We start from the raw sequence: 104,535 nt of genomic DNA on the forward strand, positions 1-104,535 counted from the left end.
AGGTTTACACAGTATATGATCCTATTCAGGTTTACACAGTATATGATCCTATTCAGGTTTACACAGTATATGATCCTATTCAGGTTTACACAGTATATGATCCTATTCAGGTTTACACAGTATATGATCCTATTCAGGTTTACACAGTATATGATCCTATTCAGGCTTACCCACTATTTTATCCTATTCAGGTTTACACAGTATATGATCCTATTCAGGTTTACACAGTATATGATCCTATTCAGGTTTACACAGTATATGATCCTATTCAGGCTTACCCACTATTTTATCCTATTCAGGTTTACACAGTATATGATCCTATTCAGGCTTACCCACTATTTTATCCTATTCAGGTTTACACAGTATATGATCCTATTCAGGTTTACACAGTATATGATCCTATTCAGGCTTACCCACTATTTTATCCTATTCAGGTTTACACAGTATATGATCCTATTCAGGTTTACCCACTATTTTATCCTATTCAGGTTTACACAGTATATGATCCTATTCAGGCTTACCCACTATTTTATCCTATTCAGGCTTACCCACTATTTTATCCTATTCAGGTTTACACAGTATATGATCCTATTCAGGCTTACCCACTATTTTATCCTATTCAGGTTTACACAGTATATGATCCTATTCAGGCTTACCCACTATTTTATCCTATTCAGGTTTACACAGTATATGATCCTATTCAGGCTTACCCACTATTTTATCCTATTTAGGTTTACACAGTATATGATCCTATTCAGGCTTACCCACTATTTTATCCTATTCAGGTTTACACAGTATATGATCCTATTCAGGCTTACCCACTATTTTATCCTATTCAGGCTTACCCACTATTTTATCCTATTCAGGTTTACACAGTATATGATCCTATTCAGGCTTACACAGTATATGATCCTATTCAGGTTTACACAGTATATGATCCTATTCAGGTTTACACAGTATATGATCCTATTCAGGTTTACACAGTATATGATCCTATTCAGGTTTACACAGTATATGATCCTATTCAGGTTTACACAGTATATGATCCTATTCAGGTTTACACAGTATATGATCCTATTCAGGTTTACACAGTATATGATCCTATTCAGGCTTACCCACTATTTTATCCTATTCAGGTTTACACAGTATATGATCCTATTCAGGTTTACACAGTATATGATCCTATTCAGGTTTACACAGTATATGATCCTATTCAGGTTTACACAGTTTATGATCCTATTCAGGTTTTACACAGTATATGATCCTATTCAGGTTTACACAGTATATGATCCTATTCAGGTTTACACAGTTTATGATCCTATTCAGGTTTACACAGTATATGATCCTATTCAGGTTTACCCACTATTTTATCCTATTCAGGTTTACCCACTATTTTATCCTATTCAGGTTTACACAGTATATGATCCTATTCAGGTTTACACAGTATATGATCCTATTCAGGTTTACCCACTATTTTATCCTATTCAGGTTTACACAGTATATGATCCTATTCAGGTTTACACAGTATATGATCCTATTCAGGCTTACCCACTATTTTATCCTATTTAGGTTTACACAGTATATGATCCTATTCAGGCTTACCCACTATTTTATCCTATTCAGGTTTACACAGTATATGATCCTATTCAGGCTTACCCACTATTTTATCCTATTCAGGCTTACCCACTATTTTATCCTATTCAGGTTTACACAGTATATGATCCTATTCAGGTTTTACACAGTATATGATCCTATTCAGGTTTACACAGTATATGATCCTATTCAGGTTTACACAGTATATGATCCTATTCAGGTTTACACAGTATATGATCCTATTCAGGTTTACACAGTATATGATCCTATTCAGGCTTACCCACTATTTTATCCTATTCAGGTTTACACAGTATATGATCCTATTCAGGTTTACACAGTATATGATCCTATTCAGGTTTACACAGTATATGATCCTATTCAGGTTTACACAGTATATGATCCTATTCAGGTTTACACAGTATATGATCCTATTCAGGCTTACCCACTATTTTATCCTATTCAGGTTTACACAGTATATGATCCTATTCAGGTTTACACAGTATATGATCCTATTCAGGCTTACCCACTATTTTATCCTATTCAGGTTTACACAGTATATGATCCTATTCAGGTTTACCCACTATTTTATCCTATTCAGGTTTACACAGTATATGATCCTATTCAGGCTTACCCACTATTTTATCCTATTCAGGCTTACCCACTATTTTATCCTATTCAGGTTTACACAGTATATGATCCTATTCAGGCTTACCCACTATTTTATCCTATTCAGGTTTACACAGTATATGATCCTATTCAGGCTTACCCACTATTTTATCCTATTCAGGTTTACACAGTATATGATCCTATTCAGGCTTACCCACTATTTTATCCTATTTAGGTTTACACAGTATATGATCCTATTCAGGCTTACCCACTATTTTATCCTATTCAGGTTTACACAGTATATGATCCTATTCAGGCTTACCCACTATTTTATCCTATTCAGGCTTACCCACTATTTTATCCTATTCAGGTTTACACAGTATATGATCCTATTCAGGTTTACACAGTATATGATCCTATTCAGGTTTACACAGTATATGATCCTATTCAGGTTTACACAGTATATGATCCTATTCAGGTTTACACAGTATATGATCCTATTCAGGTTTACACAGTATATGATCCTATTCAGGTTTACACAGTATATGATCCTATTCAGGTTTACACAGTATATGATCCTATTCAGGTTTACACAGTATATGATCCTATTCAGACTTACCCACTATTTTATCCTATTCAGGTTTACACAGTATATGATCCTATTCAGGCTTACACAGTATATGATCCTATTCAGGTTTACACAGTATATGATCCTATTCAGGTTTACACAGTATATGATCCTATTCAGGTTTACACAGTATATGATCCTATTCAGGCTTACCCACTATTTTATCCTATTCAGGTTTACACAGTATATGATCCTATTCAGGTTTACACAGTATATGATCCTATTCAGGCTTACCCACTATTTTATCCTATTCAGGTTTACACAGTATATGATCCTATTCAGGTTTACACAGTATATGATCCTATTCAGGCTTACCCACTATTTTATCCTATTCAGGTTTACACAGTATATGATCCTATTCAGGTTTACACAGTATATGATCCTATTCAGGCTTACCCACTATTTTATCCTATTCAGGTTTACACAGTATATGATCCTATTCAGACTTACCCACTATTTTATCCTATTCAGGTTTACACAGTATATGATCCTATTCAGGTTTACACAGTATATGATCCTATTCAGGCTTACCCACTATTTTATCCTATTTAGGTTTACACAGTATATGATCCTATTCAGGCTTACCCACTATTTTATCCTATTCAGGTTTACACAGTATATGATCCTATTCAGGTTTACCCACTATTTTATCCTATTCAGGTTTACACAGTATATGATCCTATTCAGGTTTACACAGTATATGATCCTATTCAGGTTTACACAGTATATGATCCTATTCAGGTTTACACAGTATATGATCCTATTCAGGCTTACCCACTATTTTATCCTATTCAGGTTTACACAGTATATGATCCTATTCAGGTTTACACAGTATATGATCCTATTCAGGCTTACCCACTATTTTATCCTATTCAGGTTTACACAGTATATGATCCTATTCAGGTTTACACAGTATATGATCCTATTCAGGTTTACACAGTATATGATCCTATTCAGGTTTACACAGTATATGATCCTATTCAGGTTTACACAGTATATGATCCTATTCAGGTTTACACAGTATATGATCCTATTCAGGCTTACACAGTATTTTATCCTATTCAGGTTTACACAGTATATGATCCTATTCAGGTTTACACAGTATATGATCCTATTCAGGTTTACACAGTATTTGATCCTATTCAGGTTTACACAGTATATGATCCTATTCAGGTTTACACAGTATATGATCCTATTCAGGTTTACACAGTATATGATCCTATTCAGGTTTACACAGTATATGATCCTATTCAGGTTTACACAGTTTATGATCCTATTCAGGTTTACACAGTATATGATCCTATTCAGACTTACACAGTATATGATCCTATTCAGGTTTACACAGTATATGATCCTATTCAGGTTTACACAGTATATGATCCTATTCAGGTTTACACAGTATATGATCCTATTCAGACTTACCCACTATTTTATCCTATTCAGGTTTACACAGTATATGATCCTATTCAGGCTTACACAGTATATGATCCTATTCAGGTTTACACAGTATATGATCCTATTCAGGTTTACACAGTATATGATCCTATTCAGGCTTACCCACTATTTTATCCTATTCAGGTTTACACAGTATATGATCCTATTCAGACTTACCCACTATTTTATCCTATTCAGGCATATCTGACATCTCACTCTCACATTTGTTACAGTTTCATCAACTTGCAGTGAACACTGAGCTGTGTTTTATGGATTCATTAATTTCAGTGATTGAAGGAATGCAGAAATTTAAAAGTAAATAGTGTACAAATCTGTTCTTCTCTGACTACTCCCTTCCATCTTTGAAGAGACTGAGAACAAGAGGGTCTTTATGGTTTTACATCCACTTCAAAGACTTGGCAGGGAAGATAGCCCCACTCAAACTGTCACAATAAAACATGCACACTCACAAACCTTAAACACATCCAAACAAAAACAGAAATACACACTTATACAGCTAAAAACCACATAGAGATTCATTCACACACAATACGCAAAAACATACACATCAACGTACCCACAGGCATGCACACACACATGCACAAGCATGCACACGCACACATACACACACACGCATACACACACACACTCACACACACAAACACAAGCCTGTACACATTTACAGACGCACACATACACAAATGGAAAATTGAGTATAGACAGGCATTTTTTAACTTTGTGTTAGTGGCCCTTGGGGTTCCCCTAATACAAGTAATCTATCTACCACGGAAGGGACAAATCTGAACAATCTGAGGACAGTCATTACAGGAAAGGTGTGTGTCCTTCAACAACCAATAAGATTCTATCTGGAGGTGGGTCAGACCAGCTCAGAGAAACTGAGGTCAGCGCCTTTGTCACATGACCTGGGTAACACCAACGGGACCAACCGGTGTGGAGAACCGAGAGGGGGATTACTGTGGAAAGCTCCCTGGGGATTTAAACAATTTCTCAGACTTTCCCAGGCTCGGATTGGGGCGTTCTGAAGCATTTTCTTATTTTATAGTCTAACAGCATTTCTTCACTAATTCAATCTTCCGTGTTCGATCACTCAAGTCACGTTTGTCTTGGATCTGCATAATGTGTGCCCTGGAAACCTAATCAGGGGAACTTCATACATGTCACATTCCATTCCATGGTTTTTATGTTGTGCTGTGATGATAGAGGTATTGTAACACAACTCTTTCACTTCTAACAACTATATACAAATTGAAAACACCAATAAATAGAATAGCACTTTTAAACCATGAGGAAATGTTGGATATAACAGCTCCCAAATGCTTTGGATCGCTCCCTAACTAAATGGACACAGTTCAAACTAACTCACAGCATGTTTAAGAACTCTTGTGACATCCTTAAAACATCCCTAATTATTGGATTATAATCTAATTCTGCATCAGGGACTACACAAACATCCTTTGAGCGGAAGAATGCCGCAACAGACAAGTAGGATGCCATACTTTGTGAGTGATTGTGAGTGTGGTTGGGTTGGTTCTACACCACTGTGTTGCGATGACTCATGTGGCCTTAGCTTGGACCATTCCATCCCTCTCAAGCTGGTAAGATTCTTTAAAACCCATTTCAAAGTTTAATGGAGAGTTAGAGTCTGCTAGTCATCAGGAATAGAATAACCCCCAAAGTATTTCAACTGTAACTGTAGATTACGACACATTATGGTTGATTTTATATCGAAAGCTTCTATCACTGATGAGAATATTATAATAAGACCGTGGCTATACACAAGTTTGATGAGTAAGAAGCCTCTAATTACATTGGCTGGTCATTCATAAATTAGTAATTGCCATTCTACTGTAGCTTGTTCATAAATAGTAACACTGAGAAGATGTTGTGTTGTAATGGATGTACACTATTTGACATTATATATACCATTTAGCAGACACTTTTATTCAAAGTGACTTACGCATGCAATTTTCTTTATGTATGGGTGGTCCCGGGAATTGAACCCACTATTTCTTTATTATTTGTTATTTTACCTTTATTTAACTAGGCAAGTCAGAGAGGAGAGGTTAAGAACAAATTCTTATTTACAATGACGGCCTAGGAACAGTGGGTTAACAGCCTTGTTCTGGGGCCGAATGACAGATTTTCACCTTGTCGGCTCAGGGATTTGATCGGTTACTGGCCCAACACTCTAACCACTAGGCTACCTGCCGCCCCACTATGTTGGTGTTGCAAGTGCCATGCTCTACCAACTGAGCTACAGAGGACCACCATCAATCACTTTGCTAACACTTGACACTGTTCATTGATTTCGTCTCTAGCCATTAACTTCAGTGACAGGATGTCTTACATGAGAAAAAGAGGAAGAGGACAGGTCACTGAGCGTGTTGGAGAGGAAGTTGTTATAATGTACTGCATTTTCCTTCACATATTGTAATAATTCTCATTACTTACTCATTGCCTTCTCTGCGTGTGATAGTTTTGGTTACGTCTCTATGCCAATTTACCTTCACATCCACCCTAAAATACCAATAATCTTAAATAAATAAACTTGCCCGAATAGGATATTAGTATGTTTGTTTTATTTGTTCCTTACCAACGCACTGTCAACATCCTGACCAAGGCTGAAACAAACATCTAAATATTGTCCCTCTTGCAGCTGTTTTTTGTTAAAAACAAAATGGAACTTTATTTGATTCAAACAGAGTGTACCATACTTGCACAGTGACTAACATCCTTTGAGCATAAAGTTCACACAGTGTTATAGGCCTACGGATTGAAACGGAGAGTGAAGACAATGAAACAGATGATTATTTCCAATAACCTGGGTTCCCATTAGATATCAGCTATATGTTATATTGAGGAAAACAACGTTCCGTTAAATTCAAACATACCACAGAGAATTGCATTTTACAAATCACACCCTTGTTTCCACTCAGAAAGACAGATGTTTTTGTAAGAGAGAAGGTGCTTCGTCAGTAGGTGTCACGGTCGTCATATGGAGGAGACCAAGGCGCAGCGTGGTAAGCGTACATACTTCTTTAATAAAGAAAGAACACTGAACAAACTATACAAAACAACAAAACGAACCGTGAAGCTAATATGGCTAGTGCAGACAGGCAACTAAACATAGAATAAGAACCCACAAACTACCCAAGAAATATCGCTACCTAAATATGATCCCCAATCAGAGACAACGATAAACAGCTGCCTCTGATTGAGAACCAATCTAGTCAACCATAGACATATAAACACCTAGACATACAAAAACCCCTAGACAATACAAAACTAAACAAACCACCCTCATCACACCCTGACCTAACCAAAACATATAAAGGTCAGGGCGTGACAGTAGGCCTATAACCATGTTATTCTTCTGTTTGCAGGAAAACACCATGCAAAGCATCAAACACCTGTTATGTGTATAAATAAACAAAGAAATACAGTACACATTCAGTAGTGACATACAGGAAATCATGTGGAAACAGTGTCATACAGTACAGGAAAGGTTGCAACACTCTATAAAAGTATTTGTGCTTTATGTGGTAAAACCCAGCTTATGGGTAGCATCCCAACTAACACCCTATTCACTATGGGCCCTGGTGAAAAGTAATATAAAGGGAATAGGGTGCCATTTGGGACACAAGTCGAGATGTTTACCACTCCAGTGAACTTCCCGTTGACACTGAGTGCTGCTGCCGTTCGCTCTTTGACATTATAGATATATAGCATACAGAAACACACGTCTATATTTTGTATTTTATCACAGTATGATATAGCTTCTATTTTGACGGATGCTATGCTAATTGTGCTTAAAATAAAAAGTTGCTAATAAAAACTGGCAGTTAGATTTTCAGACAAATAGTGCTTCAGATGGGGATGTCCCATCTATCTATTGTATATCTACAATTGAGACTGAGACTGAACCAGAGTGCTGCTGGAAACTGTGTCTTCAGTTTAAACCACACAGGTTTCGATTCCGTTTCGGGAAGTACATTCAATGGTTCATCTAGAACATTTTTTCAGGGTTTTCCATAGTGTAATACATTAAATAGCTTGTTTTATTCACCTCAACTACGTAGTCATACGTCAATCAAAAAAAATCTTATTTACAATGACGTTACAATGATGTTTTACCACAGATACCAAAACTGGACATATCTGTCGATGACAATGGTTGCTTACCGTTCACACTGTAAATAGGTTTGTGTATGCTCTTTGAGACAACACAAATAATTAACTGAACTGTGACTAATTCCTCGAAACTTAAAGATGATATTTAGCATTATGTTCATTGTTTGGTTCATTGCCTACCAATGGACAGATGATCTTAGTGCTAGTGCACTTTTACATTTTTGGGAAACTCTCATATGACACTTTTACATCAGATGACATATGACTTAAATGTTAAATGTTAAATGTTATATCCTGTCAAGTCAGACGAGGTAGGGTCAGATTGACTAATAATTTGCACTTGTTTTTTCCAGAGGAAATTCAACAGATTACTAAAGGGTCACAAAAAGGATAAGAGGAGGATTATGTAAGGTAAGGTTTGAATGAAAACAGTGTAATGTTCAAGGTTTATTTTTGGTTATTTTATCCCCACTGGGGAACAACTATGCAATCTTTGAAACTTAAATCTGGCCCTCAATGTGTGTTGAACAGTCACTAGTTAAATATACAGACTCAGGTCTTATGATCTTGTTTTTCTTGCTTTGTCATGATATTGAGAAATTTGCACTCAACATTCCCCACTAATCCTTAGAAAAACCATTCCATTGTTGCCACACATAGAGTAAACACAATGTTTTGTGAAACATATCTAGACTGTGCTCTTTCCGTAATCTTTATACAGCATCCTATACCACAATATGAGCTTGAACATCATACCAAAAAGTATACATTTTATGAACAGTTGTCTTAGATGTTTCTCAATGATCAAAATCTACAGGGCTGAACTAAGGTTGACATTGTGACTCAGAAGAGGCAAACGACAACCATTATAATGAAACCTCTATACACTAACCCTTGGATGGAAATGCTTTGAATATGGGAATTTATAAATAATTTCTCATGGCACCCATACTCATTGCTCATAATAGTGAATCATGTAAGAGGTATCTAATGTTGCTGAATAGGCATGCTGTGTAGAATGAGGAAATGAGCTGCTGTCTGTACGGTACATTTACTATGTAGCTAAAGAGATAGATGATGGTGCTGCAGGACAGTTAAGGTTAATGCTGCTCACAATAATAACTCTAATGGGAATTCTACACCTACTGTGTGAGTGTGTGTGTGTGTGTGTGTGTGTGTGTGTGTGTGTGTGTGTGTGTGTGTGTGTGTGTGTGTGTGTGTGTGTGTGTGTGTGTGTGTGTGTGTGTGTGTGTGTGTGTGTGTGTGTGTGTGTGTGTGTGTGTGTGTGTGTGTGGATCCCAAGTTCAGTCCACTAATTCAAATGAAATTCAAATGAAATTCAAATGAAATCAAATTGTATTGGTCACATACACATTAACAGATGTTATTGCGGGTGTAGCTAAATGCTTGTGCTTCTAGCTCCGACAGTGCAGTAATATCTAACAAATTGCACAACATATACCCAATACACATAAATCGAAGTTGGAATTAAATAAGACAAAATACATATAGATGAGCGAACGGACTCAGAGCGGAACGGACTAAGATACAGTAGAATAGTATAGAAAACTCTAGTGGTGTGGGGGCTGTGCTTTGGCAAAGTGGGTGGGGTTATATCCTTCCTGTTTGGCCCTGTCCGGGGGTGTCCTCGGATGGGGCCACAGTGTCTCCTGACCCCTCCTGTCTCAGCCTCCAGTATTTATGCTGCAGTAGTTTATGTGTCGGGGGGCTAGGGTCAGTTTGTTATATCTGGAGTACTTCTCCTGTCCTATTCGGTGTCCTGTGTGAATCTAAGTGTGCGTTCTCTAATTCTCTCCTTCTCTCTTTCTTTCTCTCTCTCGGAGGACCTGAGCCCTAGGACCATGCCCCAGGACTACCTGACATGATGACTCCTTGCTGTCCCCAGTCCACCTGGCCATGCTGCTGCTCCAGTTTCAACTGGCCTGGGCCCTAGGACCATGTCCCAGGACTACCTGACATGATGACTCCTTGCTGTCCCCCGTCCACCTGGCCATGCTGCTGCTCCAGTTTCAACTGTTCTGCCTTACTATTATTCAACCATGCTGGTCATCTATGAACATTTGAACATCTTGGCCATGTTCTGTTATAATCTCCACCCGGCACAGCCAGAAGAGGACTGGCCACCCCACATATGCTCTGTCTAATTCTCTCTTTCTTTCTCTCTCTCGGAGGACCTGAGCCCTAGGACCGTGCCCCAGGACTACCTGACATGATGGCTCCTTGCTGTCCCCAGTCCACCTGACTGTGCTGCTGCTCCAGTTTCAACTGTTCTGCCTTATTATTATTCGACCATGCTGGTCATTTATGAACATTTGAACATCTTGGTCATGTTCTGTTATAATCTCTACCCGGCACAGCCAGAAGAGGACTGGCCACCCCACATAGCCCGGTTCCTCTCTAGTTTTCTTCCTAGGTTTTGGCCTTTCTAGGGAGTTTTTCCTAGCCACCGTGCTTTTACACCTGCATTGTTTGCTGTTTGGGGTTTTAGGCTGGGTTTCTGTACAGCACTTTGAGATATCAGCTGATGTACGAAGGGCTATATAAATAAATTTGATTTGATTTGATTTGAAAACAGTATATCCATATGAGATGAGAAATGCAAGAGTCCCTGGCGGCGTAGTGTGTTACTGATGGTAGCTCTCTGCAGGTCATTCACTAGGTCCCCCCGTGTGGTTCTGGGATTTTTGCTCACCGTTCTTGTGATCATTTTGACCCCACGGGGTGAGATCTTGCGTGGAGCCCTAGATCGAGGGAGATTATCAGTGGTCTTGTATGTCTTCCATTTCCTAATATTTGCTCTCACAGTTGATTTCTTCAAACCAAGCTGCTTACCTATTGCAGATTCAGTCTTCCCAGCCTGGTGCAGGTCTACAATTTTGTTTCTGGTGTCCTTTGACAGCTCTTTGGTCTTGGTCATAGTGGAGTTTGGAATGTGACTGTTTGAGGTTGTGGACAGGTGTCTTTTATACTGATAACAAGTTCAAACAGGTGCCATTAATACAGGTAACGAGTGGAGGACAGAGGAGCCTCTTAAAGAAGAAGTTACAGGTCTGTGAGAGCCAGACATTTTGCTTGTTTGTTGGTGACCAAATATTTATTTTCCACCATAATTTACAAATAAATAAATTTAAAATCCTACAATGTGATTTTCTGATTTTTTTCTCTCATTTTGTCTGTCATAGTTGAAGTGTACCTATGATGAAAATTACAGGCCTCTCTCATCTTTTTAAGTGGGAGAACTTGCACAATTGGTGGCTGAATAAATATTTATTGCCCCACTATATCTAGGAAAACCAAAGTTCTAAAGGCTAGACAATATAGTGTATTAGAGGTCCTACAAGAGGTTTTGTGGTGATTCCTATGTTGGCTATGTAAAGAATATTTGAGGTCTGTGGTGTGTAATGAGGAGCAACCAGATGCCGCGCTTGACACATTTATGAAATTGTATAATCCAGTTACTAATAAACATGCACCCGTTAAGAAAATTACTGTAAAAACTGTTGAATCCCCATGGATTGATAAGGAATTGAAAAATGTTAAAGTTGAGAGAGATGAGGAAAAAAGGAATGGCAAATAAGTTTGACTGCACAACCGATTGGCTACTGCAAATTGAGAAACCATGTGACTAAACAGAACAAAAAGAAGAAGAAACTATACATATGAAACAAAGATAAATGATAAAAAGAATGATAGTAAAAACCTTTGGAGCACCTTAAATAACATTTTGGGCAAAAAGGTCAACTCAGCTGCATCATTCATTGAATCAGATGGCTCATTCATCACAAAATCCACGGATATTGCGAACTACTTTAAAACCTGTTGCATCTCTCGGGGCAGAATTGTCATTTTTGGGAAAAAAACGTTCCCGTTTTAAACGGGATATTTTGTCAGGACAAGATGCTAGAATAGGCATATAATTGACGTTTCCAAAACTGTAAAGATATTGTCTGCGAGTATAACAAAACTGATGTTGCAGACGAAAGTCTGAGAAAAATCCAATCCGGAAGTGCCCCATATTTTGAAAGCGCTGCGTTCCAATGAGTCCCTATTGAGCTGTGAATGTGCCATCAACCAGCTTACGCTTTCTACGTATTCCCCAAGGTGTCTACAGCATTGTGACATAGTTTTACACATTTATATTGAAGAATACCTGTAGAGGGCAAGTGGTCACATGATGCTCCCGGAGAAAATCTCTGTAAAGTACAGAGATAGCCATTATTCCAATCGCTTCTACTGAGAAACCAATTGTCCCGGTTGATACATTATCGAATAGATATTTGAAAAACACCTTGAGGATTGATTCTAAACAACGTTTGCCATTTTTCTGTCGATATTATGGAGCTAATTTGGAATATTTTTCGTTGTTATCGTGACCGCAATTTCCGGTCGATTTCTCAGCCAAACGTGAAGAACAAACGGAGCTATCTTGCCTACAAAAATAATATTTTGGGAAAAAATGAACTTTGGCTATCTACCTGGGAGTCTCGTGAGTGAAAACATCCGAAGTTCATCAAAGGTAAACAATTTAATTTGATTGCTTTTCTGATTTTCGTGACAAGGTTTCCTGCTGCTAGCAGGGCATAATGCTATGCTAGGCTATCAATAAACTTACACAAATGCTTGTCTAGCTTTGGCTGTAAAGCATATTTTGAAAATCTGTGATGACAGGGTGATTAACAAAAGGCTAAGATGTGTTCCAATATATTTCACTTGTGATTTTCATGAATAGGAAGATTTTCTAGGAAGATTTATGTCCGTTGCGTTATGCTAATTAGTGTCAGATGATGACAACGGTCCCGTTCACGGAATGGGGTGTCACTAGAGGTTAAGGATTTTTTAAATTGACAAGATTAGCAAATTTAGGCATGACATGCCAGCAACAAACGCCGAACCTACACATATAAGTATAACTGACCAAATTATGAAAGACCAAGCATTGTAATATTGAATTCCGTAGTGAGTGTGGAAGAGGTAAAAAAGGTATTGTTGTCTATCAACAATGACAAACCACCTGGTTCTGACAACTTGGATGGGAAATACTGAGGATGATAGCGGACGATATTGCCACTTATTTTTGCCATCTCTTCAATATACGTTTTTTTTAAAAGTGTGTGCCCTCAGGCCTGGAGGGAAGCAAAAGTCACTACCCAAGAATAGTAAAGCACCCTTTACTTGCTCAAATAGCCGACCAATCAGCCTGTTACCAACCCTTAGTAAACTTTTGAAAAAAATTATGTTTGACCAGATACAATGCTATTTTACAGGAAATTCATTAACAACAGACGTCCAACATGCTCTGCACTTACACAAATAAATGTTGATTGGCAGAGAGAAAATTATAATAAAAAGATTGTGGGAGTGGTTTTGTTAGACTTTTGATCTTTTGATCATTGCATGCTGCTGGAAAATAGTATAGCTTTACACTGCCTGCTATGTTGTGGATTGAGAGTCTAACATAACACAGAGGGTGTTTCTTAATGGTAGCCTCTCCAACATAATCCAGGTAGAATCAGGCATTCCCCAGGGCAGCTGTCTAGGCCCCTTTCTTTAAAAAATCTTTACTAATGACCTGCCACTGGTTCTGAGTAAAGTCTGTGTGTTTATGTATGCTGATGACTGAACATTATACAAGTCAGCTATTACAGCAAGTGAAATAAATGCAACACTGGTTCTCCCACGTTCAAACCCAGGCTGTGTCACAACCGGTCGTCACCTGGAGACCCATAGGGTGGAGCACAATTGGGCTAGCGTTGTCCGGGTTAGGGGAGGATTTGGCGAGGGGACTTTACTTGGCTCATCGCGCTCTTGAAATTCCTTGTGGCAGGCCGGGCGCCTGCAGCCTGACTTCGGTTGTCAGTGTTTCCTCCAACACATTGGTGCAGCTGGCTTAAGCAGTCGGGTGTTGCAGTTTGGCGGGTCATGTTTTGGGAGGACGCATGACTCGACCTTCGCCTCTCCCGAGCCCATTGGAGAGTTGCAGCAATGAGACAAACTTACAATTGGATATCACAAAATTGGGGAGAAAAAGAGGGTAAAAAAATACATTTAAAAATCACTGCAACACTTAAGAAAGAGCTGCAGTCCGTTTCAGAATGGTTAGCAAGAAATAAGTTTGTCCTAAATATTTCAAAAACTAAAAGCATTGTGTTTGGGACAAATTATTCCCTAAACCCTAAACCTCAACTAAATCTTGTAATACATCATGTGGAATTAGAGCAAGTTGAGGAGTTTGGAGTAACCCTGGATTGTAAAACTGTTATGGTCAAAACATAACGATGCAACAGTAGCTAAGATGGGTAGAACTCTGTCCATAATCATGCGCTACTCTGCCTTCTTAACAACAATATCAACAAGGCAGGTCCTACAGGCCCTAGTTTTGTCACACCTGGACTACGGTCCAGTCATGTGGACAGGTGCCACAAAGAGGGACGGCTGGCCCTTAAATGTACACGTAGAGCTAACATTATATACATGTCGATCTCTCATGGCTCAAAGTAGAGAAGTATGGACATGTTGAATGCACTAAGCTGTCTATTTAAACTACTAGCACACAGCTCGGATTCCTATGCACACCCCCCAAGACATGTCACCAGAGGTCTCTTCACAGTCTCTAAGTCCAGAACAGAGTATGGGAGGCGCACAGTACTACATAGAGCCATGGCTACATGGAACTCTATTCCACATCAAGTAACTCACGCAGGCAATAAATCTAATTTTTTAAAATGATAAAAATACACCTTGTGGAACAGGGAGGACTGTGAAGAGTCACACACACAGGTACAAACACACACATACAAACACAAACACACACATACAAACACACATAACATACAAACTATACACATGTACACCTGCATTTTGTGTAGTAGTAGAGAAGTGGCTGGAGGGCACACACTTAATGTATTATGAAATCTGTTGTGAAATCTATTTTAATGTTTAAAAATGTTATTATAATGTGTATTACTGACTTAATTTTTTGCTGCACCCCAGGAAGAGTTCCTGCTGCTTTGGCAGCAGCTAATGGCGATCCATAATAAATCAAAATACAAATATTCCCTCTGCTTTTGGACACTTGTACAAATGGCGGAGGCGCTCGTGAATGCGCAAATGGAGTGGCGAAGCGAAGGGGGTGATTTGGGATTAAGCTTCTCTCTCCCTCTCCCCCTTCACTCCCCTTTAACCTGTCAGACAGAAACGTATTAACAAAATCAACAGAGCGAGTATCTGAACGTTTACAGGATTATAGAATTCCCGTTACAGTCTGTGTTGCAAATAATTAGCCGGATAAAAAATGGTGTACATTTGAAGCAGATTTCCGGGTGTTCTGCTCTCTGGTGCTGATAGAGCAGGTGATGAGTGTAACGGATGTGAAACGCTAGCTTAGTTAGCGGTGGTGCGCTAACTTGCTCTGCAAGGGCCGCGGCTTTTGTGGAGCGATGGGTAACGATGCTTCGTGGGTGACTGTTGTTGATGTGTGGGTCCCTGGGTCCCTGGTTCGCGCCCGGGTATGGGCGAGGGGACGGTCTAAAGTTATACTGTTACATGAGCAGGTGATAGAACGGAGCGGTTACAGGTTAACTATCTATCATAAAAATTGAGGTTCCTCGGCCGTGATGGACGATCGAAATCATGAACCTCAATTAAACACCGTGTTTTTCGTCATGGGACAATTATTTTCTTGTTTTCAGACATAACTTTCAACATTAAGTACCAAGTCAGAGTCAGTTCATCACCTTATAGCTGATGTTATATATTAAAAATAATAAGCTAATAAACAGGTAGATGTGTAACCAGATAGTGAAGGCTAAGATCCCATTGGAGGACTTTTGATTTTATCTGACCCGCTTTATGCATTCACATTCTTACTCCTTTTACAGTTCAGGAGTGGCATGTCAAGGGTAACTTAAAACACGTTTATTGTTTTACTCTATGGCCTACCTCTAATAACTCACATGGAAACTGCAAACGTTGCAGGCATTTATAACATGATTTATTATGGGTGTGCGCAATGCAAATAAGAGGAACAAGAACCATTTTATAAAACTGCTCCATAGTATAAGAATGGGCTCCTGTGTAATCAAGATCAATGGTTGGGAATGCAATAATGTCAGAAAATAACCCCTAAATGAAATAGTGCTATCACTTAGTCATTATGCCTATTTGAAGTCACCTGTTGACGGGGGAAAAATACGCATGGTGTGGTTTCCTGGTTTCAAATACATTTCTGACGTAGAGACGTCTGCTGCATTGCATAGGGTGCAAGGCTACACCACAGTGTGAAGCTTCTAATTCAAACGCACAGTGAGGGCAGCGAAGACGAAGGAGGAGTTGAACACAAGCTCCCAGCAAAAACTTCCCTTGTCAATGTCTATGTGGGCCTCGCGGTGTGCAGCACGTCTGGGACAGAAACACTTCGGATTGTAAAAATAAACTAAAGTTTGTGACTAACTAAAGAGAGGAGCATGTACATTCAAACATGGAGACATTCGTTTGAGCTGTTATTCAAGTGTGTAACGGTTAGTTAAAATAATGGAAATTGGGGAAGTATGGTTTTGCGTGTTATTGAACGACTTGGAGAGCGCGCACCTACGGAAAGGGTAACCACATGCAAACGGATTGGGAGAGGAGGACACTGGTGAAGAAGTGACTATTTAATTCCACAAAGAAATTGTGAGAGAATTGTGACAGGTATGAATAACGGCACGATAAAAGATGGGCCCCGAGAGCCCACTATTCCGGTGATTATGTTTATTTTAGGAGTGGTGGGGAATGTCATCGCCATCGTGGTGCTCCGAAAGTCTCGGAAAGAACAGAAGGAGACCACCTTCTACACGCTGGTGTGCGGGCTTGCAGTGACCGACCTTTTGGGCACGCTGCTGGCCAGCCCCGTCACCATCGCCACCCGTGTGCAAGGGAAGTGGCCGGGAGGAGAGTCACTGTGTCAGTACTCCGGCTTCATCCTTCTCTTCTTTTTTCTGGTCGGTCTCAGCATTATCTGTGCCATGTCCATAGAGAGATACTTGGCCATAAATCATGCATATTTCTACAACCATTACGTGGACCAAAGACTTGCTGCTTTGACGCTTGCGGGAATCTACATCTCCAACGTGCTGTTCTGCGCGCTGCCTGCCATGGGACTCGGTAAGGTGAAAAAGCAGTTCCCAGAGACCTGGTGCTTCATCGACTGGCGGACTAACGACTCCACGCACGCCGCCTTCTCCTATATGTATGCCGGGGTGAGCTCTTTCCTCATCCTCACCACGGTCATATGCAACGTGCTGGTGTGCGGGGCGCTGATTATGATGCACAAGCGGTTCATCCGCAGGACATCGCTGGGTACGGAACAGGGAGGTCGCATAGCTGTCCTCAGGCGCAGACGGAGCTTCCAACGCATGGCCGGCGCAGAGATCCAGATGGTCATTCTGCTCATCGCTACCTCCGTGGTGGTTCTCATCTGCTCCATACCTTTAGTGGTAAGTGATTTGACGCCTTGCCGAATAACTATTGCAATATTTTGATTGATTTGAAGTTGCGCAAACATTTTGGTCTCACTTTTGTATCTCTCGTTGTGTGTGCGAACTGTGCAGGAATGGATAACCTGGTACCGTGCAATTAAAAGACACGACACAAGTATGGGTTGTCTAATAAATGCAAACGTTAATGCAAAGCACAGTGCGTTCTGGTTTGTGTGACGTCATTATTTGTTGTAACACCTTTACGCATCAGCATACGCATTGATAATTGGAGGGAATATGCCCAAAATGAGATCCTAAATGCCCTCCCAATCTAATAAAGGAATTGAATAGGCTTAATTATTGTGTTATTCAAGTGTTATTGCTGTTATTGTTCAGCCGGTTGTCTGCTGAGGTGTTGTTAGGCCTATTCAGAATATTAACTCGGTCAATTTCTGGCACACTTGCGTTATAATATTTCCTTACTTTGAGAAAAATAAGAACAAATAAATATAATTGATCTATTCATCTACCTTCTCCATTTCAATTTTAGTCATTTAGCAGACACTCTTATCCAGAGTGACTTACAGTTAGTGCATTCGGATAGCTAGGTGAGACAACCACATATCACAATAGTACATTTTCTCTCAATAAAGAAGTTATCCGCAAAGTCAGCGCTTTTTTTTTTAGATTGGCAGGGACTCTGCCTCAGGGGGAAGCTCATTCCACCATTAGATTTTGTTGTTGTTGCTTTTCTCTTTAGAAGCCAGTCACCAAAAAGATAAGGACTGACTATAAGAAAGAGAAGCCCTTGGGTTAATAATATCTAATATTAGAGAATATATAACAGGTAGGCTATGCAAATACTTCAGCCCTCTATGGGCTGATTTAGCACAAATATAAGAAAGACAGGCTAATACATGCTTTTTGTGCGTGTACGTGCGTGTGTGCACCCGCGTGTGGGTACGTGCATAACCACACCTCTAACCACCTTGAGAAATGCAAATGGACCTAAGAAGTATACTGTTGCACCACCTAGGCGTAAGCCCTTCTATGTGGGAAGTGCGTAAGGTAGTGGTGATATTCCACATTTTAACTAGGGCCAGAATTTCTGGGGACACCATTTTTTTTCTCTAGAATTTCTAGCGAACCCACCCAAAATCAAATGACACAACCCACTGGGCATATGGTTGAGTCAACATAGTTTCCACAAATTACGTTGAACCAATGTGGAATAGACCTTGAATTGATGTCTGTGAAAAGTGGGAGCCTTAAAATTGGTTAAATTCAATTCATAACATTTGAATAGCTCTTATCAAAATTAAGACAACCAATAAATACATTTGCTGAATATTTTTTTCCAATTACCATTCTTAAAAACGTTTGTATATTGTCCCATACGATCATCTGTTCTCTTAATTCTTGGTTCCAAAAAATGTGGCAGTGCAGTTCCCCGACTTTGAATACCACTGTAGGGTGTTAAATTGGGTCTATTTTCACCATGATACTTATAGAAAATAGTAGTAGATAGAGATTTAGTAAAAACAAAAATCTAATGAAAATGGTGCTAAAATGATAATCTAGTTGACCACACACACCTACATTGCTTTACATTTATTATAATGGTTGGATGACGTGCAACAGGTGTAAATTGTGATCACAAAGTCAGACGTAGCTACGACCAACCTTAAGATACATTTTAAAAAATGACCAACAAGCTCTCACAGTCTCACTGCAGAAATAGACATTCATCCACGTTCTCCAAATGTCAAACGTAGAAGTGTCTCCAAACGTACATTTTCAAAGGGTTTTGTTGGTCCTGTATTGTTCCATTTCTCTAAATGTCAAATTCCAAACATCTTAAATGTAACCAAATGTAATCGAAAATGTAATCTACGTAATCCCCCAAAATAATAACTTATTATGAGAGGACCATAAACATTAACTAGTAATGCTGCATACTTCAAGAAAGGGTAAAAAATAATATATATATATTTTTTAAAATGTTAAGAATGAGGCTTGGAATTAGTTGTATTTTTTCAAAATATAGTATAATCAATTTATAAAGCAACTAACTATAAGATTTCACCTTCCTTACAACTGTAAAATACATATTTGTATGTTTAATGTTAGAGAAAATGTGCATATTTTCAAAACGTCTCTCTCAATCAAAATGTCTGCCCCCATCGCTGCGAATGTCTCACAGAGCTCTAGCTTGGCTTCCTGAACTCTAGCTTGGCTTCCTGAACTCTAGCTTGGCTTCCTGAACTCGTTAGGAACTCACCTTCCATTTCATATTAATCATGTTGATCTATAACAAACAGAAGTGTTTTTTGTTTAAAATCTATGAATTATTTTAGATTATTGGCTATAAAATTATCTCAATGTGCTACAGCGATAAAACCACTCTCCTGCTGTGTTACAACGTAAGGATTCCAGGCATATGTATTGTTAGTGGCTGTGATGTAGGGATTGTTGGAAGAGCGAATTAAATGGTAGGCGGGATATCCCAGCATCAAGTGGTGTCAGATTTCACATCCTGCTTTACACAGGCAGAAAATACTGTGTCCATGAGAATCAGGGCTACCGCTCAATGCCAGCCAGTTCGATCTATGGTGTCCACATATCGATTTAAACGTGAAAATGATGGTCAGAACCGGTACCAGAACCATGTAGGTCCACAAAACAGGGGACTTTACATCGAAGAGGGTTTTAAGGGTTAAGTTTAGACACTCATTCCGGATGGTTAAGGTAAGGGTTAAGGTTTTGGATACGGTTTTAAAACTAAAACCAAAAAAACAGTGTCCACAACCATCCAAAATGCCCTAGTAAAACCTTAAAGGTATAATCCACCCAAAACCACTAATTCTTGTTATTAACAGTGTTAAACAACACTAATATGTGAAAACAATATTTTTTGTGAACAAATGTTTAATTTTGTTGTTACAACAAGGTTTGTAGAAACATATGCAAAATCTTTTACTACAAAACTCACAATGCAATGTTCTCTCTCTTTCTATCTTTCTGGGCTGGCTGGCTAGCTAAGTAGCTAGCTAGAAAACATAGCTAAACACAATAATACCAAAGTCAATATCAGCATGTGAAGTAGCTAAATAGATGTAAAATCGCTTAAACAAATTGCACTGTCAATTTTGGAGTCTATCTCACTGAGTTCAACTTGCAGTTCGTCTCTGCTACTGAGCTAAAAACAACGTTTCTGAGTTGTGTTGCTTTTCCACAGAGATCATTTTGAGGAGATAGAAAACCACGTGATGATTAGCTTAGCAACCATGTCATGATTAGCTTAGCAACCACGTGGTGATTAGCTTAGCAACCACGTGACGCAGCATGACAGTGTGAATGCCATGGGTGACAGTCAGTTGGGTGGGGCGTTTCTCCATTAATTCTGTAAAATTGGTTTCCCATTTATTTTTATTTATTTTACCAGGCAAGTCAGTTAAGAACACATTCTTATTTTCAATGACGGCCTGGGAACAGTGGGCAGAACGACAGATTTGTACCTTGTCAGCTCGGGGGTTTGAACTCGCAACCTTCCGGTTACTAGTCCAACGCTCTAACCACTAGGCAACGCTGCCGCCCCGGTCCCATAGACATGGCACATTGCAACATGGTACTTGAAGGAGAAACCTAGTTGAATAATTAGGTGCACTGTTTAGCATGAGCACATATCAGCGAAATCGATACTTCGTCATGACGATATATACGGATGGACGTGTTCTAGACAGTATGCCTATACCATATATTGGCTGATTTGGAGTGCAGGTAATTGTTTTAAAAGTGGTATGAAATGTGATCGTGTGTTATCCCCTATCCCCAGTGACTAGAATTATGTATCTATGACACGTTCCAATACAATTTCCTGATTTTCACAAGCGAACCACTTAGAAGTTAAATCATGGGTGAAAATTGTTATTTTACCTACTGATAGAACATAGGCTTTCACCAAATTGACAGGATTTTATTTCTGGGTGTGGATGACCCCTTTAATCCTTCTTGATGGTAATAGCGCTCACTGTTCCCCTATATGGACGGTTTTGGAGGCATTTTGCGTCATCCTCAAGACATGGATAGATGTCCAATTTCGACATCAATCTTAAACGATATCCCTGATTGTCACGTCCAACTGGTTCAACTGGCCCCAGATGTCATCAGTGGATTATTCTGTCTGTGTATACTTGTTATACAGGGAAACAGATATGGAGTTTATTAGTTAAAAGCTCTCCCATGGAGACAAAATCAACTGGACATACGGACATAGTAAGAGCAAAAACCTGTCCGTCTGCTGCTCGGCCAGTGTCAAACATTTCCACTGAGCTCTGTCCTCTGTACAGAGTCCTATAAGCCATCCTGTTCCCATGCACTGCATGGTAGTTACAAGAGGATACTGTAAGGACAGTGACTAGAGACAGTACATCCTGCAAGCTCAAAAACACTCCACAGAGAAAATGAACAAATTAACAGCAAGGCACTGAAAAGGATCAATGATATATAGTGTTCTATAAACCGTTAGTTACATGTAAAGACATACCCACTGGAGACAGTACATTTCATCTGGCAAGCTTCAAAAACACTGAAAAGATGAACTGAGGGCTTAAGGTCTGAAGAAGAACCTGTAGTCTATAATGAGATATTGAGTTCTAAATGTCGTCCCCATGCTTTGACTGAGAGCTAAGGACAGAGTCACTAGACAGTTCATCCTGCAAGCTTCAAAAACATTAACTGAAAGGCAGACATTTATATTTGAAGAAGACTGCTGTTCTATAATCAGTGTACCAGAGTTCTCTCTCCCACTGTATTTTCCAGGAACAACCCCAGGGAGTCACCCATATAATCTTATCTTATCATATAGTCATAACTAACCATGTGCCTGACAGTTATTTCACTTCACTTACTTTGACGTTGTCTGAGATAGGTTGTTGATTGGACCTTGGTGATAGCCAATAGCCAGAGACATTCATATGATTGATGATTAATCTGGGGGTGGGGTTGTGTTTTCATTAGCTCTCTGCCCAGGCTTCTGTGCCACTGTCTGCCGGGCAGATACTAGTGCTGCTAGCTACAGTACGCTCTACTGCCCATGCCATGCTCATCTTATGCCAACACGCATAACGCCATAGTCAAATAGCTTTGCTTTCATAGCAACCATGATAGTTTGTCATGTATTTATGTAGGTTTTTCTTGCGCAACAATAATTATAACAAATAACTGCTATGTAGGTTTAGGCTAATGATATTCACGTGTGCAGATATAAGCAGGTTGGAAAGCTACTTCAATAGGATTCAATTAGGATAGTACAACAGGATTCAATATGGGAATCCTATTGAACACACCTATTGAAGCTTTAAAGGTACACCATCCTCAAAAATACACTGAATAACCAATAACCCTCCAACCCTGTCCCTATCCCTTCTTTCCTACCTCAGCTGCGGGTGTTTGTGAACCAGCTGTCTATGGTTGCGTTCGACGCCCATTCAACTCCCCTGGAGAAGAACCCAGATCTCCACGCCATCCGCATTGCCTCCATCAACCCTATCCTGGATCCCTGGATCTACATCCTGCTGAGGAAGACTGTCCTGCTGAAGCTGGTGGAGAAGATCAAGTGTCTGTTCTGCCGTATGGGCTGCCGGGGGCGGGGCTCAGGGGTCAGGGGTCAATTTCGCTGCGGAGGTGAAGGTCATCCGAATTCGTCCATCGTATCCCGGGATTCGCCATCGATGGTGTCCCGCGAGCTGAGGGAGGTCATCAGTACTTCACAGACGTTTCTTTATTTGCCGGAGGGGACCGGGGGGGGGTCTAGAGGGACAGGGACAGGGGGAGAGGGAAGTCCCAGCCCCCCGGCTGTGGAGTGCTCCCTGCTACAGGACCAACAGACACCAGGGGGGAAGGGGATGCAAAATGATTCCAAAAAGGGCACTTTAGGCCCCAGTATATCAATGAGGACAGATGGGACAGTTGATCCTTCACCTCTGAACAGGGTGCCATCGGTCAGAAAAGACAAGACTCTACATGTGACGTTTACAGACGAGACACTGAACTTACAGGAGAAATGCATCTGACGGACACAAACTTAGCTAGAGTGGCGGATAACACAGAAAAGTCACAGAGGGGAAAAAGGACGTCTAATAGCCTAAAAGGTTGGGACTTCTGAAGGGTTAAACTCATAAGGAAAATGTTTCCCTGTGTCATGTTTGTACTCTTATAAAAACAACTACATGAAGCAAATAAGCTCCTAGCTGAAGCATGATGTCATGTTTAGGGTTCAGTCAAAATGTCACATGGTGCCAATGTGGATTGTATGAGATTGGATCTATTTACATAGATCATATATTGGATCTATTATATATGTCACATTCTTATTACAAGAATACCAATATAATATACATATACCAGCACACACATCAGTAATGAACATAAAATGTAATTTCACCTTTATAAAGACAATAAGGAGATTTCATTGAACTTTTCAAAAACTCAAACCCACTGAAAGGCACTGAATGCTACCATGCTATCATAGTGCTATCTGAGATCCTTGGGACGTCCCCACCCCCTAAACCCTAACTAAACCAGAACATTTACCTAATCATGACCGTAACATTTTAAACATTTTAAACTACAAAGGGGTAGGGACATCCCAACAATCCCAGATAGCGAGGACCACTACTTACCACTGGCCTCCACCAATACAATTGTTGTGATACACTGTATAATCCTGAGGCTACAATGTGAATTGTGTCCCATAACATCAATTTATTTCAGAAAGAAAAAATACATGTTTCTTCTCTGTGAGAAGGTCTAGCTAGTTTGTATCCATGTCAAATTGCTACATAATGGATTGAAATTGTATGTTAAATTTCAACATTTGTATCATATTGGTTGACTTGGCAGTTTCAAAACAATGCCTGAAGTATAAAAATACAGCAAAACTATTGAGCATATAATCCCATGCAAAAGACCCAAAACAACAAAAACAAACAAAAGACCCATTCTAGTCCATAAGATCCATTCTAGTCCATAAATCCTTAGAGACAGATCATAGTCCCTGTGCTTTGACCAACTGATCCTGTGATGAAGAGGGTGTGTCGCCTGACCCCGCCTCCACAGGTACCTCCCTAGAATTCCCCTCAGCGTCGACAACCACGACTGTTCTCTTCAGTTCCTCAAAGCGTCTCTGTCTCTCAGCTACGGCAGCGCAGGCCACCACCACCTCGTTTGACTCAAAGTTGTTGTCCTGCTGGAGCTCTGGAGGGTTCAGGACATCCCGTTGGGCCTCCTCCTCCCACTGGGTCTGGTTCTGGGCCGTCAGTCTCTGCTGTAGCAGCCGCCGCGCCCACGCCAGGTCATCCGACCGGAGGGGGCGCTCTGACGGACACAGGTGGACCGCTACCTGGAAGGACCTCACCGCCTGTTGACAGGAGGAAGACCTTTGTGCTATTTTCCTTTCTGTTAACATCTTTTTATTGATTTAAGATTAACACAAATGACTGGTAATGAAGGACAATAATTGTTGTGGGGAAGATGAAGTATAAAAATCCAGCAAGACTATTGAGCATATAATTCCATGCATTTCACTCTGTTACTTGTACTGAGCTTGTACAGATAGGATCTTCATTTGACCTGTATTGTCGCAGCAAAATAATCCTGCAGCAACAGGATTTGGACGTTTAGTCCATAATGTTGCCTAATCGATGGTTAGGCTATTAGTTGGTCAAAATGAGGCTACATGAAAAGTGGAATATTATTAATATAACCATGTGTTAGTGTGCGTGTTCAGTGAATTGATGTAAATCACAAAGATTCTATGCATTTCCTGCGGCGCAAAAGAGTGATCAAATTAAGGTCCTACAGCTTGTATGATTGAAATAACAAAGGGGATTTACATTGCTGTTGTCTTTTGTTCAAATGACACTTTATTGGTGCATGGCATTACTTTCCCCCAATTAAATGATATCAGTGAACTGAAATGTGCTTTTGGATGGTTTGCTTTTAATGTGGCTAAAGAAAAGAGATACAGTATGTTTCTAAGTTTAAAATATTAAATTAAGGATTTCAAAGTTTAAAATGAACCAGCTCACACAAGTCTATCTATCTGTTCAGACACCGAGCAACATTACGATATTGCACTCCTATGATTGCACCCCCTCACGACAAATTTGACTGACATCTCATTACTACTAGGCTAACCAAACATTGCATCAAGCTACTATATGGCCATGAGAAGTACGCTAGATTGAAACTCTGGCTGCCCCTCGACACCTCCATGTTTCTAGTCCTGTCCACACTCCTTCTGAAGTAGAGAAACTCCCTCAGGGCTTGATGGTGAAGGAGGGTCATATTGGACTGTGCAAAATACAATCAACCCGAACCAGCCTTTTACTGATGACCTAAACTCACAACAACTTTGACTGACATTATTATCAATAAGCAGTATTTGCATAAGCAGAGCTCGATGGGGAAGGTCGTAAGCAGGCCACAGGAAAACACATGCAGCCAACCTGACCCAGTCTTTACGACTGACCTGGTAACCTGACTACCTGATCAAAGCCTCTAAACAAATAAGTTATCGATCAGTCCAGCCCACTGATGGCACTAAAAATAAACATAAATACTGATTACAGGATTGATCTGACGGAGGCTACAGATCATTGATCAATAACAGTCACCATCCTTCATCCTTATGTGGTTCATCAGGTCAGTCGTAAAGACTGGCTTTGCTGCATTTTATTCAGAAGGAAGCAGCATTTTCAGATGTTTTACAGTTAATATGCCTATAATCAATAATAAAGAAATGTAATTTCTCAACTACAGCACCTTTATGACAAAACATGTGAGGGTGGCAAATTATTTACACTTTAAATTATGTATAACATAGGCTTTTGTACTGTACATCCACTAGTTAATATTTGTAGCATAGCAAGTTTTGTTCAATCTTTTCCATGACTTATGCTGGGGGAGTGAATACAATAGTGAAAATATAGCATATAGCAAATAAAAGGCCAATTCAATTTGTAATGTTACTTGTAACCAATTGATTTATTTTCAATTGACACATTACAGGTAAAACAGATCCATTTTCTCATTATTTACAGAACAAAGTATTACTACATCAGCTGGGTCAGTTATAGAAACATCAATATAACTCACATTATACATGAGCATTCTCCTGGTCTAAACAGTTGTTCCCTCTCCCACTATTTGTTTACAGCTCCTATCGTCCCCCACATTACCAGTGAATGAACTCAGTCGTATAAAATTAATTATTGTTACCAACACATTCAGGCCCCATTTTGAGACGCTACCACAATCTTATGCTCCAGACTTGTTTTGAGAATTTTTGTGCCAGGTGTTTAAATGATTTGAATGGCTTTGGCAACATCACCAGATGTTTGCACTGTAAACACAACACGTACCCTCAGTGTGGTTAACTTGTTGAGAGAACCAGGTCTGCTTTTACCCATAGTTGCTGCTTTTTTGCCTACTTCCATCGTAGTGATGATGACCAAAACACATATCCTACCAAATACCAGTTACAATGATATAGGCACTGTTTGTAGTTCTTTACCAATAACAATTAATTGTCTAATGATTTCGATTGACAAAATGTTCCTGACGTGTAATGCCCTATTTAAATCCTAAAGCATCCCCGGACGTTCATGTTCTAGAACGAGGCCAGTTCCCTCTGTCAGAAAACTCATTTTAACACTGTACTACTAGGAAATATATTTGAGAGATACCGATGACAAAATGGTCTTAATATGATTTTAATAAAGACGAGGAGGATACATGAATCCTCTCAAAAACCTGTCTCCTCTTTCACAGCGCCTCTCTTTAATACCGCCAATAATAAAACCCTAAATCTGATAGCCTGTTTTAGTCATACAAAACCCCTTGAGTGTCCCATGAAAACAATCTTGCTATTAGAAGATGCCATTCAAATTCAATGACTGTTCAAGCTTCTAGGCTTTTCAGCATGGCCTGTCCAGGCTGACTGCACAGAGCTTTCAGCGCTATCCAGCTGCTAGATTTCAGGGCCAAGGTGGATATATTGTTTTAGCAGCTCACCTGTCCCCTATGGAGGGTCATATGACACACAAATCCTAACACTCAGCTGGAATTCTGGGAATACTCATGCAATATTATTTCTCTGTGGGGTTTATTTCTCTGAGTTACCGTGGAGACAGAGTTTCCCAACCGATAAGACCAGTCCGTTAGTCATTATGAAATAACACTTCCAACTGCGACTTTATGTTGCATGAACTGCAATTTGAAAACTTTTTTAATAACAGCTTGACTGATAGACTCAAGTGAGAGGAGTTTTCCAGAGAGATATTTTCCGGTCATCTGACAAAGACATTCCGAATGTTCTCTTGGACATTTGAAAGGACTCTGTTTCCCAGACACAGAGGGTTAGGGTCCAAGCCTGGTCCTGGATGGAAAAGCAAGCTCAATAGAGAGTCTCCAGTGAAAAGCTTTTTAGTCCAGGACTAGGTTCAATCTGTGTCTGGGGAAATGAATGCGTCTAAGAAATGGGACTGACAGACATATTCCAAAACACAACATGATCCTCTTTTCAGGAGGAGGATTAATCAACATGAATGACAATTGACCTCTTGAGTGCCAAATGATGATGATAATTATTTTTGGCTACGCTCAAATTCAGTCTTTTAAATGGCAGTAATATGAGAGCATTGACAAATAGTGAAAACATAACACAGTAAAACAAAAATCTATTTGATTAAATCTACCCATCACCCACAGTCTGTTGTAGACTAAAGCAAAAAACCATAATGACATGCATAAGACTAAAGACTCAAAACAACAAAAACAAAACAAAAAGACCCATTTCAGTCCATAAGATCCATTCTAGCCCATAAGTCCTTAGAGACCGATCATAGTCCCCGTGCTTTGACCAACTGATCCTGTGATGAAGAGGGTGTGTCCCCTGACCCCGCCTCCTCCACAGGTACCTCCCTAGAATTCCCCTCAGCGTCGACAACCACGACTTTCCTCTTCAGTTCCTCATAGCGTCTCTGTCTCTCAGCTACGGCAGCGCAGGCCACCACCACCTCGTCTGACTCAAAGTCGTAGTCCTGCTGGAGCTCTGGAGGGTTCAGGACATCCCGTTGGGCCTCCTCCTCCCGCTGGGTCTGGTTCTGGGCCGTCCGTCTCTGCTGCAGCAGCTGCCGCGCCCACGCCAGGTCATCCGACCAGAGGGGGCGCTCTGACGGACACAGGTGGACCGCTACCTGGAAGGACCTCACCGCCTGTTGACAAGACAAAGACCTTTGTGCTATTTTCCTTTCTGTTAACATCTTTTTATTGATTTAAGATTAACACAAATGACTGGTATATTAAGGACAAATATTTATTGGGGAAGATCTAAGGCTTTGAAAGGAAAGGTGTATAGATGTTGTGTAGTTCTGTCCTTGAGCTATTCTTGCCTATTGGTGTTCTGTACAATGGCATGTTTTATGTTGAACCCAGGAAGAGTAGCTGCTGCTTTCACAACAGCCTAGTGGGGATCCTAATAAAATACCAAAGCATTGACGTGATATGACCATTGGAGAAGCTTGTTGAGTAAAAACAACTGTAGTGTTATGGTTGTCCCCAGGGGTCCTGTTTCTATGTACATTGCTAGTGTATCAGACCCTTTCACTGGGAATGGGGTGCAATTGTCTTGAAATAGGAATCATGGAAATGAATAAAGTTAAGGGAAGGTCTCTAATGTACATTTATGTTTTCAAACGGGGTGGTTTGTGGTTTTTTATACTATTATCCGGAAAACATTCAGGGCTTTGTTTTGAAATCAGACACAAATGTATTCAATTCAGTTGATTTAGATCTGCTCTGAGACTAAAAGGAGTAGTGGGTGTTGTTGGTCACAATATGCCTGCTGAGAAGAACCAGAAAACAACTCCAATGCTACAGAGAATGTCATATGTTGACGGTTCGTTCATATTACAATCAAAGATCACTCTACTAGACGGTCTACAGTAATCATGTCAAAAATGCTGTACATCTAAAAGCCAAAGGACGTCAAAGAATCTATAGCACTCTCTTTTCAGTCCCACCATCTGTAAAGGGTGAACAGTTAAAGTTGTAATAGATACGTTTCCTAGGATCCCTATGTTCCGGAAGAAATACGTTCAAAAGGATCCGTATGCAGGTCTGACGTTTCTGCATAATTATTCCTCTAATTTCATGTGAGGAAGCGTGAGACTAGGAACAATGTGAAGCGGTAGCTCTTGTCTCTCTTCAGAATGTCAGCTACAACAAAACCTCATTCCTGTCACATTAGTTTCATTTATAGAGAGATTCACCACATCATTACTACAGCCTCCATCCATCATTCACCTGACCAGTCATAAGTACATAGATTTACACATAATTGTCTAACTCTGGAGGAGGGCAAATTATACTTCACATTCTAATGGGCTAATAAATCAAACCATTTCCCTGCCGGTGGAATTATGAATTTAATCTTTAATCTCACACTAAGTACTTTTCATGATAATTGTTGAGTTCGCAAATTACATCTGATTGTGACCGAAATCAGTTGAATACCATTAGAAGCTTCCAGCTATCTCTGTCAGAGCTTAAATTAATAACAAAGTATCTCAGACAGACCAAACTCAAATGACTCAAGTTTTTGTTAGGTGATTCATTCTAAGATGGGGCTGATGCAGGTTCAGTAATGACCAAGAATAACCTCCTCCCCCTCATTCTAACCTAAAGGCACTGATCAGCATCAGTGTTTACACATCAGTAGATTAATAAGATGTACAACTTTATTTATCCCCTTGGGAAATAAGATTGTTAGATAATAAATCTCATAATCAGATAATTGCTCTTATCCCTTTACCCTGCCCGCAACCTTGGGTCGAGCAATAGCCAGCTCCTCCACGTCCGCCCGGACCATGTGCCGCTCCATGGGGGGGGATTGGGCTCCACACCCCCCTCTGGGACACACACCCGGACCAAGCTCCGCTCCATGGGGGGGATTGGGCTCGCTCCACCCCCCCTCTGGGACACACACCCGGACCAAGCTCCGCTCCATGGGGGGGATTGGGCTCAACCCCCCTGGGACGCACGCCCGGACCAAGCTCCGCTCCATGGGGGGGATTGGGCTCGCTCCACCCCCTCTGGGACACACACCCGGACCAAGCTCCGCTCCATGGGGGGGATTGGGCTCGCTCCACCCCCCCTCTGGGACGCACGCCCGGACCAAGCTCCGCTCCATGGGGGGGGGATTGGGCTCAACCCCCCTCTGGGACGCAAGCCCGGACCAAGCTCCGCTCCATGGGGGTGATTGGGCTCCACCCCTCTGGGACGCAAGCCCAGACCAAGCTCCGCTCCATGGGCGGATTGGGCTCCAGCCCCTCTGGGACGCACGCCCAGACCAAGCTCCGCTCCATGGGCGGATTGGGCTCCACCCCTCTCTGGGACGTACGCCCGGACCAAGCTCCGCTCCATGGGGGAATTGGGCTCCACCCCCTCTGGGACGCACGCCCGGACCAAGCTCCGCTCCATGGGGGGGATTGGGCTCCACCCCCTCTGGGAAGCACGCCCTGACCACCTGAAAGGCACCACAGACTCTGGGCTCCTTTAAAACCTCTTAGTCCGCCCCATCCCGCATGCGGGATCGTGACTACAGCCTCAAGCTCATTACCATAACGCAACATTAGCGATTTCTAAAAATTGCAAATGAAATGAAATAAATATGCCTGCCCTCAAGCTTATCCTTTTCTTAACAATCCTGTCGTCTCAGATTTTCAAAATATGCTTTAGAACCAGAGAAAATCAATAATTTGTGTAAGAGTGGTGATAGCTAGCTTAGCATTTAGCGTTAGCATTTAGCACGCAACATATTCACAAAAACCAGCAAAGGGATCAAATAAAATAATTTACCTTTGAAGAACTTCAGATGTTTCAATGAGGAGACTCTCAGTTACATAGCAGATGTCCAGTTTTTCCTGAAAGATGCTTGTGTAGGACACAACGTTCCGTTTTGTTACTATGCATTTGGCTACCGAAACTAACCGAAAATTCAGTCACCTAAACGTCAAACTTTTTTCCGAATTAACTCCATAATATCGACTGAAACATGGAAAACGTTGTTTGAATCAATCCTCAAGGTGTTTGTCATATATCTCTTCATTGAAATGCCGTCCCTGGAAGCGTGCATTCTTCTCTGATTCGGATGGAAAAATACTGGTAGCTGACTTTTGCGCACCAATTTCCACGCAGACACCGTGCGGGACACTTGGCAATTGTAGTCTCTTATGGTCAATCTTCCAATGATATGCCTACAAATACGTCACAATGCTGCAGACACCTGGGGGAAACGATAGGAAGTGTCCGTTCATTCCTGTCGCATTCACAGCCATATAAGGCGATCATGGAAAACGTGCCTCCAGAAATCCTGTTGATTTCCTGGTCGCTCAAACATCTTGGTTTTGCCTGTAGATTTTGTTCTATGGCACTCACAGTGAAAATATTTGCAGTTCTGGAAACGTCAGAGTGTCTTCTTTCCAAAACTATCAATTCCAAGCATAGTCGAGCATCTTTTCGTGACAAAATATTGCGCTAAAAACGGGCACGTCTTTTTATCCAAAAATGAAATACTGCCCCTATAGGACTAACAGGTTAAAATTGGCCTAAAAAACATCCTCTTTGGGAAGACCTTCTGTTAGTTAGTTATTGCTGTGTTCCTTGTTGGCCTTGTAGCGTCAGCAGTGTTCTTTGTGTCAATGGGCCGGTCTAGTTGAGTCCTTATTTGTTTATGTCTCTTGTTATTAATTATTTTAACTCACTAACTGTAGCGCTTCAACATTATTTTTCAACAAAAAGCACATTACACATTCAATATATTATTATTTATTACTAATACTATGGGTAGTGCCAGGATCTTTTTCTAGCTACCAGGGAAAACTCCAGGCCCTGATTATTTAGTTGTACACTCCTTATCCCATGGGTGGTGAAGATGCATCCTCTTGCCCGCTCTCAATCGCCATCTCTCCTGCACACTCTTTCTCCTGGTCTCTCCCTCTCCTGCTTTCTCTCTACCTCCTCTTATTCTTTTCAGGGTCCAAATGAGAACACGATATGATTGACAGAATGGTGAAGAGATTGTACTAGCCACCATTACAGGACTCTGCAATCACACCTGGACTATTATGGCCTGTACCTCTATGTTAAAAGGATGGGACTTAAACAACTTTCTGTCTCTCTAATCTCCTCAAATAGCAGTCTTAAAGGAGACCTCAGCTCTTATTAGGCCAACATTCCTGAAATGGACTGGTTTGGTGTGCCCAACTGGAACAAGTATGCAAACAAAACTACTATAAAGGCTAAGTCAAGCGAAACTGTCAAGAAAAAAAAGGTTTTGACAAATGAACTCTGGCAAGTCAAGACTCATAGGATAAATGGTTTTGTATTCACACAGTTCTTTCAAAAGCACAGATCTTTCAAAGATGGAATTAGGTCTTCTGTGCTCCTTCTTTCTCTCATTTCAACAACGATCCCCCAACCATATGACAAAACCACCCCTTAGATCTGATAGCCTACTTTTGTCATACACTACATATAAAAACGTGATGTTTTATTATAATATATATATTTATTATAATAGCACATATTCCATTCAGAGTCAATCAGGGCACTAGGTAAATACATAGAGAAAGAAAGATACATAGGAGGAAGTACAGAGAGAGGGAGAAACAGAACAAGAGAAAACAGGAGATTGAAAATAGTGAGAAATGGACAGAGAGAACAGTGAACAAGAAAAAAACAAGTGACCAAGAGAGAAATGGACAGAGAGATAGAGAGATAGAGAGAGAGAGAGAGAGAGAGAGAGAGAGAGAGAGAGAGAGAAGAGAGAGAGAGAGAGGGCAGAGAGAGAGAGAAATGGACAGAGGAAGAGAGAGAAATGGACAGAGAAATGAGAGAGAAATGGACAGAGAGATGAGAGAGAGACATGTGTATGTGAAGCCAGAGATCACTGCGCCCGTCTTTGTGCAAACAGGGCGCTACTCAAACATGTCGATGCACACAACGTCCTGAAACGAGACTGAACAAGGCCCTCTAAAAATAGACTGGCATTTTCTCCTCTCCATTATATATGTAAGCGTGTATATATTTGGCGGGCTGTAGCTCAGGTAACTTTCAACACTTCCCATTGTTGTTTTGGGTAAACTTCTGACAGTTAAGTTGCCCTGGGACATTAGAGATGTACACACAGGGCCATTAGCCATAGGGGTTCTCAGTTCAGCTAGGTGTTTTTTCTCTCCTGTCTAAGAGGCAGAGCAGCAGTCCAACTGTAATCCTGCCAGGTTTCATACAGGTTCAGGCGTGCACTGTGGGACACCTTAAGTGATCTTCCATGCCCCAGGCACTTGGGTGTGCTTTAGAAGAAGAGCAACTTTATCCCAGCGAGACAGGGAAAAGTTAAAAATAAGAGCTCAGGGTAATGACTGACATTTTAGTGTCTGTGGGGATGACAGACAAGCTAGGGCCCCTTCCCTACAGTCTCAGTTCCTAACAGTCTCACCTCCACACAGTAACATGTGAGACACGTACAACTCTGCCACCTGCTAAACTTGTAGTGATGTCAGAGGGAGAAATGCATTATGCACTAAAATCTTAGTTTTTCTGTTCATGGATCACAAGTTAGGTTACCTGCTTTTCACACTAGAGAGCCAAACCTCGCAGAGCCAATCATAGCAGAGCCAAACCTCGCAGAGCCAATCATAGCAGAGCCAAACCTCGCAGAGCCAATCCTAGCAGAGCCAATCCTAGCAGAGCCAACCAAGCTGTACCAAGCTGGCCTGATTACACATCCTCCAAAGTTGCTGGAACTGTGCTCAACAGGACCATGTGAAAAGAAAATATCCGAGACAGCACAGTTTGTTTAGGGTTGGCACGACAGTGTGAAAAATGTGTAGGTGGTAAAACTGACCAGTTCCACCTCACCCAGACTGAGCTGGGCACGGCCTAGTGTCTGCCAGCCCTCCCACCACAGGGGGCGGAGCTTCACAGCCATCTCTGCTGCCTGCACTGCTGGGAACACCTCCTGCAGAATGGTCAGCACCTGCAGAGGTCAAGGGTCAGAGGGCAAGGGTCAAACAGACTGCATCAAGGGTCATATTTTGCACCATCACGGAATTAAACTGTATGTGTGTCGTCTCTGGTATTAGGGGAAAAGTCATATTTGCATCCTGAATAAAATTATAATAAAGGACCATTCTATTCAACTTTGGCAACAGATAAATAAACAGATATGGTGACACAGGCAACACAGAGTAACTCACAAAATGGTGAGGATGGTTAACGTCACTTATAAGCCAGTCGCACTCCTCCACCATCCCAGCATCAGTGACAGAGATAACTGAGGCCTGTTTGTCAATTCAGCAGTCAGTAGGAAACTAGATCACAGCACCCGGCACCAGAGGACTGATCACTATGCATGTGAAGCCAGTCATCCTCTGACGTGGAAAATGTGCTGGTCGTGACGTTATAGTGCAGTCTTATTGTCTACGTTATATAATTAGCAATGCCAGACAAACTAGGGGCAGGATCCTGGTAAATAACCTGCTATTACATTACAATGAGGATAGAGTACTGGGAGGTTCAAGGCCATGATACACAGGGCCCTTTAGTGATATACTGCTAATCATCGGTCTCTGGACTGCAGACCACAGGAGCTACCGCAGCACTGTGCTGTACTGAGGTAGAGAGGACGGAACCAGCATACTGAGACACTGCTTTTGTTTAACCAAGAGAGAAAGGTGACTCAAGAAGTGATTGTTTAAGAAATGAGAATAATACATGTGGTTTATCAGAGATGATATATGTTGAAATGTGTGGGGAAATAACAAACAGTCTTTGAAACACCCCTCGCTCTCATATTCTGTTTTTGACTGTTATTCTAGGGTAAACATTATATTCAACGGACAATAAAGTTAGTCCTCAACATTCATGCCTCATGCAGCTTTACAGAAAGACATCAGTGATGACTAAGCTGTAATGGGATCTCACGCCAATCAAAACGCTCAAAGGAGAAAGTGACGAACACAGAAGGACTAGGCATTCAAAGGAGAGTGTGATGGACAGACACAAAGAGGACAGTGCATGTCATAGAGCGGCTAATTGAGGGATTGAGGGAGGAAGGTGATAAGAGAAAGTGAATGGCAAATGTCTGAGTTGTATCTGTCTCAGTCTTCTGGCGCTGAGAGAGCTGTGTAACGTCTGATAAGAGACTCCTAGAGCTCGTCGTGCAGCATGTGGAGAACGCCCAACTGACAGAGACTGGACTAATGGGGACAGATATTTTTATTGCACCGGTCAGACAGTGTTAAAACTGTGTAATGAAACACATCAGAATAAAGTTCATGAGGGAGGGAAATGTCTCCCCTGCTACAGAACATAAGAGTTCTGCGTGTTTGTGACCCCTTTTTATGTGTCCCTTCTAAAACATGACCAATAAAGTTACTTAGCAGCCCAAAATACAGTAGAGTATTTGAGAACTTGGCTAAATGAGGACACGTAATTCAATTCTTCTCAGATTTCATATCATGGTTGATAATGTCAGCCATTAAAAGTGGGGAGGGAAAATGCTGCTTGGAAAGGTTAAGGCTATATATAAGGAGAAAGTTAATTGTGGTACAGATACCATTGGAGAAGTGTGGGGACACGTGGTGTGACTATAGATCACAGTCAGGGATAGCCAACTGCTCTGCTCTATGATTCCCCCAATCACATCTCTGTTGGCTAGCTAGCCTAATCTCATTGAGACCTGAGTGTCAGGGAGGGAGGGAAGGAGGAAGATAGGGAGAAAGACCCAGTCAAATCATGAGAAAACAAAAATAATTACCTGACACATTGGAAAGAATTAACCCCAAAACTGAGCAAACTGGAATGCTGTTTGGCCCTAAACAGAGAGTACACAGTGGCAGAATACCTGGCCACTGTGACTGACACAAGGAAAGCTTTGACTAATGTACAGACTCAGTGAGCATGGCCTTGCTATTGAGAGAGGCCTGCCTTCTCAAGAGAAGACAGGCTATGTGCACACTGCCCACAAAATGAGATGGTTCCCACACTGATAGTCCCAGTGGAGCCCAGGTTGGATGGTTTCCAGCCGGGAGAGGGTTAGGTGAGAACTGAGAACATCCTGATGACATGGGATCATGAACACGTCAACATGCACACTGCACACACAGTGAGACACACACAATCTTTGACCATCTAGAACAAACCATGTCTATCCTCTACTTACTATCCCTGTATGAAGAGATTCACTTTGAAATCTTTGAAAGACACACTATATTTGTACTGTACCAGCACAGAGAACAAGAAAGAGAAAAAAGGGATCATACAAAACAAAATGTTCTGTGTGTAGCAGAGACAGACACTGTACCTGGCCCCAACTGGCCGTACCCGGTCCCAACTGGCCGTACCCGTTCCCAACTGGCCGTACACGTTCCCAACTGGCCGTACCCGGCCCCAACTGGCCGTACCCGGCCCCAACTGGCCGTACCCGGCCCCAACTGGCCGTACCCGGCCCCAACTGGCCGTACCCGGTCCCAAGTGGCCGTACCCGGTCCCAAGTGGCCGTACCCGGTCCCAAGTGGCCGTACCCGGCCCCAAGTGGCCGTACCCGGCCCCAAGTGGCCGTACCCGGTCCCAAGTGGCCGTACCCGGTCCCAAGTGGCCGTACCCGGTCCCAAGTGGCCGTACCCGGTCCCAAGTGGCCGTACCCGGTCCCAAGTGGCCGTACCCGGTCCCAAGTGGCCGTACCCGGTCCCAAGTGGCCGTACCCGGCCCCAAGTGGCCGTACCCGGTCCCAAGTGGCCGTACCCGGTCCCAAGTGGCCGTACCCGGTCCCAAGTGGCCGTACCCGGTCCCAAGTGGCCGTACCCGGTCCCAACTGGCCGTACCCGGCCCCAACTGGCCGTACCCGGCCCCAACTGGCCGTACCCGGTCCCAACTGGCCGTACCCGGTCCCAACTGGCCGTATCCGGTCCCAACTGGCCGTACCCGTTCCCAAGTCCACCGGTCCCAAGTGGACGTACCCTAACCCGGTCCCAAGTGGACGTACCCTAACCCGGTCCCAAGTGGACGTACCCTAACCCGGTCCCAAGTGGACGTACCCTAACCCGGTCCCAAGTGGCCGTACCCTAACCCGGTCCCAAGTGGCCGTACCCTAACCCGGCCCCAACTGGCCGTACCCGGCCCCAACTGGCCGTACCCGGCCCCAACTGGCCGTACCCGGCCCCAACTGGCCGTACCCGGCCCCAACTGGCCGTACCCGGCCCCAACTGGCCGTACCCGGCCCCAACTGGCCGTACCCGGTCCCAACTGGCCGTACCAGGTCCCAACTGGCCGTACCAGGCCCCAACTGGCCGTACCAGGCCCCAACTGGCCGTACCAGGCCCCAACTGGCCGTACCCGGTCCCAACTGGCCGTACCCGGTCCCAACTGGCCGTACCCGGTCCCAACTGGCCGTACCCGGTCCCAAGTGGCCGTACCCGTTCCCAAGTCCACCGGTCCCAAGTGGACGTACCCTAACCCGGTCCCAAGTGGACGTACCCTAACCCGGTCCCAAGTGGACGTACCCTAACCCGGTCCCAAGTGGACGTACCCTAACCCGGTCCCAAGTGGACGTACCCTAACCCGGTCCCAAGTGGACGTACCCTAACCCGGTCCCAAGTGGACGTACCCTAACCCGGTCCCAAGTGGACGTACCCTAACCCGGTCCCAAGTGGACGTACCCTAACCCGGTCCCAAGTGGACGTACCCTAACCCGGTCCCAAGTGGACGTACCCTACCCGGTCCCAAGTGGACGTACCCTAACCCGGTCCCAAGTGGACGTACCCTAACCCGGTCCCAAGTGGACGTACCCTAACCCGGTCCCAAGTGGACGTACCCTACCCGGTCCCAAGTGGACGTACCCTACCCGGTCCCAAGTGGACGTACCTGGCCCTAACATGCTGGCTGTGGTCTGAGGACTGGAGAGAAGGAAGGAAAGCAGGTTAAGTGTCTGAGACCTGCAGTACTGTAATGTAAGTCATGTAATGTACTTAATCTCGTACAGTAGAGGCTTAGAAGGGGCAAGAGGAGGAGGGAGAGCAGCAGGAGGAGGAGGATAAGTGGCTGAGAGCTGTAGTATTGTAATGTACCTGGGACTTCATCTCATACAGTAGAGGGTTGTCTGGAGTCAGCTGGATGGCTTCATCCCACCTCTTAATGGCCTCCCAGTGTCTGAGGAGAACACACATAAAACGGCCTTCCATTATCACCGTCAGGGTTACAAACTGTACTCACACACAAACATGTTGCATACAAGCATTATGGGAAAATCTCAACTACTGTACTGTGGCTATACTGGGCTTACAGAAGACGAGGGAGTACAGGAAAGAGAACATTACAAAGACCACATAAAGCATAGAATCACTGTTTAGCTTAGTGGTGTTGATCTCTCTACGTGCCTCACCTGTTTGATGCCCCACAAGTGTGAGCAGACGGAGCTACATGGAGCCGTGACAAACAGCAGAACATCAGACTCACTGTTGTTTTAAAGTTTTCATAAGAATTATTGTTCAGCGCCTCTGGTTAAGAGTTCAATTACGCAAGGCCATAGTCTGACGTCTGTCTGGGAGGCTGAATGACCCACTACTGACAGACAGATGGACAGACAGACGAGGATCAGCCAACAGACTGATGCTGTAAAACGACACCAACGCCCACAGATAGCCTTCGGTTTTATTAACCTTCATTGTGGAATGCAAACACACGCACACACTGTATGAACAGCTTACGGTTGATAGAAAATCCAATAAAGTTATGGAATCAGACACTCCCTGTGTGGTTGTCCCTCATCTGGGAATATTACATGTATTATTGAAGGGATTGTTAGCTTATTAAATACCATATGATATCAGTGGTAATCTATGGATCAATATGAGTTACTTCAGCTTTACTTATTGTCTGCTGTAGTGTCCATGTGGCTATCAAGTGGGATCCCGAGTGGCACAGCGGTCTAAGTCACTACATCTCAGTGCTTGAGGCGTCACTCACTACAGACACCCTGGTTCATATCCATGATGCATCACAACTGGCCGTGATTGGGAGTCCCATAGGTCGGCGCACAATTGTCCCAGCGTCGTCCGGTTTCTGTCGGTGTAGGCAGTTTTTTTTCTTAACTGACTTGCCTAGTTAAATAAAGGTTAAATAAAAAAATACATTCAAATCAACCTGTCTTCTTCGTCACCCATGTCCATAAGTACACACCATAATGTTTTGTAAGGTCAGGTTAATAAGGTAGCCTAGTGGTTAGAGCATTGGACTAGTAACCAGCAGGTAGCCTAGTGGTTAGAGCATAGGACTAGTAACCAGCAGGTAGCCTAGTGGTTAGAGCATTGGACTAGTAACCAGCAGGTAGCCTAGTGGTTAGAGCATTGGACTAGTAACCAGCAGGTAGCCTAGTGGTTAGAGCATTGGACTAGTAACCAGCAGGTAGCCTCGTGGTTAGAGCATTGGACTAGTAACCAGCAGGTAGCCTCGTGGTTAGAGCATTGGACTAGTGACCAGCAGGTAGCCTCGTGGTTAGAGCATTGGACTAGTGACCAGCAGGTAGCCTAGTGGTTAGAGCATTGGACTAGTAACCAGCAGGTAGCCTCGTGGTTAGAGCATTGGACTAGTAACCAGCAGGTAGCCTCGTGGTTAGAGCATTGGACTAGTAACCGAAAGGTTGCAAGATCGAATCCCCGAGCTGACAAGGTAAAAATCTGTCGTTCTGCCCCTGAACAAGGCAGTTAACTCACTGTTCCTAGGCCATCGTTGAAAATACAAATTTGTTCTTAACCGACTTGCCTGGTTAAATAAAGATTTTTAAAAAATGAACTAGGACTCTGAAAGGAAATGGTTCTAGCAATTGAGATGACTACAATCGGCTGTTATTCCAAAGTGATTCAAGTTTTTCCACTGTGATTGATACATTTTTCGAGGTTATCTTTTGAACCTGCTTAGAAACACTGGATGTGCATATGTATCCAAGCCAGCAGCACATGTCCCAATTCCCTTCTCTATTCTAGCCACAGAAAACATACCCAGAGATAGTGTAGTGTACAGGACTGAAATAAGGGTAGCCTAGTGGTTAGAGCGTTGGACTAGTAACTGAAAGGTTGCAAGTTCAAATCCCAGAGCTGACAAGGTACAAATCTGCCGTTCTGCCCCTGAACAGACAGTTAACCCACTGTTCCTAGGCCGTCATTGAAAATAAGAAATTGTTCTTAACTGACTTGCCTAGTTAAATAAAGGTAAAATAAAAATGGTCTCAGAGTTTGTTTGCTGCAGACTAAGTACACACCATAATGTTTTGTCAGGTTAATAAGCTCTCCCTGTCTCAGCTATGTCAATATTAATAATAATTTAGTTAACACTAGTGATGGGGTGGAGGGGGCAATAGATAGTGACATATCAGTATTATATTTGAAGTATATAGAAAACTATTATTTTTAAATAGTGAGTTAAAAGGGCTGAAAACATGTTATTTCCCTGACTGATCAAAATGTTTTCCCATGCTCTTGGTCAGCTCTCTGCAGCAGACATATAGTGGGCAACATGTTTGGAATATCAAATTGCAATAAAATCACAGTATCGAATCGCAATACCTAAAAAACAGGGAGAATCGCAATACATATCGTATTGGCACCTAAGTATCGTGATAATATATTGTGAGGTCCCTGGCAATTTCCAGCCCTAGATAATACCATACAGACATATCCAAACAAAAGGATTACATCTAATACCTATAAGCATACCTCTGCCGTGAGTAACTCAGGTTATGGACTAAGATGTCAATCATGATGGGCTAAGATGTAATGATCAAATGGGATCAAACCACACCAACTAGCCTAGCCATATGTACTTCAGGAAGAACGCAATAAGCTGAACTAGGCCATTATGTGAAAATGTCATATTCGAATGATGATGTTAATGCCTGCTGTGCTTATTATTGCAACACACAAACACGTACCCATGACGTCAGCTAAAAACAAATAGGGCGTTCTTTGTTAAAGTGTAAACTCAGAAGATGATGTACCTGAAAATGTTTTATATTATGGTTTACCCAAAGTCAGTGTGACTGAGTGAGTGATTTAGTCCGAAACAGCAAAAGAGGAAGTTAAGCTCATAGAATTTGTGTGCAGGATTTAAATCAGATCCATTTTCTTCTGTCTGACTCACCCAGATGGCCATACAATCGCGCACACGAGTGTGTAAACTGCAAAAGGCCTCCGCTCACAAACAAGTAGTTAGCTAATAACAGGGAGATGTCCAATTACATCAGGGGGATCTAACCCTCATTAATGAGAGGCTGACATCAGGGTCAATGTGTTTAGAGGTGGGGGAAAACCCTAAACCATATCCATTCCCTTCCCGGACAGATTCAGTGTCCAGTTCATTAGGCACCAAACCAGAAATTGGACTGAAACGGAGAGGCTTACGTAGACTTACAGTTCCAATGAGGTCATCATTGTAAATAATAATTTGTTCTTAATTGACTTACCTGTATAAATAAAAAAAGGTGGGGGAAAAAATCTGTTGCGAAACATTTTAAAACTGATTCCCTGCAAATGGCCACCGGACTATTACATTGATCCCCCCAATTTGTTTTGCACACTGCTGCTACTCTGTTTATTATCTATCACTTTATCACTTCCCCCTACCTACATTTACAAATGACCTTAACCCCCTCACACTGACTCAGTAACGGCACTCCCTGTATATAGCCTCATTATTGTTATGTTATTGTGTTACTTTTGACTATTTTTTACTTCAGTTTATTTGGTAAATATTTTCTTAACTGTTCTTGAATTGCACTGTTGGTTAAGTGCTTGAAAGTAAGCATTTCACAGTAAGGTCTACACGTGTTGAATTCGGCGCATGTGACAAATAAAGTTTGATTTGCATGCCCTAATGAATGGCACCGCCAAATCCCTGGCCAGCTACACTGAACCAGAGAAATCAAGAGACATCGTTTCCTAAGCAGAATCCAGTTACTTCTGACTAACCATCTTTCTACACTTGGTCACCCCTGGCAACATGTGTCTGTTAAAGTAAGAGGAGCAATATCAACTAACGTCAGATATATGGGTATTCATTGGCTGAAAGGTAAATTGTTATATACAAAAAGGTCACATAATGTACAAGCACAATGGCAGACATATTTCATATCTAGCCTAACATGTGTGATCATGTGAGTCGAATCTAATTCGAAACCCATTATAAGCCTGATATTTTTGTAAATATTATGTCCAGCTCAAATAAAACTATATATATTTAACCTTTATTTAACTAGGCAAGTCAGTTAAGAACAAATTCTTATTTACAACGACGATGCTGGGTCAATTGTGCACCGCCTTATGGGACTCCCAATCACGGCCGGATTGTGATACAGCCTGGATTCGAACCAGGGACTGTAATGACGCCTCTTGCACTGAGAATCAACTGATTATTCAATTTCAGTGACGAATGACTAACGAGTCAAATTGGATTGTCTTCATCATGTCATTGAAAACTCCTTAAAATGACAAAAAATATATATATAAATTTTTTTAAATTATTATTTCACCTTTATTTAACCAGGTAGGCCAGTTGAGAACAAGTTCTCATTTACAACGGCGACCTGGCCAAGATAAAGCAAAGCAGTGTGACAAACAACACAGTTACACATGGAATAAACAAAAGTAGTCAACAACACAGTCTATATACCGCATGTGCAAAAGAAGTAAGATTGAGGTAAGGCAATAAATAGGCCGTAGTGGTGAAATAATTACAATTCCGCAAATAAACACTGGAGTGATAGATGTGCAGAAGATGAATGTGCAAGTAGAGATACTGGGGTGCAAAGGAGCAAAGACATGCAGTTCAAATGGCTGCATGACTACGTTACAGGGTAATTCTGTATGCAGTCGGTCTACTTTATAACCACAATGTACACACAATGACAAAAAGCATTGAGGTTGAATATAGCTCAGCATCTGACTTAGCATTGAGTACACCAACTTCTGAATATCTTATTACAATTAAATGATGAAAAACAGTGTTGAGAGCTGCATTTGTTACTATCATCATCCCACTTAAGGACAACTATGGCGCAGAGAACAGAATGATACACTGACATAGCGGTCTAGTAAATACTATGTATATGCGTCCCAAATGGCACTCTATTCACTATATAGTACACTACATTTGACCATAGCCCTATGGGCCCTCATTAGTAAAAAGGGTGCCATTTCAGACAGCCGTTGACTGTCAGCTCCCTCCAGCTAAACACTTATGCGGTTGAAGACAAAGAATGATTGATCATATTAATTTCTCTGGCATGGATAAAAAGCTTATGAATATCTGATGCTGAAAATCTGATGAAAGATGAACTCGGGGGAAGAGGGAGGGAGGGAGAGATAGGGAGAGAGATAGAAAGAGAGCGGGAAAGAGTGAGAGAACACGCAAGAAAGAGAGGATGGGTGGGTTGGAGAGTTTGGATATGACAGAGTAGCTGGGTCTTGGAAAGGACTGAATAGTAGATATGATGAGTCGTAGAAATATATACAGTTTTCTATTATCATAAAATAATATTACGGATTAGGCTCCAAACAAGCCTTGAAAAACTCAAACAAGAATGATGCTGTGTGTGTGCATCTTGCTAGCAGTCACTCAAATGGCAAGGGGCTGAAGCTCATTGGCTTGAATTCAAATTGCTAGGGGGCTGGCCCACATGGGGGAAAATGGCATTGAACAGCTTCCAGTAAACAGTCGCTTTGAAACGAGGGATTATGTGGCTAATTGAGGTAAAACAGGCATTCTGATCATAGACTATGCATGTATGAACTACACATTCACAAATCCAGCCCAAAGCAGGAGGTAACAAAAAGAAAAGACGATTTGCCAAGGTTCCAGAACACATCTTTAACCCATTCACATCCTCATTCCTCACACATTCTGTTTGCTGTAAATACATTAAATTTGGTGCAAAAATGTTCACACAAACCACATGGAAATTTTACAATTGTCATTGTGTATCATACTTCCAGTGTCAAGTTTGGGATTTTGAGAAAATGTTAAATAAATCATTCAAATCATTCATCATATGTATTTTGAAATACATTTCAGAATAAAAATGGTTTAAAATGATATAGTATTGCTACTTGACCTGTTCTAAGCACAAATACGCCAAATATATGATTCAACTCATTGTAATTTGTGAACTACAGCCGTTTCTGTAGCGCACTATATTTAGTCTCTGGATTCAACGGGTACATTTCAAGAATCAAGTCATGTTCAAATAATCAGATCAGGGTCCGCATCCAAAGAGCATCTCAGAGAAGGTGATAGGAATACTGTTAAAACCAGTTTTAACACAAAAAAACTCCCAGCTCAGAGTAGGTTTTAAGACAATGCCCAGACGAACTCTGAGCCAGGAGTAAAATCAACTCAAATCAAATATGACTCATAAAAATTTAATCTCAGCTGGTAATCACGACAGTTTGAGGTACTTCAAAGGAAAGATAGTGATGGTACTCATTGCCATTGTTGCAAATGATGGGGAGTTAACAATCGCAATGAGGCATCGCCATCTGTGAATTATATACATAACACGCTTCAGACAAACACCGTCAATGTGACTGTACATGAAAAATTGCAGTGGTAAATGTTTTGCAACAAAAAACGATCTACCTGAACAAAAACGGGGAGAGACCTACCTGCATTTGTCCAATAAACTCTCGTTTGCTTTTTTCGTTTGGAGTAAACATTATTTTGTTGCAAAATTACACCCTAGGCATCAATCAAATCAAATGCAGATAATTCTGCATACAATTTCGCATTCAAACGTTTGAAAGGCCTATCATTTTTATCGAACACAATCAAAGTTAACATAAGCCCTAGATGTCTTCAATTGCCCAACTTATAGGCATGCCCAATTTAGACATATTTTAACATGTTGCAGCGCTCCAAATTGATAACATGATCTAGGTAATTAAATAATCTAAATAAAAACTTAGTGGTTTTAACGACTATACCGCTTAGCTAAGAATGATGTGAACAATCAAGTAAATAAACGTTGGTTAGTTTGTTAGCAAGTTCAATGTATGAGTAGCCACTGTAATGCTATGCAATAGGACAGCGTAGCTAAAAAATTGTCAGCCAACATATCGCGTAAAGTAATTTATTATTTGAAAAGCTATACCTTTATTACATTGCTCAACATTTTCTTAACATTTGTCATAATTAAAATAGTACTTTGAAATAAATAAAATAGTACCTTGAATTTGTATTCTGGTGTGACATTACAATTACATTTATTATAAAAAGGTTGAATGATCCTCAAGTAGACAAAACAAATATTTGTATTCATATTGTTTAGTTACTTCAGTCCTTAAATCAGAAATCAAATTCTGGAATTTCCAGAAACAAAAAACACAATTTCCATGTATAATGATAACCAAGTGTCTCACTATTACATTTTGGTTAAGGGAAACTTGCTAGATGATCAGAGAAATTAGTCAAAGCTTTTCTTTTAGGCTATTTACAGAAAAAGTCGTCCTGGATGCTAGCAATAGACAACAAGAAATCCCCAGGGGCCGACCAATTGGATCCTGGTCTGCTTAAGTGTGCAGCGCAGATCATTGTTAGTTCAAAACCCACATTTATTATTTAACTTTATCAGTAAATATTCCAAAAGTATGGAAATCATCTTGTGCTGCCACTTCATAAGGACGGGGACAGTAGAGATCTTAATCATCATCACCCCATTTCAAGGCTTCCTTTTCTAGCGAAGATTCTCGAATCCTTGGTGAATGTATACATTTGCTCTTTATTTATCTGAGAAATATATTTAGAATGTAAACCAATCTGGGTTCAGGCCTGGGCATAGTACTATTACAGCAACAACTTTAGTTGTTAATGATCCTGTCAATGCTTTAGACACTCAAATTAAATGTGCAGCTTTGTTTGTGGACCTGTTGATCATGCTATTTTATTGAATAAGTTGTCCTTGATAAGCCTGAGCTCTGATGCCTGCTCATGGTCTCACGATTATCTTAGTGACAGAACTCAAGCCATCATGATTGATGAGGTTAAGTCTGAATTTCTTGAAGTAGATAAAGGTGTACAACAGGGGATGATTTCAGGATCGGTTCTCTTCACTATTTATATACTATTGGTCAATCTGTTAAAAATGGTAAACTTCATTTATATTCAGATGATACTATTATGTATCCTATTGCCCTGACTGTTGTTCTGTGTCAAAATTACAGTAAGATGTAATACCTATACAGGAATCCCTTGCTGATTTAAAACGTGTGCTTAATACAGGCAAAACAAAATACATTTTTATTTTAAACTCTTGTAAGAATGTTTCAGATGAACTACATGTTCACTCATTAGATGATTCTCCAATATAACGTGTTCCTGCATATAAATACTTAGGCATTTGGATTGATGTGGATTTGACGTTTAGAAAACAGAGATGAGCTGGTTAAGAAGCTAAGATTTAAAGTTGTTGTTTTCTACAGAAACAGATTGTGACTTTCTCTAAACAATGGGAAGCAGATTATTCAATGAACATTGTTATCTGTCCTTGAATACGGTGACATTATTTATCAAAGTGCAGCTGCAACTACTCTTTGGATGCCATCTACCATAATGCCCTTCGTTTTGTTACAGGTGACAGTTGTGATATTCATCACTGCATCCTGTATCAAAAGGTTGGCTGGAATTCGGTAAAGACCCGTAGATCTATACATTACTCCCATTTTGTTTACAAGGCCCTATTTTATAAACTTATCTAACTTTTCTGTTGAAATATAGACACCCAAGTTGTCAATTTAAGGTATTGTTTGCCATCATGGACAAAAACAAAGGGGCGTCATGTCAACTACCCAGGTCTAGATTAATTATGGGTTGATCATATCGAAATATCATAAAATTATTTTAACAAGTCCAAAGCAATTGCATGCGGAGCAGGAACCATGGATTCGCTACATTTTTCAATTATCAAGACACCTGCTGGTAACTCTTAACTGGTTAAGACATCTCATGAGGTGTCTCAAATATCTGTTGACTAGGTGGGACTCTTTTGACTAAAGAGGCTTCATGCAAAGCTTTTATCTTTACCCTTAAGAGTAGGAGTAAAATGTCTATATTCTCACCACTTACAAACTATTTTCTACTCTGAGACACTTTGTGGATACGGGCCCAGAACTTAAAGGTTGGTTGGTAGGTATATATATATATATAAAAGGAACACACACACACACACACACACACACACACACACACACACACACACACACACACACACACACACACACACACACACACACACACACACACACACACACACACACACACAGAGAGTATATATGCATTATAAGCAAATCATATGCATGTCAATGGAGACTGGAAAGCGAGTCATTTCACAGCGTTTTTTTCCCTTTTCTCATATTAAACATGTTCAGATCTGAATAACTGTTGGTATACACACTGAGTGTACAAAACATTAGGAAAACCTGCTCTTTCCATGACATAGTTTTCACCAGGATTCACTTGGTCAATCTATGATCCCTTATTGATGTAACTTGTTAAATCCACTTCAAATCAGTGTAGATGAAGAGAAGACAGGTTAAAATAAGGATTTTTAAGCCTTAAGACAATTTAGACATGGATTGTGTATGTGTGCTATTCAGAGGGTATATGGGCAAGACAAAATATTTAAGTGCCTTTGAACGGGGTATGGTATTTGGGTGCCAGTCACACCCATTAGAGTGTGACATGAAACTAACGCTGCTGGGTTTTTCACACTCAACAGTTTCCTGTGTGTATCAAGTATGGTCCACCACCCAAAGAACATCCAGCCAACTTGACAACTGTGGGAAGCACTGGAGTCAACATCGGCCAGCATCCCTGTGGAACGCTTGACACCTTGTAGAGTCCATCCCCCGACGAATTGAGGCTGTCCTGGGGGGAAAAGGCGATGCAACTTAACAGTAGGAAGGTGTTCCTAATGTTTTGTACACTGTGTATTATTGCCTTGACTGACATTTATAAAAACAATATCTAAAAATCCACACACATCCCTAGAGCACATGCAGTATAAGCAAATTCAATGGCGACTGAGTCATATTACATTTTTTTCTCTGATCTTAAACATGTTAAGATATTGATCATTGTCTGGACCAATATATATATATCTATCTAAAGAAAACCACTCAAACTCACAATCACACAAACACTCCTAGAGTGTATTACGCAGTATAATCAATGGAGAGTGAGGCATGCTACAGAATTCTCCCTCTTTCTCTCCCTCTCACAAGCACACGTGTGACATACCACAGACATACAGTATAAACATGCAGGTGAGCATGGATATGTCATAGTAGGGTGGGGTATGCAAAATGGGTCATCTTTGAGCCCTTTCTGACCCCTTCTACCATGGGCAAACATGCATGGAAGGTTTCGTTCAAATCAAAAAGGGATTCAATTAATCTAGAACCAACACTTACTGATAATATACAGCTGGCTGGGTTTTCTATGCATCAGGCAGGACAGAACAGCTACACCTGGTAAGACGAGGGGTGGGGGTGTGTGTCTATTTGTCAATAACAGCTGGTGCGCGATGTCTAATATTAAAGAAGTCTCCAGGTATTGCTTGCTTGAGGTAGAGTACCTTATGATAATCTGTGAACTACACTATCTATAGTTTTCATAGCCGTCTATTTAATACCTCAAACCGATGCAGGCACTAAGACCGCACTCAAAAAGCTGTACAAGGCCATAAGCAAACAAGAAAATGCTCATCCAGAAGTGGCGCTCCTAGTGGCCGGGGACTTTAATGCAGGCAAACTTAAATCCTTTTAACCTAATTTCTACCGGCATGTCACATGTGCAACCAGAAGGAAAACAACTCTAGACCACCATTACTCCACACACAGAGACACATACAAAGTTCTCCCTCAACCTCCATTTGGCAAATTTGACCATAGTTCTATCCTCCTGATTCCTGCCTGGGCTCCCGAGTGGTGCAGTGGTCTAAGGCACTGCATCTCAGGGCAAGAGGCATCACTACAGTTCCTGGTTTGGATCCAGGCTGTATCACATAAGGCCGTGATTGGGAGTCCCATAGGGTGTCCGGGTTCGGCTGTTATTGTAAATAAGAATTTGTTCTTAACTGACTTGCCTAGTTAAAAGGTCAAATTTAATACATACATAAATAAATATATATATAGATAGCAAAAAAAACAAACATCCTAGATCTGAATGAAATATTCTTATTAAATACTTTTTTCTTTACATAGTTGAATGTGCTGACAACAAAAAAATCACACAGAAAATGATCAATGGAAATCAAATTTATCAACCCATGTAGGTCTGGATTTGGAGTCACACTCAAAATTAAAGTGGAAAACCACACTACAGGCTGATCCAACTTTGATGTAATGTCCTTAAAACAAGTCAAAATGAGGCTCAGTAGTGTGTGTGGCCTCCACGTGCCTGTTTGACCTCCCTACAACGCCTGGGCATGCTCCTGATGAGGTGGCGGATGGTCTCCTGAGGGATCTCCTCCCAGACCTGGACTAAAGCATCCGCCAACTCCTGGACAGTCTGTGGTGCAACGTGGCGTTGGTGGATGGAGCGAGACATGATGTCCCAGATGTGCTCAATTGGATTCATGTCTGGGGAACGGGCGGGCCAGTCCATAGCATCAATGCCTTCCTCTTGTAGGAACTGCTGACACACTCCAGCCACATGAGGTCTAGCATTGTCTTGCATTAGGAGGAACCCAGGGCCAACCGCACCAGCATATGGTCTCACAAGGGGTCTGAAGATCTCATCTCGGTACCTAATGGCAGTCAGGCTACCTCTGGCGAGCACATGGAGGGCTGTGCGGCCCCCCAAAGAACTGCCACCCCACACCATGACTGAACCACCGCCAAACCGGTCATGCTGGAGGATGTTGCAGGCAGCAGAACGTTCTCCACGGCGTCTCCAGACTGTCACACATGCTCAGTGTGAACCTGCTATCACCAGTGGCGAATTTGCCAATCTTGGTGTTCTCTGGCAAATGAAAAACATCCTGCACGGTGTTGGGCTGTAAGCACAACCCCCACCTGTGGACGTCGGGCCCTCATACCACCCTCATGGAGTCTGTTTCTGACCGTTTGAGCAGACATGCACATTTGTGGCCTGCTGGAGGTCATTTTGCAGGGCTCTGGCAGTGCTCCTCCTTGCACAAAGGCAGGAGGTAGCGGTTCTGCTACTAGGTTGTTGCCCTCCTATGGCCTCCTCCACATCTCCTGATGTATTGGCCTGTCTCCTGGTAGCGCCTCCATGCTCTGGACACTACGCTGACAGACACAGCAAACCTTCTTGCCACAGCTCGCATTGATGTGCCATCCTGGATGAGCTGCACTACCTGAGCCACTTGTGTGGGTTGTAGACTCCGTCTCATGCTACCACTAGAGTGAAAGCACCGCCAGCATTCAAAACTGACCAAAACATCAGCCAGGAAGCATAGGAACTGAGAAGTGGTCTGTAGTCACCACCTGCAGAACCACTCCTTTATTGGGGGTGTCTTGCTAATTGCCTATAATTTCCACCTGTTGTCTATTCCATTTGCACAACAGCATGTGACATTTATTGCCAATCAGTGTTGCTTCCTAAGTGGACAGTTTGATTTCACAGAGGTGTGATTGACTTGGAGTTACATTGTGTTGTTTAAGTGTTCCGTTTATTTTTTTGAGCAGTATATATATATATATATATATATAAAAAAAATAATAATAATTATATGGGGGCTACAATCTTCCCAGCTCTGCAGATTTTGCTGCGAGGAGGCAGAGTCATTAGATCATTTATTTTGGTACTGTCCATATGTAGCTCGTGTTTGGTCACAGGTCCAGGAATGGCTGAAGAACTGCAACATTTGCCTAGAACTAACGCTGCAGATAGCAATAGTGGGTGATTTGAAAAGCCATAGTCAATCTATCAATAATATAATCATTTCTTTAATTTACAATCTGTAGAAGCTATGAGATTAGAAAGGTTCAGCATCACAGCTCAGTTGAAAAAATATATGGCTGCTAGAAATCCAAAACGGACGGTGTTAAGAGATAGATGGGGAGGGGTTGAATGGAGCTGAAGGGTGGGACTGGATGGTGTTCAGAGATAGATGGGAGGGGTTGAATGGAGCTGAAGGGTGGGACTGGATGGTGTTCAGAGATAGATGGGAGGGGTTGAATGGAGCTGAAGGGTGGGACTGGATGGTGTTCAGAGATAGATGGGAGGGGTTGAATGGAGCTGAAGGGTGGGACTGGATGGTGTTCAGAGATAGATGGGAGGGGTTGAATGGAGCTGAAGGGTGGGACTGGATGGTGTTCAGAGATAGATGGGAGGGGTTGAATGGAGCTGAAGGGTGGGACTGGATGGTGTTCAGAGATAGATGGGAGGGGTTGAATGGAGCTGAAGGGTGGGACTGGATGGTGTTCAGAGATAGATGGGGAGGGGTTGAATGGAGCTGAAGGGTGGGACTGGATGGTGTTCAGAGATAGATGGGGAGGGGTTGAATGGAGCTGAAGGGTGGGACTGGATGGTGTTCAGAGATAGATGGGAGGGGTTGAATGGAGCTGAAGGGTGGGACTGGATGGTGTTCAGAGATAGATGGGAGGGGTTGAATGGAGCTGAAGGGTGGGACTGGATGGTGTTCAGAGATAGATGGGAGGGGTTGAATGGAGCTGAAGGGTGGGACTGGATGGTGTTCAGAGATAGATGGGAGGGGTTGAATGGAGCTGAAGGGTGGGACTGGATGGTGTTCAGAGATAGATGGGAGGGGTTGAATGGAGCTGAAGGGTGGGACTGGATGGTGTTCAGAGATAGATGGGAGGGGTTGAATGGAGCTGAAGGGTGGGACTGGATGGTGTTCAGAGATAGATGGGAGGGGTTGAATGGAGCTGAAGGGTGGGACTGGATGGTGTTCAGAGATAGATGGGAGGGGTTGAATGGAGCTGAAGGGTGGGACTGGATGGTGTTCAGAGATAGATGGGAGGGGTTGAATGGAGCTGAAGGGTGGGACTGGATGGTGTTCAGAGATAGATGGGAGGGGTTGAATGGAGCTGAATGGTGGGACTGGATGGTGTTCAGAGATAGATGGGAGGGGTTGAATGGAGCTGAAGGGTGGGACTGGATGGTGTTCAGAGATAGATGGGAGGGGTTGAATGGAGCTGAAGGGTGGGACTGGATGGTGTTCAGAGATAGATGGGAGGGGTTGAATGGAGCTGAAGGGTGGGACTGGATGGTGTTCAGAGATAGATGGGAGGGGTTGAATGGAGCTGAAGGGTGGGACTGGATGGTGTTCAGAGATAGATGGGAGGGGTTGAATGGAGCTGAAGGGTGGGACTGGATGGTGTTCAGAGATAGATGGGAGGGGTTGAATGGAGCTGAAGGGTGGGACTGGATGGTGTTCAGAGATAGATGGGAGGGGTTGAATGGAGCTGAAGGGTGGGACTAATAACAAGATAACCAATGTAAAACATACGGGGTCTGTAAAACATGTATAGGTTCAGAAATTTTGTGAAATAGCACAGTAGTTACAAATAGAATGGAGATCAGAAATAGAGGAAGGACTAAGAACAAACTAAATATAACTATTGTAACATATTGTGTCTGTAAAATGTGTATAATATGTATAAACTGAAGGTAGAAGCCTAAGTGTTATTGTTTATTAGTTGACTCCAATTGGGGGAAGGGTGGTAGGGTTTCCAGGGAATAATAAAGGTATATTCTAAAAAAAATTATGCATATCTATATAGGTAGGTAGGTAGATATATATATATATATATATATATGTATGGATGTTTATGCATGCATATGTATGGGTATATACACGTGTATATATATATATGGATATTAACCCCCCAAAATATATGGGGGATTGGAAATGATGCAGACAATTACATTGATGGAAGCAACAATCTTTCCACAATATTAAGCTGATCCACCCCTAATAAAATAAGCTTAATATTGTGGAAAGATTGTTGCTTCCATCAATGTAATTGTCTGCATCATTTCCAATCCCCCATATATTTTGGGGGGTTAATATCCAGCTCACTGGTCACCATAGCAACACTCGCTGTAGCACACGTTCCCAGCAGGTATATTTCACTGGTCATCCCCAAAGCCAACACCTCTTTTGGCCGCCTTTCCTTCCAGTTGTCTGCTGCTAATGACTGGAACGTATTGCAAAAATCACTGATTTTATTTCCCTCGCTAACTTTAAGCGTCGGCTGTCAGAGCAGCTTACTGATCGCTGCAGCTGTACACAGCCCATCTGTAAATAGCCCAACCAACCAATCCCACTCAAACTTTTGGTAGCCTACTGTATGGTTACCCCATTTATTTGGAGAATGATAAAAAAATGTTAATGGAGCAAATATGAAAAACATGTTATTGACATCAAAAGCGTATGATTTAGGATGCCACTGGGACACATTCAATATATGAGTTATACAGTGCATTCGTAAAGTATTCAGACCCCTCGACCTTTTCCACATTTTGTTACGTTACAGCCTTATTCAAAAATCGATTTAAAAAAATTCTCATCAATCTACACACAATACTGCATAATGGTATTGTCTTTCTGGAAGGTTCTCCCATCTCAACAGAGGAACTCTAGAGCTCTGTCAGAGTGACCATCGGGTTCTTGGTTACCTACCTGACCAAGGCTGGGCGTCCAGCTCTAGGAAGAGTCTTTACCACAGGTGGACTCCAAGTTGTAGAAACATCAAGGATGATCAATGGAAACAGAATGCACCTATGCTCAATTTCGAGTGGGTCTGAATACTTATGTATTCATAAATTTGCAAACATTTAAACATTTCTAAAAAAAAACGCTTTTTGCTTTGTAATTATGGGGTATTGTGTGTAGCTTGCAGAATTTTTTGGGATCCATTTTAGAATAAGGCTGTAATGTAACATAATGTGGGAAAAGTGAAGGGTTCTGAATACTTTCCAAAGGCGCTGTATATTCATTTCTGCCAACTTTTCCATTATAAAGTAGTTGAGAGCCTTCCCAGTAGAATGGCTCCCTCTTCTGGACATATTTGGAAACGCAGCACTTTGGTTGGGCCTCAAAAAGGCAACGCTCGGGTGCGGTTTCAACATGGCTACGTAAAGACGTGTTCCGAGGCCTCTCCACAAAGGGATGATACTTTTAATGTTTTAACTATCAAAACAAGAACACATTTTCCACACCTACTGACTACAGCCAAATTCGTATGGCATTATTGGATAGGTCTGGAACCGGGAAAACGAAAACGGTAAACAAGAAGACAACAAAGACCAGCAACAAGATGGCAGATGCTAAAGTTATGGACATGCTAGTTACCATCTGCCCAGAAATGGCTACACTACGCCCTGATTTCATGACCGAACCTTGCTCCTCTGTGTCAAATCTAGGAGCTGAAATTATGACTCAAGTCCAATCAACTATGGCAACACTACAAACAACTATCGCGACACAAACCCCCAAAATAAAGGATATGGAAACGTCACTGACCGGCTTACCGAATTGGAGAACAAAAATAAGAGCTTACCTCCGAGAACGTTAAGCTAAAGGTTAGTCTAGATGAACAGGTAAACCGTTCCCGGAGAAAGAACATACGTGTGGTTGGAATCGCAGAAGGGCTGGAAGGGCGCAATCCTACTGAGTTCATGGCCTCTTTCCTGCAAGACGTCGTCGGGGGAGAGATGTCTGACAGGCCCCCAGTCAGTCAGAGGGCCGAACTCTAGCAGCAAAACCACAGCCTGGTCGCCCTCCCAGAGCAATGCTGGTCTGCCTGCATTACTTCCAGACCAAAGAGAAAATTCTTTGGACATCCCGCGAAGAGGACAACTGAACTGCAATGGCAAGTGGATTACTTGGCAGACCTGGCAAGACGCAGAGCTGCATACAAAGACGCGAAACCCACCTTCACAAGGCAGGAGTCCGATTTGGCCTGATACAATCGGCTAAACTGAGGTTTACTTTCTAGAGGGCTAGCCACACATTTGACGACCCCCAGTCTGTGCTCACTATCCACTCTACAGCAGCACAGAACCCAGATCGGTGAAGGTTGGTGTATGGACATGAACAAGAGTAACTTATTTGCCCTAGCTGGGAAGTCAATGCACCGCATACAGATGGCTGATCAAGCACATGATTAGTTGGTGCCTAGAAAGAGACCACTCACTTTGGGTTGGAATGAAATCAATAGCATGTCATCCAAGAGCATTAGCTTCCTTACCATTTATTAATAGCTTTGAAAAGATCCAGGCCTTCATTTTACAGTCTTATAATACACTCTTAGCTTGGAAAGATGCAAGGAGGTACTTGCAGATTCCAGACCATCTCTCACTCCGGTCACCGATTGCCGTTAATCCAGATTTCCCCCCACAAATAAGGAGTATTGGACTTCTGGATTGGAAGACGAAGGGTATTGCTGACCGTATGACTGTATTTTCTCAGGACATTCTTAAATCATTCCAACATATAAAAACTGAGTTTGACACCCCAAACAAATATTTTTTTTAAGTACCTACAACTTAGACATTTCATAGAGGGTCAGAAGAAAGTCGATAAACTACGTTTTCAAATGACTGAAGTTGAAAAAAAAAGAAATCCTACTGTTCGGAGAGGTTTAATCTCCGACATATATTCTATTTCATTGAACATAAGTGCTTCATCCTATTTTGCGTTGAGAGAAGTTTGGGAGAGAGACTTTGGACATAAATTTGTTGAGGAAGAATAGGCTTCTATCTGCGAAAGGGTCAACCCCAAATTCACCTCCATAAGCATACGATAACTACATTTCAAATGTTTTCATAGAACCTACTATACACTTGTCCGCTTTCACAGAATGTTTTCCAATGCATCACATTTATGTTTTAAATGTGAACAGGATACTGGCACCTTCAAGAGAGAATCCTACTTACATAAGATGGTGCCGACAGAGATGGTCGCCTCACTGAGTTCTTAGGAGACTAAACTTTATTTATTTTTTAAATGTATTATTTCTTACACTATTTCCCCAGTAAATCTTAAGTCGTATTACATACAGCTGGGAAGAACTATTAGATATAAGAGCAATGTCAACTTACCAACATTACGACCAGGAATACAACTTTCCAGAAGCAGATCCTCTGTTCGGACCACCACCCAGGACAATGGATCTAATTTCAGAAGCCGACCCAAAACAACGGCGCTGCAGAAGGGGCAGACAGAGCGGCCTCCTGGTCAGGCTCCATAGACGTGCACATCTAGTCTCTTGACAACAAGGTAGACGAAATTCGAGCAAGGATTGCCTTCCAGAGAGACAGAGATTGTAACATTCTCTGTTTCATGGAAACATGGCTCTCTCGGGATATGTTGTTTGAATCGGTTCAGCCAGTGGGCCTCTCCATGCATAGCGCCGACAGAAATAAACACCTCTCTGGGAAGAGGAAGGGTGGGGGTGTATGCTCCATGATTAACGAATCATGGTGTAATCCATAACAACATACAGGAACTCAAGTCCTTCTGCTGACCCGATCTAGAATTCCTTACAATCAAATGCCAGCCATTTTATGTATCAAAATAATTATTGTCAGTTATAGTCACAGCTGTGTACATTCCCCCTCAAGCGGACACCAAGACGGCCCTCAAGGAACTTCACTGGACTTTGTAAACTGGAAACCATATATCCTGAGGCTGCATCAAAGCAAATTTGAGAACAAGGCTACCTAAACCCTATCAGCATATTGATTGCACTACACGCAGGAGGTAATACACTCAATCACTGCTACTCTAACTTTTGCGATGCATACAAAGCCCTCCCCCGCCCTCCCTTCGGCAAATGCAGCCTGGTATGGCAAATGCACCGCCTTCAACCGCAAGGCTCTCCAGAGGGGGGTGTAGTCTGCACAACGCATCACCAGCGGCAAACTAACTGCCCTCAATGAAACATACAGCACCTGATGTCACAGGAAGGCTAAAAAGATCATCAAGGACAACAACCACCCAAGCCACTGCCTGTTACACCACTACCACCCAGAAGGTGAGGTGCAGGTGCATCAAAGCTGGGACAGAGAGACTGAAAAACAGCTTCTATCTCAAGGCCATCAGACTGCTAAAAAGCAATCACTACCTCAGAGAAGCTGCTGCCTACATTGAGACCCAATCACTAGCCACTTTAAAAAATTGCTCACTAGTCACTTTAAGCAATGGCACTTTAAATAATGCCACTTCAATAATGTTTATATATCTTACATTACTCATATCAAATGTATGATATGATGGCAATTTGCATATACTCCAGAATGTTATGAAGAGTGATCAGACGAATTGCAATTAATTGCAAAGTCCCTCTTTGCCATGCAAATGAATCCCCCAAAAACCTTTCCACTGCATTTCAGCCCTGCCACAAAAGGACCAGCTGACATCATTTCAGTGATTCTCTCGTTAACACAGGTGTGAGTGTTGATGAGGACAAGGCTGGAGATCACGCTGTCATGCTGATTGTTCGAATAACAGACTGGAAGCTTCAAAAGGAGGGTGGTGCTTGGAATCATTGTTCTTCCTCTGTCAACATGGTTACCTGCAAGGAAACAGGTGCCGTCATCCTTGCTTTGCACAAAAAGGGCTTCACAGGCAAGGATATTGCTGCCAGTAAGATTGTACCTAAATCAACCATTTATCGGATCATCAAGAACTTCAAGGAGAGCGGTTCAATTGTTGTGAAGAAGGCTTCAGGGCGCCCAAGAAAGTCCAGCAAACGCCAGGACCATCTCCTAAAGTTGATTCAGCTGCGGGATCGGGGCACCACCAGTAATGAGCTTGCTCAGGCATGGCAGCAGGCAAGTGCATATGCAAACACAGTGAGGCGAAGACTTTTGGAGGATGGCCTGGTGTCAAGAAGGGCAGCAAAGAAGCCACTTCTTTCCAGGAAAAACATCAGGGACAGACTGATATTCTGCAAAAGGTACAGGGATTGGACTGCTGATGACTGGGATAAAGTCATTTTCTCTGATGAATCCCCTTTCCGATTGTTGGGGCATCTGGAAAAAAGCTTGTCCGGAGAAGACAAGGTGAGCGCTACCATCAGTCCTGTGTCATGCCAACAGTAAAGCATCCTGAGACCATTCATGTGTGGGGTTGCTTCTCAGCCAAGGGAGTGGGCTCACTCACAATTTTGCCTAAGAACGCAGCCATGAATAAAGAATGGTACCAATACATCCTCCGAGAGCAACTTCTCCCAACCATTAACCTGTTGATCCTACCCCCTACTTTTTCAAACATTCTGTTAAAAATCGCGCAACATTTCAGCGCCCTGCTACTCATGCCAGGAATATAGTATATGCATATGATTAGTATGTGTGGATAGAAAACACTCAGACGTTTCGAAAACTTGTTAAATCACAGCTGTGACTATAACAGAACGTGCGTTTCATCGAAAAGCGCAGGACAATCTGATCACTGAAAACTGGAAAATGTATCAATGCGCCACTTGAATGTATTGTTGAATAGAAACCACAATACCTGGAGCCGAGGTTGCAATACCTACCGCTTCCACACGATGTCAACAGTCTTGTCATTTGCCTAGGATTTGTTTCTTGGTCAAACGGACAAGAGGCAGCCCATTTCTTCCGGTCTCCGACCGGATATTTTGGTTGAGATTTACCCGGACATTATTTCAAGACGTACAGCTATAGAATATACATTGCCTCGTGATCAATTTGATCGATTATTAACGTTTACTAATACCTAAAGTTGCATTACAAAAGTATTTCAAAGTGTTTTGTGAAAGTTTATCGTCAACTTTTTTAATTTAAAAAAATGACGTTGCGTTATAAAACGCTGTTTTTTTCCTTGATCACACAGTCTTCATAGATCGATATTTGGCTATATATGGACCGATTTAATCGAAAAAAATATCCAATAGTGATGTTTATGGGACATCTAGGAGTGCCAACAAAGAAGATGGTCAAAGGTAATGAATGTTTTATATTTTATTTCTGCATTTTGTGTAGCGCCGACTATGCTAATTATTTTGTTCACGTCCCCTGTGGGTCTTTAGGGGTGTTGCATGCTATCAGATAATAGCTTCATGCTTTCGCCGAAAAGCATTTTAAAAATCTGACTTGTTGGCTGGATTCACAACGAGTGTAGCTTTAATTCAATACCCTGCATGTGTGTTTTAATGAACGTTTGAGTTTTAACGAGTGCTATTAGCATTTAGCGTAGCACATTTGCATTTCCAGATGTCTAGATGGGACGCCTGCGTGTCGGGTGGAGGTAAGAGGTTAAGGAACAGTTTGGTGACGAACAATGCCTTTTCCAGTACCTTGCCATAACGGAAAAGTGAGAACTAAGTGGCTCGGAGAACAAAACATCAATATTTTGGGTCCAAGGCCAGGAATCTCCCCAGACCTTAATCCCATTGAGAACTTGTGGTCAATTCTCAAGAGGTGGGTGGACAAACAAAACCCAGAAGTGAATTGACAGCATACCCACGCGGATTGCAGAGGTCTTGAAAAAGAAGGGTCAACACTGCAAGTATTGACACTCTGCATCAACTTCATGTAATTGTCAATAAAAGCCTTTGACACTTATGAAATGCTTGTAATTATACTTCAGTATTCCATAGTAACATCTGACAAAAATATCTAAATACACTGAACAGCAAACTTTGTGGAAATTAATATTTGTGTCATTCTCAAAACTTTTGGCCACGACTACATATACTGTATTTTATACCATCTATTGCACCTTGCCTATGCCACTCGTCCATTGCTCATCTATATACTTAAATGTACATATTCTCATTCACCCCTTTAGATTTGTGTGTATTAGGTAGTTGTTGGGGAATTGTTAGATTACTTGTTAAATATTACGGCACTGTCGGAACTAGAAGCAAAAGTAACAATAGCTTTAGGCTACTGTATGCTATAGGCTATTGTATGCTTAAGCTTAAACTCTATTGGACTAGTTAGGTAAATGAAAACCACACAACTGAATAATTTAGGAAAATAATGCAGGCTTGTATTTTGTAAATAAAAATACTTACAAAAAATGAATCACCTTGAGTAAATATTGATATGTGATATTTGTACAATGAGCTCAATATGAATGAAATACATCAATAGCAAAATAGACTTAGATATCGGTCATATATCCTGCCTATAGTTTACTAGGGTGCACCAAACTCTCTTAATCTGAGGGTCTCTCAGATTTCAATGTTCAAAGTTCAATAGCAATACAATAAACATGAATCCACAGAAAAACAACACAATTCACAAATACTGACTTATAAACCACTATAAATTAGAATCAAATGTGAGTGACTGCCTATCAAACACTGTAAGGTGTTTAAGTGTAGCATGTGCTTATAACAATCCCACTGCAAAGTATGATGCAATGATGTCTTGCAAGAAATCCTACCACACCGTAGTATGGCAGTGCAAATTCAGTGTTCTCAGGAAAATAAATCTTGCATGCAAATCTTCCTATCAATGTCCTGGGTTCGGGTGGCTCACCATCCTTGGTGGAACTGAATCCATACTAAAAAACCTAACCAAATCCTGGCGTCAATCTTTCCCTCAATCCCTTCACAGCACGATCATATAGATAAGTGAGTGTTAATATCCAGTTCTCTTTTTAGTTCAGTTTTATACTACTTCAACGATTTGAAACAAAGTTTTTCTTTCATGGAATGGCGGTAGCTCTTTTTCAGCACATTGGCGCCGACTGGTGTATAACGTGAGGTTAGGAGAGGGACTAAGAGAATATTGAGTTTTGATTGGCTCAAAATAAGCTGCTCATCATGCAGATTCTGACAGCTGATATGTAATAGCTGTGAACTTAAACATATCAATAGCAATATAGTATAATATGATTGTTATTGGAATCTCACTAGTAATGATAAGTATTCAACATTAGTGGACCTGTGTTACACCAGCATTTCACTAAACTCGCATTAACATCTGCTTACCATGTGTATGTGACCAATACAATTATTTGATTCATGCATGTTTTTTGGTATTGTAGCAGAATCCAGTCTTATTGGAATGATATTCATTTACACATCTAGAAGATCTTGAGTAGACAATTAGCTTTTTCACCAAATGTATGTGTTCTACTTTGATTGTAACATTGTGTTAGATCTTGACTCTGAACATCTGTTTGATACCCTTGTTTTCTTAGCCAAAAAATGCATATTGTTATGTTCCAAACCTGAAGTACCATCTGCGAGAATGTGGCTTCCTCAAGCAACTGCCATCCTACCTCTAGAGAAACTTAACTTTGATTTACACCAGAAGTTTGACACATTTTGGAAAAGCTGGTCTCCATTGTGGTCCTATGTAGAAAACCTCCCATAAATGCCCCATGTTATAATTGTGAAGTTCGCATATTGTTTTTATGACTGCCTTTTTGTATAATGTTTTGCTGTATCCTTATTCATTTTATTGTACTTGGTCTGTGTGGTGCACTTTGTTTGGTTGTCTGTGTAACCCCTGTTAAAACAAAATAACATTCTAATAGAAGGATAATTTAAAAAAGGCCACGCTCATAAGGCCAGAATTGATTACTTCCAGAAGCTGCTGCTCGCTGACATTTCAGGGAACAGGGACAAGAGCATTGATGAGGATCACAGTAAATTTCCTGGATTGGTCTCAGGTTTAGATGTTTGCGCAGATCCAGTCTAACTAAATGAGAGATCCATCCATGGCAGAGAGCTCTTCCTTTATAGAGCCATTCTTCACAGGCCCTGGCACCAGTCTGCTGGGAGCCTCGACCGCTGGCACCAGTCTGCTGGGAACATCGACCACTAGCACCAGTCTGCTGAGAGTCTAGACCCCTGTCTGCGTCACTCACAGGCCCTGGCACCAGTCTGCTGGGAGCCCGAATCCCTGCCTGCGTCACTTACAGGCACTCCTGCAGCGGTTCCAAAATGGTAGATGCAAAATGGGTCCCAGCCAAAGGGAATGTCAGAGCAGTCAGAGTGACTGTGTGTGTGTGTGTGTCTGGCCAGCATGTTGATGGAGGATTACTCTGCAGCATCTGGGCTTGAGCTCGTCAAACAATCTGATGAGTGAATGTCCGATCTCATGGAACATTGCCTTGACATGGACACAACTTGCGATGAACATATTGGTAAATTTTGCTGCTGACTAACCGACCTCATTAACCGGTCAACAAACGGTAAAAAAAATGCCCAAACAGTAAAATACATGACCAACAGGAAATACTATGCATGCATACAAGTAACGGACATATCTCATTAAGAGCTTAAAGGGTAGGAAGCATAAACTTAACCAAATGTAACATATGGATTTGCAATAGAACACACATCAAAACTCCCAATGCAAAGTTACCTCACTTGTGTTATTCCAGTTATTCCATAAAACTATTCAGAAATCCAAAGAATGCCAAAAAACATTTGCAGGGTGTTACGTAATATGGAGGGCCCGTCAAACCAGCCTATTTCCTATAAAGTAAACGTCAGCAGTAATAACTTCAAATGAAAGACTTCAAATTTAACCAAATCGTTTGAACTTATGACTACTGGTTTCAATAACATTTTCTGCCAACTTACAAGAAAATTACTTTATAAATAAAATTTTACAAATCAGCTTGCAAGGTTGCTAGCCAACCAGCCTGCTAATGTTAGCTCTACAAGCCTGTTAACCTTACGTATGCACAGCGAGATTCAGCCAGTTACTATCAACACCTAAGTTACAGCTAAATTAAAGTAAACCAAAAAGGTTTTGGAATTACTGTATCAGCCAAAAGTTTGAACAAACCTACTCATTCTAGTTAAAATATATGTTTTTTAAAAACTATTTACTACATTGTAGAACAATAGGAAAGACATCAAAACTATGAAATAACACATATGGAATCATGTTGTAACCAAAATGGTGTTGATTCTTCAAAGTAGCCACCCTTTTACTTGATAACAGCTTTGCACTCTCTTGGCATTCTCTCAACCAGCTTTATCTGGAATACTTTTCTAAGTGTTCCCACATATGGTGAGCACTTGTTGGCTGCTTTTCCTTCACTCTGTGGTCTAACTCTTCCCAAACCCTCTCAATTTCGTTGATGTCGAGGGATTGTGGAGGCCAGGTCATCTGATGCAGCACTCCATCACTCTCCTTCTTGGTCAAATAGCCCTTACACAGCCTGGAGGTGTGTTGGGTCATTGTTCTGTTGAAAAACAAATGGTAGTCCCACTAAGCGCAAACCAGATTTGATGGCGCACGCTGCAGAATGCTGTGGTACCCATGATGGTCAAGTGTGCCTTGAATTCTAAATAAATCACAGACAGTGTCACCAGCAAAGCATCCCCACACCATAACACCTCCTCCTTAATACTTTGCGATGGGAACCACACATGCAGAGATCATCTGTTCACAGACACTGCGTCTCACAAAGACACGGCGGTTAGAACCAAAAATCTCAAATTTGAACTCATCAGACCAAAGAACAGATTTCCACCATTCTAATGTCCATTGATCATGTTTCTTGGCCCAAGCAAGTCTCTTCTTATTATTGGTGTCCTTTAATAGTGGTTTCTTTGCAGCAATTTAACCATGAAGGCCTGATTCATGCAGTCTCCTCTGAACAGTTGATGTTGAGATGTCTGAAGCATTTATTTGGGTTGAAATTTCTGATGCTGGTAACTCTAATGAACTTATCCTCTGCAGCAGAAGTAACTCTGGTTCATCTTTTCCTGTGGCGGTCCTCATGAGAGCCAGTTTCATTATAGCACTTGAAGGTTTTTTCGACTGCACTTGAAGAAACTTTCAAAGTTCTTGACATTTTACAGATTGACTGACCTTCATGTCTTAAAGTAATGATGGACTGTCATTTCTCTTTGCTTATTTGAGCTGTTCTTGCCAAAATATGGACTTGGGTCTTTTACCAAATAGGGCTATCTTCTGTATATCACCCCTACCTTGTCACAACACAACTGATTGGCTGAAATGCATTAATGAAGGAAACTAAATGACACAAATTAACAAGGCACACCTGTTAATTGAAATGCATTCAAGGTGACTACCTCATGAACCTGGTTGAGAAAATGCCACGAGTGTGCAAAGTTGTCATCAAGGCAAAGTGTGGCTACTTCAAAGAATCTGAAATATAAAATATACTTAGATTTGTTTAACACTTTTTTGGTTACAACATGATTCCATGTGTGTTATTTCATAGTTTTGATGTCTTCACTATTATTCTAAAATAATAACATTACTTTAATGAAATATTTCAGTTGTCTATTTTAAATTTGATGACTTTATAATTTAATTCCAGGTCATCATCTCATCTCTATAGAGCTGCTGCATATGCTGTCTGACAAAATCACTATTTTAATAGGCCTAGTTCTTCAAAGTAAATAAGGCATACTTTTATGACTGCTGAATACCAACTGTCTCTGAATCACTAAGATCATGTATTTTCTGGTAAAAATACCTTGTTGACAGTGCATTCTTCTGGTCTCTTATGTAGCAGGCATAAAAGACACACATACCGGACTCGTAACTGTGCAGTGGATTATGCTCATTGTTGTTAATTATCACCTTTTCTGCACTAAACTATGTAGAACATTGGCCTGCTGGAAACGACAACTCCCTAGTACATTGCACAGTTCAAGCTGGATCTGATTTATATCTAGAGAAACTGCAGTAAAATGTGTGCATTAAGCCCGCAGAAATTATTATTATTTATTTTAATAATTTAATTCAAATAACTGCACAAAATGGAACTGAAATATTTGAACCAATGTCGGTCAATTAGTTGTTTTAAAAAAACGATTCATCCCTCAGCACTAGAGCAGGCACACTTTCCTGTAGGCTTAGATTGAAAAGATGGCAAATAGGAGTGGCAATATCTTCAGCTATAATCCTCAGTAATTTTCCATCCAAGTTGTCAGACCCAGGTGGCTTGTAATTTTTTATAAAGATTATAGTCTATCATCTCTTCCACACTCACTTTACGGAATAAAACATTACAATGCTTGTCTTTCATAATTTTGTCAGTTATGCATGGATATGTAGGTTCAGAATTTGTTGTGGGAATGTCATGCATAAATTTGCTAATCTTGCCAATTAAAAAAATCATTAAAGTAGTTGGCAACGTTAGCCAGCTGGAACTAGCTAGATAGCACCGATTCTCCATATGAAGTCGAGACGTAGGGCATTGTGGGTAGTTCCAAAGATATCCGGAAATAAGTTAATAAATATGTAAAAACACTAAAACATAACTGTGTTTGTGGTTAAAGATAACCAGACCAGAACTAAGTGACTGAGTCTTTGACCATACTGTGTTGTTTGGTAGTAAAAAAAAATAATAATAATAATTTTCCCTACCTTTTAATGAAAGCATGCAACAATAGCAAGCCTTTCGTCTTACAGTCAAAGCGGTATAACCTATTATTGAACATGCAACTCCAGTAATGAAGCAGCTACTTAAACATAATTTTCAAACATTAGTCAAAAATCAATTTGTGGGAAAACACAGGTCTAATGAGCCTACCTATTGAGAGCGGTTCCATATACAGTGGGGCAAAAAAGTATTTAGTCAGCCACCAATTGTGCAAGTTCTCCCACTTAAAAAGATGAGAGGCCTGTAATTATCATCATAGGTACACTTCAACTATGACAGACAAAATTAGAATAAAAAAATCCAGAAAATCACATTGTAGGATTTTTTATGAATTTGCAAATTATGGTGGGAAATAAATATTTGGTCACCTACAAACTAGCTCTCACAGACCTGTAACAACTTCTTTAAGAGGCTCCTCTGTCCTCCACTCGTTGCCTGTATTAATGGCACCTGTTTGAATTTGTTATCAGTACAAAAGATACCCGTCTACAACCTCAAACAGTCACACTCCAAACTCCACTATGGCCAAGACCAAAGAGCTGTCAAAGGACACCAGAAACAAAATTGTAGACCTGCACCAGGCTGGGAAGACTGAATCTGCAATAGGTAAGCAGCTTGGCTTGAAGAAATCAACTGTGGGAGCAATTATTAGGAAATGGAAGACATACAAGACCACTGATAATCTCCCTCGATCTGGGGCTCGATGCAAGATCTCACCCCGTGGCGTCAAAATGATCACAAGAACGGTGAGCAAAAATCCTAGAACCACACGGGGTGACCTAGTGAATGACCTACAGAGAGCTGGGACCAAAGTAACAAAGCCTACCATCAGTAACACACTACGCCGCCAGGGACTCAAATCCTGCAGTGCCAGACGTGTCCCCCTGCTTAAGCCAGTACATGTTGAGGCCCGTCTGAAGTTTGCAAGAGAGCATTTGGATGATCCAGAAGAAGATTGGGAGAATGGCATATGGTCAGATGAAACCAAAATATAACTTTTTGGTAAAAACTCAACTCATCGTGTTTGGAGGACAAAGAATGCTGAGTTGCATCCAAAGAACACCATACATACTGTGAAGCATGGGGGTGGAAACATCATGCTTTGGGGCTTTTTTTCTGCAAAGGGACCAGGACGACTGATCCGTGTAACGGAAAGAACGAATGGGGCCATGTATTGTGAGATTTTGAGTGAAATCCTCCTTCCATCAGCGAGGGCATTGAAGATGAAACATGGCTGGGTCTTTCAGCATGACAATGATCCCAAACACATCGCCCGGGCAACAAAGGAGTGGCTTCATAAGAAGCATTTCAAGTTCCTGGAGTGGCCTAGCCAGTCTCCAGATCTCAACTCCATAGAAAATCTTTGGAGGGAGTTGAAAGTCCGTGTTGCCCAGCAACAGCCCCAAAACATCACTGCTCTAGAGGAGACCTGCATGGAGGAATGGGCCAAAATACCAGCAACAGTGTGTGAAAACCTTGTGAGGACTTACAGAAAACGTTTGACCTCTGTCATTGCCAACAAAGGGTATATAACAAAGTATTGAGAAACTTTTGTTATTGAACAGATAAACATTTTGTTATTAAAAACAAATATTTTCTTTTTTTCCATTTTGTCTGTCATAGTTGAAGTGTAATGATGACTAGGATCTTTTTTGTGACTTTGGCTTCTTTTTGGGCAGAGATAAAAAATCTCCTTTAGAAACTTGATATGAAAATCAATAATAATAGGATTGTGACTTTGGCTTCTGGGCAAAAAAAGAAAGTTGATATGAAAATGGTCTTTATAAAATAATTGCCTCCACGTTTCTAAGGTTGGATTTTGGCTACTCTGAAGCAACATAAGACATGCCTCATTATTTGAAGTAATGTAAAATGTTTAGGTTTCAAACAATTGTACTGTCTCAAGCTCACATTGCAAAGTGGTGCGTGATGAGCTGAAGCCTGCCTGCCTGCCTACCATTGCCTATAGCCTATGCACTCGAATGACAAAAATAAAAACATGATGTCTTTATAAATCGGTGCAATGAACAGTTTAAACACATGATTGGATTTAGAATGGTTATTTATTGACCAATGACTGGGCTTATAAAAATTACATGTTTTGAGGAGCTGCTCACTATGACAGCCTAGTTTGAAGAGCAGAATAGCCTATGTATGCTGTGCGTGTGTGATAAATATATTGAACAAAAATATAAAACGCAACATGTAAAGTGTTAGTCCCATGTTTCATGAACTGAAATAAAAGATCAGACATTTTCTATACGCACAAAAAGCTTATTTCTCTCAAAATCTGTGCACAAATTTGTTTACATCCTTGTTAGTGAGCATTTCTCCTTTGCCAAGATAATCCATCCACCCGACAGGTGGCATATCAAAAAGCTGATTAAACAGCATAATCATTACGCAGGTGCACCTTGTGCTGGGAACAATAAAAGGCAACTCTAAAATGGGCAGTTGTCACACAACACAATGCCACATATGTCTCAAGTTGAGGGAGCGTGCAAATGGCATGCTGACTGCAGGAATGTCCACCAGAGCGGTTGCCAGAGAATTTAATGTTAATTTCTCTACCATAAGCCTCTTCCAACATCATTTTAGAGAATTTGGCAGTATGTCCAACTGGCCTCACAATCGCACACCACATGTAACCACGTCAGCATAGCACCTTCACATGCTGCTTCTTCACCTGTGGGATCGTCTGACAGCTGATGAAACTGTGGGTTTGTAGAACCAAAGAATTTCTGCACAAATGGTCAGAAACGGTCTCCGGGAAGTTCATCTGTGTGCTCATTGTCCTCACAAGGGACTTGGCCTGACGGCAGTTCAGCGTCGTAACCGATTTCAGTGGGCAAATGCTCACCTTTGATGGCTACTGGCACGCTGGAGAAGTGTTCAGATTCACCCGGATGAATCCAGGTTTCAACTGTACTGGGCAGATGGCAGACAGTGTGTATGGCGTCATGTGGGCGAGTGATTTGCTGATGTCATTGTTGTGAACAGAGTTCCCCATGGTTTTGGTGGGATTATGGTATGGGCAGGAATAAGCTACCGACAACGAATACAATTGCATTTTATCGATGGCAATATGAACGCACAGAGATACAGTGATGAGATCCTGAGGCCCATGTCATGCCATTCATCCGCCGCCATCACCTCATTTTTCAGCATGACAATGCACAGCCCCATGTCGCAAGGATCAGTACACAATTCCTGGAAGCTGAAAAGGTCCCAGTTCTTCCATAGCCTGCATACTCAGCAGACATGTCACCCATTGAGCATGTATGGGATGCTCTGGATCAATGTGTATGACAATGTGTTTCAGTTCCTGCCCATACCCAGCAACTTCCCATTGAAGAGTGGGACACAATTCCACAGGCCACAACCAACAGCCTGATCAACGGAGATGTGTCACGCTGGATGAGCCAAATGGTGGTCACACCAGATACCGACTGATTTTCTGATCCACAACTGCAAGATACATGATGAACAGCGAAAATACACACGCCAATTTAATTCCACTACAATATGCAAATGAACCTATATACTGTTAAGCATGACCGGTCAAATGTGACTTGTTTCAGGAAACTAAGCGCATGTCACGCGTCACTACTTCACGGGCGAGGCATTTGAATGTAAACATGCAGAAATGCCTTCTGGAACATGTGAACTTTCATGTGCCTTAATAACAAACTTGTATGCCATCTGTACATATGAATACAATTTTAAAATTATGAGCAGTTGGTTTAGCCACAGAAAAGAGAGGGACCTTCCCGCTAGCCATGATTGGCTGAGATAATGGATGGAGAGATGAGTTCGGATTGGTCTGCCACGTAGCACGCTTCTGTCTATAACATGAGCTGCTCAGTATTTGAAAGGTAATTATTTCTCATGCAGCTTTAAAAAAAAAAAAGATATCACAAAGAACTGCAAAAGTGTTGCTCTACTTTTCTGGAGGTCAGAGTTTTGAAATCAGTGGAATGCCCGGTGAAAGCAGAGTATGAGTGCTAAGGAGATAATTCTGGCATTGTACAAAACACCTGTCTCTTCAAACTAGGCCAACGAGAGTGTCCAAGTTCTAAAATTCTCAGGTAGAATGCCCTGCTTTTATTTCGTCACACTCACAACCGTAAGTTATTTTATGTAATTAGCTCGCCATTAACTTGTAAATAACGATCTTGTTGTGAGTTTATTTCCTGGAATAATAAACACAAATTAGCTTAAGTTATTTGAACTGACTAGCCCGCTAGCTAGCTAACTAACAAGCTAGAAACGAACCAAAACCTTGCTTAGAAAGTTGCCTGGTTTGCTAGATTGACATACGCTCCAGAGCGATGCAGCGGTCTAAGGCACTGCATCTCTGTGCAAGACGCGTCACTACAGTCCCTGGTTCGAATCGAGGCTGTATCACATCCGGCGGTGATTTAGAGTCGGCGCACAATTGGCCCACCGTTGTCCGGGTTTGGCCGTCATTGTAAATAAGAATATTTTCTTAACTGACTTGCCTAGTTAAAAAAAATGTTAAACGCTAAATTCATGTTTAGAACGGATGGGTTTATTGGTGCTACTATTTTTGACCACCAGGCTGCTGATGTTTTGCAGCCTGTAGTTTTTCTGTTATTACTTTATCATAACGATAAAAAGTTTGATGTCGGACGAGAATAGAATGTTCATGATGTCACTGCGACAACTGTCTATTATACCTATCTTGAGTTGGTACTCTTGCCAAAAATGAAACAAGACCATCAGGACCTTGGACAAAGCCGTCACCCTCACCTGCCCTCTTGTGCCAGCACCGTCCCTTCCTCCTTCAGCCTGTTTCCCTTCGCAGCGCAGTCCTCCAGGAGGGCTTCACGGCGCCGCTTGATAGCATGTAGCCAGTCCACCTCGTCCACTCCATCCTCCTCTGGCTTTTCCGCCGCGGCTTCAAACTGCTGCACCGCTGCCTTGCACACCCGCTCGCCCACTTTCCTCTTCCAGCCGAACGAAGCCATCCTGTACATACATGACAGTAAATGAGCTGTAGGCTTGTGAAACCTCAGCATGCAAATAGCCCGCTACTTCTGCTAACATACACTTGAGACTTGTAACCTGAAGTTTGGGATGACAGTCAGGTTTCTTGACGTTGAATTAGGTAGCTAGCAAGCATGTACGTTGAAAGTGAAGGGCTATACGGATACTCTTACGTGCAAACCAACTAGCCAAAACCATTAACCCTGACCCTAACCTAAATAATTTGAACAAATCCTGAAAATAACGTTAAATATCGGTTTGCACGTCAGGAGTGTCATAGCTAGCATGCTAACGTTAGCTAGCTATACGCTGGCTAGAAAATAGGTACAAGCGCTAACGTTTGTTAACCTGGATAACTAACTAATTGTTGACCAAATGCATTTGATTTAACATGTGGCTGTATATATTTGGTTAAAACGCAATTACCTATGCTGCTGTGGCTATTGCTACGCTTTCAACTTTCTAATTAACCCGGAAGCTCTTGTGATTGTAAACACATGTAAAGGGACAGTACGGATATTTTGAAGTCATTTGTAAGGTGTATGATAGGAACAGCACAGCTATTTCGAAAAGTCTGGTCTAGATATGTTTTTGGCAATCTTCCTCTTTTGTCAGTTATAAGTAGATAGCTCTGCTTCTCAAACATACATCTGCAGTTGTAGACATGGAATCACTGGCCACTTTTTAATAATGGAACACTAGGCACTTTGTTTACAAACTGCTATACTCATCCCATATGTACAGTTGAAGTCGGACGTTTACATATACCATAGCCAAATACATTTATACTCAGTTTTTCACAATTCCTAAAAATACCCTGTTTTAGGTCCGTTAGGATCACCACTATTTTAAGAATTAAATGTCAGAATAATAGTAGAGAATTATTTAGTTCAGCTTTTATTTATTTTTTCACATTCCCAATTGGTCAGAAGTTTACATACACTCAATTAGTATTTGGTAGCATTGCCTTTAAATTGTTTAACTTGGGACAAACATTTTGGGTAGTCTTCCACAAGCTTGCCACAATAAGTTGGGTGAATTTTGGCCCATTCCTCCTGACAGAGGTGGTGCAACTGAGTCAGGTTTGTAGGCCTCCTTGCTCGCACACACTTTTTCAGTTCTGCCCACAAATGTTCTATAGGATTGAGGTCAGGGCTTTGTGATGGCCACTCCAATACCTTGCTTTTGTTGTCCTAAAACTCATTTTGCCACAACTTTGGAAGTATGCTTGGGGTCATTGTCCATTTGCAAGACTCATTTGAGACCAAACTTTAACTTCCTGACTGATGTCATGAGATGTTGCTTCAAAATATCCACATAATTCTCCTCCCTTGATGCCATCTATTTTGTGAAGTGCACCAGTCCCTCCTGCAGCAAAGCACCCCTACAACATGATGCTGTCACCCCCGTGTCGGCTTGTAAGCCTCCCCCTTTTCCCTCCAAACATAACGATGGTCATTATGGCCAAATAGTTCTATTTGTTTCATCAGACCAGAGGACATTTCTCCAAAAAGTATGATCTTTGTCCCCATGTGCAGTTGAAAACCATAGTCTGGCTTTTTTAATGGAGGTTTTGGAGCAGTGGCTTCTTCCTTGCTGAGCAGCCTTTCAGGTTATGTTGTATGGGACTCTTTTTACTGTAGATATAGATACTTTTGTACCGGTTTCCTCCAGCATCTTCAGGAGATCCTTTGCTGTTTTTCTGGGATTGATTTGCACTTTTCGCACCAAAGTTCTTTCATCTCTAGGAGACAGAACACATCACCTTCCTGAGCGGTATGACGGCTGTGTGGTACCTTCAGGCGTTTGGAAAAAACAAAGGTTGATTTCTTTTGATGTCAAGCAGAGGCACTGAGGTCAGAGGTAGGCCTTGAAATACATCCACAGGTACACCTCCAATTGACTCAAATTTTGTCAATTAGCCTATCAGAAGCTTCTAAAGCCATGACATAATTTTCTGGAATTTTCCAAGCTGTTGAAAGGCACAGTCAACTTAGTGTATGTAAACTTCTGACCCACTGGAATTGTGATACAATGAATTATAAGTTAAATAATCTGTCTGTAAACAATTGTTGTAAATTACTTGTGTCATGCACAAAGTAGATGTCCTAACCGACTTGCCAAAACTATAGTTTGTTAACAAGAAATTTGTGGAGTAGGTGTAGTTTTAATGACTCCAACCTAAGTGTATGCAAACTTCCGACTTCAACTGTATATACTGTATTCTGCTTTACACGTCTCATATGTATATACTGTTTTCTATTCTACTTTTAGTCAATGCCACTCTGACATTACTCGTCCTAATATTTATATAGTACTTAATTCCATTCTTTTACTTTTAGATGTGTATATTGTGAATTGTTAGATACTACTACACTGTTGATAACTACCTAAATGTGTATGTGACCAATACATTAAAAACATTTTTTTTTTTTTACATAGCTACATTCTTTACATGCTTCCAGGTCTTTTGCTACTCTTTAAATCTGGAACAGTTTTATATTTTCCACCATGCAACATAGTATTGTTAACTTTTTATTTTACACATTTTCCAATGCCAACAGAAACAAGGGAAGACATGAAAACCTGTGCAATTTTGCTGTTTATTAGGCAGTTGTGTGTACAAATGATTTAAAACACTGTCCATTTGATACACGGTCATTATAGTAGTAAGGTCCCTTTACACACCAAATAAAATTAAAACAATATTTCTTAATTAAAGCAGTTAATACAAATACAATGAAAGATATTTCTCCTGCAGATAGTCAGCTCTTAACACTCCCACTCAAAAGGTGAAAAACTACTCACCAAATGTGCAACTTACATCATAAGCCGTTAGAACATGGTTGAGAGAGAAAGACACAGGGCAATTGCACTTCCTCAGTAAGCCATTAGAAGAACATGGTCTCACACTAACTTATTTCAAACACCCCCACAATTCACCGTATGCATTATTTGGAATAGAACTTGCAACGGTCTTTGAAAACGAAAAAAAAAGTTTGTTTTTAGTCCTACAAATGTTTTAATGATAATTTGGTCTACAAATTAGACCTTGCAGTCACAATCCAATCACGTCCTTTATTCAGACCAAAACCAGCCCCACATAAGAGGATAGAAGTAGATAGATGTTTTTATATTCACTGATATAAAACTGATCAACAGTACTGATAATGATAAGGCAGCAAACAGAACGATGCAATCGAAGTGACAATAACGATGTAATCGAAGTGACAATAACGATGCAATCGAAGTGACAATAACTCTCATTAAATCTCCGTCTTGACACTCAAGATAAAATGTAGAATTTTTTTTTTTTCTCCTGGAGCACATTAAATAAATGTAAGGTTTGGGCAAATTTTTAAACTTACATCCAAAGTTATCTATTGTGGGCCAAGAAAAGTGAAATGATTGTTGTGATTGTTTCCTTTATCAATTTACATTGTCCTTGCACATGTACTTGCGTCAAATCACCACTCAATGGTCCCAATTTCTCAATGTGTAACTTGATGAATAGGCATGTGTACAAACTGAATGTTGATCAAATCCTGCTAAAAGGCATGTCACTCAGTCAAGAGATATTCAGATGTATGAATGTATATAGCCCTCAACCTCAAAGATAAATTGGTAAAATAAAAAAAAAGTACTTTTGAATTAAGTATAGGATAGTGTACGTCTCATTATGACTAACAGCAAAGAACTCTTGGGCGATAGTGAGGAAAAACTGTGTATAGAATAACTGATTAAAAACGGTGAAATTGATTTTAAGAAAGCAGTAAAAGGAATAAAATGTCATCCAGCAATAGTCGTAATGCAAAAATTCAAGAAAGATTTCACTCCATAATCATTTCTCAATATAATCTACAATTCCCACTTAAAGCACTGATAAATATATCCAAATGTATTTTTTATTTCTATATAAAATGTAGAGGACAAACAAATCCAAACATTTATTTTTTTACAATAATGAGAAAAAACATGGACGTCTTAATTCAATTAACAAAATTTGGATTAAGTGCTAACTTCTTTCTTCCACCTGACGCGATCGAGTAAGAAATATACAGGGTCATTGCACTTCCTCAGTGAGTCAGCGGGCATCGTTGGCACGACAACCCTTGTTATGGTCAGTGCAGCTAACCCTGAAAGGCCTGCAGTTCAGCTTCCTGTCTTTCTGCACACGTTCTTAGACATCTACTGTAGAGAAACAGACAGAGCAGGACAGAAATAAGAAAACTACTTAGCAAAAGTGCCTCCTTCCACCCTACCCCCCCTATAGCTCTCCTTTCTGGACACAAACTTAGGTTTTGTTTTCTCTACTGGAAAAAGGACAGCAAAGCCCACTGAGTACAGTAAAGCAAATTCAGTGTATCACTCAGACTTAGCCTATATATGTAAGGGTGGAATGTGATCTAAAAGGAGGAAGAAATCATCGTCTGCCAACTAAAATGATCGTGAAAATGTAAAACCATCTCTAAAATAGTATTCTGTCATCATGAATATAATAAAGTGGCTTGGTCATTGTCATTCAACGTTCTCTAAGCCCCGCCCGCACCTCTGCTCTGACAACCCCCCTGTGAGTCAGGGTAGGTGCAAACCAAATCTGCATCATCAGTGCCATGGAACAACCCTAGCCAGCTCAACCGCCCGAGGTGGGGATGAATTGAGCCATGAATCGGTTGTATGCTTATTGCTTATAAGGACACTCGGAGAGAAAAAAAGGCTAATGTTTTGACTTGATTGTGAGCTATCGTGCAAGTAGCTTGATGAGATTGGCGCACATCTCAAAAAACTCAATGGTGTGGCTGCCGGGCCGCGGGTAGACTGTCGTCGGAGCGAGGTCACCTCCTGTTGAGTCAACAGAGGAGGTGAGCGAGGAGGCCAGGGAGCTCTCCGAGGCCTTGGTGGGGGTGGGAGGGATGGAGGTGGCAGGGGTCAGGGTAGCGTCGTCCTTAGCCTCCTCGGTTTGGGACCCCCCCTCTTCAGCAGTGTCGTTCTTAAGGGCCATGCGGTAGTTTCCCACTGACCCAGACCGGTGAGGAGTGGCGGTCCCAGATTTAGCCTCCAACATGTCATCTACAGAGAGAAGGGAAGAGAATGTTAAAACACACAGGTGGTTACAACCAACAACCAAAAGCCACTAGACAGACCTGTGACATGTCTAAGGTGATCAAAAAAACATGAATGATTTTGAAGTCTGACGAGTTGATTTGCATTCCACTCAGCCTCGTATTTTATAGGCAATTTTCTGTGATGGCATAGTCAGCAGTGTAGAAAACCACTTCCAAGTTCTAGACATGTTCTCATTAAGTCCAGATTGACGTACTGTCTATGCTACGGAAGTCCAGGAGGTAGGTCCTGCTGTCCACCTGGTAGAGCTGAAGGCTCATCTTGGTCTGCATGCCCGTCACTGGGTTCTTCCTCTTTACACGCAGGTAGTACGGATTCACCACCTGGGGAAGAGGATATGGAGATTAGTGATGCATTCAACTGGATGTCAGAAGCTGGGTATAGTATGTTTTTGATATAACATACAGCACAGAACATTATATTTTTAAATATGGCTCCAGTAGCTGCTTCAGTGGTGATCTGTATTTAAGTGACTTCAGTGACCGTTTAGAACATGTTGCCTCTTGTCATCAAAATGATAACTTCTGTATAACAGCAAAAAGGATACGAAGTGTGTAGCCGCTGTGAAAGGGCTAGCTAGTTAGCGGTGTGCACTAGTATGTTTCAATCAGTTATTAGAAGTAGTTTTTCCCCTTGCTCTGCAAGGTCCATAGCTTTTGGGGTGCGACAGGTAACGATGCTTCACAGGTGAACATTGTCCATTTGTTCAGAGGGTCCCAGGTTGGGGCAATGAGAGGGACGGAAGCAACAATGTTACAAGAGCTCTATGACCATATCAGAACTTTTAGAGTCTAGACAGAACCGTGGTTAACTTTGTGGGACTGTATTTGAAGCTCAGTATGTTTTATTACTGTGTACCCAAACACATAAAACCATAAATAGCTGCTTTCAATCTATCAGGGCAAGAGAAGGATAAACAGGAAACTGAGCATTTCCTTCATAAATTGCTCTCATTTTTCCTCAAGATACATTTTTAAATTGAGTCAGTCAGCTGATATAGTGTAAAAGTTGTGCCATACTAAAATAGAACCCAAGGAGGAAATAGCCGCATTCCATTCCAGGTCAGGTAGAACTAAACCTGACAAAACCAGTAATTCACACCAAGCCGAAAAATACTAATAACGGCAAGTACTTTAACAAAAAAAAACATAAAAAGGAAATCAGTCATTTGAAATCAGTTCATTAGGTCCCAATCTATGATTTCACATGACTGGGACTACAGATATGAATCTGTTGGTCACAGATACCGTTACAAAAAAGGTAGGGGTGTGGATCAGAAAACCAGTCAGTCAGTATCTGGTGTGACCCCCATTTGCCTCAAGCAGCGCAACATCTCCTTCACATACAGTTGATCAGGCTATTGATTGTGGCCTATGGAAAGCTGTCCCATTCCTCTTCAATGGCCGTTAGAAAGTTGCTGGATAATGGCGGGAATTGGAACACGCCGTTGTACACGAACGGAGCATCCCAATGCTCAATGGGTGACAGGTCCGGTGAGTATGCAGGCCATGGAAGAACTGGGACATTTTCAGCTTCTAGGAATTGTTTACAGATCCTTGTGACATGGGGTCTTGCATTATCATGCTGAAACATGAGGTGATGGTGGCGGATAAATGGCATAACAATGGGCTCAGGATCTCGTCACGGTAGCGGTGTGAATTAAAATTGCTATTGATTAAATGCAATTTTATTCATCGTCTGTAGCTTATGCCTGCCCAAACCATGACCCCAACGCACATTGACATCAGCAAACCACTCGCCCACACGACTCCATAAACGCTGTCGGCTATCTGCCTGGTACAGCTAAAACCGGGATTGGCACACTTGTCCAGCGTGCCAGTGGTCATCAAAAGGTGTGCATTTGCCCACTGAAGTCATTTACGACGTCGAACTGCAGTCAGGTGAAGACCCTGGTGAGGACAAATGCACGCAGATGAGCTTTCCTGAGACAGTTTCTGACTGTGCAGAAATTCTTCAGTTGTGCAAACCCACAGTTTCATCAGCTGTCCGGATGGCTGGTCTCAGACGATCCTGCAGGTGAAGAAGCCAGATGTGGAGGTCCTGGGCTGGCATGGTTACACATGGTCTGCGGTTGAGAGGCCAGTTGGACGTACTGCCAAATACTCTAAAACTATGTTGGATACAGCTTACGGTAGAGAAATTAACAAATGATCAGCTTTGGTGGACATTCCTGCAGTCAGCATGACATTGCACACTCCCTCAAAACTTGAGACATCTGTTACATTGTGTTGTGTGACAAATCTGCACATTTTAGAGTGGCCTTTTATTGTCCCCAGCACATGGTGCACCTGTGTAATGATAATGCTGTTTAATCAACTTCTTGATATGCCACACCTGTCAGCTGGATGGATTATGGTGGAAAAGGAGAAATGCTTACTAACAGGGATGTAAACACATTTGTGCACAAAATTAGAAAAATACGTTTTTTGTGCATATGGAACATTTGTGATCTTTTACTTCAGCTCATGAAACCAACATAACAGATTTCGTACATTTTTGTTCAATATACCTTATTTCCCCACTACCCCTTGACATGAGTAACCCTTGATGGTTTTCTGTGTACTTCTACCTGACGTCTTTACCAACTCCTTCAGACTCTCCCTTCCCTTTCTACTCTTCCTTCCCACCATCCTCACTCTATGATTCTCCCTCCCCTTCCACTCACCTTCCACTCATAATCCAGCTGCTTCATGGCCCGGCACACCTCAGACATAATATCATTTGGCCTGCTCTGGCTCCTGATCCCCAGGTGCCACTTAGCCCGCCTCACCCCCTGGTGCTTCGATTTCTGTGGGTTCAGCTCATCCAGCGTGTGCCTCGGCCTGGGAAGGGTCTCCACTGCCAGGAATGGCTGCATGCGCTCGGGGTGGGGCTTAAGGCCTGCGGCAGCCGCGGCAGAAGCGGTCAGGTGCTGATCGTCCAAGAAGGAGTCTGGGGGACTGGAGGCCAGATAGAAGTCTTTGGCCTCGGACATGATGCGGCGGTTGTCGATGATGAGGTGATAGGCCACAGCCAGGGGGTCATGGTGGTTGCGGCTGTACAAACAAGTCAGGATTTCTTCCTCAGTGCACTCAAACTTCTCACACACCTCCTTCAGGGCCTCGTCATCAATCATGTTGTTGCTATAGGACGGGTCCTCTGGGAACAAGTACTTGGGGAGCTCCTCTTTGAACCATTCATCCTCTCTGTGGCGAGGGGAGGGAAGATAGAGCTTGGTTAAAGTCAGGGTCAAACTAGTATTTTATCCCATAGGAAAAAAATGTTTTTCTTAACAGGGCAGCTGACCAGAAGGGGTGGGTTGACTTTGTTAGTGCTGGAACTAAAGCCTGCACAGAGAAGGCAGGAGCTTCCCCAGGACAGGAGTTTTCCACCCATGATAGGTAGTACAGCATGAAACCTCAGTTACAGTTTAATGTGGAGCAAGTTTAATTTGAGTTTTGAATGTATTTTACCTTACATTATTCTACTGCAGAGTGTATTCAGGTGTTTAAATACACTTTGTATTTGAATGGAATGCATTTAGGTGAAGTTGAACACTTGCCCCTTCTTACCGGATTTCTTTAATGGTGGCTCTCTTCATGGGATCCACCTGCAGCATGTGTTTGAGCAGGGCGGCGACAGAGGGGTTCAAGTACTGAGGAGTGAAGAAGATCCCGTCACAGATCTTCTTGAAGAGCGTTGGCACATGGTCGTCATCGAAGGGCAGCGTCCCACACAGCAGGGCATACAGGATCACCCCACTGCTCCAGATGTCCACCTCAGGACCTGCATATAACCTGGGAGGAAACAGGTCAATCAAACATTTATGAATCCCTTTAGATCAGGTACGGCCAACTTTGATGGGGGTGGGGAGCCACAAAAAAACTGAACTCATGAGGGGCCGCAGTGGATCTATGTACCAACACCACACCCCAACGGACTTGGGAGAGGCGAAGGTCGAGAGCCAAGGTCGAGAGCCACGCACTGCTTCTTGACACACTGCTCGCTTAACCTGGAAGCCAGCCGCACCAATGTGTTGGAGGAAACACTGTCCAGCTGGCGACTGACGTCAGCTTGTAGGTGCCCAGCCCGCCACAAGGAGTCACTAGAGCATGACGGGACAAATCCCACCCGGCCCGGGCGACACTGGCCAATTGTGCAACGCCTCTTGGGTCTCCCAGTGACAGCCAGCCTGGTATCGAACCTGAGTCTGTAGTGAAGCCTCTAGAACCACGATGCTGCGCCATTCGGTGGCCCATGTTTGTAGTTTTTATACGATAAACTGATGATCAATGGGCCCCACCCCGGTCGGTAATTCGACCGTGCTTACTACAAGTTTAGTTAGCTGGCCGCTAGCCTAATTTACCAATCTAAAACATTTTAGCAGACATGGGCTAATTGAATGACTGATGATGCACAACCAAATTTCTTTATTGCACCTTGTGTATTCTATTATTCTAACTCGACAGTAAGTTGAGACCCAGACAGTTCCTAAAAAAAGAAATATAAATAATTTTAAATTAAACGTTGTGTGTGAAATTGGTCCACGGGCCTACAAAACATGTGGCCCAGGGAATACCAGTTGCCCACCCCTGCTTTACATAAACAGTTGCCACAAAGTAGTTTAGAATAACAGTCTAGACTCCAAAGAGCACGCAGAAGAATAGAGAACAAAACTACCTGCATAAAACATGGACATGAACCAAGAGTCGTTTCGAATGGTGAATATTCAGTGAGCCTTATCAAGAACGGGAGGGTCTTTCACCAAAGCAAAACCGTGAAATTGATCAGTCCTTTTAACATGAACGGTGTTCCTCATTGAAATGTGACAGCGGTCTTTGTATACATTAGCACATTCCCCATCATGTCTACCATAGTTTTAGTGTGAAAAGGAGAGGACATACCTTCCAGAGATGACTTCAGGGGCAGCGTAGTTCGGAGAACCGCAACTTGTCCTCAGAAACTCTCCATCGGACATCATGTTTGACAAACCTACAGAAAACACCAGACAACATCACATAATTATGTGTTTGTGTCCAAAGGTAGAGCACTATATAGGAAATGGGGTGTCATTTCAGACCCTTTCCAGTAACTATGGAAGATGTGTATATATGTGTAACCAAGCCAACCCAGTACAGTTAGATGTGGCTCGATTTTGAAGTGTAAATTAGGTATAGGTGTAGAAAGCTGCTGCTTAGTTCGTGTAGGGTTAGGGTTGAGGGTGGCAGTGACTTACCAAAGTCAGCGATCTTGGCATTCATCTGTGCGTCCAGCAGGACGTTCTCAGGCTTCAGGTCTCGGTGCACCACCATGTGTCTGTGGCAGTAGTCTACTGCGGAGATGATCTGCTGGAACAGACGACGGCTCTCCTTCTCATCCAACTGGAGACACACACACACGAAACGCAGACACACAGAACACACGAGGTGAGATATGTCCATTCAGTGTCTATATCAGTAATGTAAGTAACCACTCTGGATATTTGGTCAGCGACTTTGCTTGAATGATTTAGTAGTCCTCAAAAACCGCTTAGAAAGAATGCAGTGTAGAGATAGAGTTGTGATATATGTTTGTATACAGAAGGATGGGGGTAGTCCATACAAGAGGCAGGTTATAACATAACCATTATACTAGCCTGACAATAGATAGCCAATTACCTAAGCCATTAATATTCAGGTGAGCAAAAGATTACCCACAATCCAAAACAACAGTTAATTGTAACAGATAGGTTTAACTTATTATGGCGTTGGGGCAGTATTGAGTCGCTTGGATGAATAAGGTGCCCAGAGTAAACTACCTGCTACTCAGGCCCAGAAGCTAAGATATATATTATTAGTAGATTTGGACAGAAAACACTGAAGTTTCTAAAACTGTTTGAATGATGTCTGTGGGTATAACAGAACTCATATGGCAGGCAAAAACCAGAGAAAAAAATCCAACCAGGAAGTGGGAAATCTGGGGTTTGTAGGTTTTCAAGTCTTTGCCTATCCAATATACAGTGTAAAATTGGGTCCGATTGCACTTCCTAAGGCTTCCACTAGATGTCAACAGTCTTTAGAACCTGTTTCAGGCTTCTACTGTGAAGGGGGAGAGAATAAGAGCAGTTAGAGTCAAGTGTCTGGCAGAATGCCATGAGCTCAGTCTCACGCGCACCGTGAGAGTTAGCTGCGTTCCCTTTCCTTTCTGAAGACAAAGGAATTGTCCAGTTGGAATATTGAAGATTTGATAAAAACTTCCTAAAGATTGATTCTATACATCGTTTGACATGTTTCTACGAACTGTAATGGAACTGTCATCTGAACTAAGTGTCTGCACCTCATGAATTTGGATTTGTGAACTAAACGTGCGAACAAAAAGGAGGTATTTGGACATAAATGGACTTTATCCAACAAAACAAACATTTATTGTGGAACTGGGATTCCTGGGAGTGCATTCTGATGAAGATCAAAGGTAAGTGAATATTTATAATGCTATTTCTGACTTCTGTTGACTCCACAACATGGAGGGTATCTGTATGGCTTGTTTTGGTCTCTGAGCGCTGTACTCAGATTATTGCATGGTGTGCTTTTTCCGTAAAGCTTTTTTGAAATCTGACACAGCGGTTGCATTAAGAAGAAGTATATCTTGAATTCCATGTATAACAGTTGTATTTTCATCAACATGTATGATGAGTATTTCTGTAAATTGATGTGGCTCTTTGCAAAATCACTGGATGTTTTGGAAGCAAAACATTACTGAACATAACGCGCCAATGTAAACAGATTTTAGGATATAAATATCAACTTTATCGAACAAAACATACATGTATTGTGTAACATGGAGTCCTATGAGTGTCATCTGATGAAGATCAGCAAAGGTAAGTGATTCATTTATCTCTATTTCTGCTTTTTGTGACCCCCATCTTTGGCTGGAAAAAGGGCTGTTTTTCTGTGACTAGGTGCTGACCTAACATAATCATATTGTGTGCTTTCGCTGTAAAGCCTTTTTGAAATCGGACACTGTGGTGGGATTAACAACAAGTTTATCTTTAAAATTATGTATAATACTTATGTTTGAGGAATTTTAATTACGAGATTTCTGTTGTTTGAATTTGGCGCCCTGCACTTTCAGCCGTAATAAGTTTAATGAGGCTTCATGTAGAATAACCCCCAATGTCTGTTTTGTTGTTGAACTAAAAACGGGTCCATAATTGTCACAAAGCCTGCATACATTAGAGTGTGTTTTCCTTGGGGGGGGCTTACCTTTCCATTTTTGCAGATGTAGTCAAAGAGCTCTCCTCCAGACACATACTCCATCACCATAAAGATGTCTGTTGGGGTGCTGATCACCTGGTACCTACAGCCCCACAGGAAAAACAGTCACACACACAAAATAGGCTTGTCATGATTGTACCAAGAGATTTCCATGACCAATCGGCCCATCTGATCAGGATTTATTAAAAAAAATAATAATAATAATTTACTCTGAGCCCTACTCAAACACCAGACAAAAACAGTTAAGGATCGCCTAACTTTCACAAACCTGTTTTTTTAAACAGCTATATTTAAGCTTTACCACAGCAATAAAATGGAAGAAAATTGCAATATAACATCTGAGAATAAGAGGCAGGTGATTAAGGACAGATTAATCCTCTCAAAAGCAAATAAATAATTCTTAACCTAGAGGCAGTAAAACTCCTTTGCGGGCCATTGGATTCAATGACTAGATGGTGTGAGGGAGACTGGCCACATGCCATGGAACACTTCAACATGTTAAACATAGGCCTACTTCACTAGAGCAAACCGCTACATTTCTTCACTCATGTGCCACATATTGGTAACAACGTTATCAACACAAGTGTTGTACAAAACTTGACTCCAGGGGGTGACCTTTTAAAGTGGAAAAATTCTGGTCTAGTCACAAGGGAGCAGGCCCCCAGAAATGCCCCAACTAGGCCTACACAATGAGCTCACTGCCAGGTCATGAAGACAACTCATGTAAGGGGATTTTTCATTTAGTGAATAGTAATAGGACTAGTTATACATAATTTAAAAAACTGCCAGAAACATAGGGGAAAGCTGACCCTTCATAACCAATGAGATAAATCATGAAAACACTGCATTTAATCAGATGCCTTTTGAAGAGGTAGGGAGAGTAGCATAGATGCAGAGATAAAGAGAAAGTGTGACTTACTCTATAAAACCCACCACTTAAGTCACAACACAATGCCACACGTCTCAAGTTGAAGGAGCGTGCAATTGGCATGCTGACTGCAGGAATTCCACCAGAGCCGTTGCCAGAGAATGTAATGTTCAGGGATGCAAACTGGTGAGGACCCAAAAAGGTGACACTTTTTTTGCACTAAAATGCAGGTTTAGACTAATTAAACAAAGATTATGATCTATATGAATCAGTCTCTGTGTAAAATAAGTGGTTAATGTGAACCTAAAATCACAGCTAAAAATGTAAAGAAAGAAATCTAATGTTATTTGTTGCCTAGACTTACTGCAAATGACACACAAGAAAAAAAATACTCTATTGCAGTTTGCCATGACAGCCTTTATGATAGAACGCTTGTGACCACACACATCGAAATATTGCACTTGGGGAGAAAACATCTTAAAGTAGTAATAGAATGAAACAAACAGACATTCTATTTTTTTTATATTTTTGCTCTATTATAGTGGCCACTATAGCAGACATTGATCAAGAGCACAAGGCTACATGTGTGCAAAAATAACATTGATCGAGTAAAAAATGATATAATCCCCCTCACACGTGTTACTGTCAAGTTCAACACAAAGGTTATATAGAATGGGGCAAAAAAGTATTTAGTCAGCCACCAATTGTGCAAGTTCTCCCACTTAAAAAGATGAGAGAGGCCTGTAATTTTCATCATAGGTACACTTCAACAATGACAGACAAAATTAGAAAAAAATTCTCCAGAAAATCACATTGCAGGATTTGTAATGAGTTTATTTGCAAATTGTGGTGGAAAATAAGTATTTGGTCAATAACAAAAGTTTCTCAATACTTTGTTATATACCATACCCTTTGTTGGCAATGACAGAGGTCCTCACAAGGTTTTCACACACTGTTGCTGGTATTTTGGCCCATTCCTCCATGCAGATCTCCTCTAGAGCAGTGATGTTTTGGGGCTGTTGCTGGGCAACACGGACTTTCAACTCCCTCCAAAGATTTTCTATGGGGTTGAGATCTGGAAACTGGCTAGGCCACTCCAGGACCTTGAAATGCTTCTTACCAAGCCAAATGCTCTCTAGCAAATTTCAGGATTTGCAGGATTTTAGTCCCTGGCGGCATAGTGTGTTACTGATGATAGGCTTTGTTACTTTCTTCCCAGCTCTCTGCAGGTCATTCACTTGGTCCCCCCCGTGTGATTCTGTGGTTTTTGCTCACCGTTCTTGTGATCATTTTGACCCCACGGGGTGAGATCTTGCGTCGAGCCCCAGATCGAGGGAGATCAGTGGTCTTTTATGTCTTCCATTTCCTAATAATTGCTCCCACAGTTGATTTCTTCAAACCAAGCTGCTTACCTATTGCAGATTCAGTCTTCCCAGCCTGGTGCAGGTCTACAATTTTGTTTCTGGTGTCCTTTGACAGCTCTTTGGTCTTGGCCATAGTGGAGTTTGGAGTGTGACTGTTTGAAGTTGTGGACAGGTGTCTTTTATACTGATAACAAGTTCAAACAGGTGCCATGAATACAGGTAATGAGTGGAGGACAGAGGAGCCTTTTAAAGAAGAAGTTACAGGTCTGTGAGAGCCAGAAATCTTGCTTGTTTGTCGTTGACCAAATACTTAATTTCCACCATAATTTGCAGATCAATTGTTTAAAATCCTCCAACGTGATTTTCTGGATTTTTTTCTTCTCATTTTGTCTGTCATAGTTGAATTGTACTTATGATGAAAATGACAGTCTTCTCATCTTTTTAAGTGGGAGAACATGCACGATTGGTGGCTGACTAAATACTTTTTTGCCCCACTGTATTTGGGCTACACTGCACATTATTACATTGTACACTTTCTGCCTGTGGACATCTGTTCTACAATGTGCCATCAAAAGTGAGAAAGAGGGAAAGTGTGTGGCCGATTTCAAGTTTCATAACAAATCGGTATTCGGCCTTTTTGGACGATTACATTGCAATCCATGAGGAAACTGCGTGGCAGCCTGACCACCTATTACGCGAGTCCAGTGTCAAAAGGACCTTTTAAGTAAGGTTTTAGGTAAATTGCTAGCTAGCATTAAACTCATACAAAAAGTATTCATAATCGCTAGTTAACTACACATGGTTGATGATATTACTAGGTTAACTAGCTTGTCCTGCGTTGCATATAATCAATGCTGTGCCTGTTGATTTATCATCGAATCACAGCCTACTTCAACTTTGCCAAACGGGTGATGATTTAGCAAAAGCGCATTCGTGAAAAAAGCACATTCGTTGCACAAATGTACCTTTTTTAAAATCAATACACAGAAGTATATATTTTTTTAAACCTCCATATTTAGTTAAAATAAATGCATGTTAGCAGGCAGTATTAAAAAGGGAAATTGTGTAAGCAGAGTCAGGGTATATGCAACAGTTTGGGCCCCGCCTGGCTCGTTGCGAACTGTGTATTTCACTGAAAGAATAAATGTTTTGTTTTCAAAATTATAGTTTCAGGATTTGACCATATTAATGACCAAAGGCTTGTATTTCTGTGTGTTTATTATAATTAAGTCTATGATTTGATATTTGATAGAGCAGTCTGACTGAATGGTGTTAGGCAGCAGCAGGCTCGTAAGCATTCATTCAAAGAGCACTTTACTGTGTTTGTGAGCAGCTCTTAGCAATGCTTGAATCACAGTGCTGTTTATGACTTCAAGCCTATCAACTCCCGAGATTAGGTTGGCAATACCAAAGTACCTATTAGAGTATCCAATAGTCAAAGGTATATGAAATACAAATGGTTTAGAGAGAAATAGTCGACTTAATTGAATTTCACGCTCTGCAATTTCACTGGATGTTGTCGAGGTGGGTCGCTTGCGGAATGCCTGCGCCAGAAAGGTTAATGCGTTTCAGCCAATCAGTTGTGAAAAGGTATGGTTGGTATACAGAATTACAGCCCTATTTGTAAAAGACCAAGTCCATATTATGGCCAGAACAGCTGAAATAAGCAAAGAGAAATGACAATCCATGATGCTTTGTACCTTCTATAATATTTCCCTTAATGTTATTTTCCTACCTACCGCTCTATTGTTGCTTCATTCCTTCCTCGCTTTCAACAATTAAATAAGTTTAGTTGTCCTCATCATTCTAATGACATCCTTGAATAATATAGGACTAGAATTAGATGCAGAAGGCTTTCGCTTCTCTTCACGAACATTGAATGGTTATTGGTCTGAATAAATAACTGCCATAGCCTACTGCCATCACGCGTTCAATATTTCAAAACCACCCGTGAGTTCTATTGGCTGCTGGATTTAACATTAATCACGAAAGACTATACCTATACTATAGGTATAACACATTCAAAATCATGTCCAACAAGCTATTCTAGTCTAGCTTTTCCTGCAGGGCCTTCCAAGAGCTAGATACCGGCTACAAGTTAGAAGCGTATTATGCATAACCCATCATTATTGGCTAAATATAAGAATAATGCTGTATTGAATTTATGACCTGAAAGAAGTAGGCCAGGACATCTATATAATCAATCTAAAACGTATGATCTATTTTGTATGCAATTTGAATGGAGTTAATGAGAGAGAGAGAAAGAGAGAGAGCTCACGCGTGTACTGATTTAAAGCAACAATATTTGAGACCGTTTTAGCTGAAAAAAAAAACTACAAAATAAAATAAAAAAGGTGACCCCGAAAGCCAGATATAGATGGGTAAATTAGACACACATTCTGTCTTTATATTACTGTATTATAGGATGTTGCAGTAAATGTTGGCCTACCTGTCACAAAAGAAGTTGACACCCTGAGCGTTGATTAATCATGCAGAGGCCATAGAGAAGCTTATAACTTTAAAAACAGCTCCATTTCACAAATATAATTTAATATAGTTCCATTTCATGCCATGCTGTTAATATAAATAATTTATTATAATTGACCAGTTTCACACAGTTTTTATCCAGGGAAAGGGGAGTGGTTTTGGGCAACAAATCCTGGTAACCGGGTTCCCACCTTTCAACCCTATGTAGACTTACAGCTTGATGATGTGTGGATGCCTGAAGAGCTTGAGGTTCTGGATCTCTCTACGGATCTTCCCCACCACATCCAAACTGCGGATCTTCTGTCTGTTCAGGATCTTCACAGCCACCTGGTGTTTGGTCAGCTCGTGCTGCCCCACTATAGAGGGGGGGAGCGCAAGAGAGAGAGAGGAAGAGAGAGAAGAGAGAAAGAGGAGAGAAATAGAGAGAGAGCATGGGAGAGAGAGAGAAAGTCTTCTCATGCTTTGTTGATTTAAAAAAAGCCTTAGACTCAATTTGGCATGAGGGTCTGCTATACAAATTGATGGAAAGTGGTGTTGGGGGTAAAACATACGACATTATAAAATCCATGTACACAAACAACAAGTGTGCGGTTAAAATTGGCAAAAAACACACATTTCTTCACACAGGGTCGTGGGGTGAGACAGGGATGCAGCATAAGCCCCACCCTCTTCAACATATATATCAACGAATTGGCGCGGGCACTAAAAAAAGTCTGCAACACCCGGCCTCACCCTACTAGAATCCGAAGTCAAATGTCTACTGTTTGCTGATTATCTGGTGCTTCTGTCACCAACCAAGGAGGGCCTACAGCAGCACCTAGATCTTCTGTACAGAATCTGTCAGACCTGGGCCCTGACAGTAAATCTCAGTAAGACCAAAATAATGGTGTTCCAAAAAGGTCCAGTCGCCAGGACCACAAATACAAATTCCATCTAGACACCATTGCCCTAGAGCACACAAAAAACTATACATACCTTGGCCTAAACATCAGCGCCACAGGTAACTTCCACAAAGCTGTGAACGATCTGAGAGACAAGGCAAGAAGGGCATTCTATGCCATCAAAAGGAACCTACATTTCAACATACCAATTAGGATCTGGCTACAAATACTTGAATCAGTCAGAGCCCATTGCCCTTTACGGTTGTGAGGTCTGGGGTCCGCTCACCAACCAAGACTTCACAAAATGGGACAAACACCAAATTGAGACTCTGCATGCAGAATTCTGCAAAAATATTCTCTGTGTACAACGTAGAACCCCAAATAATGCATGCAGAGCAGAATTAGACCAATACACACTTATTATCAAAATCCAGAAAAGAGCCTGTTAAATTCTACAATCACCTAAAAGGAAGCGATTCCCAAACCTGCCATAACAAAGCCATCACCTACAGAGAGATGAACCTGGAGAAGAGTCCCCTAAGCAAGCTGGTTCTGGGGCTATGTTCACAAACACAATCACACCCCACAGAGCCCCAGGTCAGCAGCACAATTAGACCCAACCAAATCATGAGAAAATAAAAATAATTACTTGACACATTGGAAAGAATTAACAAAAAAACAGAGCAAACTAGAATGCTATTTGGGCCTAAACAGAGAGTACACAGTGGCAGAATACCTGTCCACGGTGACTGACCCAAACTTAAGGAAAGCTTTGACTATGTACAGACTTAGTAAGCATAGCCTTGCTATTGAGAAAGGCCGCCGTAGACAGACCTGGCTCTCAAGAGAAGACAGGCTATGTGCACACTGCCCACAAAATGAGGTGGAAACTGAGCTGCACTTCCTAACCTCCTGTCCAACGTATGACCATATCAGAGATACATATTTCCCTCAGATTACACAGATCCACAAAGAATTCAAAAACAAATCCAATTTTGATAAACTCCCATATCTACTGGGTGAAATTCCACAGTGTGCCATCACAGTAGCAAGATTTGTGACCTGTTGCCACAAGGGCAACCAATGAAAAACAAACACAATTGTAAACACAACCCATATTTATTTTCCCTTGTGTACATTAACATTGTTACAACACTGTGTATATAATTAATATAATATTATATAAATATATATATATATATATATATATATATATATATATATATATAAACATTGACAAAGGAAGTGAGGTAGATAATATACAAAAGTGAAATAAACAATAAAAATTAACCGTAAACATTACGGTTCATTTTTATTGTTTATTTCACTTTTGTATATGATCTACCTCACTTGCTTTGGCAATGTTAACATGTTTCCCATGCCAATAAAGCCCCTTGAATTGAGAGAGAGAGAGGAAGAGTTAGGAAATACTCTTATAAGATTGTTTTTATGTCTGGTTTCTTATCAGCCCCAAACTGCTACACAATGACACATGCAATGCAACACTGTGGTTAACAGCAGAAGGAAACATGGTTTATAGGCCTGTGTTTATATCAGTTTACGGATGTAAATTACTGTGTAGCCTACACAATGGTTCAATGCCAAATGTAAGCAAATATAGGCCGACCTAAAAACTGGTCAGAAGAACAAGTGAAAATGTATTAGACAGGACTGAACAGAGGGAAATTAGAATGAGTGAGGGAAAGGGGCGTGTACAAATAGCTGCTATTGATTAAACTGTTTTGCTGGTGATGCATTAACCAGCAGGTAGTCACCTAGAATATAACCATGGAGTAAATAGCCCAATGTGCAGTGTGTTCAATTCTGACCACTGGGAGAAAGTAGTAAAGATATTAACAGTATATCTATAACCCTAATTGGTAGTGGCTTGATAATAAAAGTTGTTTTCAAATACCAAGGAAATGTACCTTTTTCTAGTTTGAAACGGGCCTAACAGATGATTGCCTTGCAGCTAGGCTATACAAGTCAGTTTGGTCCTCTACTTAAAGTTTAGACATAACGTTAGTCATTTTAGGTGATATGACATTAGAAATGATTTTGACATGGTGTAGATTGTGTGCAACCCAGGGACAATGTTCCACCCTGTTGAGGATAAACAATGGCTAATGTCAACACTACTATAGTACTGGGATGTGGTGTTGAGGGGTGGAAGGGTATGTGTAACGACGTTATATGTCCTCATTAATAATTCAGCCAGGTCCAATATAGTTACGTATGTATGTATGGCTTCCATCAAAGACACTCCAATGAATTGAGCCTGGGGGCTTCCTGACTGAGAAACCACTAATTTAACTTAGCATAGGTTAGCAATTTGAGCGCAGACTATACTAGTTGGCCAACTATCAAGTAAACTTGGTTAGTTTAAGTTCTGTCATTCGACCACATAACTAGCTGGCTAGCAAGCTTACTAGTTAGAACATGACAAAGCACTATCTTTTGATAGATTAAAATGTACACCGGATAGCTAACTCAGCCAGGCTCTAAAGTCAAACAGCTAACCTTAGCCTAGCTCAAGTTCAGCGGCCAACAAGTGCGAGAAATCCCATCGTCTCGCGGGTATCTGGTCGAAACTTGAAACGTCAAGACCCTTACCTTTAACTTTCCCGAACGTCCCCACCCCAAGTGTGTCTCCAAGAATATAGTGTCCAATTTTTACTCTGCCTTCATGTTTCTGTTTATCCGTCGCCATCTTTCCCGCAGTGACCAAGCCTTGATGCTATTCTGTGCTTATGCTGCTGTGAGCAGAAGCGAGCAAGCAACTGCGACTGGATCGACACTAGATACCACAGCCACAAATGGTAAAGCCCCGCCTATTTCTACAAAGTATCTTCTAAATATCTGATTTAAAACCTAAACTTAACCTTAACCACACTACTATGCCAAACCCTAACTTGAAATTAAGACCAAAAAGCACATTTCTGTTTTCATACCTTTTTGCGATATAGCTAAATTGACTTTGTGACTGCGGTAACTAGACAACTCTGCGATTGCGAAGGGTCGTGTAAAAAAAATACTCTTCCGTGTCATCATTGGGACGAGTTGAAGTGGATTTTCAAAATAAAAGTCTAGACAAATTGCTGACAAATTGCTGTCAAACTGTGTGTATTTGCAGTGGTGTAAAGTCCTTACAGTGCATTCAGAAATTATTCAGACTCCTTGACTTTCTCCACATTTTGTTTTGTTACAGCCTTATTCTAAAATGGATTAAATTGTCATTGTTTTTCATGAATCTACACACAATACCCAATAATGACAAAGCAAAAACCGTTTTTTACAAATTTTTGCAAATGTATAGAAAATAAAAACTGAAATATGCCCGTAGGGATGGTGCCAGGTTTCCTCCAAACGTGACGCTTGGCATTCAGGCCAAAGAGTTCAATCTTGGTTTCATCAGACCAGAAAATATTGTTTCTCATGGTCAGAGTAATTTAGGTGCCTTTTTAGCAAACTCCAAGAGGGCTGTCATGTGCCTTTTACAGAAAGGAGTGGCTCTCATCTGGCCACTCTACGATAAAGGCCTGATTGGTGGAGTGCTGCAGAGATGGTTGTCCTTTTGGAAGGTTCTCCCATCTCCACAGAGGAAATCTGTCCGAGTAACCATCAGGTTCTTGGTCATCTCCCTGACCAAAGCCCTTCTTCCTTGATTGCTCAGTTTGGCCTGGCGGCCAGCTCTAGGAAGAGTCTTTGTGGTACCAAACTTCTTCCATTTGAGAATGATGGAGGCCACTGTGTTCTTGGGGACTTTCAATGCTGCCAATTTTTTTTGATACCCTTCCCCAGATCTGTTTCCAGGATGTACCTGAGCTGAATTTCCAGTCTCATAGCAATGGGTCTGAATACTTATGTAAATAAGCTATCTGTTTTTGATTTGGAATAAATTTGCTAAATACAAACCTGTTTTCACATTGTCATTATGGGTTATTGTGTGTAGTTTGATGTGTAAAACAAATAATTTAATCAATTTTAGAATTAAGGCTGTAACGTAACAAAATGTGGAAAAGGGAAGGGGTCTGAAAACTTTCCAAATGCACTGTAAGTAAAAATACTTTAAAGTACTACTTAAGTCGTTTTTTGGGGTATCTATAATTTACTATTTATATTTTTCACAACTTTTACTTCACTACATTCCTAAAGAAAATATTGTACTTTTTAATCCATACATTTCCCTGACACCCAAAGTATTCCTTACACTTTAACATTTTTAGCAGGAGAGGAAATTGCCAAATTCACACACTTATCAAGAGAACATCCCTGTTCATCCCAAATGCCTCTGATCCTTTTCTATTGAGGTATCTTGACCTTAAATCATGTATGACAATTGGGTATTTTCCCCCACCACTGTGTATGTACGTGGGTGTGTGTGCATAAACAAGTAATCTGGGCTAAAGGGCCCTGGCCCCTGCAATGTAGACTATTGTACAAATGTTGTTGAATAAAACATTAAAACATATTCCCCCTCTTATCATCTAAGTGATGATCACTGATCAATAATCAGTCTGACCAATGACTGTATATGGTATGAGTCTGACTCATGCACATGTCTACGTTGCAGCCACAAGATGACAGTCAAACTCAAACAGTGAGTTGATTAGAAACGTGAAACAGCATTTGTTCAACCATTGCTGTGTGTCTCCAGTAGATGTCAGTGTATTTCCAAAGAGGAGAGGGAGGCCTGAGAGTGGAACTATTTAGCATAGAATAAAGGTCACAGCCAGACACAGATAAGCCTCAGGCAGGACTACTAATAGTGATTGCTTCATGCATAATTTCCTTTCCAAACAGGGACTTCATCCCAAATGGCACTCTATTCCCTACATAGTGCACTACTTTTGACCAGAACCCTTAGGGAGTAGGGTGCCACCCGGTGGTGTCACATTATAAATAGTTGAATGATGGATGGATGGATAGATAAAGATAAAATGCAAGAGCAAAGGAGTGTGCAACAGTGAGAAATTAAAGCCAGAAATGTATGATTGACAGGCTTTTCACTGTACGGAGGAGGAGAGGAAGACCTTTAATCCCTTGCTCTCTCAATCATGCCTAATAATGTTGTGCTTTGAAGCTCAGTAGGACTGACCCTGGATTAGAGAGAGACAGAGAGAGAAAAGAAAGAAGAGAGAGAGGTTGATGAGGAAGGAATGGTGAAAGCCTAGATTGATCATAGAAAGAAAGCAAGACAAGAGAAAGAGGAGTTGAGGGAGGGGTGTCCTTGAAAGCCTGGAACGATAGAAATAATTAATGGAAAGAGAGCAAAGATAGGGGTTGAGGATGAGGTAGGGGGGGTTTGTTGGGAGCCCCGGATATTGCATTTCCACCACACAGCAGGGTACCTGCCACAGGGAATCAGACCAGACCAGGCTGCAATCAGACAGACAGACAGACAGACAGCATTGATGTTTTAAAGTGTTTGAAGTGTTTCTCTAGTCGGTCTAGACTGTCAGACGGGGAAAACCTGTGATGAAACACTGCTTTCGACAGACGCAAGCTCTGAGAAAATTGCAGCCGTAGCAATAGGCAGTATACATCTGTAAGTCTATGTTTATCAGGATACTATCACACAGGCCTTTGGGATGCAGCTATAATATGTAGCTGTTGGAGATGTGCCTTTTGGAGTATAGATACAGATACTACTTTATTGACTTTCCCAATTTAATATCATAGACAGGGAACAGTGACAAAGCAAAGCACTTAACAAGAGCACCAGGGCTAAAGGCAGCCTATGGCGTAGTAGAGCACCAGGGCTAAAGGCAGCCTATGGCGTAGTAGAGCACCAGGGCTAAAGGCAGCCTATGGCGTAGTAGAGCACCAGGGCTAAAGGCAGCCTATGGCGTAGTAGAGCACCAGGGCTAAAGGCAGCCTATGGTGTAGTAGAGCACCAGGGCTAAAGGCAGCCTATGGCGTAGTAGAGCACCAGGGCTAAAGGCAGCCTATGGCGTAGTAGAGCACCAGGGCTAAAGGCAGCCTATGGCGTAGTAGAGCACCAGGGCTAAAGGCAGCCTATGGCGTAGTGGAGCAGCAGTGGCAGGTGTTTACATGGAGCACTGATTATTATTTTAATTACACAAGTGCTTACGGTGCTTTTCGTCCCATCAGATTCCCTCGTTAGTGTGCTGTGCTTGTTAGTGTATTCCCTCTGTATCCAAATTGCTCCGAAAGATTAACATAATTCCCCAGAAGCAAGCAGTATGGCTTCTGGGTGCCGTGTGTTTACAAACCAGTGAACAGTAGAAGTCAATAGCCATGCATTTGTGAACATATGTGGAAAGTGAACAGGAAAGTGAGATCCCTGTGTCGAGATGAGATGTGCTTGTTCAGTTGACTAAGTGGCTGCACTACTAGGCCTACTATAATGACAACTTTTAGCTGTTTTTGTGTGTTTTCAGAAATACATGTGTGTGGAACCGCTTGATTCGGGAAGAAAGAAGTGAGGGAGCTATCTTTTTCCATGTCGGTCCATTAGACTTTGTTCACCAAAATTCACAAATGACATTACGCTATAGGAGCCCCACAAGGGTGCGTGCTCAGCCCCCTCCTGTACTCCCTGTTCACCCATGACGATACAACAGTTATAGGCCTGATTAGCAACAATGACGAGACAGCCTACAGGGAGGAGGTGAGGGCCCTGGATGTGTGGTGCCAGGAAAATAACCTCTCACTCAATGTCGACAAAACAAAGGAGCTGATCGTGGACTTAAGGAAACAGTAGACGAGATCGCAGTCGAGAAGGTGGAAAGCTTCAAGTTCCTCTGTGTACACATCACTGACAATCTGAAAGGGTCCACCCACACAGACAGTGTAGTGAAGAAGGCGCAATAGCGCCTCTTCAACCTCAGGAGAATGAATTTTTTTTGGGCTTGGCACCTAAAACCCTCAAACTTTTACAGATGCACAATTGAGAGCATCCTGACGGGCTCTATCACAGCCTGGTATGGCAACTGCACCTCACGTAACCGCAGGGCTCTCCAGAGGGTGGTGCAGTCTGCCCAACGCATCACCGGGGGCAAACTACCTGCCCTCCAGGACACCTACAGCACCTGATGTCACAGGAAGGACAAATAGATAATCAAGGACAACAACCACCCGAGCCACTGCCTGTCCACCCCGCTATCATCCAAAAGGCGAGGTCAGTACAGGTGCATCAAAGTTGGCACAGAGAGACTGAAAAACAGCTTCCATCTCAAGGCCATCAGACTGTTAAATAGCCATCACTAGGTGGCTTCCACCCGGTTAAGTAACCCTGCACCTTAGAGGCTGCTGCCCTATATACATAGACTTGAAATCACTGGCCACTTTAATAATGTTTACTTATTTTTGCTTTACTCATCTCATACGTCTATACTGTATTATATTCTACTGTATTTTAGTCTGTGCCACTCCAACATTGCTCATCCTAATATTTATATATTATTTGACTTTTAGGTTTGTGTGTATCGCTGTGAATTGTTAGATATTACTGCACTGTTGGATCTAGAAACACAAGCATTTCGCTACACCTGCAATAACATCTGCTAAATGTGTATGTGACTATACAATTTGATTCATAGAGACCTCTGAATATTCACTGGTAAGGGTTCAAACACATTTTCCCTGACTATTAGAGCCTACATGAAAAAGTAACCATCGTTGACACTGGAAGGCTGCAGTGTCTGATCGCATGTAGGCCCTCCAGCTCCTGCCGCTGTGCCCTTGATCAAGGCACTAAACCTCCCACAAAGTAGAACTGCACTGTTAGTCACATTGTCAACCCGCCATCCGGAGAGCTCCAGGGTGTACAGAATTGTCTTTTGATCCAGCCCTGGAACACCCAAGTCTGCTTTTCAAGGTCAAGCTGATGTTAAGGCTACAATGGAGTTAGACCAGGGCTTGAACAAAAGCCTGCATACCCAGTAACTATCCTGGAGGACAACCAAATCATTGTCTTCATAAAATGATTCCCTCATTCAATGAATCAGGGATGAAATGGTTAAAGGTGGGCAACTTCAAAGCAAGGTATTTAACTGTTAATATATAAGCCTAAAAGGGGAGATCTATGCACATCAAGTTGTCGATTAAGATATTCTTAGAATATGTTTGTTGTCCCAATTACATTGCTACAATTTAGAGGGGAATCCCAGCTTTCCAACAGTGAAGATTTATTTAGGCTATAGTGCCGATGGAAAGGGGACAATGACATTAATGCTTAGTTAACTACGGTTAACTTTCGAGATAACTGCTACACGTTTTGAATTGGTTGCCTAGTTAGTGTTGTCTGTCATTAATATATACCTGCTGCTGAAATGTTTTGCACCCTTTCCTTGGACAATGGCCCACTCGCACTGGCAGGCAGACACACACTGAAGGGTCATTCGCATAATGGCTGATATGTCGATTAAGTGATTGATAATACTTAAGCGTGCCTTCATGAATTACATTAACAAAAATAATTTCTGACATAAATAGTGGAAGGCCAGGACTAAAAACAAACCAAATATAACTATTGTAAAGTAGATTGTGTCTAAAATGTGTATTGTATGTATATGTTTAGAAGCTGGAAGTAGAAGCCTAAGTGTTATTGTCTATTAGTTTACTCCAATTGGGGGAGGGGTGGTAGGGTTCAGGGAATAATAAAAGGTATATTCTAAAAAATATATATATGATAGATGTATGTACACTACCTTTCAAAAGTTTGGGGTCTCTTAGAAATGTCCTTGTTTTTGAAAGCACATTTTTTGTCCATTAAAATAACATCAAATTGATCAGAAATATAATGCAGACATTGTAAATGTTGTAAATGACTATTGTATCTGGAAACTGCAGATTTGTTTTGGAATATCTACACCGGCATACAGAGGCTCATTATGAGAAACCATCACTCCTGTGTTCCAATGGCATGTTGTGTCAGCTAATCCAAGGTGATAATTTTAAAAGGCTAACTGATCATTAGAAAACCTTTTTGCAATTATGTTAGCATAGCTGAAAACTGTTGTCTTGATTAAAGAAGCAATAAAACTGGCCTTCTTTAGACTAGTTGAGTATCTGGAGCATCAGCATGTGGGTTCGATTAAAGGCTCAAAATGGCCAACAACAAAGAACTTTCTTCTGAAACTTCTCAGTCTATTTCTTGTTCTGAGAAGTTAAAGCTATCCATGCAAGAAATTGCCAAGAAACTGAAGATCTCGTACAACGCTGTAGTTAGTCCATCATTTATTTTGATTTTTTTAATCTGCCATTTCCAACTACAATAGTCAATTACAACATTAACAATGTCTACACTGTATTTCTGATCTACATATTTTAAATGGACAAAAAAAGGGGCTTTTCTTTCAAAAACAAGGACATTTCTAAGTAACCCCAAACTTTTGAATGGCAGTGCATATATATATATATACAGTGCCTTGCGAAAGTATTCGGCCCCCTTGAACTATGCAACCTTTTGCCACATTTCAGGCTTCAAACATAAAGATATAAAACTGTATTTTATTGTGAAGAATCAACAACAAGTGGGACACAATCATGAAGTGGAACGACATTTATTGGATATTTCAAACTTTTTTAACAAATCAAAAACTGAAAAATTGGCCCCCTTAAGTTAATACTTTGTAGCGCCACCTTTTGCTGCGATTACAGCTGTAAGTCGCTTGGGGTATGTCTCTATCAGTTTTGCACATCGAGAGACTGAAATGTTTTCCCATTCCTCCTTGCAAAACAGCTCGAGCTCGGTGAGGTTGGATGGAGAGCATTTGTGAACAGCAGTTTTCAGTTCTTTCCACAGATTCTCGATTGGATTCAGGTCTGGACTTTGACTTGGCCATTCTAACACCTGGATATGTTTATTTTTGAACCATTCCATTGTAGATTTTGCTTTATGTTTTGGATCTTTGTCTTGTTGGAAGACAAATCTCTGTCCCAGTCTCAGGTCTTTTGCAGACTCCATCAGGTTTTCTTCCAGAATGGTCCTGTATTTGGCTCCATCCATCTTCCCGTCAATTTTAACCATCTTCCCTGTCCCTGCTGAAGAAAAGCAGGCCCAAACCATGATGCTGCCACCACCATGTTTGACAGTGGGGATGGTGTGTTCAGGGTGATGAGCTGTGTTGCTTTTACGCCAAACATAACGTTTTGCATTGTTGCCAAAAAGTTCAATTTTGGTTTCATCTGACCAGAGCACCTTCTTCCACGTGTTTGGTGTGTCTCCCAGGTGGCTTGTGGCAAACTTTAAATGACACTTTTTATGGAAATCTTTAAGAACTGGCTTTCTTCTTGCCACTCTTCCATAAAGGCCAGATTTGTGCAATATACGACTGATTGTTGTACTATGGACAGAGTGTCCCACCTCAGCTGTAGATCTCTGCAGTTCATCCAGAGTGATCATGGGCCTCTTGGCTGCATCTCTGATCAGTCTTCTCCTTGTATGAGCTGAACGTTTAGAGGGACGGCCAGGTCTTGGTAGATTTGCAGTGGTCTGATACTCCTTCCATTTCAATATTATCGCTTGCACAGTGCTCCTTGGGACGTTTAAAGCTTGGGAAATCTTTTTGTATCCAAATCCGTCTTTAAACTTCTTCACAACAGTATCTCGGACCTGCCTGGTGTGTTCCTTGTTCTTCATGATGCTCTCTGCGCTTTTAACGGACCTCTGAGACTATCACAGTGCAGGTGCATTTATACGGAGACTTGATTACACACAGGTGGATTGTATTTATCATCATTAGTCATTTAGGTCAACATTGGATCATTCAGAGATCCTCACTGAACTTCTGGAGAGAGTTTGTTGCACTGAAAGTAAAGGGGCTGAATAATTTTGCACGCCCAATTATTCAGTTTTTGATTTGTTAAAAAAGTTTGAAATATCCAATAAATGTCGTTCCACTTCATGATTGTGTCCCACTTGTTGTTGATTCTTCACAAAAAAAATACAGTTTTATATCTATATGTTTGAAGCCTGAAATGTGGCAAAAGGTTGCAAAGTTCAAGGGGGCCGAATACTTTCGCAAGGGACTGTATATACACACATACATACACACACACACCCCCCATTGGAAATGATGCAGATAATTACACTGATGGACGCAACAATCTGCAATATTAAAGCTGATCCACCCCCCAAAAAATAAAATAAATAAATATATAAAACAATTATGCAACTAATTTCCATGACTTTACAAACCCTAATTTGACATTTTCAATTTTAAATCTGCACAATCTCGAACAAACCTACAGTCACGCAGATGTACAGACTAGAGGCAAATAAACTTTGCGTCAGTGTGTGAATCTGGGCCGGCTATAGGCTGCTTTGTTTTCATAGACGAGCCTGTACACAATTCCCCAAAAATATGTAGTGCAGGTATGGCGCTCCGGGCTAAGTCAAGCACTGATGGAACCATTTTACAGTGCCTGTTATTATTTCTCTACGTAAATTACTGTAACAGTCATACTCTGGGGCTACAGTAACTATAAATAGGATTAAAACTAAGGCTATGGTTTATAGTCAATGAAGCAACTAAATACAAATGTGTTAAAACATGTTTTTATCTTGAAATAACCAAATCCATGTCCATTATGTTTATGTTAATTAAACACATTGTAACATAAGGGAATTATTATTATTATTATTATATTATTAATCCTGTTGTCGTGTCTTTACTATCATTAAACTGAAGACATAGTTTTCATCAAAGATTCTATCCTACCGATCCTCGACTTCGGCGATGTCATCTCAAAATGGCTTCCAACACTCTACTCAGCAAACTGGATGCAGTCTATCACAGTGCCATCCGTTTTGTCACTGCACCTTATACCACCCACCACTGCTCACCCACTTCCAGGTCACCCACCACTCTCCGTTGCAGGTGTATCTACTGATCATCCCTAAAGCCAACACCTCATTTGTCACTGCCTGCTAATTAGTATTATGCGATTAACAGATTAATCATGTAAATGTAATTAACTAGGAAGTCGGAGCACCAAGGAAAAATATTCAGATTACAAAGTTATCATTTCCTAAAATAACTTTTCAGATATTTTATCTTATCAGTATTCAAATTAATTAATGATTTACTTTACCTCACGTTAGTCTCATTCCAAACATCGTAAATGGTTGGTTATCTGCACAAACCAAGTCTTCACTATGAGTCATCCATACATCAATTGTCTTAAATCATTTATTTATTACTAAGTAATTCACAGAAATGCATAAACAAACAAGGTAAATGTGGTTTCAAGAAATGATAGGGGAATGTGCCCTAGTGGGCTAAACCGGTATGGCGGCTTGTTAGACAAAAGGGGAAGTGGGGGTCGACTAAGATGTCACTACAGTGATAATTATAACAATTGAAATGCTAATCCCTTGCACATGAACGCTCACTCATTCGGGAACAATTGCAATCAATATATATATTTACGCTCAGTGTGTCGTCTTGATCGCTGGTGAAAAGTTTGTTTCTTTTGTAGAATTGTCCGTCTCTCTCCCTCTCTGGTGGTTATAGTGGATAGTTCAACGACATTCATTAATTTCGTTATATAGTGGATGTTTCGGCGGTTGTCGTCCTTCACGTTCAATGATACCGAATTCCTAGCTGCAGAATAGTAATTAATATCAAAGACTTGTTCTTATTCTGTCGGTATCGATAGTCTAAGAGTTTAACCACATGGTATGGTTAAAAGATTCAGCAACGGTCTGCGACCTTTTGTCCTCCCTTGATTGAGAGAATCATGGTCTGCAACCTTTAGCCATCTCGTAATTGAGGTAAGCTTGGTCTGCTGATCGAAAACCCGAGTGGGGGTTTTATTCGGAAGGGCCGAAAAAGGGCTGTCCCAGGAGGCCTGACCCTAACTGGGCTCAGGGGCGGTCCTCTGATTTAGTTCAAATCAAAAAAGGGAATTGTATTTTTAGTCATTAAACAGTCTAAAATCATATTACACAATTATACAAACGGTATCATACTCACTCATTCATCTTATACAACAATTAGATGTAAACCTCATATCTGAGGCTATTATATAAACAGCATTATTGTAATGTGGCCAAACCCTCCTATGAGCTTCCCCAAGTTGTGACAAACAGACCAGTTCGTAGCTGGATTCTTCACCGATCTTTTGTACTTTCTCCGGAACATGAAATTTGTTCGTACCTCAAGTTCTGTGAGGTGAAAGGATTTCCTTTGTCCTCTATGAAAATGTACTCTCTCTATACTGTGTGTCCATGAGGAGATCGTCAGGAATTTACGACGTCTCTGACCACAGCAACCTAGTTGAAGGAGGAAAGGGGGAGGCAGGGAGACGGGGATGGGGCTTGCTATACCCAGAGGCCAACGTCATGACACTGTTTATTCCTCAAAGTTACAGCATCAAACCTCTATACCCTTCAATCTAAAAACAGTACAGGAAAAACTGGCAAACTGGTTTCAGTGTTTGATGGGAATATTTCCTACAATAGTGGAATTATTCATACAACAAACTACCCAAGAACAAATATGCCAGTGTAACAAATAACTTTAATTGCTTTGGTTTTGGCAAAAATATAAGAAAAAAAGTGCATCATATTGGTGGTCATAAGAAAAGAACATTAAAAAGACCACCACCCAACACACTGGGAATAAAAGTACATAACTGACATATTCAAAAACATGTAAAGCTAACACATTAAACTACTCTTACTATTATATTCCATGTTAAGCGTGAGAAAAAAAATAAAGAATAGAAGAGCAACAGTGAGGCACAGAAACTGGAGAATTTATGGGACAAACAAATTAACCCAAACTGATAGGGGGAATGACGAAGAACAGAATGAGATGAAAGACAAGAAAATAAGATTATAGTAAAACATGGCAAGACGGGGATAACACAATTTGAAATGGGACAGGTTCATAACATTTTACAGACGAGATAGAAATGAGAACAGTACCACTATGAAGACTAGGATAGTCAAATGGGTACATTTGGGAAACTGGAATGATTGAACTGCATATCTAACATCACTTCATAGATGTACTGTATATGTATTCAGAGATCCAGTCATTCAAAGTAGTACCTGAGACAGCGTAGACCTAGGGGAACATTACCAAAAAAGGAACACCTAACCCTAACATACACATGAATAAACACCTTCAAAACTATTTCCCCAAATACAGCTCAGGAGGGAGAATAGAGCGTAACTAACTTCCTTTACTCTTCTCTCAACATTACTTTAGGCACTTGGAGAGAATGTGTTCATCATCATTTATACTAACATGCTGAGAATCTACAGTGTGTGCCTGTGCCTTAAAACTAATCTTCCATAAATCCACGTGAAGTGCTACTAAACTTGACTCCACCGACCCCATCCATCCTGCTCCTTTAGGTTGAGGAAGCCAGTGTCAATCTACAACACCGGATAGTCACACTCTGACTCTTAAACTATCACCCCACCGACCCCATCCTAATCCCAACTACAGTAACCCACCTCTAGTCTGGAAGAATGGGGTAGGGCCATAATCTGTCACCCCTGACATATAGTGAGACAATGACCAAGCAGAGTCTGCAGCATGGCAACAATCCATCATGTGGGAGGATCTTGACAACTGTATATAAAAGGTTTTCCAAAAACAGTGCTCTTTTTATTCCTTGTGCTTCATAACCAGCATGGTACTTTCACACGATTAAAAATATCAAATCTAAAAGAGGAACTAGATAATTTGGTGGGGGGAGTAAAATGAGGGAGGTAAAATAATATCTGAATGACTTGGGTTAGTTTCCCTAATAACTGTTCAAGCAATTTTCCCTTACAAACCCTCTAAACACAACCAGTAAAAAAATAAAATAGGTGTGTAAACTTATTGCCGGTCACAGTGAAAAAAGTAACGCCTCCTATTCCTTTATTGAATTTTTTAACAAAAGTTGTGTAAATGGCATTTACCCTACACTGCATCACTGACTACAACTATACCGAATTGATTACATTTGTAAAACAATTAATACTATATTGAAATCATGATAAAACAGGACCACTGATAAATTCACTAGTATCAAGACACGCAGACCGCTTCATAACAGATGAGTTGTTGACACACAATCTTTGCATCAACACATTACACATAGTGGGGCAAAAAAGTATTTAGTCAGCCACCAATTGTGCAAGTTCTCCCACTTAAAACGACGAGAGAGGCCTGTAATTTTCATCATAGGTACACTTAAACTATGACAGACAAAATTA

At 41.4% G+C, this 104,535-nt stretch overlaps 3 protein-coding genes across 6 annotated transcripts; 1 reads left to right on the forward strand and 2 right to left on the reverse strand.

Moving 5' to 3' along the window:
• Positions 1–16,543: 16,543 nt before the first annotated feature.
• Positions 16,544–27,708, forward strand: LOC118387399 (prostaglandin E2 receptor EP4 subtype-like). Its single transcript, XM_035775727.2, has 2 exons — positions 16,544–17,907; positions 23,331–27,708. The coding sequence occupies exons 1-2, from the start codon at positions 17,125–17,127 to the stop codon at positions 23,961–23,963; spliced, it is 1,416 nt and encodes a 471-aa protein (XP_035631620.1). The 5' UTR covers positions 16,544–17,124; the 3' UTR covers positions 23,964–27,708.
• On the reverse strand, positions 26,917–71,931 carry LOC118387400 (tetratricopeptide repeat protein 33-like). Of its 4 annotated transcripts, none has more exons than XM_035775729.2 (5): positions 71,795–71,931; positions 71,132–71,350; positions 39,084–39,165; positions 34,862–34,993; positions 26,917–29,168 (listed from the first exon to the last, which is right to left on the reverse strand). In XM_035775729.2, exons 2-5 carry the CDS (start codon positions 71,347–71,349, stop codon positions 28,794–28,796), a joined length of 807 nt encoding a protein of 268 aa, XP_035631622.1. In that variant the 5' UTR covers position 71,350; positions 71,795–71,931; the 3' UTR covers positions 26,917–28,793. The 4 variants fall into 4 exon arrangements, with proteins under 4 accessions (XP_035631622.1, XP_035631624.1, XP_035631621.1 ...); XM_035775731.2 differs by lacking the exon at positions 71,795–71,931 and adding an exon at positions 71,447–71,783; XM_035775728.2 differs by lacking the exon at positions 71,795–71,931 and adding an exon at positions 71,431–71,783.
• A 2,021-nt stretch (positions 71,932–73,952) lies between these two features.
• Positions 73,953–92,318, reverse strand: LOC118387401 (5'-AMP-activated protein kinase catalytic subunit alpha-1-like). Its single transcript, XM_035775732.2, has 9 exons — positions 91,959–92,318; positions 88,679–88,820; positions 83,734–83,827; positions 81,729–81,873; positions 81,397–81,484; positions 80,065–80,289; positions 79,179–79,698; positions 76,689–76,815; positions 73,953–76,438 (listed from the first exon to the last, which is right to left on the reverse strand). Exons 1-9 carry the CDS (start codon positions 92,053–92,055, stop codon positions 76,110–76,112), a joined length of 1,767 nt encoding a protein of 588 aa, XP_035631625.1. The 5' UTR covers positions 92,056–92,318; the 3' UTR covers positions 73,953–76,109.
• Between the last annotated feature and the right edge of the window lie 12,217 nt (positions 92,319–104,535).

This window comes from Oncorhynchus keta, chromosome 9 (assembly GCF_023373465.1).
Source record: "Oncorhynchus keta strain PuntledgeMale-10-30-2019 chromosome 9, Oket_V2, whole genome shotgun sequence".
NCBI lineage: Eukaryota > Metazoa > Chordata > Actinopteri > Salmoniformes > Salmonidae > Oncorhynchus > Oncorhynchus keta.

Excerpts from the sequence above, each read along its gene's own strand:
- LOC118387401 (XM_035775732.2), bottom strand. The coding sequence starts at position 92,055 with ATGGCGACGGATAAACAGAAACATGAAGGCAGAGTAAAAATTGGACAC. Across the intron at positions 76,816-79,178 it reads AGCTGGATTATGAGTGGAAG|GTGGTGAATCCGTACTACCT; the intron begins GTGAGTGGAAGG and ends CCTCTTCCCCAG. Across the intron at positions 76,439-76,688 it reads GGACTTCCGTAGCATAGACA|ATGACATGTTGGAGGCTAAA; the intron begins GTACGTCAATCT and ends TTCTCTCTGTAG.
- LOC118387400 (XM_035775729.2), bottom strand. The coding sequence starts at position 71,349 with ATGGCTTCGTTCGGCTGGAAGAGGAAAGTGGGCGAGCGGGTGTGCAAG. Across the intron at positions 39,166-71,131 it reads GTGCTGGCACAAGAGGGCAG|ACACTGGGAGGCCATTAAGA; the intron begins GTGAGGGTGACG and ends TGTTCTCCTCAG. Across the intron at positions 34,994-39,083 it reads TGTATGAGATGAAGTCCCAG|GTGCTGACCATTCTGCAGGA; the intron begins GTACATTACAAT and ends TGACCTCTGCAG.
- LOC118387399 (XM_035775727.2), top strand. The coding sequence starts at position 17,125 with ATGAATAACGGCACGATAAAAGATGGGCCCCGAGAGCCCACTATTCCG. Across the intron at positions 17,908-23,330 it reads TCTGCTCCATACCTTTAGTG|CTGCGGGTGTTTGTGAACCA; the intron begins GTAAGTGATTTG and ends TTCCTACCTCAG.